Source organism: Maniola hyperantus, chromosome 3, assembly GCF_902806685.2.
Source record: "Maniola hyperantus chromosome 3, iAphHyp1.2, whole genome shotgun sequence".
Classification (NCBI taxonomy): Eukaryota; Metazoa; Arthropoda; class Insecta; order Lepidoptera; family Nymphalidae; genus Maniola; species Maniola hyperantus.
The window spans coordinates 7,838,048-7,982,226 of NC_048538.1; the positions used below are offsets into that span (position 1 = coordinate 7,838,048).

Sequence of the window (144,179 nt, forward strand, 5' to 3'; positions counted from 1 at the left end):
GGCCGTTAGTGTTATTAATATACTACCCGAACACAATCCATACAATCCAAAATGTGCTATCAAATTCACTTTTAGATTGGCAAAACCTCTTTTTTTTTGCATATAGACATTTCTATGTTAATAAGTCAGAAATCGGGTCGCTATGTACAAAATTTAAAAAAAATAGTTTGGCTGATCGCGTTTTTCCAATCCCTGACTGCTCATTTCGAACACAAAATTACAATTTGAAGAAAATTGTGGAAAACAAGGTTATGGATGGGGATCTTAAAAACGCCGCCCGCATTTTGTTTTCTAGTGATACACTGGCTCCATTCAATGATATAACGCTGGAAGCCTTACGTGACAAGCATCCCTTACCAAATACCGATTCTGTGCTGCCAGATCCACCTTCTAACACTTCTTATTTACAGATAAAGGATGAAGAAACTTACGCTGCGATAATGTCGTTTTCTAGTGGCTCTGCTGGTGGCATGGACGGCATAACGCCACAACATCTTAAGGATCTTGTGGGAGTTACTGCTGGGGACGCCGGCAAGGCGCTACTGAGCGACATTACCAGACTATGTAATTTCATGTTATCTGGCGAGGTAAATTCATCCTTTCTACCATTCCTTTATGGCGCGAGGCTTTGTGCTTTCAATAAGAAAGATGGCGGCATCCGTCCCATCGCTGTTGGCTGTACTTTTCGCCGTTTGGCGTCAAAATTAGCGTGTAGTCACATAGTCTCTACCCTAAAGGATAAATTCCAACCTATTCAAGTTGGATTCGGCAGTAAAGGAGGTTGCGAAGCAGCAGTTCATTCGGCTCGTACTTTCTTAACGAATGGCGAGGTTGAGGTACTGCTGAAAGTAGATGTAAAGAATGCTTTTAATTCTTTGGACAGGGCAACTTTGCTGACAGAAGTCTCAACGCAACTTCCTGAAATTTACCCATATGTTTGGCAATGTTACAGCTCTGCTTCTAAATTATTCTTTGGAGATAGCGATATTAAGTCTTCTGTAGGCGTTCAGCAGGGGGATCCTTTAGGTCCGGCCCTGTTCAGCTTAGGGATCCATAACCATATCTCAAATTTAACATCTAAATTTAACATATGGTATCTTGATGATGGAACCATTGGCGGCAACGTGGATGACGTTCTAAAAGATCTTAATCATATTAAGCAACAGTTTGGGAAAATTGGTTTAGAACTTAATTTTTCGAAATGCGAATTGTTTTTTACAGAAAAACTGTCGCAAGAAAGAATTCTATTGGCCTCTGAATTATTCAATGAAATTTCACCTAATATTAAAATACTTGATAAACGTTCACTTTGCCTTCTCGGTGCTCCTCTTTATAATGAATCCATACAACCACTCTTGGATCAAAAAGTCAGAACATTTTCGGCTAATACCGACAAATTGGGCACTCTAAATTCTCACATTGCATTTTCGATCCTAAAATATTGCCTTTTTGTACCTAAATTAATTTACATTCTCCGCGCGAGCCCAATTTGGAAATTTCATGGACTACTCGATAACATGGATGCCACCCTTAAAAGTACACTAGAACAAATTCTAAATTTAACTTTTGATGAGCACTCCTGGAACCAAGCAACTTTACCGGTCAAGTACGGTGGCATCGGCGTGAGGAAAATTTCCAGTGTAGCTCTTCCGGCTTTTCTGTCCTCTGTGCATAGTATAAAAGAGCTTAGCTCTCAAATTCTCAAATCCAATTCATCATTGACCTATGCCACAGAGGCCCTAGAGAGTTGGAAGGTCAGATGTCCCAATGTCGACATCCCGAAGGAACGTACTACACAAAAACTTTGGGATTTGCCATTGGTTCAACTGACACATACGAATTTGGTTCAAAATCTTACAAGTGACAGAGATCGTGCCAGGCTTCTAGCATTATCCGAAAAGGAATCTGGGTATTGGCTGCATGCCTTGCCATCAAAAAATCTCGGCACACTTTTAGATAACGAAAGTTTTCGTGTGGCTCTAGGTCTCAGATTGGGAACACCACTGTGCCATCAGCACAGATGTCCGTGTGGAAAAGAGGTTGATAAATTTGGAATCCACGGACTCTCTTGCCAAAGGAGCTCCGGTAGGCTGTTTAGGCATGGCTCTCTTAACGATACAATTAAAAGAGCTCTTGCCACCATAAATATTCCTGCGCTCATTGAGCCGGCAGGGATTAGTCGGGATGATGGCAAGAGACCTGATGGATTGACGCTGGTTCCCTGGGAACGGGGACGGGCGCTAATGTGGGACGCAACTTGCGTTGACACATTGGCCCCGTGTCATATCAGGAAGACAGCATCAAGACCGGGAGCCGCAGCAGAAACAGCTGAAAACGGCAAGCGGCGCAAGTATGCCTCTCTTATAGAGAGTTACATTTTTGTGCCGTTTGCCGTGGAGACCCTGGGGCCATGGAGTCTTAGTGCTAAAAATTTTTTACGAGACATTTCACCGCAATTAATAGCCTCAACTGGTGACAGAAGGGCTGGCTCATTTTTTGCGCAGCGGATCAGCCTGGCTGTCCAGCGCGGAAATGCAGCCAGTATTCTTGGCACCATTCCACGCGGTCATGATTTATATAGTAATTAGATAAGGCTAGCTTTAAGTTTTATTGTATTTAAAAAAAATAAAAAAAAAAAAAAAAAAAAAAAAATCCAATAACCATTTGCCCAATGATATTAGAAGAAAATAGGTAGATACGTTATACGCGGACCGCAAGTGGCACGTTAAAACTAAGCTAATTAGCAAACCTGAGCTCAGTCGCCCGCTGTCGTCGCGCTATCGATGACGTCGTTGATAGTAATGTGTATTTTGTTTTCGTCTCCCAAAACAACCGAAAATGCCGTCGTGTGTGATGAGATTCTGCACAAACTACACAAGCAAGGTTTCCAAAAGTCAAGGAATCACATTTCATTCGTAAGTAAAACTATTTCTTTTATATAATTCGTATTTTTCACTTATTTAACAATAACAAACTCGTGCACGTTCGTGTAAAATGCAACTCATTGCAATTTGTACCTTATGTCACATGCCATAAGTACGTATCAAGTTATCGTTGTACGTATTTTAAAGTTTCCGATCAAAGAATATAAAATAAACAGATAGGTCTCTTCTGAGTATTGACAATTCAAATAGTGTGCATATTTCCTGTTTTAGGGAAGGATAAATTAACTATGGTCTAACATCTTTTTACGGTCCACTGCTGGGTCTCTTCATACAATGAGGGAATTTTGGCTATGGGTATGTAGATTGTGTAATAGTAAATATTTTCAAAAATAAAAAATATTTTCATTTCACATTTTATTCCTTTACCTACCTTCCCGCGGCTTCGTCCGCGTAAAATTTAGTAATTTTATTTCGACTTCTTTTCCATGTATGGGAGCCCCCTTTATTTAATTTAATTTAATTTTTATTATTTTTATTATAGCGGCAATAGAAATACATTCTGTGAAAATTTCAACTGTCTACCTATTACGGCTTACGAGATACAGCCCGCTGACAGATGGACGTACAGACAGCGGAGGCTTAGTAATAGGGTCCCGTTGGCACCCCTTGGGCACGGAACCCTAAAAACGAGCGGAACCGCGGGAAAAAGCTAGTTCGTAATATATTAAATACCACAGTATAAGGTTTTTATTTTACTATACAACTACAGTGTAGGCATAAATCGGCATTAGCCGAAAAGACTTTACTGTTTTTTTTTCTTTGGAGTTTCTAGTTTACCGTCTCGTCCCGTCTCTTTTACGCTCGCATTATTAGGCATATATCCGTCCTTCTTCCACTCTTCTGTGCAGGACGAGGTAGTGCAAAATATAACCGTCTCTTTTTCGTGCGCAACTGAAGCTGATGTTATTAGTTCACCGTCCTTTACTCTCTGTTGTGTGAGGTTAAAATACTATCTATGCGTTTATGTGTGTTGAGTCTTTCGGCGCTGACGCAGCGTGCCATTAATAAACATCGAATTTGATATAAGTAACCTATCTACCTCTTTTTCTTCTAATATCATTGCATTTGCCTCATTTTGTAGTTTTGGTGATTTAGTATTTTCGAACCCGCAATGTATAGCGTGCAAATTCGGGTCAATCCCCCGCCCACGACGCGGCATTGCATGAGGTAGTTCTTTCGATATTACAGACAGACACTTGTATTTTATTAATTAAAAATATTAAAGTATAGATTAATTTAGAACCTATAGAAGCACAGAAGTATAGATTGGTTTGGTGTCATGGACTGAAGCTTGTACCTAGTGCTTGTAAAACGTAGTGATTATATCACAGAATACATTTACTCCAAGGAGGATTATATACTCTTTGGCTTGTATTCTAGGTCCATGTTTGGTGTCCAATAATATAGTAGATAATCTATGTGTCCAATGGTCCAAAACTAACCATAGACAAGTTATACCTTTTTGGAGTAGGTATTTTTGCTTTTTTTGCCTCAGACTAAGTATCAAGGAGACTTGGCAAAATAATAATACATATGTAATGTATTACATACATACATTGTCAGAGCAAGCTAGGTGTACAGAAAAGCTCTGAAGAGTGATTGAGACGTAAACACAGTTTTTTGTCTTTGTCATAGTCTAGCTTTTTTTATTGGGCACGTTGTAGTTTGTGCCCAACAAACCTCTGTGATAGTAACTTATTGCGAATATTACGAGTTTTTATTTAACTAGTTTTCTGTTTTAAAACAAACAAACACGGCGAACAAAGGCGAGCTTCAAACAAAATTTTACCTTGAATGCGTCTATGTAGGAAAAAATATTAATACCACAGGGGGTCCATTACTTAAACATAATCACCAAGATTTTTCATTTCAGGATCCACCAAAAAAAAGATATTAATATTTTTATATTTTGAGATTATGAAAGTAACGTAGTGGTTACATACTCTTTGGTTGGTAGTATATGCAAGATTGATGCATTAATATTATCAAGTAAAAACACTTAAGAGTTGTGTGCCCAACTCGTGAGTCAGAGACTCTGACAAGTGACATTTGCAACTGCAAATGCACGAATCACGCGCATGCGCACAAAGAGTAGCAAACGAGCACAGCTAAGATACTTACCTACTAAACAATGGTCCTTTACATGCCATTGGCATTAGCATTGTCTATAAAAGATCTTTTTCAGTATTTAGCATGATGTACAAGTCTGTGATTATAGTTTAGTTGTTATGCACGTAAACAGTTCCGATTTGACAATGGAACCAAGATCCCTATTAATTACGGATAGTTGGTAACTAGGTACCTCTTTCTTCTAGAAAGGCAATATGCAACCAATCCGGAGCAAGGCTCTCATATTTTGATAGAGCCAAAACACACGAGATAATCAGAGAGGAAGCTTGTGATTAACTAACGATAAACTAGAAACTGGAAAAAAACTGCGAATACAACCAGTGTGCCTAGTGGGAGATTTCCTACCTATTCGATCGCGTAAAAGTTAACTACGATTTGTATATAATTGAAACAGCGCCATCTAGTGCCAAGTAGGAGAAACATAAATAGTGAATGCAAGTTTTTTACGTCCTCGGGACCGACTAATGTTTACCGACTCGCATTCGAAAGTGACAACGTGAGCGCACGTGATTGGTCGATTTAAGCATGAGGTGAGTGTGAGTTTCAAATTTGGACAACTTGCGAAGTAAATCGAGTAACCACGACGCTAACGCGATCGATAAGTTGTCACATAGATTTTTGCAGTGAGAGTAGGGTGAGAACTAATAATAAAGACATTTATTTTCATTTAAGCGGTGATAGCTTGGGGTGAAGATGATGGTCTCCTAGTTGGTGGGTCCGGGGTTCAATCCCGCGCATGCAACTCTTACTTTTCGGAGTTATATTTGCATTTTAAGGAATTATAATAATATTATATCCCTTGCTTTAACGGTGAAGGAAAACCCGTACTTGTCAGATTTGCATTCTGCGAGAAGAACCGTACTCAGTAGTGGGTCGGCTATGGATTGATGATGATGATGATGATGATTTTCAATTAACTTTTGTGTGACCATGGCACTTAATTAAACTAATATTATAGGGGAACAGTAAAAAGTCTTGTGCAGTCAAAACTACTTTTAATTTTTTTTCTAGGCTCTAAAATAATTTTAAAAATGTGTTCATAAACATACCTAATTAGTTTTCTAAATCACATATAGATGACGCTGTTGTCATTAACTTACAGTTTTGCTCAAAAAAATATTAAAATATCTTGTACGATGGTGCGAAAGCCTTCGTGTGCGAGTCCGACTCACACTTGACCGGTTTTACCTACAAAGACGATGATTTCAAAACATAAACATAGACAGTAGATATAACCAGTTTAATTTTAATAGACAGCTGCTTCCATACAATCACTTAATAGAAATTTCATTCTAAATTTGGTTGGTTTATATCACGACGCCAACTTAACAAAAATAATAAACGCCATTCACGGTGAGTACACGCGTATGGGCTGGTTAGCTTCGGTGGTAACTCACACTCGCTTGCTCGCGATTCTCGATGCGTTTGAGGTTAGCTCGATTAACGCAGTAGTGAAGTCATTTGAATAATTTTGTGGAACTCCCACTCGGCACACGAAATACAAGTCTTGAAGTTGTTATTTAATTTGTAGGTATTTAAATTCCTTTTAACCCAATTTTTACCATATTTTATCCTGTAAGGTTTTATCTTATTCAGATGCATATGCTATCTCTATGTTCAGAATTCAGATGACATTCCAATAATCTTTAAAAATCAAAAGTTTTTATTCTTCTATTAAAAATCAGATATAAAACCTTTTTCATTTATTCTGCTTTTAATATAAACCCTCATTTAAAACAACAGCGATTATAAATACTTGTCAAGATGGCAATCGCAATAAGTGTTGCCATTAATTTTATTTTAATTACGACTTACAATATATAAGTTGTTTAATAGCTCTTGGATAATGCTCTGTAAGTATAAAGAAAAGAAAATATTCAACTTTTTAGACGTCCAGTAAACTCAACACTAATATACAGTACCTACGCGGCAGAAAATAATGTACATCGACCTTTAGAAAGAGGTAGCGGTTTTGTAGAGCATCGCCTCTGTCGTTAAGACTGGCAAAACGTCACATAGGTATGAGTGACAGAAACAACGCTCTACAAAACCGAAATCTCATTCTAAAGGTTGATGTACATTATTTTCTGCAGCGTACCTACTGTAAATAAGCGCGGATGTAAGTGCGATGGTTTGGTATCTAACAAGTCTAGGTATGCACTATAGTTTTGTATCGGACATTGTGTAGAGATGTTCTGGTAAAATTAAGTTGATGCATTTACGGAATATACCTAACCATAATATTATAAATGCGAAATGGAACTACGGATTGATGTAATTTTTTGCATGATTATAGTTACACTAGAGCCTAGAGCCGTAAAGCAAGTTTAAGCGCAGACAAATAAACTGTTCCCATTAACCAACCATTACAAACCATCTATTACATCAAAAATTGTTGTAACAAACCCTCAATAATTATTCTTTCCTTGAGCCACGTGGGGGCGAAGCTGCGGGTAATAGTTAGCACAATAATAAATATAGTTTGTAAGCATTGATTTATAAACAGTTTTATTTATTACTTAATAATAACGAAATACCTATTTTAAAGGTAACTTTTTCTAGAGTGGCAACTTTGGTAATGTTTTGTCATTATAACCAACACCGGATATGAATTAAATCAAATAATAATTTATTAATTTAATAATTTAATCTACGATAAAGTCTTACAAAACTAATTTTGTATAAAAACTAACCAATTAAATTACTAAGTTTTGCATAGGTCACATTTCTAGACGCTTCCTAAAACATTCAGGTAATCCCACGCCGATGTTCTTGAAGGTGTGTAGAAGCCATTTATGTTGCATTGCTGTGTGATCGGCTATGAGGCCCCGTAAATGTACAAGCATGTTTGTCAAATTTTACGTTTTTTGATGTTTTTTTTTATGATGTCATGAAACACAAGAGCACGGTGCAAATACCATTCAAACAGGTCTGTCAAACACGTTTGTCAAACAAGGCGTCACTTTCGACGCAGAATCCAGAAAAGGATACTGCGCTGAGCATGGACTGAGTGACGAGTACTGCGGACAAAGGATTTCTATTATATTTTATATTTATACAAAAAGAAAAAAGGAGACGTTGGGCACGAGAATGGTTAAAGTAGAGAGTGTGAATACACATGAAAATTTACTAAAAGAAATATGGAGCTAAAATGAAACGTTTGTTTGACCAACATAGCCGTACACCGTCAAGCATGTTTGACAAACAGACCGTCAATCAAATTGGCCAAACGCGTAGGTAGTTTATTTGAAAAGCACGTAGTTTGTTTGACAAACACGTAAAAAACGTCCGCAGACGGTCAAGCATGTTTGTCAAACACATAAAATTTAACAAACATGCTTGACCGTCTGCGGGGCCTCTAACAGTTGTAGCGAACGCAAATTATGAAACATAACCTTTCATACGTAAGTATGATTTCTTTTGTTGTTTTGGTCGTGCTATCGCTATCTCATACGTGGTTACACAGTATGTACTTCAATCTACCTATATTACTCTATCTACGACCTTGATCCTTTGTCTGAGCTTGTTGCCTTTTTCCCTTTTTCTTTTCTTTTATCATAGAGTAAGTCTTGATTTTTCATTCATTCCCCAATTCCACAGACATTAGTCCATTTCTTATGATTTTTTAATTATTGTTCATTCTTTTTTCCGGGACGCCATTTTATGTCAATGTCGTGTTTCCGGTCGGCCATTAAATTAATTGAATAAATCGTGCGCGGCACGGGGATTTTAATTCCTTGTATTAGAAATTTATGCCTTCTATTAACTATTCAGTAGTACTATTATAAACTTTGGATTAGGATTAATATATTAAAATGGGTGACCGTAAGTATTGTGTTGATATTTTTTTTATAATTTTATAAAACGTAGGAAGAAAATGTAAGTACTTATTAAATATATTTTTTAGCTTACGCGTCTGGCGATTATAGCAGCGGTGGAGGATATCCTTCTCAATATTCTATGCCACCGCCTTCTTTGAATGCGGGTGATAGCAGTTACACCGCTACGCAACAGCAAGGAGGTTATAATCAAAGTAGCTATTCTGGCCAAAATTCCGGTGCTGCTTGGAACCAACAAAGTACCGGAGGTGAGTAAAATTTATATGCCCAATGTAGCAAAGCATATCAAGGAAGTGAAAAGCTGTAACCATTACAGCTGTATTATGTCGTCAAGAAGGTAATTTGTCACCAAGATCCACCACGTAAACCAATACCACTGCGCATCGCCACTTTTCCGGATAATGCTTGCCTAATGGTGCACCTACATAAAAAAAAAGTAAAAGTTCGTTAAAAAAAAGATTCTTAAAATTATATCTATATATATATATATATAAATGGAAAAGCTAACTGATCTATCAACACACAGCTAAAACTACTGGATAGATCAGGCTGAAATTTGGCATGCAAAAAGCTATTATGATGTAGACATACACTAAGAAAGGATTTTTTGAAAATTCAACCCCTAAAGGGGTAAACGGGTTTGACATTTAGTGTAGTCCACTGGACAAAGTTGCGGGAATAAGCTAGTATTCTTATAATGTGCTGATGAGTTTTCTTGACCCATTATTGCAATACATAATGAAGACTGATGTCTATTTGTTTTTGTTTTCATTAAGGTGCTAGTGGAGGTAGTAGCTATGGTGGATCACAACAGCAAGACAGCAGTTATGGTCAAAGCTATGGCACTTCTAACTACGGAAGTGGGGGTGGATATGATCGCAACAACAGCAACAACTACAATGCGAGCAGCAACGATCGCGGAAGCGGCAGTTATGGGAATAATGACCGTGGAAGTAGCTATGGCAGTACTGACAGAGGTGGTGGCGGCGGCGGCGGCGGTGGTGGCGGCGGCAGTGGTTATGGAAGTGATCGCAGTGGCGGTTCCAACTTTGGTGGCGATAGAGGCGGTGGTGGAGGATACGGTAGCTCAGGGGGTGGTGACCGAGGATATAGAGGAGGAGGTGACCGATCAGGAGGATACAATAGAGATGGGGGAAATAGAGATGGTGGATATGGGTAAGCATCTTTTTATATACTTGTATTATATGACAACCAAACATACAAAATAATTTGAGATAAGTCAGTATTTAATTTACTAAAGGGTTTAATTAAGACTAAAGTATAACTGAAAAAAATAACATGAATATTAAATGGTTTCAATTAGAACAATTTCTGACTTTTGAAAGTTCAAAGTCTAAAATCTAAAACTACTTTTAACAACTTCATCAAAGACGGTCAAGATTTTGATATTATCTAAATTATTTTATTTTTGGATCCTTTCATTTCATAGTTATTTTTGTGTGTCATATCTGCCTTATTGAATTTTGTCATGGTGTCATATTATGCGCACTATGACACTTGAATCGCCAAGACAAAGCTAACTTACGATCAACATCAAAATTGAATGAGTAGTTTAATAGTTGTAAGGGAAGCAATGAACTGTAAAATTAGGTATTACCTTTAGAAACCCACAGACCATCTATATTTTAATACATAAAATATAAGTTTTCGGTATTTACACAATGTGTTTATTCTCTTGTTGTTGTTGTATGTTATTTCTGACTTATATCCACCATTTTGGATTTCTCATAACATGTTAGTCTGTCTAGCCTATGACACTTAAGTAACTGTAAGGGATGCAATGAACATGAAAAACAAATTTATACCCTTCTTTTAGTAGGGTAAATAAAAAAAAACGATTGACCCCATAAAGGAAAATGTGAGATTTTCTTGCTGACTGCAATTTTTTTCAAAATCTAGAATGCAGGTGGAAATAACCTACATATCTAATTTATTCATCTGGAAATCATCTATTATACTGGAAAGGGCAATGTTTTATGTAACTGCATTGACATGGACGATAATAATATTGAACCAATCTAAGTGTAGTTCAATATAGGAGAATAAAGAGGTCTTGCTACTGATTACTATATGCATGATTGAGTGTTTTCCACATTTTACCAGAGTTTGGGTAAAGGTTATTTTATTATTTACAATATACACTTATCAAACATACTATGGTTCTAACTGGGTTGAAATACCAATAATGAATTAATACATACAAATCAGCTAATAAAATTCTCAGATCAGGTAACAAAGGCAATGGTTGCAACACTAATAATAAATTGTTCTTTACAAAAAAAAATATCTGAAGGAAATTGACAGGTATTAAATCGGACCATCCTTTTCTACAGAGCATTATAATTATTAATATTGTGTGCTACATTGAAAGGGCATAATATGCTACAGCCAGAAGAGCTAGCCCAATGTGGAACCATACTTATGATATTATTAGAGACTAGAGTTTCATCATATTGTTTATTCTGTATGTTGCTGATATTTTATTTAGAATTATTATATGAGTAGGCTGAAAGTTTAGCACACTTATAGATATACATTTTACATTTATATTGATTTTGTGATTGTTGCTTATCTACATACTTAAATATAGTCAAAAGTTGATTAGTAATACTAATTAGGTTTGTCTCAGTAGGAAGGGCATCCTGAACAGGTGGTAATGCAGTTGACGATTAAAGTAAAAGTTTATTTGAATAATAAACTAATCTTCAAACCAATGTTCTTAATAAATGTGAGATTTACTATGAAGTACTAGGCTAAGACTAAATCTAATAAACTTGCAGATGAAGGTATCTAAAGAGTATTAAGAGATTTTTAAGATCTGTCAACAATATAACACAGATGAACCAGACTATAATATTAATAATTTAAAGTATGGTTCATCTGTGTGAAATTGTTTGTATAATAACTTTTCCATTTGACTTGTTTTCTTCTTTATAATATGTATAACTTTAACACAATACTTTTAAAGTTGAAAAAGTTAATAGTGGTTTAAAGCTGTTGTATAGTACGCGAAATGGCAATCGGGGAGGAAACGCCATGCACACCCGTACAACCCCCACGCTAACCCGGTGTGGGTGTGCGGGGTGTCCCCCCGCCTCATACCCTGTTTGCCATATCAACCTGTCTTCGACTATACATTGGTACTGGTTTTAAAAATACCAAAATAATTTATTATACTATAGAATCATCAAAAAATCCTAAAATCACAGCTATCACATCTAATGGAAGATGCATAGTATCTTTAAAGAGTAACTTAATTTATTGTTAGTAAATCTCATTGTGACACCAGTTTTAGTTGTTTTAATGGTTATAGTTAAAAATAGGTTTTGACATGGTGTGCCCATTAAATCACAAGATTTATAATATCAATCTTGACTTTCACAACATGACTAAATTTCATTAAAATTGGATATGTTTGGAATGCTGTTTTACGATGTTTTTTTTAATTCATTTTAAATAGTGAAATTATTATTATTATACTGCATTCAATTATTGTGTTACTGTCCTGAAACAGTGTTAATAAAAAAAATTAATGATCAATGAAGAATGAAATAAATGAGGAAATGACTATAATAGTGTGATTACAGTTGTAATCAAAATACTTTTTTTTCTTTAATCTGGATGTTTACACTACCTAAAATTGGGTCCAAAGTTTTTAATGCAATTACACAGCGATTTATGTTCACCAGCTCATCCATAATTATGGTAAAATAGAACATTTTTTCAGGATTGTTTGTATTTTTTTGTTGCATGTAAACAATAAGATTTGTATATAATATAAAAATGTACTTGACGCCAAATATTGTTCTAAGATTTTCAAGGTATCAAGGTAAAACGTTACACAAAAGAAAAGGATCGTCATGGAAATGGTCTCTAAAAGCGATCTTAGTTTCAATCTGCGTGCTTCGTACTATGTGCCCCCAGCCTGCCCAGTGTGAACTAAATGGTGTTTTTATTGTTTTAGTGGCGGCGGCAGGGGGGGTGGTTTTAATAAAGGTAAAGCTCCTCGCTATGAGCGACTGGTGCTGTTGTCATATTTTTAATTTGTAATTTTATAAGGGCTGCCAAACAACTTATGTTAAAGGTCTTTAGTGGCATCACTTCTTGGCTGTTGACAAATCTTCTGTTATGTACTGGTGGTTTTAAATATGTAGTAAAGAATACACAATTATGATTATACCTACCTATTGTTATTTTATATGAGAGAGTTACGTTTTCTATGCTGTCACAGAGTGTAATAAACAATCTGGTATCAGTGTGTGGTTCAAGCTACGGTAAAAAATATATTTACATATTTAATGTTACAAGATTTAGTTAGGTATATTTTGATCAATATTTATTTGCGCTCTATTTTCTGCGATAAGTGTTTGCGAATGGTTTAATCTTTAAATTGTCTGTATTATGTTCTTACGAACTGAAGCAATGCGCACGTGGAACCAAAACAACAATCAGGGAGTAGGGACACACAACGAAGACCAGAATCAGCGTTCTAGGTGATACGAGTGTCGAGGCAGTTTACACAGACCACAACAAGTACTGACTGCTGTGTATAAACCTCCACCACCACCGTGAGATCACGTCAGGTTTATAATCTCGGGTATGGATGTGGCACATGGGTAATGTGCATGTGTCATTGGAGAGCTGACTTCAGAAGTATTTATATGCGCCTTGCAAGGGTTTCGTAAAGGGATTTAGTATTCGCGACTTGCGTTAACATTACACTGAGTTCATCTTGTCAAATGGGCTGGTTTAACTTTCATACAGGTTTGAAGGAGGCCTTTGTTTTAGTATTAACTAATAGATTATAAATCGAAGAACAGGTATAAAACGGATGTACTGTTAATCATCACTTCATATGTAATTCTAGCCATATGAAAATATTGTCAAACAATTGTCAATCTTACCATTATATTAACTTGCTGAATTCAAGAAACAACTACATCTGTCGTACTTCAGTGTAATTTAAAGGTTAATTATTATCTGGCCTAATATACCTAGGGGTTTAACACATTATAATTTTGTAATGGGTAATTGTCAGCAGTCTGGCCAAGTGTATATTTTTATTACAAAACGCCAACGGTGTCTTCAACATGTACTGACTATATGGCATTGAGTGTCCAGATATTACTACATTTTGGCAGCCCTATGCTTTAAAGAATTTTTACAGTTTCAACTCAAGTTGATACTATTTTCGTTGATCGATTAAAATAAATGAAAACTACATTTTCATTGTGCGTCAAGTGACATATCGGCCGAAATTGCATGCAGCGTCGCATATTGATTGGAAAAAACGTGTTATTGGGTATTTACCTACAGCATATTATGGGAGTTGAACATATCCAAGAAAAATAATGATTGTAAAAGGGTTTTAAGCTAGAGTAATGGTTATATTATCTATAGTAATTCTTGCAAAGTCTTGGGTAAACTTTAATAGGTACATTTTAAGGTAAAATATGGTATAGTTGTGCAGTATTAGTAATTAATGGTGTTTGTAGGCGGCGGTGGTTACGGCGGAGACAGGGGCGGAGGAGGTGGGGGTGACATGGTAACCCAAGAAGATACAGTCTTTATTCAAGGCATGAATCCATCTACGACTGAAGACGAATTGTGTCAACATTTCGGTGCTATTGGCATAATTAAGGTATACTCACCAGATTTATTTCTTAACATATATTTTCTTTTTAAATTTAATTTTGTGAACACCTATAATTAAAAATATGGGAAAATGTTGATGTTTTTCTTGTCTAGAATTGTATCTGTTAACTATAGAAACCTATTTGAAGTAATTTTCAATTTTTTTTATTTCTATTCAGACTGATAAGAAAACTCAAAGACCTAAAGTGTGGATGTATAAGGATAAAGCTACCGGCCAACCTAAAGGAGAAGCCACAGTCACCTACGAGGACTCTAACGCCGCTACTTCTGCTATACAATGGTTCGACGGAAAAGACTTCAATGGCTCCACCATAAAGGTTACGCTCGCCCAAAGACAGAATACTTGGGCAGGAGGTAAAGGCGGCGGCGGCGGTGGCGGCGGCGGCGGTGGCGGCGGTGGCGGTGGAGGAGGCGGATTCCGTGGCGGTCGTGGCGGAGGCGGCGGCCGGGGCGGCGGCGGCGGTGAGCGCGGCGGCGGCGGCGGCGGAAACGGCCCGACGTTCAACCGCGCCGGTGATTGGACTTGTACCAACCCTAGTTGTGGAAATACCAACTTCTCGTGGCGAAAAGCCTGCAATAGATGCAACGAAGAGAAGCCAGGCGGCGGGGGGGACGATGACGGTCCATCGCATGGCGGTCGCGGCGGAGGCGGTGGCGGCCGTGGAGGAGGTCGCGGAGGCGGGCGCGGTGGTGGCGGCGGGCGCGGCGGCGGCGGCGGCGGGTGGGGCGGCCGACAAGACCGCAGCGGAGATCGCAGTGGCGACCGAAGGGGATCGAGCGGCGGCGGAGACCGTAGCGGCGGCGGCGCCATGAGAGGAGATGGAGGGTGAGCTTTCGATTTATTTTGTAAATTCTAGAGGTAAATTAAAATGCAGTTTTTTTCAATGCAATTTCGAAAAAATCAGAATTAACTATTTTTAGAAAACTTAAAGCTAAGCTATTTAATTTTTTTATTATGAATTATTGTAAAAGTAAGTTACTTTAGATTGTGTGACAAAAATCTTAACCGTAACTATGTAAATTAGTGATTACCTACACTTGTAATTTCTTGGTATTCCTTATTTTTTAACCGACTTCAAAAAAAGAGGAGGTTCTCAATTCGACATTTTTTTGTATGTATGTTACGCGATTATTCCGTCAATTATGAACCGATTTTGATGATTCTTTGTTTGTTTTGTAGGACATACTTCACAGTAGATTTTTAACCAGGCATATCATATTTTAGTACAATGGGGCCACTAAAAATTGTGAAATAAAAAAAAACAAAATAAAAAAAAACCGACTTCAATAACCACAAACACAAAAAGTAAAAAATAATTTAATTCATTACCCAATATAATTATTATGTATACAAGAGTTATTGTAGTTCTATAGTAATATTTTTTGGAGTCTGTGCCAATGTGGAGTCACAAAACAATATGACGAGTACGTACATAGACGGTTCGTGCGGCACCGGCTCCAAAAAATATTACTATAGAACTACAATAACTCTTGTATACATAATATAATATATTGGGTAACAAATTAAATTATTTTTTACTTTTTAGTGTTTGTGGTTATTGAAGTCTGTTTTTATTTTATTTTTTTATTTTCTTTTCAGAGGCAGAGACAGACAAAGACCATACTAAGTATTTAAATTTAGTGTAAAATTAAGTTTAGATATAGTCAATAATAGCTGTTATGACTGGATTTTATTGTTAGATTTTACAATATTAATTCATTATTAACACTTGTAGTTATTAATTGGAATTACGTATAGTATAAATTCTTTTGTAAACCTGTAACTGGATTTCAATTTTAATCTTAAATCAATGTATAGTCCATACAAATGAGTTCTCACACGCCATTTTAGGGTCAACTGTCATGTCAAAAGTACGGTTCACCTAAACGACTAAAATCGTACTTTTGACATGAAATTTGACAAAAAGTTAAAATAATAATAAAATGGCGCATGAGGAGCTAAATTATACGCATTATACAATAAATATCTATTCCATTCATTTTGATTGTTAGCTCATAAGATTAAAAGTTGTCTAAATATCATCTGATAAAGGTAGAAGTTATCTTATTTATCTATGTATGTATAACTGTAAGGTGATCAAAACATTGTGTTGACAGAATAAATTGGTAATAAATTAAATGTTTTTTTATAGTGAAGACTCGATAAGAAATTCCTCGATAATTTTAGTAGAATTTCTCATTATCTAAACTATAAAGTGTTTTTTAACTGGGACAGTAGGTATGAGGAAATCTAAAAACCATAGGAGATACAGGTACAGTACCCGGCAGGAAATATTGTACATCTACCTTTAGAAAGATATAGTGGTTTCGTAGAGCGTTGTCTCTGTCGTTGAGACCGACAAACGTCACATAGGTATGAGTGACAAAGACAACAATCTACAAATTCGAAATGTCATTGTAATATTCTGTAGCTGTAGCTACTGTATCTTAGATTTAGATACATTGCATCCTCCTAATTGTATGAAAAAACCGGCAAAGTACGAGTCAGGCTCGCGCAATGAGGGTTCCGTACTATGACTACTTTGACTGCTAGGCTAGGAGCGCACGGGCGATTAAATGGCCGGCGGTCAAATAACCGCATGGATTCATCATACGACAAACGTATGATGAATCAATGCGGATATGCGGCTATTTGACCAATCAGTCATTTAACCAAGCCCGTGCGGGCCTAGTCTTGACGCAATATTCTTCGAACCACAATATAATTTAAAAAAAACTACTTGAGTTAGATCTAAAGTTTTATTTACAACTAAAATGATAATAATACTCTATAATAAAATTATTCTCTTATGTATGCACAACTCTAAAACTTTGGTTTGGGAGGGATGTTTTTTGTATAGGCGTAATATGAAAAATGTAGTTTTTTAACCGCCTATGCTCAAACACTCGCTGGTACGTAGGCGACTTCGCGAAGTATTAGGTAAACGTTAGGAGTTAGGACGATTACGAATACAAGTAGGTCTTCATGCCGATAGACATAAGCTAGAGACAATTAATTCACATAATAATGAGTGTTCACGCTGAACCTACCGGTGGAGCAAGCTTAACAAGCAAAAAACAACTACTTAGTTAGTATTTTGAATTTTGTTTGTAGTGGTGGAAAGCTGGGTAATGATCAAATCAACCAATCGCGTGCACTCCTCGCTCTCACTGGTCTGCCAAAACGACCTAAAAATCGATTCATTCCTTTGTAGGACAGGTGCAGTTTTGACGAATATTGGGGCCGATTCTCTAGTACACAATCTCTAAACTAAACTAAATTAACAGGTCTAAATCTAGTGCTATCCTTTTCCGCAAGCAATATTATGAAAGGGATAGCAATAGATTTAGACGTGCCATTTTAGTTTAGTTTAGAGATTGTGTACAAAGGAATTAGCCCCAATATTATGTTAAAATATCTATTTTTCATACATGTATTTGGAAAAATAAATTCAGCTGAAGTTTTCTACAGGATAACATCCCTTACGAGATGTTATTGAGAAACTGATGGTGATTGGAGTTGGGTCATGCCGGATGTCGCATGCGTCGTACATTCCATACTATCGCGACCGCACTTGCGAGTTTATGTGGACAGACACTAACAGCTGAATACTGAAACAGATTTTAATACATAAAAGCGGTCCAAATGCTAAGTAACTATTTTTTACACGAATGCCCAAAAACGGTGAGTAGTTTCCAGGGTTCATGGATGCAAATAAGAAGGTAAGTTTCTTTCTAAGTTTAGAAAAACCGGCCAAGTGCGAGTTAGGCTCGCGCAACGAGGGTTCCGTAGCAAAGTCGTATTTTTTCAACATTTTGCACGATATTCAAAAACTATGATGCATAAAAACTAATTAAAAATTGTTTTAGAATCCACAGATGAAGACCTTTCATATGTGCCCACTTGATTAAGTTATCTTACTTCGAAAATTGCAAATACTAATTATTAGTTCATGACCACAATTGATTTTTTTTGTGTGATGTAACCACAAATTCACGGTTTTCAGATTTTTCCCCGAACGTCTGCTATAAGACCTACTTACCTACCAAATTTCATGATTCTAGGTCAACGGGAAGTACCCTGTAGGTTTCTTGACAGACAGACAACAAAGTGATCCTATAAGGGTTCCGTTTTTCCTTTTGAGGTACGGACCCCTAAAAACCAAATGGCGGCTGTATTTCGGTTTTTGTTTTTTTTTTGTTGTTGTAAAAAACAACATTTTCAGTTGTCGTTTTTTACTTTTTAGTTCGTTCTTGGAAGGGCAGTAGTGATTTAAATTTTTTTAATTATACAACTTTTTGACGTTTGTTGCACGGACAAAATGTCAAAAACCGGCCAAGTGCGAGTCGGATTCGCGCACGAAGGGTTCGTAAAATTATCTATTAAAACGAGCAAATACAACAAACGTGATGTATGGAAGCCCCCTTAAATATTTATTTTTCGTTTTTTAGTACCTATTTGTTGTTATAGCGGCAACAGGAATACATCATCTAAAATTTCAACAGTCTATCACGGTTCATGTAATACAGCCTGACGGACAGCGGAGTAATAGAGTCCCGTTTAACCATTTGGGTACGGAACCCTAAAATATATATGTGTACTAATGAAGTTCTTAAGCATTAAAATACGTTTCAGTATTCTGTACCTAATAATGGTCGAAAATCAAATCCACGATACGAATTCGCAACGTGTAAATCCGCGATTTTGCGCTGCAAAGCATCTAACTTTGCAAGTTTTTGAAGAGCATTGTGGGAGTCCCAGCGCCGAACGAACGACATTCGACAACGACGCATCAATGCGATGAGAACTCAAATGCTTTTATTGCAAGACATTAGACAAAACAAGACTTATAACACCATAAATTTTTAATTACCATAAAAAATTGCATAATCAGAATTTGATAATACGTTTATGCAATTAAAAAAATTAAACCGACCATCCTAAAATATCCGTAAATAAAAAACGGCAATAATAATTGTGTTAGCGTACAATGTGACGCGCGGCTTTATTCGTAGCGTAAATATGTTACACATTTACTCATATTTTAAAAAAAAACAACAATATTATTAAATTATTGTTAAAAAATATCTCATTACATAGAACAATAGACGTTACCTGGGCCTTAAAATTTTTATGGCAATTAAAAACTTGTGGTGCATAAGTCAGTGCGATTGGATTGAATTTTCAAAAATCCTTTCTTAGCGGATGTCTACGTCGTAATAGCTATCTGCATGCCAAATTTCAACCCGATCTGGCCAGTAGTTTGAGCTGTGCGTAGATAGATCAGTCAGTCGGTCACCTTTTTCTTTTATATATTTAGAAGATATATAGACTAGTACAGGTTTAAAACGTGGCGAATTCGCATCGCGCTGTTTTGAGTTTAAATCCTAAGGTAAGAGCCTGCGGGGCGCGGGCGATTCGCTAACTTAGTGATCAACACGGAATGGCTAGCCACCGCGCTATTGAAGGTTGTCTACGAAAAGTTATTTAATATCACTCAGTGATGCAGCAATGTAGAACCAACTCAACTAAATGTCAAATGAGTTTGACGGCTATCATTTAATGTTGATCACTGAGTTAGCGAATCACCCGCGCTGATCGCGGGGTGATTCGCTACTGCAGGCGTCTAGCGCGACTTGATGTTGAGCAGCTTGAGAAGCACGAGGCCGGCGAGCGTGGCGGCGGCGACGCCGATTCCGGCCTTCCACCACGACGACTTGTCGCCCGCGAAACTCGCGAAGTGCTTCAGGTGTCTGTTGAACGGGGTTCTTGTTAAAAATACTTTAAAACTGATAGTATACATAAGTATGAAATCTGAACCCGTGGCTAGTTACTAGCACTTGTCACTTATAATAGGTTATTAATTAAAAATTTAATCAGAATCGGCAGCATCCGTTTCGTACAGCGTTGTGTCTGTTGTTGAGAGTTATAAGCCAGCGACAAAACGTCATGCTCACAAAGCCTAAGCTGCCGATATCTCCTAAAGTACGATGAGTAGACTGTAGTAGTGTGTATCTTTCCTGTCGGATCCTGAACTTCGACTTTTGCTCAGATTTTACATACGAGTTAAAACGAGACAGATTTACGTCAGAGACAAATAGGCTACTTGACTCATATCTAATTTCGTCCAATAAATGATTATTTATTATAGTATTTTGCTTAAGACAACGAAATATATCAATAACAATTTTTAAAAACGCAGGATGGATTTATAAAACCAATTTAAAAAAATACAGTTTTTATTTTTATTTGAAACGCAGAAAACGCTGTCAGCCATGATGTGACGTCATTAAATATATAAACAAAGAAATGTCATCCCTATGTCACGCGGGGACTAACGTAGTATCGATATATATAAAATTTAAAGTCCTGACTAACTTATATATCAACGCACAGCCTAAACATCTAAACAGCTGGTCCTAGATACATGAAATTTGGTGGGTGTGTTCTTTGTAGGTAAACAGAAGGTATCCACTAGGAAAGGATTTTTTGAAATTCCACCCCTGAGTGGGTTAAATGGGGGTTTGAAATTTATGAAGTCCACGCGGGCGAAGTCACGAGCATAAGCTAGTTTTTATATATTTCTAAAAACTCATAGTAAACGTAAAAAAATATCGTTTTCTCTTTATAAATTGAATAAGTTATTACGTAAGACTTACAACAAACTGATCTTTGCAAAAATAAATTTGGGTTGAAGTCTTTGTCATATAGGATCCCTTTAAGCAAGTCTTCGCGTGTTACGTATATTTATTTCACTGGGCACTCTAATCCACAACTTTCCTGTGGTCTTTATCGATGCGTTTTTTACATTCTCGGATGATACAATAACGATAATTACTATATTTTTCATGTAAACTAGTATAGAAGTCATGTTTATTAAACTTTGGAAGGTTATGCTGTTGTTTACAAATGCATGACGTCAGAGCACAGATAATCTATGGGCCAAACATGGCCGACAGTGTTTTCACCTGTCTAAGAAAAATATATTTTTAAATTAAAGTTTTACGGTTTTTAGGGCGCAAAAAAATATAGTGTTAATTTTTTTGATCTAATAGGACAAATATTAACCATTTAAGACCAACTTAAAAAAAGTGTCAACTAGCCCATTGCAAAGTCAGGTCGTCGCATGCGTCTGTAGATTTAAGACATGTAGGGCGATTGTTTAAAACCTGCATCAATCATTATTACAATCTCAATTGTTCTGATTGGCTGAATTTGTGCGATTCTTGTTGCAACAATGCATTGTGGCCAATAGTGAGCGAGCATTAACCAATCAGAGATGATTGCGATCGTGACATTGTAGCTGTCAAACAACCGCGGTAGGGCCACTGTTTACACAGCATTAACACCGTACTTTTTTGCAGGATAAATACTATCGGATACGTAGGGGCGCATATTATATTGAGTAGGTGCCTATAGAACAATTTACACGTAATTTTTACTCTATGGTTATTAAACTTACTGAGAATATGGATTTTACGTATGTTAGAAGATCTCCCATTTAAAAATAATCATTATTTTTATATATTTTTTTCTTTTTTTTCATTTTTCATTATGGAACGATTTATTTTTGAAATGGGCAACATATTTCGATGGCAACATCTCTATTCTTATTTTCGCAAATGAACTCCTTCATACAGTTGGTTCCTTGTATAACTAGAAGCCGCATAGACACGTTACCGTCACGCGTTGTTTGGCCAAGAAATTTCGCTACTAAGCGAGATTAACCAAATTGTAAACAAAATATTTAAATCAGCAGACAAAACAACTGTTCAAATTACTAACCTGTGTTTGCTGAACAAAATCCATGCTGCTTGAAATTGACTGACCAAGACATAATTAAAATAACAGTTTAAAACATTTTTTCTTAATATAACAATCTCAAATTGATGTGTGTTGCAAAAATATTATAACATAAGGCCTGAAAATCGATCGTCACATCGGGGTAAGCATCAGATATTTCTCCTTATTAGACCCAAAATAATCAAATCCCTATCTATGCCTAACCAGTAACCAGCCATACTTTATGCTATAGCTTTAATGTCGGATTTTGATTTCGTTAAATTACTATTTTTCATGATTTTGTCCTATGTATTTTATTATAATTTAATCTGTATCATAAATGCGAGAGTCTGTCTACATAAAGTGTTTGTCAGTAACTTTTCACGGCTCTACCGCTAAACTAATCTTGACGAAGTTTGGCATAAGCTTGCATCCTGGCAGGATTTAAAAACCAATTCCAAGCGAATGAAGTGGTACACTCATCAGCTAGTTCAAAATAAATTTTATGTAAAATACCCTGTAGTGTACCCAATGGCGTGCAAGTCAGAGGCATAAAAACACTGCCTAGCCTATTTGAAATAAGCACTGTATCGATGCTCATGTTTAGGGTTTCGTACCCGAGGTTGGCAACGGGACTCTATTACTAAGGGCGGTTACGCACTCATCCAAATCCGTGAAAATACATTCCAAAGTAGTCATAGAACTATTTGTATGGTAGCTTTATACCTACCTACATAGTTACATATGACGTAGATATTTTTTATATCCGTATTTTCACGGATTCGGATCGGATGAGTGCGTGATTGCTCAGCCTCTGCTGTCCATCTGTCCGTCCGTCAATCTGTCAGTAGGCTGACATGAGATATCATGAACCGTAATAGGTAGAGAGTTGCAATTTTTACAGATTGTGTATTTCTATTACTACAAATTATAATGAACATTTCAAAATGGCCGCCATGATAATTAAAAATGTATTTAAATGTGTTATCTTGTAGGATGACACGGAACCGTTCGTGTGTGAATCCAACTCGCACTTTCATTATGGCTTGCGAATATCAGTACCCTTATTATAAATGCGAAAGTGTGTTTGTTTGTTGGTTTGTCCTTCAATCACGTCGCAACGGTGCTACGGATTGACGTGATTTTGTGCATGGGTATAGATAAAGACCTGGAGAGCGACATAAGCTACTTTTTATCCCGGAAAATCAAAGTAGGTAGAAATATTTTGAGAGCCAATCAATACTTACGGAAATGCAGCCATCGTTGCCAATTTGACAAAAATTTCGTGTTTATTTTCTTTTATATTAAAGCTCTGTGGTGCTAACAGTTGATATTTATTGCAAAACACTTCAGGCTGCAATATGTACTCCTGTCTGGTCATCAAATGATCACCTTTGGTACCAACAATTAACACGGGAATGTGACTTTCGGCGAAATATTTCTGAAACAAAAATATTGTTTAACTATACAAAGTGTCATAAATATAGATGATCCCGCACCTCGATTGCGAGAAATCTGCATCAATCATTATTACAATCTCAATTGTTCTGATTGGCTGAATTTGTGCGATTCTTGTTGCAACAATGCATTGCAGCCAATAGTGAGCGAGCGTCAACCAATCAAAGGTGATTGCGATCGTGACATTGTAGCTGTCATTCTCCCGCAATCGCGCAGCAGATTGTATTTACATGGTTAGTCGGCGTAAGCCCGACTAGTTTTGAACCCATCCGGGGACCTTTTTCCCAGGGACTCGGCTCCCAACGCAGACTCAACCACGACGCGCTACGCGAGTAGGTGCGGACGGGAGCGAGGGGGATAAATATTTATAATGGAAATAACTCACTATAGTTTATAAAAATATACAAGTGTGTCACTGTAACATTTAATTGCGGTAACTCCATTGATAATGTCAAAGTAATAGATTAGTATGGCTATGGTTTGCGCCTGCATTAGGGACGAACTACACCCAATTTTTTTTTTTATCAATCATGATATAGTACTACTACTTCTATAAGTTACGTCGATATACCTGCGCAGAAATTGTCTATCCAAAATTGGTTAGGCCTAAGTGCCATGTTTTGTACACGCGAATTATGAGCGAGATTTGATATGATTATGATTTAAGATTAATGAACTAGAGGAACTAATTGTAACATTTTACTGTTGTGGTCATTGCTATTTGACTACCTACATATTTTGCACGCCTTACATAAAATAGGGCAAAAATGTAAAAGAGACCATCCATCAATGTACCGTCGTCCGTCATTTATTGTTACAAACATTTGGCAAAATAAAAATAATTTCATTTCATTTATTTTTATGTTTTTGATCTATCGTGCAAAATGTCGAAAAAATACTCGAGTACGGAACCCTCGGCGCACGAGTCTGACTCGTGGCCGGTTTTTTCTTTCTCTTTCCTTGATTACATTGTAAACGAACATACCGCAAATGGGTTGTCTACTGAATCATGGTGGCTATCGCGCCCTAATAAAAGTTAGTACTTAGAGTAAAAATAATTCCTAATATTTTCCACAATTTGTTAACCTCATGCGTCTGCAGAGGGATGATAGATTATCTCTTTCGGAACTAACGTACTCACAATGTATATCCTGGCAATGTATTAAAACGACCTGCTAGAAGTGACGTCATACACGAGGCACGCCACGTCACAGTTGACCTCGTGCAGCTGGAGAGGATCTGAGACGCGCGTGATGGGTATCTCCTTCGGAACTATCGTACTCACAATGTATATCCTAGCGATATATTCAAACGACCTGCTAGCAGTGACGTCATACACGAGGCACGCCACGTCGCAGTTGACCTCGTGCAGCTGGAGAGGGTCTGAGACGCGCGTGATGGGTATCTCCTTCGGAACTATCGTACTCACAATGTATATCCTGGCGATATATTCAAACGACCTGCTAGCAGTGACGTCATACACGAGGCACGCCACGTCACAGTTGACCTCGTGCAGCTGGAGAAGGTCTGAGACGCGCGTGATGGGTATCTCCTTCGGAACTATCGTACTCACAATGTATATCCTGGCGATATAGTCAAACGACCTGCTAGCAGTGACGTCATTCACGAGGCACGCCACGTCGCAGTTGACCTCGTGCAGCTGGAGAGGGTCTGAGACGCGCGTGACGGGTATCTCCTTCGGAACTATCGTACTCACAATGTATATCCTGGCGATATATTCAAATGACCTGCTAGCAGTGACGTCATACACGAGGCACGCCACGTCGCAGTTGACCTCGTGCGGCTGCAGAGGGTCTGAGACGCGTGTGATGGGTATCTCCTTCAGAACCAAGTATTTTTCCTGCCCGTACACGAGCACTGTATTGATGCAGTAATTGCTCTCAGTAGTGTTGCCGTCGCCCCGCTCGTGCGTGTGAGGTTTTAATTTCTAAAATTAAAACAAGGAGTAAGTATATTAAGCGATTTGAAAACCTTTTTCCAGAGAGTTTCTAAATAATAATATTACTCGTATGTATAGGTATAAAAAAATATCTATTGAAAAAACGTTGGTGAATTCATTTTCTCATTAATAATAATAGTACCTTATGTGCTATGCCTAAGAAACTCCTGCATATGGAAGTTTTGCCGCACGATCTTGGTCCAATGATATGACACTGGTACACATTCCTGCTTGACTGTTTCTTAGCAATGTCCACTTTTTTGTCTCTGGTTACTGTAAAAATTCGAAACAATTGTATTACATTTTTTTAAAGACTGCATCATTAGTAACTTTTGTTTTAAGTTTACGTAATTCATAAAAGTGTAGAATAGAGTTTAAGTTTACTTTTTGTGTGGTTTAGCCTGACGTAGACAACCAGTTATTGTCTGAAACCAATTTTTATCTGAGATCAGCAGACTTTAGATGGTAAAAGCACTATCTGACTTTTTGAATAATACCTAAATGTGGCTAATTCAAAAGTACAAAATCTGTAAATTAAACTAAAATGACAGGTCTGTATGTATTGCTATTCCTTTCATAATGCAGGATAGCACTAGGTAGCAACATTGGTGCCAATTCTGTTTACACATTCATTAAAATAAATTGATAGTCTGAAATCCACAATGTTTTTTGCTGAAAAGGATAGCTATTCGTTTCAGACCTGCAATTTAGTATGGTTAAAAGATTACGTACAACAGAATTGTTACAAATGTATTCTTTTATTTTTATTGACTTCTAGTCGCCGTTTGCGATAGGCAATTTTCTAGTTTATTAGGTACTATTATATATTGTTTAGCTTAGTATGGTCGATCCAAGTTTATTAATTACACTTACTATGTATCGCTGATTTTTGTGTATCGTTTTCAATAAAATTGTACCCTAAATATGCTAAATAAGCGCTTGTGCTCTGCAAGTCCAGTAAAGTCATGAGAGTCCACCGACACATCCACCCTTGAAGAGTTACATAGCCCTGTCAACAATTTCCATGTTATTTTAAGATAAGGTTCTCGTGGCCCGATTTGAGCCATTTATTTCGGATTTTGGCATTTAAAATGCATTTAAATTTTGCATTTCACATTCCGCCTCGAAAACGCTACCCACCATCTTTTTAGGTTCATGACGACACACGGATTGGTAAGTAATGGTGTTTTCTTAATGAAATATGTTACAACTTCAATCCATGTGACGTCACAGTCGGAATTAACATGGCGGCTACGGTATCATGCGTTTTGGATATTTGTGAAACAGAGTAAAAAATATGAAATCTTTAAAATGAATTATAAAATGACTATTACAATTTTATTGTTGTCGGGCATAGATGAAGCAGAGATAAATCAATATCTTGCTTAGTTTAAGATCTAGAACAACAAAAATAGAATAATCAGCGTACCTTATTAGGTATTCATTTGTATGGAGAAGAAGATTACGAACTATTAACAAATAAGCTACCTTGTCACTAGTCGGAACTGTGTAGCGTAAATTATGCCAAGGAATGCGAGGACAACAAGAGAACACATTCTTCAGTTCAGTCGGATTTAACATTCCATCTCTATCCTTGTCATACTTTTCAAATAGTTGTGTCAAAAACTGTTGCCCTTTATATGAAAGTTCTGAAGTACATCCAATAGGTACTTTAACGCTGTAAAATAGAAACATACATTATAGTTAATATCTTGTATCCTTTAGGCTGCAACCAAGACGACAGAGGTGGGCGGGGAGAGAAAAGCGACGGAAGCGACACAATACGTATTTATTTATAGGGTGCTGCCCTGTCGCCCAGGAGGCCGTCATATAAGCGAAGGGCGCCCCGCTCTCGCCATCGCTTCCGCGCCGCTCGATACACTCGGCTAACAAGTGCACGTCGATATTTGACGTACATGCCCCATATTGCCAGAGCTGACCGGCTTGCCGACTTGCGTCGGTATATTTATGTATAGTCCATACAAAATGAGAACTCACTCGCCATTTTAACTTACATGTCAAAAGTACGGTTTAACTTTAAAATAAGGACTAAAATCGTACTTTTGACATGACAGTTGACACATAAAGTTAAACTGGCGAGTGAGATCTCATTGTTCCAATTGTGCCGTGGTGGCACTACCAAAATCCACTAAGCAAAAAACAACAACAATCTCATTGTTCCGTGAATGTCCTACATTGTCCTAAATTCAAAATGTCCTACAGTAATAACACGAGCGATCCTACCTTAAATAAACTAGACGAGATCTTGAAATTTATGTCATCATTCGATGATCGCCTGCGAAAACTTGAAAATGGCACTAACAAAGCCCCTTTTAAAACCAAATAATGGAAAAAGAACTAAAACTATTGGCATGGAATTCTAATGGACTATTCCAACATCAACATGAGCTACAAGTAGTCCTAGATACTGAAAATATCGACATATGTCTGATCTCCGAAACACATTTCACAAAAGAATCCTACATCAAATTTAATGGATATAAAGTATATCACGCCCTACATCCTAATAATTCAGCCAGAGGAGGTAGTGCTGTTATAATAAAAGAGAGTATTTGTCACTACGAAGAAAGTAAATACGAAGAGTCTGAAATCCAAGCAGTGGCAGTAAATATTAAAACAGAACGATACCCAATTACAATTGTAGCCATATACTGCCCACCAAGGCATTCTCTAAAAAAATATGAATACGTGCGTTTCTTGAGACAATATGGACACAGATTTATAATTGGTGGAGATTTTAACGCCAAAAATATTTTCTGGGGCTCCAGACTAACAACAACAAAAGGTAAAGAATTGCTGAGTGCGATCAAAGACTTGGGATGCGACGCGATCAGTACAGGTATGCCGACCTATTGGCCTACTGATCCTCAAAAAACCCCAGATCTGATAGACTTCTTTATAACTAAGAACATCTCACCAAGGTACCTAAATATTGAAGGAAAATATGACATGAATTCGGACCATTCACCAATATTGTTAATATTGAATAAACATAACATTGCATTCAAAGAAACCAAGATAACTCTAGTGAATAACAATACAGACTGGGAAAGCTTTAAAATAGAGTTAGACAGTACTATAAACCTAAAGGTCCCCTTAAAATGCCAAGACCAGCTCAATATGGAAGTAGCTAAATTTATAACAGACATACAAAAATCAGCCTGGAATAATACGCCATCGATAAAAAAAAGGAGTAAGGGTACCACCTATCCTAAGGAAATTATACAGCTCATTAGAACAAAGAGAAAGCAGAGAAAAAAATGGCATGCCTCGAGATCGCCACAAGACAAAAGAATACTGAACAAACTCGCGAAAACAATCAAGAAAGCAATCAAAAGTCATAATGACACTAAGTTAAATGATTACCTACGAAGCTTGACCAATGACCGAGAAACTGACTATTCTCTTTGGAAAGTAACAGGTAATCTAAAAAGACCTATCACACATATACCACCTATTAAAGAATCAAATGGAAAATGGGCTATCAATAACATTCAAAAAGCTAATAGATTCGCTCAGCATCTGGAAGATATATTCCAACCAAATGAGGGCCATACAATTGATTTCAGTGAGAATGAAGAAAGACAAGATGACCTGCAAAATATCAGACTTGTGACACCAAAGGAAGTATCTGAAGAAATAAAGTTCAATTTAAGCAAAAAAAAATCTCCAGGATATGATCTCATTACCGGAGAAATTTTAAAAAACCTACCTCGGAAAGCTTTAGTGAAACTTACCAATCTCATAAATGCATCATTTAGACTAAGACATGTACCTGAGTTATGGAAAGTTGCTGAAGTTATTATGATCGCTAAACCGGGGAAACCACCCCATGAAACAACATCATACAGACCAATCTCTTTATTACCAGTTATTTCAAAATTATTTGAAAAACTGTTACTCAAAAGAATAAAACCTATACTAGAGGAGAGAAAATTAATACCAGATCACCAATTTGGATTCCGTGAAAAACACTCAACGATAGATCAAGTCCACAGAATTACTGACATAATAGAGAAATCATTAGAAAATAAGAAAGTGTGTTCTACAGTCTTTTTAGACGTAGCGCAAGCTTTCGATAAAGTGTGGCACGAAGGGCTTATCTATAAACTCAGAAATATGCTACCAAAGTCATTTGCAGATATTCTTGAATCATACATCTCAAATAGATGGTTTAGAGTCCGTCAAGAAGATGCGTATTCTGAACTCAAAGAAATTAAAGCTGGGGTACCACAAGGAAGTGTCTTAGGTCCGGTCCTGTACTTATTATACACCTGTGATATTCCAGCACTAGAAAATAACACTATTGCAACATTCGCTGATGATACTGCCATAATAGCAACTGGAGAAAGTCACGAAGAAGCAGTAGAAAAAGTTCAAGCTGCCATTAATAAAGTCAACGATTGGACTATAAAGTGGCGAATTAAGCTAAACGAGTCGAAATCTATGCATATAGATTTTACCAATAAGTTACCAAAATATCACCCAATTTATCTAAATCGGCAACTTATTCCCTACGTAAATACAGCGAAGTACTTGGGTATGACGCTTGACGCAAAGCTTCGATGGAAAGCTCATGTTAAAAAGAAACGTGAGGAGTTAGAATTACGCTACAAAAAAATGTATTGGCTGCTTGGAAGGCATTCCACGCTCTCATTACATAATAAACTTATGCTATACAAGCAAGTTCTGATGCCTGTATGGACGTATGGTATACAACTCTGGGGGTGTACTAAACCGACCAATGTTCAAGTAATACAGAGATTCCAGAACAAAGTACTCAGGGAAATAACAAATGCACCCTGGTATGTAAGAAATCACGATCTCCACAGGGACCTTAAGATAGAGTTCGTAAACAAAATCATCCAAAAGTACGCAGAAGCTCACCAACATCGACTTCGCCATCATGTTAATTTGGAGGCTGTGAAGCTTCTAGATAACATGGATATCAAAAGGAGGCTCAAAAGAACCAAGCCGTTTGTGTAATAGTGCTTGTGCTACTTTATTTTTCTAGGTCACAAGAACATAGTGAACTGTAAGTACGTGTTAGAATAAACTAAGGACAGTTATTGGACTGTAAATTAGATTTAAAAATTAATCATAAGTAGAAGTTTAAGCTAGAATAATATTACTTATTAGCCCATAGGCTAGATGGTAGTAGTAATAAAGCTGCCATTTTATAATGGTGCTTTATGGTAGGAAAAAAAAAAAAAAAAAAAAAAATATTGTTCCGTGTTTTGTACACACTATATAGTATTTAAATAAAAAAAGAAGGCAATCAATGGACAAATAACATTTAGTTAGAGAGATCACTTAAAACCAAATTTTATAATAATATAAACAAATTAATCTCATTATACCACATGACAAAAAATCATATTATTAGAAAATTAAACATACTTAGCATATAAATAATTGTGTGTCAATTCCAAACTCTCGTCATATCCAAACTTGCGCAGTACAGTCCATGTTGTCTCATTCCGTCCTCGTTGTATGAACAAGCAATGCAAGAATATGAAGCCCTTCATTGTTATGCATTCATTTTCTATACCACCAGCAATATTTTGAGCAATCACAGATTTTACTTCATCTAAAACCTAAAATAATAATATTGCTACTAACAGATGATAATATGATAACTACTATAATAACTGATGGTTAATAGAACCAAGATCACCAGTAAAAAATTGAGTACCTATAATATTATCACAATTGTGTCATACCTGCAATTGTAATGGAGTGTCAAAACACTTCTTTTGAAACACAGTTATTTCATAATCATCCAATAAACCATCACCATCTATGTCACAAATTTTGAATATTCTGGTCAAAGCTCTTTTGCACCTTTCTGTTAGCTAAAAAAAAACTTTTGGTTTAATCCCCAAAGTAGCTTTAGACCTTGGCTTCACTTATATTAAATCACACCTACCTGTATCTCAAGATCAAAATATGTATGTACTTAAAAATAAAATTAAAATTCACAGATATAACTCGTAAAATTTAACTCTTAACGCGCCATTTAAACTTTTTATGTCAAAAGTACGATTTTAGAGTGAACCCTACTTTTGACATGACAGTTGACTCATAGGGCTGAAATGGCGCGTGAGGAGTCATTTTGTACGGACTATATAATATAAATAACTATTCATGAAACTCTGTAATATGTCAGAAATTTAATATTAAATTGATATATAGAATTTGTAATTTGTAAACCAATTATTTATTAAGAATGAATAAAAGGCTTTTTTATTTAATTTATTTATAACATATTATGTAACTTTTAAACTGTTGCAGTTATGATTTAAATTAAGAGACAAACTATATACAATACACATATATAACAATAGAATAAAAGACAATTAGTGCATAAAGATAGAGATGATGATCTACAATAATATGAATCTAATTAATAATCTAATACCTCTTGTTCCTCAATGGAGTATATGGGGTGAATAGGATGTAATACAGCCTTCTGTGCATTATAAAACATTTCTGATACATTTGTAAGTGTTTTTGCAGAGCATTCTATACATCTGTCCACCTCTGGATACTCCTCAGCAATATCCCATATATTCTAAAACAATTTTATTCATTTTATTATCTATAGCTGATCCCCGCGGCTTCGCCCGCGTAGATTTAGGTTTTTAAAGATCCCGTATAGCCTATGTCACTCAGGAATAATGTAGCTTTCTACTGGTGAAAGAATTTTTAAAATCGGTTCAGTAGTTCTAAAGATTACCCCCTACAAACAAACTTAACGACATTACCTCTTTATATAATACAACGCCGTGCAGCAGAAATCGTAATATTTTAATTTCGCCATAACTTCAAAACCAAACGTCCAATTTTAATCATTCAAAGACCAAATATTATCTCCATAAACTGTTCTTAGTGATGAAATCATTTATTTTGATAAGGATTAATAGCATGAGTAAAATAAACGCGTTTAAATGTAGTCCAAAAAAAATTCAAGATTTTTAAATAAAAAAATGGTTGCTGTGCCTCACTCGACATAGATGGGTATAGTGTGTCGCGGACTTTTTTGTAGATATTTATAAGATCTACAATTAATTAGAACATTTTATGGTTCTATCTTTTATAGTTTAGGCAGCGTACGCAAAATAAGTAACTTTTCTGGTTGATTTTTTACACCTTGTGTCCGAAAAACCCAAATATCTTACGGAACCCTATTTTTTTCCAAAATAAAATATAGCCTATGTTACTCGTGGATAATGTAGCTTTCGAATGGTGAAAGAATTTTTAAAATCGGTCCAGTAGTTTTTGAGCCTATTCAGTACAATCAAACAAACAAACAAACAAACAAACAAACAAACAAAGTTTTCCTCTTTATAATATTAGTGTAGATGAACGAGGACCGGGTGTGGTGGCGCTCTTTAGGGAAGGCCTATGTCCAACAGTGGACGTTCACGGGCTGATGATGATGATGATGATGATGGTGAGGTCAATGGGAAGTACCCTATAGGTTTTCTTGATAGACACAACGGACAGATGGACAGACAGACAACAAAGTAATCCTATAAGGGTTCCTTTTTTCTTTTGAGGTACGGAACCCTAAAAACTGGCAATCGCTCAACCTTAGCATGTAACTGTGATATGTAAGTAGTTAAATATTCGCAAGCCAAAGATAAAGCAAATACACATGTTCAAGAATATGAATATAGTTTTGTAAAAAAATTGTGTGCAAATCAGTTATCCCCATTGTCTTATAATAGGTTAAAAAAGAGTTTACGATTCTTTAATAAAAGATAGTAATGACTAAAATCACACAGAATGATGGGAATAAAATTTTAATTGAAGCATTGTGTAGACTGTATACTTGTGTATCATAAACTTACATCAACAACAGAGTAGTCAATTAAATCTATTTTGTTTCCAACAAGAATTACAGGTTTCCTATAATCATCCGGACAGTTGTCCCTCACAAATGGTAGCCAGTAAGAAGCTATTTTGTTCAAAGTTTCCTGCCTGTCTACAGAAAATACTATACATATTACATGAGCTTTTTCAATTTCTTCAGCAACTTGTTCCAAACTTTGTTCAGTTACTGGAAAGAAAGATTGATAATTTATATTAGAGACCTAATATAATAACTCGTGAGAATTGGACATAAGTATCTAGATAGGTTACAAATAATAACAAGATTTTTTTGAAAGAGATTAATTAGTAGTACTCGTATTTGACAATAAATCAATATGGTTTGGTATTGTTACTAAGTAGGTATTATATAAAGATAATTCTCACGTTACAGGGAAAGGTTCGATGTGTTACGAAACTTACAGCATACATCGACAATGTTAGTCGGAACTTGCTCCGGCGTAACATCAGCAGGGATAGTGATTTCTTCAGCTTTAGGCGGCACATTTTCAGCGAATTCTTCGGTTACTAGTGAAAGTATTAGGGAAGTTTTACCAACACCTGGCTCTCCTAACAAAACTATTCGAACTGTACGGGGAATAGATTCAAACACCATTTTTGTAATTTTTATGTTAGGGTATTATGTAAGCATTTGGAACACATTGTGTGTATTAGAAACAATACTTATATTTTACTCTTAAGTAATTAATTGAACTGTATTGTTATTATATTAAAAATTTGCCGAATTTATTTCATTTATTTAATGCCCACAGAATACACATTGATTTTATGTCAAATGCTGTGGTCAAATGTCACTTCATTTGACAGATTTGGTCACAGATTAATAAGGATACCTTGGATGAATGATTACTATCTCTATGCCGCGCACCAACTGGCAACTTGCCAGAGTGGCAGCACCATACTGACTAGTGACAGTTCCAAAGAGTATATAATCATCTCTATGATAATCACTGACAGTTCTACAAAAAAATCTCTGAAATAATAATAATAATAACCTCAAAAATCATAATTCAAAAATATTGAATTACAAACAATGTTCTGTGATTATAAATGTAAACTGGAACAAAATCATGGATTATTTCAATGAAATCGAAGATGTGAATTATTGTTATCTTTTTATGTGAACTATATATAAATAACATGTTAGAACGAAATATGGGAGAAGTAAATAATAAACATTCAGAATGGGAGTCTGCAAAAGGTTTAAGAGAACCAATAAAAGCTTTAGAGGTTGGTTATTTACTTTGATAAATTAATAAATGTTCAAGAAAATATCCTTCTGTCCTTAGTCAATCCTCCAAACCAAAATCTGTTTACTGTTGATAGTTAACAGTCAACTAAGATTTGTTTTAAGAACTAGCACTGAATAGCTGTGATAGCCTATTGTTTATGACGACTGCCTGCTATTCGGAAGGTTGAGGGTTCGATCTCTAACTTTTCGGAACTATATTCTACATAAGTATCACTTGCTTTCACAGTCAAGGAAAACATCGTTCCGGAAACTGCATGCCTGAGAGTCGTTCATAATGTTCTCAAAGGTGGGTGAAGTCTGCCAATCCGCACAGGGCTAATATAGCAGACTATGGCCAAACCCTTCCCATATTGAGAGGAGACCTATACTAAATAATAATATAAATACTATAAACGGCTGTACTCATGTGTGTAGTCGACGTTAAGTCAAAACCGCGGCGCGTGCGCGAACGGACTCCCTTGAAAAAGGACCCCGTATGGGTTCGAAACTAGTCGGGCTAACGTCGACTACACACGTGAGTACAGCCGGGACAGATATTATTTAGAATGGAAATCACTCACGGTAGTTTAAATGCTAAAATAGGAGACCCATACTTGGTAGTTGATCATGATTATTATTATTAGTTTTAATAGACTAAGCAGCTTTCGCTGATGCGTCTATATCAGAAGTGCTTCGAGTTTTCCAAATGTTTGTCCAATCTATTCTTGAACTGGTGAACAGAACTTGACATAACACCATCCTTAGGCAATTTATTCCAAATGTAAACAACTGTTGGTCAGAAAGTGTTTTAATGGATTTGACAATGTTGACTAAATATTAATGTTTTGGTTTTATACTACCTAAAAGGGTAAGCTGTCAAAGAAATAGAAAACTTACATAAGCCTTTGTTTACAGGACAAATGGAAACTTGTACCATCATTTCTGCAAGTTAAGGGATTGGTTAAGCAGCACATTGATTCTTTCAATTATTTTATTAATGTTGAAATCAAGAAAATTGTTCAAGCAAATGAGAAAGTGTTTTGTGATTCAGATCCCTTGTTTTACATTAAATATTTAAATGCATATGTGGGAACACCAGATTTAGAAGAGGGTTTTAGTGTCACAAAACCTACGACTCCACATGAGTGCCGGCTCAGGGACATGACATATTCTGCTCCAATCACAGTGGACATTGAATATATCAGAGGCAACCAAAGGGTTATAAAAAATAAACAACTAATTGGGAGGTATATTTATCAGTTTTATTTGTTTGCATTATTGTAATATCAATAAATGTGCACCACCATGTTTTAATCCCTTTAAGTTTATAATTTTAACTTGCGTTGTATAAATAAATAAAATCTAATTAATAAACTTCATTGAAGTAATTTAATTTGTTAAACTTGTAAAATTTTGCTAGAATGCCTCTAATGCTGAGATCTTCAAACTGTGTGTTGACAAACAAATCAGATTTTGAACTGGCTCAACTGAATGAATGTCCACATGATCCTGGTGGTTATTTTATTATCAGAGGTAACTGTTATTGGTATTTATTAATTCACTAAAATTATTTCAAGATGCTAACTAATATTTTTATTCAATTTCTATTGGAAGCCTAGACTTTAGGAAGAATTAAGACATTTTTATTCTTTAGAATAAAGAAAGGCTAAATAAAAATGTTGCATGATGTACACAATTATACTGTACACAATCTCTAAACTAAGCTTTAGATCTGTCAATAGATTAAACCAATGTTATACTTTTCCACAGGGCACATTGTGAAAAGGATAGCACTATATTTAGAGTTTAGACCAATCAATTTAGTTTAGAGATTGTGTATGACAGTATTAGCCACAATTGCTCCAAATTATTCAAAATTGCAACTGCAATAAATTTTGGTGTTAAAGTTATTATATTAGTGACCAACTTTTTTCTTCTTCATTTGTGTGATGTAATTTTTAGCCTACATTGTAGCTATAAATCAGTGGATGACTTTTTAGAATAGAACTAATTCTGGAAATTACATTTTATATCCAAACTTACTAACTTTATATAAGTGTAGATTATATATCAATAGATTATGTCTCAATCTATCTCTATATAGAAAGTACTACCATAACATTAATTTCTCAGGTCAAGAGAAAGTTATATTGATCCAGGAGCAGCTCTCAAGGAACAGAATGATTGTGGATGAGTTCAAAGGAGCCATTCAGTGTCAAGTTACAAGTTCCACGCATGAAAAGAAGACCAGAACTAATGTTATTGTAAAAAATGGAAAATATGTTCTCAGACACAATGCTCTATCAGATGTATGATATTATTGAATAATGTTTTTTTAGGGTTCCGTAGCCGAATGGCAAAAAACGGAACCCTTATAGATTCGTCATGTCTGTCTGTCTGTCTGCCCATCCATATGTCACAACCACTTTTTTCCGAAACTTTGAGAGCTATACTGTTGAAACTTGGTAAGTAGATGTATTCTGTGAACCGCATTAAGATTTTTACAAAAAAATAGAAAAAAAAACAATAAATTTTGGGGTTCCCCATACTTAGAACTGAAACTCAAAATTTTTTTTCCTCAAACCCATATGTGTGGGGTATGGGTGTGGGTATCTATTGATAGGTCTTCAAAAATGATATTGAGGATTCTAAAATAATTGTTTTCTAAACTGAATAGTTTGCGTGAGAGACACTTCCAAAGTTGTAAAATGTGTGTCCCCCCCCCCTATAACTTCTAAAATAACAGAATGATAAAACAAAAAAATATATATATAATGTACATTACCATGCAACTTTCACCGAAAATTGGTTTGAACGAGATCTAGTAAGTAGTTTTTGATTTTTTGTGCAAAATGTCGATAAAATACGATTGTACTACGGAACCCTCAGTGCGCGAGTCTGATTCGCACTTGGCCGGTTTTTATAAAAAAAACTTTCAAAATAATGTGTAGTTACATAACCCACAAAAGTTGAAAAATGAGCAGTTACTTTATCACTACCCATATTATAAATGCGAAAGTGCGTTTGTTTGTTGGTTTGCCCTTCAATCACGTCGCAACGGAGCAACAGATCGACGTGATTTTTTGCATGGTTGAAGACCTGGAGAGTGACATAGACTACTTTTATCCCGGAAAATCATAGAGTTCCCACAGGATTTTTAAAACCTGAATCGTCGAAATAGTCGCAGGCATCAGCTACTATGTAATAATAGATGGATGGACCTCGTTGGTCTAGTGGTTAGCATATTCGGCTGTGGATTACGAGGTCCTGGGTTCGATTCCCTGGTTGTGCATAAAATTGTTAGACATTGGGTTTTTCTTTTAAGAAATTCTCAGTACTAGTCCGGAGTTACGTAGTTGGTGGTGTTTCACCTCAGTGAATCTTTGAAAAGAACAACAACCAAGTTTCTTGCTGGCTGTCCTCGGTCAGTAGGGAAAACATTCTTAACCAGTGGTAAATGCATTTGACGATTCAAAAGTTTATTGGAATAAAAAAAAATCTATTTCTATGTAACCATACATTTAAAACTCTGATAGCCTAGTAGTCCTAATCGGAGGTCGGGGGTTCGTTCCCGGGTACGCACCTCGTAAGTTTTCGGAGTAATGTGCGTTTTAAGTTATTATATCATTTGCTTTCTGAGAGTTCTCCATAATGTTCTCAAAGGTATGTGAAGTCTGCCAATCCACATTTGGCCAGCGTGGTAGACTATGGCCAAACCCCTTCTCACTCCGAGAGGAGATCCGTGCTCTGTAGTGAGCTGGCGATGGCTTTATTATGATGATGATGATACATTAAAAACAAATATTCCAGGACATACCAATTGCAGTAGCATTTAAAGCCATGGGTATTTGCAGTGACCAAGAAATTATGCAGCTTGTTGGCACAGAGGATGCAATTCTCAAGAAAATGGCCCCCTGCATTATGGATTGTCACAATTTGAAAATTTTCACACAAAACCAAGCACTTGCATACATTGGGACTAAGCTCAAGGTTAAACGGTAAGTATTGAGTATTTCTCAGAATTCAGGTGGACAGTTGCATATGTTTTCAATATATATTCTTCTTTGTAAGGTTTAAAAAAATAATAAGAAAATCTTTTTAGCCAACAACTAGAGAGTCAATGTGACAATTCTGTATTATGATACCCCAGTTAGCCCTTGACTGCAATCTCACCTGGTGGTAAGTGATGATGCAATCAAAGATGGAAGCGGGCTGACCTGGAAGGAGTATATGGCAGTTTCTATTAAACCCGTACCCATTTTGGTTTCTACACGGCATCGTGCCGGAACGCTAAATCGCTTGGTGGCTCGGCTTTGCTGGTTGGGTGGTAACTAATCGCGAAGCCTCACAACAGCCCAGACCAGAAATTTAGAAATTATAAAATTCCAAATCCCTACCGGGAATCGAACAGGGGACCTCCTACTAATAATACCACACTGCTTATCACTGCGCCAGGGAGGTCGTCAAATATAAATGCACAGTCTTTAAACTAAACTTAAATGACCAGTCTAAATATATTGCTATCCCTTTCATAATGCTTCCTGCGGAAAAGGATAGCACTAGATTTAGATCTGACATTTTAGTTTATTTTAGAGATTGTGTAAAACAGTATTAGCAGAAATGATTTGCTATATCTTTGTCAACTTTGATGCTAGGCCTGCTGGTGTACTGACGATAAACTATATGTATATTTTTATGTTACATGCATATAATGCATGTAACTTGCCCTTGTTCTTTTATGCCCTAAAGCATTTTAAAAACTTTAAACACTTTATTTGATTTTATTTATTCATTTACTAAAGTATATAACTCGCCAACTTTATATATTCTATGCCACTGACGTTTGGGTAATATAAAAGGCGGTCACTGAAAATCAGCATTGGGGCGTCTGGTACCTCAGATATTTGCTATAGAGGTTGGTGTCTGAGGGGTCGAACGTTTCAACACAAACTGAGTGGCCTACCTGTTCGAGGTGTTGCACTGCTGTACAGGACGATATTGCCTACACGATGTACCACCTATATGATACCTCGAATAAACATTATTCTATTCTATAATCTAGTTTCTTTTGAAAGGTTTCAGACAGCTAATACCAAGTTTCGATCTCAAATCGACGAGGCTCGAGATCTGTTAGCGACCACCATCCTCGCTCACGTGGTTGTAGACAACTTCAACTTTTATGTCAAAGCCATCTACTTGGCTATCATGGTGAAGAGAGTAATAGAAGCCGAAAACAGTAAAGCTGCTATAGACGACCCTGACTACTACGGCAACAAGAGGCTAGAGTTAGCTGGCTCTTTGTTAGCTCTAATGTTTGAAGATCTGTTTAAAAGATTTAATTGGGAGTTGAAGTCGATAGCTGATAAAATAATACCGAAAGTGAAAGCCGCGCCGTTTGATGTGGTGAAGCATATGAGACCAGACTTGATCGCTAACGGCTTGTTCACAGCTATTTCGAGTGTGAGTTACTATAATTCTTATTAGCCAAGTTTACTATGCTGACGAATTCCCCTTTCCCCTCCAACTAAGCGTAAAGTTTGTGCTAGGAGTAGGTACGACAATAGTGCAACAGGTGGGGTTTGAACCGGCGACCTTCCGGATTTCAGTCCGCTCCTTCAACCCTTGAGCTATCGAGGCTCAAGATTGACAGATATTTAGCTTTTGTGTTTTATTTGAACTCCATAAATATGTAGCTGACTCAAAAATCGAGTGAGTAATATTAATTCAACGCTTAATTTTATCGGCGATGCCACTCTATATTTGTAAAGTACCTAAACGTTTTGATACGTCTTTTTTAAGTTTCAAATCAAATCAAAAGGTTTAACCAAAATAGGTAATAAATTACACTTTTTGAAAGTCAGTTGTTGCATTTGTAAGATGATATAGTGGTGATAATTTTTATGCGAAAGGGCTCCAAACGCGCCCAGGTCTGAGAAGAGCCCAGAGTTTTTCTGTCTTCTATCCAAAAATCTGCATCAGACAAGTTATACTTCAACAGGCTATATGCTGTCCATAAAAATATTTAATATAAATGTGAAAGTGTGTTCGTCTGTTACCGTTTTAGATTTTTTAGCCATCAGCCATATCCAATTTAAAGTTGATTAAATTTTTTTTAAATCCTTTTAATATTTAGGGAAATTGGACAATTAAAAGATTCAAAATGGAAAGGCATGGAGTTACACAAGTTCTGAGTCGCCTCAGTTACATATCGGCCCTCGGTATGATGACGCGGGTGAATTCGCAGTTCGAAAAAACGAGAAAGGTGTCCGGGCCCCGGTCCTTGCAGCCATCACAGTGGGGAATGCTCTGTCCCTCCGACACGCCTGAAGGCGAAGCTTGTGGCCTCGTCAAGAACTTAGCCCTCATGACGCATATAACGACAGAAAGTTCTGAAGATCCAATAGCGAGGCTGGCGTGTAACGCAGGCGTCGAGGACGTCAGGCTTTTAGGCGGCGAAGAGATCAACCATCCTGCTGTTTATATGGTGTTCCTTAATGGTAAAGTTAATAAAAGTCACGGTCTATACAAATGGTCTGGATTTGGACAGCAAAATTGCAGTTGGCATCAAAGGTGTAGTAGTAGTAGTAAAACGCAGTACATGTCTAAAAATACAAACAAAAAGGAAAACTATGGCTACAAAGGCTGCCTTATAGGGCTGTTATAAGGCTGTCGTGCAGACACTAGAAGAACTGACGTAATCGGTCAAAAGTTACGCTGTTGTTTTGTATTTAAACTGAGACTGTCTGTAATAGACCCTAAGAGATGTTTAAATGTAAATTAAAGCTGAAAATAAAAATGATTGTACATTCTTACTTTCAGGTAACATCCTAGGTGTAACTAGGCATTACAAGAAGTTAATCAAAATCTTCAGAATGTTTCGTCGTCGCGGCCTTATATCAGCGTTTGTGTCCATCTATCCGAACCACAACCAGAGAACTGTGTACATATGCAGCGACGGCGGGAGGCTGTGCCGGCCGTACATTATCGTAGAGAAGGGCTACCCGCTGGTGCAGCAAGCTCATATCAATGAGCTGAACAGAGGGATCAGAAAGTTCCAAGACTTCCTCTCAGATGGTTTAATTGAGTACTTGGATGTGAATGAGGAAAACGACAGTCATATAGCGACAGTCGAGGGTGAGATCGACCCCTATGTGACCACTCACCTTGAAATAGAACCGTTCACGATTCTGGGTGTATGTGCAGGGCTGGTGCCATATCCACATCATAACCAGAGTCCGAGAAATACATATCAGTGCGCTATGGGCAAACAAGCTATGGGTGTGTATTGTACTTATCATTTAGTAGCTGATGCCCGCGACTTCATCCGCGTGAACTTAGTTTTGGGGAATCCCGTGGGAACTCTTTAATTTTCCAGGATAAAAAGTATAGCCTATGTCACCCTCCAGGTCTTTAACTATATCCATGCAGAAAATCACGTCGGTGCATTGCTCCATTGCGGCGTGATTGAAGGACAAATCGACGGACCGATAAACCAACAAACAAACACACTTTCGCATTTATAATAAGGGTAGTTTTTAAACATTTGACTGATTCTTTTGTTTTTGCTTCATTGTTGTATGTATGTCAGAATTTATAATTTGTAATGTATAACAATTCCCTTAATTTATTAAACTTTTACTGGCTATAAACTTTATATAAATAAAAAAAGGATCATAATATGATTTATTTTCTACATTATATGATTTTGTTGTCTTAAATTGTATAAATGGTTTCAGGCACTATTGGTTACAATCAAAAGAACAGAATAGACACATTGATGTACAATTTAGTTTACCCTCAATGTCCGATGGTGAAAACTAAAACAATAGAGCTGACCAATTTTGACAAATTGCCTGCTGGGCAAAATGCAACGGTCGCAGTGATGAGTTACAGCGGCTACGATATTGAAGACGCTTTGATTTTGAACAGAGCTTCAATCGATCGCGGATACGGTAGATGCCTAGTCTATAAAAGTGCCAAAACTATTATGAAGCGATACAGTAATCAGACCTCGGACAGAATCTTGGGTCCATCTAGAGACGCTAACACAGGGAAGATTATCAAAGCACATGAAGTTTTAGACACTGACGGTATCGCTGCCCCCGGGGAAATGGTTGAGAATAGGCAAGTGCTGATAAACAAACAGATGCCGCCGGCCACCCTGAACCCGATCAGCCAAGGACAACCGCAACAGATAGACTACAAGGATGTACCGATAACTTACAAAGGCCCAGTGGAGTCTTATATCGAAAAAGTGATGGTCTCTTCGAATTCTGAGGACGCGTTTTTGATTAAAATCTTGTTGAGACAGACCAGAGTTCCTGAGATCGGCGACAAATTCAGTTCTCGCCATGGTCAGAAAGGGGTGACAGGTCTAATTGTGCAGCAGGAGGATATGCCGTTTAACGACCGCGGTATCTGCCCGGATATGATTATGAATCCCCACGGATTTCCGTCGAGAATGACAGTTGGGAAAACTATTGAGCTTCTAGCGGGCAAGGCGGGATTGATGGAGGGCAAATTTCATTACGGTAAGTTGATGACACTCAAAAACCTATGGCGGGGACGTGGCGCGGGCTATATAAACCACGCCCGATAGATGTTTAGAAACTCAAATTTTAAACAATAGTAATGAAAAGCTATTATTATATTATACTGTAAGCAGTATCCAGCAGGTTTTCAGTATGGTTTCTGTAACAAACAATAAACAAAAAAAACTGTAAGCAAATGTTTGCAGCTTTCATAATACTACTTACCCCGGTACTTTCCGTTGACCTAGAATTATAAAATTTAACAGGTAGGTAGGTCTTATAGCAGATATTCGGCGAAAAATCTGAAAACCGTGAATTTCACACACAAAAAAAAAATTATGGTCAATGAACTAATAATTAGTATTTTCAATGTTAGAAGTAAGATAACTATATCAAGTGGGGTATCATATGAAAGGTCTTTCACCTGTGCATTCTAAAACAGATTTTTATTTATTTTCATGCATCATAGTTTTTGAATTATCGTGCAAAATGTCGAAAAAATAAGACTGCAGTACGGAACCCTCATTGTGCGAGACTGACTCGCACTTGGCCGGTTTTTTTATAATATGACAGGACACGAGTATTGAATGAAATTCTCTTGCGTGAGAATTTCATTCACTAATAAAAATAACTCCACAGGCACGGCATTCGGCGGCTCCAAAGTTCGGGACGTCTGCAAGGAGCTGGAGAAGCACGGCTATAACTATAACGGAAAGGACATCTTCTACTCGGGGCTGACGGGCGAGCCGCTGGAGGCCTACATCTACTCCGGCCCCGTTTACTACCAGAAGCTGAAGGTAGGCGGGCAATTCCCAACAAGGGGGGAATTCTTTGATAATTGAAAAGTGCTTTTAACACTGGGGAAATAGATTGAATTGAGGAATATTGTTAAGCGCATGATACACATGCTAGTTACTCGCACAAAAGCATGCCAGTTACTAGCAAGAACGAGCTACTAGCATGTGTATCGAGGTTGTGCCTCGCATGCCAGCTACAAGCACGCGAAATACGTCGTAACGTGTTTGCTAGTACCTCGCACATTGTACTACTACTAATCCAATAGGCTACTTGACACTTTTTTTAAGTTGGTCTTAAATGGTTAATATTTGTCCTATTATATCAAAAAAATTAACACTATATTTTTTTGCGCCCTAAAAACCGTAAAACTTTAATTTAAAAATATTTTTTTCTTAGACAGGTAAAAACACTGTGGCCATGTTTGGCCGATAGATTATCTGTGCTCTGACGTCATGCATTTGTAAACAACAGCATAACCTCCCAAAGTTTAATAAACATGACTTCTATACTAGTTTACATGAAAAATATAGTAATTATCGTTATTGTATCATCCAAGAATGTAAAAAACGCATCGATAAAGACCACAGGAAAGTTGTGAATTAGAGTGCCCAGTGAAATAAATATACGTAACACGCAAAGCCTTGCTTAAAGGGATCCTATATGACTAACGACTTCAACCCAAATTTATTTTTGCAAAGATCACTTTGTTGTAAGTCTTACTTAATAACTTATTCATTTTATAAAGAGAAAACGATATTTTTTTACGTTTACTATGAGTTTTTAGAAATATATAAAAACTAGCTTATGCTCGTGACTTCGCCCGCGTGGACTTCATAAATTTCAAACCTCCATTTAAACCACTCAGGGGTGGAATTTCAAAAAATCCTTTCCTAGTGGATACCTTCTGTTTACCTACAAAGAACACACCCACCAAATTTCATGTATCTAGGACCAACTGTTTAGATGTTTAGGCTGTGCGTTGATATATAAGTTAGTCAGGACTCTAAATTTTATATACCTATATGGATACTACGTTAGTCCACGCGTGACATAGGGATGACATTTCTTTGTTTACATATTTAATGACGTCACATCATGGCTGACAGCGTTTTCTGCGTTTCAAATAAAAATAAAAATTGTATTTTTTTAAATTGGATTTATATATCCATCCTGCGTTTTTAATAATTGTTATTGATATATTTCGTTGTCTTAAGCAAAATACTATAATAAATAATCATTTATTGGACGAAATTAGATATGAGTCAAGTAGCCTATTTCTCTCCATATTGTTTTCTTTTTTTGCGTCTATTTCTTGCTTTCAAAAGTGTCTTCACCAAGATAATCGCGAGTTGTATTGTAACACTATTTCTTCATAAATATTCATTTTGTGATCTTCAACTCGCACGGTAGGCAGCCTTTCTAGTAACTGGCATACCAGTTACAAGCATATCACGCACTGACATTCTGATAGTAGCTGGCATGCCAGTTTGCCAGTACCTAGCATGCCATTAACTAGCATGTGTATCACGGGCATTATACTAAGTCGTCTTAAGACTACTTCTTGATCGTCTTATAATTCTTAGCAGCTGAAGGTCGTGTCCGCAATTAAGTTTCCTTGTAACGCTGGTAAGTATAGCCGTCCACTCTGTTCCACTCTAGATTTTTCTCATAGTGGTTGTAAGTGGAAAGCCAGTGAGCGATTTGAACTGGTCAGACCAGCAGCTAGGTGATCTCTGCGTGGTATTTTGCATTCCCCCTTGCGAACGACTATATTAACTTAATCCAGATTACCAGACAGGCGCCGGGCAATGTGGCCAACCACCAAAGTACCCCAGAATCCTTTGGTAGCAAAACGTTGCAGCATAGTGGTCATACGAAGTTTTCACATTCCACAATTAAATTACAAACTCGATCCATTTATTTTTTATTTTTCTATCCATATTGTGTTGATAGTTGTCTAATGACTACTAATGATACTTCGTCGAGTCGTCCACGCAGACCTCTTCGGGTTCAGGGGTAACTACTCAAGGCAGTGCACTGCAATGACACCTCATTCATTTAAAAAAACCGGCCAAGTGCGACTCGGACTCTCGCACCGAGGGTTCCGTACTACAGTCGTATTTTTTCCGTAATTTTACACGATAAATCAAAAACTATTACCTATGCGTAAAAATAAATCAATATCTGTTTTAGAATCTACAAGTATAGCCCTATCATATTATGTTAACCTACTTGGTATAGTAATCTTACTTTGAAGGTTGAAAATACTAATAATTTGTTTATGAACACATTTTAATTTTTTTTTGTGATGTAACCACAAATTCACGGTTTTCGGATTTTTTCCTTTACTTGTGCTATAATACCTATCTACCTACCTAATTTGACAGACAGATAACGAAGTGATCCTGTAAGGGTCCTTTTTACTTTTCAGGTATGGAACCCTAAAAATAGTTGTTATTACATATTATATGAATAGTTAGGTGATTGTATTAGAGACGAGAGACGGTAAACAACTATAAAAATATTGTATTTTCTATTACAGCACATGGTGCAGGACAAAATGCACGCGCGAGCGCGGGGGCCGCGCGCGGTGCTCACCCGCCAGCCCACGGAGGGCAGGTCGCGCGACGGCGGCCTGAGGCTGGGGGAAATGGAGCGCGACTGTCTCATTGGTTATGGGGCCAGGTGAGTCTGCCTATTGTATTACAGCACATGGTGCAGGACAAAATGCACGCGCGAGAAGAAAATACAATAGGAAGCGAGTCTGCCTATTGTATTTTCTTAAATGAAAGTAATAGAAAATGCCAAAGATTGATGAAGAAAAGAAAGATGAAGATGCCAAAGAAGCCTGAGACAAAATCTTCCAAAGTGTCACGTTTCCGAGATATAAAGTAACAAAGTTGTATTTTTGGCTAGACTGTTGTACTGATGACTCCACCAGCACAACTTTGATAGCTTATAATATGTATCTCGGAAATAGTAGCTTAATAAATATGAAAACAATACCAACTATTCTATATAAAATATAAAATAAATAAAATATAAAAGGAAAAGCTGACTGACTGATCTATCAACGCACAGCTTAAACTACTGGACGGATCAGGCTGCAGGATAGCTATTATGACGTAGACATCCGCTAGGAAAGGATTTTTGAAAATTCAACCCCTCAAGGGATAAAATAGGGGTTTGAAATTGTGTAGTCCACGCAAACGAAGTCGCGGGGATAAGCTAGTTTATAAATAAATTACAAATAAACGCTCTTGTTTGTGTGCGCATAGCATGCTGCTGATGGAGCGATTGATGCTGGCGTCGGACGCGTTCAGCGCGGACGTGTGCGGCGCGTGTGGGCGGCTGGCGGCGCGCGCCTGGTGCCACGCGTGCCGCTCGTCCGCCGTCTCCGCCGTGGAGATGCCCTACGCCTGCAAGCTGCTGTTCCAGGAACTCGCCTCCATGAACATCGTGCCCCGCCTCACCCTCAAGAAATATTGTTAGTTACAATAAAATGCTTTGAGCTAATTTATTATGGTCATTTATTTTTAGGCTTCCGTACCCGAAGGGTGCCATCAAAATATTACTAAGACTGTCCGTCCGTCCGTTTGAAGTCCGACTCGCACTTGACCGATTTTTATTTTAGTCAGATTAGAAACTGAGACGTCGGAGTAAATAGGAATATGATCTTACGAAATAAAGATTTAGGTACGTCGATAAAACCGTAACAGACAGTTTGTGAAGCGATTAGCGAAGCTTTTTTTTACGGACTAACTTGCATCCCTATGAAGAATCTGGGCTACTTTTTGATCCGGAAAATCATAGTTCCCACGGGATTCTAAAAAAAAATCCATACCGAAGAAATAGTGGGCATCATCTTTTTGGTATATAATATATACTAACCCGAAATCCGGAGGCTTCTTTTTATTCCGGAATACTATATATATACTAATATAGGCTACTTTTTATTCCGGAAAATCAAGTTATCATGGGATTTTCAAAAACCGAAAATTACGCGGTCGAATTCGGCGGGCATCTTTATAGCTGTCTGTTTCGAATAGTATATTTTGTCAGTATATACCTATTCTTCAGTGACAAAAGTTCACAAAAAACTATCGAGTACCCGTTCACCGATTGTGCTGGGCCAACGTATTACGTACACAAGAAGTAAATAGGTAACCCTAAAAATTACAGAGTGAAAATATCATGATTATAAAATCACCACATTTATTATTAGACTTAAAATTATATCATTCATTAATAATTCTCAATATTTTCAAAGACGCTTTCGATAATACAATTAAAGACCACATAGTTACGAGGAAAAATAGGTAGAATATTCCACTATAGGAGAAGATCCTACAGAAGATATAGCCGATACTGATCCATGCAACGAACACATGGGAGCCGAGAGGTCGCAGCGACAACCGCGCGGGCAGCTCTTGGTTGACTACGCTTTGTTGGTAGCTCGAGTCTTTGACGTAGAGGTGAATCGTCGTCGGTTTTTGTAATACTTCCCGCGCCACGTATCCCCAGAAATCATTTCTGGTCCAAAGTCTTGAAAATTCTTCGCCATACTGAAATTAATGATTTAGTTTCATTCAGAGTCACGAGGAACGCAAGGTGTAGTTGTCACAACGCATATCAATCGATTGCAATCGTATTTGACAACTAGTCAAATCAGTACCTTTTTATCAAATGCCAAAACACGCGCTTAGTTTGCGAGCTTCTATGAAATACTGGCATGTGACGTCACAAACAATGATTTGACGTGCTTTTTAGTTTAATCGATAATAATTTAAAATGGTTATTCTATTACACTTAAAAATATCAAATGACGTGGATTTCACGTATTTCAGAAGACCCTCTATTTAATAATCACTGAGAAATCATTTATTTTTGACATAGGCAAATATCGTATCGTTATTCGTTAAGCATTTTTGATCCAAGGCGGTAACTGGATAGGTGACCGACTTTAGAGGTCCGAATTTGGCCTTCTCACGCCTCGGAAAGCACGTTAACATTAAAAAGACGGGCGAGATTTCTTCCAGCTTCCCATTCAAGGTTGTGAGTAAGGCGTATTAAAAAGTGGAATAGGTCTTACGGTACTAGAATAATTATAAAATGAATACAAGAATCACCTACTCACCAACTCGTTTAATCTAGTAGATATTTGATACAATATCCTCACTAAAATTGTATTCTCGTATGACATTATTGGCTTTAGTTCTGGGTCGCCCATATACTGGATCTCATTCGGTTTATTACGTAGCTAAAATAAAATTAATATTATATGGATTAAAATTATAGTCATTTCAAGATCTATGGTTTAAAAGTACAGATAGTGCAAGTAAACTAAATACCAGGCTAATAGAGAATACAGTACACGACAGGAAATATTGTATATCGACCTTTAGAAAGAGATAGATAGCGGTTTTGTAGAGCGTTGTCTGTCGGTCTCAACGACAGAAACGGTGCCTACGCTATCTCCTTTTACAGGTCGATGTACATTATTTTCGGCCGCGTACTGTACATTATTTGTTGCCAGCTACTGTACTATAAAAGTTGTACTGACCTTGTGTGCTATAGAAAGTGTTAAGTTATTTGAATTTGAAAATGAGGAATGTTCGCTGGAATCTTCCACCAATTCAGTTTCAAATGGTAGCAGCATATTTTCATTTAACTGAAAAAAAAAATTACTAGCATAATAATATAACAAAAAATGAAAAGTTGTTATGAATGGTGTTCATAAATTATTATTTTATTGTATAAAAGATTTATACAACAGGTATTTTTGAAATAATAAATAACAGATTTTTTTATCACACACTTTTGAAATACTAGATTACTACCCGCGACTTCGTCCGCGTGGATTGAAAGTTTTTAAAAAGCCTATGGGAACTCATAGATTTTTCACCCAGACCCAAAAGTAGCCTTGTCTTTCCTTGGGATGCAAGCTAGCAACAGACAATCAGACACACTTTCACATATTTTATAATATTAGGTAGTATGGATTATTATATAATTATATAGTATAGATAGCATACCCCAAAAATAGCTATAAAGTAATTGACGCAACTGGTCAAGTAGTTAGGAACTTTTTTATATTCTTCTAACAAAATTGATTCTTCTGTACTGTCCCCCATCATAAACCATAGTTTAATGGAGTTCCAAAATCCTGAATGGTAAAAAAATTGGTTAAATGTAAAAAATATTTTTGTTCAACAAAAATACATTTAAGGTATACATGCTTATGCAGGTCATGCAACATGTTATAAGTCTCGCAAATTGCTATTGCGCTGGAACCATGTCTCATTAACATCGAAATGACGTCATTTTGACGTCAGCCGAAATAAAAATATACCATCAGCTTGAAACTTCAGTCTAGTGCTGACTTCACTAAAATGGCGGCCACGCGCATTAGCGATTTGCGGGACTTTAAACTTTGTTACATAACACACCCATCCACAATGTTTAACATTTGTTTTAAATGTGGGTATGAAAATAATATAAAACAGTATTTTTTGTTCCCGTTGAGTCACACTCCCGTGAGTACAACTAAAAGAATACAAGAAATACGGGCCGAATTGAGAACCACCTACTTTTTGGAAGTCGGCTAAAAATAAAGTGGCGTAATATCACAGTGTGGCTCATGGATCATATTTTCACGTTCAGTCAACACTTGTCACACACGCAATATGTGGGTGTGACTCAACAGGCAAATAAAATTCCTCTTAAGTTGGGACTCAAGAATATATTTTTTCCGGTTGAGTCACAGTGTTACGGGAGTGTGACTCAACGGGAACAACCCTTTTATATACATGTTATATAAATAGGCTTAATCTTTAGTTTCAGAAAGAACATTTTTTGGACCTCTGCACTGTATTGATATATTATGGTTACCGTTTCTAAAGTTGAAATTTTAAAATTTCGTTGTTACGTTAAAATGCTAATATGATTTAACGTTATTTTGTTATGGTTACTTAACGATAACAATATCGTTCTATTACGAGTATTATTAATGGTATCAATACGTAAATAAATGATTGAGAATCTTTATTTTCATCGTTACTTTTAACTTTAATATAACCTTACTTAAAAAAAACCCCTGTAATTCAGTCTGTGTTATGGGAGGCACTAACCTTGATTATGCTGATTTAATTTGGCAGTGTAATTTTCCAAATTCTTTTCAGCCGTGTGTTTAGCCGCGCAGATCCGTTTTACAAACTCCAGCATGTACTCTCTTTTATTTTCACTCCAGACGGGGTCGTAATCAAATGTAGCTGTCATGTTCAACTCTGAGATGGCTTGCTTCGCTATCGTTACCCATTTGTTCAGCGCGACACCGTTGTACGTGTAACTAAAACATTCTAGCCAATCAAATGTCGATTTACAGGTTCCAAACAAAGTGAGATTATGAGAGACTGGAGAGACAGAATCTCATACAATATAAAAGATTTTTTTTTTTTGTAAAATAAGAACAAAATAAATTAATTCAAACGACGGAAATTAATGATATTTTATCAAGCAGGAAACGAAAACATTATAAAACGGAAAACTTTTTCCAGCCAAAGAAACAAGACAAAAATGCGTGATTATTATTTGCACACAGTACATTTTGATTCGAATAAGATATTCAAAAAAGGGTTAGATTTTGTACGAGTGTTACCTTAGATCCAAGTTAGAGTTGTTATGGCCGTTGTCAGGGCTGCCGGAAACATTGTCAGCAATGGCTCTCTCAAGATTCAACAACATCGGCACTAAATGTGGTTGTGAAAATACCTGTCAATTGAAAAATGAGTTTATATATTTATATGGTAAATAAATATTTTTTCATTTTCATTTTTTTCATCCGTACTTCGACAATGTGGCTAATTCCGTTGTACACAATCTCTAAACTAAACTAAAATGGCACGTCTAAACCTATTGCTATCATAACTATTGATATAGGTTTGTTAAAAATCCTGTGGGATTTTCCGGTATAAAATTAGCCTATATCCGTTTACCGTTTCGTTTACGCCTTTATAAAAATTAACACCGCACAATTGCCGACCGACAGCCAGTTATATAAGGATGCCTCACTGGAAACCAGTGATGTTCAAAAGTGTTTAGAACATTTTGTGTAAAATCTGCGATAAGAACCACTTTATTTCCATAGCTTAGCTAGTGGTGAAAGGTAAGCTATAAAAACATTTGTCAATAATATGGAAACTAGATTTACCTTTCCCAGTCGGAACAGCATGACAGCATTTTTATACGCCGAGAGATCTAGCCTCGTAAACCGTGGTATAACTAGTTGGAAAATACATGTGTATGATGGAAAATTCTCCGCGATAAATTGTGTAAAACTTTCATCCAGAGTGGCTGTATTGCCTTCTTCTTGATTTCTTTGTGTACGGGGATATCTGAAAAGAAATTATGTACTAGTATCTCCAGACCAGAATCTCTTGAAAAATATAGAAATGAAATTCCAAAGTTAGCAAGCAACACTGTACTATGTGAATCCTATGTATATAGTACTCTGTGGTGAATATTGTTTCAGTGTCATAGTGAAACATTTTTTTAATACATTGTGATTATGCCGAAAATTTACCTATGCCTATTTGCCATGAGATTCTGGTCTTACTATAATCTATTTTGATCCTTAATTGATTTAAAAGGTACACAAATTGAAGGCGACTTTCAGACAACCGCGCAAGTGTGCATTTTGGATGATCTAAAGTGTGAGGCTGTGCTCACCTGGGCCATGTGATGATTAACATCTACAGTGCTGTGTGAGCTGAATTGCACTTTATAATGTCGTTACAAGAGTCGCTATTTATTTAAACCTTTTCGCAGAGTGATCCTTGTGTACCTGGAAGGTACTATTAAGTATTCTGTGCTTGTATCATGGTTTCCTTCTTAACTCAAGATAAGCATGTTCTATGCGCCGTGCATAGCGCGTTGCTAGTTGCTAACCTGTTTCTGTAAGAAACGACTAACATATACCTTTTAAGTTAGCTGAGGTAAAACAGATTGTTGGTGACTGCATAACTTCATGGATTGAAGAACAAAAATACCTGGACCGGTTTGTAGTGTTGTCTGTATATCTCCACGGCTGAATGAGACTGAGCCACAATTCCATTACAAGTCTGAACGATGCGTCCAACGGCCAAGTTGTGACCAAATGTTTGACATAGTGATATGCCCGTGAGCACATGATCTGCCTTGCATATTTCCTAAGGGCTGACATTGCAGATGGGTCACTGTTATATTTTGCAGAGAATCCATGAATGTGTTTGACCAGAGCTCTCACAATTCTAACTCGTTCTGGGCTAGATGACACAGTTGAATAAGTCCTTTGATACATCTGAAAAACAAATCTAATTGTAACTCGACAATGACATCGTACGAAGACTGTAACTCGGTACGGTTCACGGTTTTAAAAATGAAAGTTACTGTTGATAAAAAAAAATACTCAAAGGATTTAATATACAATTAGATAATTTTTGTCATGAATAAAGTTTACTGGATAATCAAACTACGGGATGTTAATTATAAATTATAATATAGTCCGGTCAATATTGGCAACATTTGTACCAATTTAAATTGGTACGAATGTTGGGAACATGCCTTGCATACCTTACCTCAATATTCCCATTATTGAAGGGTTCTACACTCATCCAAATATCAATAAATATTTGTAAAACTGTCTCTGATCTCCAGATTTCATTCCTGGATTGAGTTTGAGCGGATGGATGTTGATTACTTATGCCTGACAAATCTGACATGATTAGTAATGATGGTGACCGTGGTCTAAAACAAAAAAAAACTAACTTAAGCAGAATAATAATACCAGTGTAGTTTTTGCTCTCAGCTTCAGGTGAATAAACGTGAACCGATTTTGATCCAAAATATTAGGAACTTTAAAGGTTTTGTAGGTATTGATTTAGTGGTGTTTGAGAAATGTGTGTAAAAATAAATTAAAAAATAAACTAACATTATCATGATTTATGATATTTAATCGAGATAGAGTTAGTATAATAGTAACATTAAAGTTCCATTTAGATATTGTTTTAACAATATAATTTTCCATCAAGAAGTTCTTTACTAATTATGTAAGAAGATCACTGAGGAAAGCTTTAATAGTGTGCATATTTGTTTGGTCAAAATAAACTCAAAACACATGCCTAATGGCGTTCAAATCTTTACTATACTCTGTCAGCAGAAATAAGTCAGTGTCTGTGTCTCTGTTACGTAATTCCATACAATCACAAAGATAAATTAATCACAAACAAAACTATGTTTTTGAATGTTTCCGATTGGTTAATAGCACAAAATGGTTAACACCCACTGAGTTTTTGTCTTTGTTATTTGTATGGGATTACGTAACAGCGAGAGCCGTATCTATACTAACTACTCTCCGTGGATGGAGTATAGTAGAAAATATAAAACTACTAGTCAAATACAGACCTGTTAGCTGTTTGTAGTGGAGCAACCATTGGCACTTTTCCTGTGTAATAGGATATGTTTGGTGAAACGGGAACATTGGGATCGCATGGCAGAAAATGCATGAGATAATCACAGGCCAGGTCAAAATATACACTATTTCGATGGTCCCAATTCTTGTTTTGATTATTATTTACCAGATATAATGCAAAGTTGAAAATATAATAATCAAATGGATCTGTTTTTATGTTGGTAAGAAAATAAATTGATTAAACACAATCTAAATAAATAAAAGGAAAAGGTGACTGACTGAGTGATCAAACGACTATGGGACGGATCAGGCTGAAATTTGACATGCAAATAGCTATTATGATATTATTATCATATACATCAGTTCTAACTGAGCTAAGAAAGGATTTTTGAAAGTACAATCCTATAGGCGAAAAAGGGGGAATTTGAAATTTATTAAGTCCATGCAGACAAAGTCGCGGGCATAAGCTAGTTTATTTATATAGGTGCCTTTATAACTACATTCCACACAGACTAAGTCACAGGCATCATCTTGTAATAGTCAACTTATCAATTTCAAAAGGATACTTAGAGCTAATGCTACAACATTCAATGCCTGGGAGTCCATTGTTAACAAGTCGGCATAGAACTGTGGACATCTACCTCTTTCCAATGTCATCTGCAATTGCAACTGAAAACACAATAGACCTCATATTATCATGTAAATAATGGGTACATACCACAATTAATATGATGATTTTGAATTATCTATATTTAAACCCAGTTGGATGAGTCATGGTCATGGGGGCTCTCAACTCAGTTTCTGACAACACAACACAATATGAAGACAAACAGACGTACTTAACGGCGTTGATAGTCCATACCGCGTAATTAACCTACCAGTAAAATACCATGTATGTATGTATAAAACATTTAAATTGAATAATTCAGTTCTAGGCAGCTGATTGTGATTGACATCCACAATCTAAGTTTGATCAAAATACCTTTATTTCTTTAATCCACACATTTTTGCCAAGCAAAATAGCCTGATAATCTACTGAAATTAAGTCCAAATTACATGATTTCGATCGATGAATACAAAGTTGGACTCCTATTCTATTGATACCACACGACACAGCCTAAAACTGTGCTTAAATTGAGTCCAATCAAAGAAATTTCAATCAAAACAGTACAATTACAGTAAAGTTTCAACTGTCAGTTTATTTCAGTTTTTTGGTCATCATGTAAAACTTTATGTTGAGCATATTACACACTTTTGTCTGAAAAATAAAATCACTTACTGGTAAAACATTTAATGGTAGATTGTATTTCAACTGAGGATCAGTTAGCAGTTTATAACACAACCGAAATACTGGACCATGGGGTTCCAGGAAATTTAATAACATATCAAACTCATTCCTCTCATATGTCTCCTGTCTTATACCCCAACCATTTTGTAGAGATGGTGCAAAGATATTATTTATTAGTTGAGGGAATAGAGCTTGCAAATCCTTTAGGGAGCCAGCCTGGTCTATGATTCTGGTCAGCTCTTGAATTCTTTCACACAACGGGAAATTTAGGCAGGTGTAGAATTGACTCTAAAATCAAAAAATATTGTAAAATAATATGTAAGTATAGGTAATCATTGGAGGTTGCTTTAGAAACCTATTACAGGAATTCAGGGGTGGGGGAAGGGGGAGGGTGGGAGGAGGGGGTGTGTATACCACTACCTCTTTCGCGAGCTTCACTAAAACACTCTAGGGGTAGGACAGACAAGACTGCTTTTGAGTGAGGTGAGGTTTCATTTTAGATCACATTCGACTTATTTTTGCATTATTCGGAATGCACGACTAGGTAGGTACGTAAAGAAGATCAAAGTCCCAAAAACAAAGCCAGTTATTAAAATAAACACAGAAAAATAGCACATTCACAACATTGCCAAATTTATTTAAATAAAATTTATTTAATAAATGAAATAAATTTATCTCCCTCCCATCCCTTACCCACACCCCTTAATTCTTTCTTTCTTCTATTTCTAAAGCCAACCCAATTATTGTTAAGTCGAACTCTAAGCTTACCAATATATCATGTGCCATTTTTATATTTATTCTTTTAGTTCAAGGTTTATTCTCTCTAGAAACTTTTATATGATGCTCAGGAAGCTCTGGAACAGAATAAATAAAAAACCTCCCTAGAGTTACATTAAATATGTTCCTTGCCTGCACAGATTAATAGGGATACTTTGCCTGGAATCGGGATATTATTAAAAGCAGTAATCCTTCTTATTTAAGTGCACTGTTAATATGCGAATTATCAATTTAAATATTTACTTTATATAATTTAGGATTTTATTTAACTAGTTACATTATCAGCATGAAAACGTTAAAAAGTTCAGTTCAGGTTCAGTTCAATTCCATTTTTTCATGATTTGATTTTTTGCCTCAATTTCAAAAATTAAATATGACAAATCAAAGAGTATATAATCACTTGACAAATGACAGCCAAACCAAAGTGAGCTCTTTAGCCTGAGTTGAGCCCATACTCTAAGGGTGAGCCCGACCCTCAGAACAAAAAATATATATAAAAACTCAATCTGTGATCATGCGATACGACTATGTACGTTTTTATGCCAGCACCAGACAGTCAGCCAACACTCCAACAACCACAAACGTCGAAAGTGTGGAGGCGATCAAAACAGACTCTCCCACATACGTTCCAACCTCATTCGCTAATCACTATGGGTACGTTGAAGTGATAGGTGCTTCTGCGCTATACCTTGAGTTAATATTTTTTTTTTTTAAAGAACAATGTATCGTCCATCGTATCCATCTCAACCAATCTATCGTCAACAAATCGTGTAAAGCTATTTTATCCTTATGTTTGCGATGCTTGGGATTCCATAACACCGATTCTCCTTCATATCAAAAACAAGAGTACGGTATCGTCACTCCACTCTGTTACTTATGATAAATACAAACGAAATATAAGAATATATAATAATAAAAAAGATCCAAATGAATGGTGCGAAATAATTTGCAGCTGAAGTTGGAGTGTATGCCCACCTCTGCCTCGCCTAAATGAAGTGACCGCAATGATGTGTCCACAGGCTCCACACATCATTGCGGACAACAGACGCCGTTCGTGTCAGATGGCCAACTCCTTTGATCTGGGTACGATTTACCACCATCCGAGATCCGAGCAATAATGCGCCAACACCGACAAACATCGTCAAACATACTATCATAGAGTAGTATTATATTACATACTAACTATCTCTCCACACGTGGAAGGTTGGACGAACAGTTCGAGTGTTGGCCGACTGTCTGGAGCCGGCATTAGATTTTTTATTTATGTTATGTTGATAAGAGCAGTGGCCCTACCGCGGTTGTTTGACAGCTACAATGTCACGATCGCAATCATCTCTGATTGGTTAATGCTCGCTCACTATTGGCCACAATGCATTGTTGCAACAAGAATCGCACAAATTCAGCCAATCAGAACAATTGAGATTGTAATAATGATTGATGCAGGTTTTAGACAATAGCCCGGCAGGCCGATTGCGAATCGACTGCATCTATCATTTAATGACAGCATCAATGTCAAAATATGGTTTTCCTATCACGGTTCGGTGAGACAGTCCACAAAGGATAGATGTGGACAAAAAATGTTTTGACAGTTCATTTACACTATCGATAAAATTTATTGTATGAAAAATGCTATTGCGGACGCGTTTTGAAGTTTGATGTCATATAAGAACCTCGACAAATGTTACGTCAAATGAGGTTTTCATTGAAACAACTCGAGAGGTGTTTTTATCAGTGACATAAGCTATCCGCAAATCGTTTTACTACTCATATTAATTAAAATAAAGTTATGAAAGGGATTAAAAAAGGCTATAGTAATTCTTCTGCTAGATAAGAAATCAATTATTAATTTTAGAAGCTAGTATAATAGTATAAAAGTATTTTTAGATTAATGTAAGTCTCATAAGTACTTTTAAAAGAATATGTGATGACTCTTTCATTAGTAGGTTTGATGCACAGAGTACATTAAATATAGAGGTATACTAACACTGAGAAATGAGAATCACAGAGTACTTTTTACACGCACCTATAACTTCTTGGAGAACAGTTATGTGCATTTTAACTAAATAATTAAATATCATTGCTTTAACGGTGATGGAAAACATCGTGTGGAAACCTGCATGCCTGAGAGTTCTCCAAAATGTTATCAAAGGTGTGTGAAGTGAAGTCTACCAATCCGCATTTGGCCAGCATGGTAGACTATGGCCAAAACTCTTCTCACACTCAAGAGAACCGTACTCTATAGTGAGCCAGCGACAAGCTGAACATAATAGTATACCTTTGACTCCTTTGAGAACAATATGGAGAACTCTCAGGCATGCAGATTTCCTCATGATGTTTCCTTCACCGCTAAATCAAGTTAAGTATAATTAATTGTTTAAAACGCACATAACTCTTAGAGATGCGTACCTAGAATTGAACCCCCAACCTTCAATTATTCAGAGGTGGACATCCTAACCACTAGGCTCTTCGGGGAACTTCTAAAATTATTCCCCAAAGTAATGTCCAAAAGTCAAATCATTTTCTGATTTAATTGATTTGGCTTTGGAAATTACTTTGGAATTTAAATTATTTAGGCAAATAAAACAACAGTTTGATGATTTTTTATGTATTCTTTATTAAAGTAGATTAGATTCTGACATTTTAATTATATCACCATCTGCTTCTTATAAATCTAATCTGGCACCGTTCATTATTTTATTTGTCTCTGCACGGGGTCCAAGAGCTCGAGTTCACAACATATCCCAATCCATATCTTTGTCAGGATGAAGAAATGAATGCAGCACTGTATCACCTTTGCCTGAAAAAAAATTATGATAACTGAGTAAGTGACCACTGACTGTGTTGCTTAATCTATACCACTAGGCACTATCTGTTTAGGTATGACGTTGTCTGCGAAGACTTTAGAATCAGTGTATATGGTATCTTTGTTACTAATTTAGCTAATCCAAATTGTTTCTTTAAATATTTGTGGTGCGAAGGAGTAAGAAACATCCAAACTTTCATATGAAGAGCAACGTTTTAGGCAGCTCTAGATACATAAGCAAACATACTCGAGAAAGCACTTGTAGTGTGGAGGTACTTACTATGAAGTCATAACCACCAGTAGCAATGGACTCAATTTGTATAATAGGTACTTTATGAAACGCTGTTAAAACTCCTCTAACTTTTCGGAGTTTAATACCATTGTAACAACTAAATATCACTTGCTTAGCTGTGAAGGAAAAGGAAGATCGTGAGGAAACCCGCATGAGAGCCTTTACTTGTATTGAATGATAACGTTTGTTAACTTACGAGTTTTAACTTCTACCACACCTCGTCACACAACAACTTCTCGAAGCAGCTACAGTCCGTCAATAAGGGTCCCAATACTTAGGCAAATCAGTGCCCAGGCATTTGCGTATAAGTTCAGTGAGAAAAACTAAGTCTCCGGAGTCCGAGGAGCAAGCAAAGTTGCAGAATTAATCACAAAAAACAAACGGGTAAACTATGGAAAAACAACAAAAAATTGTACTCTGTGGTCTGGGGTTCTAAATAGTTAGGTACCACAGACTAACTACTTATTTGTAATAAGTAACGTAGCCAAATTTAGGAGACTGTTATGTCCATGTAAATTGCTAGATTACCAAGTGATTACCATAGATATTCGATTTAGTCGGGTTATAATAGGTCCGTGCTACCAATACGTCATCAAAATGTCGATAATGACCAAATGCGATATAGTGCATTAGTCGTCCGCGATAGCAAATTTATCAACTGTAACGATCACGATTCTTAAGGATATTTCTATTGCGATGTCACATGTCAGTTTACGGCAATCGGCCTGCTGCAGATAAGAGTTTGCCGTTTTGATTTTAACAACACACACACACAATTTTAACTAGATTTTCACGATTTTTATAGGATTCAAGAACCTCTAAAATAGTGTTTTAAGAAAATTGTGATACAGTGAACTTAACAAAATATTTATTCTATATACCTAGGAGTTAGGACTAGGATATTACTTTATCAGGAATTTTCTCTTGCTGTAGTCTCTTTTTAAATTTTGTACATAAAAAAATACACCAAAATGAATTCTGAATGGTTTGAATTAATAGGACGGCCTCAATACGTAGTTGCACCGATGGTCGATGCTAGTGAGTTGGCTTGGAGGTTATTATGTAGGAGACATGGGGCTACACTGTGCTATACGCCTATGTTACACAGTGCAGTTTTCACAAAAGACCCCAAATATCGAAAAGAAAACTTTACAACTTGCAGCGAAGATCGCCCATTGATAGTTCAGGTAATTTTTAAATTCATGAATACTGCATACTCAATGTACCTGACTCGTTCAAACTCAGTAAAATACATCTTAGGTATTTATTTCAAATTATAATATAAATGTTTATGTTTTAAGTTCTGTGGTAATAATCCAGAAACAATGGCTGCTGCAGCTAAATATGTGGAAAAAGACTGTGATGCTATTGATATAAACCTTGGATGCCCGCAATCGATTGCTAAGCGTGGCAAGTATGGTTCCTTTCTCCAAGATGATTGGGAACTTTTAAGAAAAATTGGTAAGTACATCTTTTTGTTTTGATCAATTGTACTAACTATTAAGTACAGTACATTGCAGAAAGTAATGTACATTAACCTCACTACTTTAGAAGGAGATAGCAAATTTGTCTCTGCTGTTGAGACCGATAAAACGTCAATGAGTGACAGAGACAACACTACAAAACCGAAATGTCATTCTAATGGCCGATGAACATTACTTTCTACAGCGTACTGTAGTTGATATTCGTAAGTTTGAACTCTTCAATAATTGACATAAGTCAATTATATCTTCGTTTTGACCATTTTGACCTTCACATGTGTGAGGTCACTTCATAGTTGTAAATTGTAATGTTTGTAAAATATGGGACAAAAATAAAAAATTGTATTATTTGAATTTAATTGAGTTTTTTAATAGGGATATAGTTATGACCACAATTTTTAAAATCTTATCAATTTCATCTTTCTATTTGTTTTTTATTTAATACTAGGTGATGAAAAATTCTATGTGAACTCTTTGATTTTACAGGATATTTAGCCTATGTTACTTTCCAGTTAGGCTAACATGCGCACCACGAGAAAATTTTGTCTACGCATTTACTCGTCTTATTTGTATGAAGAAACACGAGATAATGCGTAGACAAAATTTTCTCGCGGGGCGCATGTTAGGCCTGCAGATCTTCAACTGTATCCATGCAATAAATGGTGTTGATTGACTTGATTGAAGCATACCAACAAACAAACACATTTTCGCATTTATAATATGGGTAGTGGTTTTTAGTACAAAAATGGCACCGATTCCGTTGTCTTTCTCTAAACTAAATTTAGAGTATCTGCATCCTTTTCTTTTTAACAATGCTAAAAAGAGACAGAACATGAACTTTACATTTGAAGACTCTAAATTTTAGTGCACACTACAAATTTAAACAGTAGGCTTGCGACTGTGCCCTACAATCACGGGTTTTACCATCTAAGAATTAAATTTAAAACTGTCAAACTGCGTCTGTCCTTTTCATATTACATTAGTAAGAAGAGGATGCAAATACTCTAAAATTAGGTTGTGCTCAGAATCAGTACCAATACTTCCTTTTTTCAGTTACTGCAATGTGTAAAGCAGTTTCAGTGCCTATAACATGCAAGGTTAGAATATTTGAAAGTATAGAAAAGTCTGTACAATATTCATTAATGTTACAAGAGTCAGGGTGCAAGTTGTTGACAGTCCATGGAAGAACAAGGGAACAGAAGGGACCATTGACAGGTATAGCACGTTGGCAGCACATTAAAGCCATTAGGTTTGTTTTTGGTAATTATAAATATAAAAATCAATTTTAGTTTATCATTTTATTAGCTAATTTTGAACAGGTTTATTTTTAGCATATTTGTTATTCCCATGATGAAAGAATATTGACATAATCCAACACATTAATCCTATTGCTGCAACTCTGATAGTATACATTTTTGCCTCACTAACTGCTCAAAGTATAACATCATGTAGATACATTTAAAACAAGCGTATGATCGAGACTTCGTCTGCGTGGACTACACAAATTTCAAACCCTCAGGGGTTGAATTTTCAAATATCCTTTCTTAGCAGATGCCTACGTCATAATAGCTATCTGCATGCCAAATTTCAGCCCGATCCATCCAGTAGTTTGAGTTGTACGTTGATAGATCAGTCAGTCAGTCGCCTTTTCCTTTTATATATTTAGATAGATGTGGGTAAAATTGTTTAACTGGAAAGATTTATTACATAACTTTTTGTTTCTAGCAGTTAATAGGTACTTACTACTTAGTAAAAAAAATTAAGAGTGAATTGTGAAACAACTAATAATATGTAATAACAGGATGTGTTAAATTTTTAGAGAAGCTGTATCCATTCCAATGTTTGCTAACGGTAATATTCAGTGCTTGGAAGATGTCCACAGATGTTTGGAATACACAAAAGTTGATGGTGTGATGAGTGCAGAGGGTAACCTTACGAACCCAGCTATATTTGAAGGAATCAATGCTGTCACGTGGGAAGTAGCGCTGGAATATTTGGATCTGGTGCAGAAATATTCATGCCCATCATCCTTTATAAGAGGACATTTATTTAAAATATTCCACAAAATGTAAGTCTTCTGATATCAATAATTCATTTTACCTTCTCTAGTCTCACCTTCTCGTAGTTCATTCACTTTTAAAACCAAAAATCAAAACTTGTAAAGATAACAATTTTAAAGGCAGCCAACACATTGGTGGTTCCTCTGGTTCTGCAAATGTTCATGGATGGCGGTAATCACTTAACATCAGGTGACCTGCCTGCTTGTTTGCTCATTAATTATAATTTAAAAAAAAGATGTAGTCATTATTAATAGATATTATAAGTTAACTGCTAGCTTTTTAGTATAATTTGCTTTACAAAACTAAGTTAAATAAAGTAAGTAAAGTTTTTTTGGTTTACCTTTCAGATTTACATTTGAAAGTAATAATGATGAAAGGCAATTGTTAGCTACAGCTCAATGCTTAGATGACTTCAAACAAGTCTGTCTCAAAGTTAAGCTAAAATATTTACCTTATCATCAAGGAGAATCAACTTTTGAGGATAATGAGGGCATTACTAGATATGGGTACAATTTAATATTACCACCATGGTTGTGTCAGCCATATGTGAGGATGTCACCAGACGAACATACACAGAAGATGGAAAACTTATGTAAAAATCTGGTAAGTAATTATTAAGTTTTACTATTTAGATAACAAGTCCCTTCACTCAAGCGTATACCTATAACGAATTAAAAAAAAAAGTAGCTTTCATACAAATTATGTATATAAATGATGCCTGCGACTTCAGTCACATAGAATCAGGTAGAAAATTCTTTGATAACTTTGATTTTCTGGGGCAAAAAGTAGCCTATTCCACAGGATGCAAGCTATCTCTTTACCAAATTTCGTTAAAATTTGTTAAATGGATGGGGCTTTATGGCCTAAGCCCCGTTAACCCGTCTCATCCTGATATTCAAGTTACACCAACTACGGTCAGAAGCTACACAAATTCAAACAATAATTAGGGAGATATTTTTAGGATAACAATGAGACAAAAAGGAGTCTTGAAGACCTGGATGGAAATGTCATGTCCAGGAAAAAGATGAAAAAAATGCGGCGTATAATGAGAAGACCGCTCAAACCAGACCCCGAGCTAGCCGGCAGAACTGGCGAAATCTGCGTCGGCGAAACGTGCCCTAACCCTTTGGTAAATATTTCTCTAACATTTTTTTAGTTACGGACAATTAGTATACAACCTGTGTAGACTGACTTTAATTTAGAAAAGTTTGTCAAAACCTATACCTATCACATGTAAAAGTTAGGCTCGGCGCAAACAGGCCACTCGCCAGCACGTAGAGGTAACGACTCTTTTATAAATATTGTACGCAAATCCCAGCTTTTCGCTTACCACGTGTCACTGCAGCGACTAGCGAGTGACTCGATTGTGCAGGCCCTTATGGCGCCTACAGATTTTCTCGATTTTTGACGATTGACACGTGTAATCAAACAATCATTTGCAAAGTAAAAATAATGTTATCTTTTCACATGGGAATGGGTTGTGCAAGGGTGTGTAGCGAGGAATATGTGTGTATTTCACTACCAAGGTAGCTTTATTTTTAAGCTTACTGAATCGCACCCTCATACGACTTTTTTTAACCGTGAAAAGCTAGCAGACAGTTAGACACATGCATTTAGACGTAACATTATGGATTATATTCATTCAATTATAAGTGATATTCATTCAATTATTTTCTTGCAGGGTGGTAAATGCGAATATCGGTTATGCAAAAAATGTTGCAGAAATAAATGTTTTGAGGAGGATCTAGATTGCAAGGGTCATAGAATACTTGTACACACTAGACGTGAAATGGCGAAACAGTTTGCCAAAGAGTTTGCAGAAGTACCGTGTTTATCATAGGTAGATTAATACATGTTTAAATGTTAAGTTGTTGATATAGCAAAGGATTTTTGTTAAATAGGTAAGTATTAAAAATAACGATAAGTTTAATAAAATATGATGAACTGAAAAACACCTGCTATTATTTTATTCTGAAGCATTCACTATACGCATGAAACGCTTTGCTTCTTCATTTCATAAATGCATGCCTAGGATTGTTTCTCTTCTAGAGACTTTGTATTTTACAGGGTATGTGTTTTTTTACACAAATCATCACTTTCCATCAGGTGTGATTGTGGTCAATCGTGTGTCGACAAGTAATAATTACGATTCAAAAAAAACATTTGTTATTCAAATAGTTAAATCTAGCTCTACAAAAAGCCAGCCTAAAAGTTGGTCGTCCAGTCTGTTGTCAGTGTCCAAAAAAGCATGTGACGCATCCCTTATGCGTCCTCTTGGACTGTAGTAATAATTTAATAAAGTATAGCGGTAGTTTATGGTGATCGTCAGGATGGCCGGTGAGGTCCTGAAAAACTGATGAAATATCTTCCAAATAATTGTACCTAAATTGTACTATTTAGTACCTTTATTAAGATAATTAGTACCTTGATCAATTAAATAATAATTAAAGAATCTCATACACCGGCCATTCTGACGTCAGGTTCGCCGTTGTGTTTTTGTACCTGGCTTATAGCTACGATTATCATTCTAAAAGTTACGTAGATAAATTGTACCTAAATAGTACCTACCGAAACATTATAGATCTATAATATCGCGCCTGTGTGGGGAGCCTTAAATATTTGTATGGCGCGGAAACAAATATTATTTTGTGTGCAATTTTGGTGAGACTTTCATTATGCATTGGATGTTTCGGTAGGTACTATTTAGGTACAATTTATCTACGTAACTTTTAGAATGATAATCGTAGCTATAAGCCAGGTACAAAAACACAACGGCGAACCTGACGTCAGAATGGCCGGTGTATGAGATTCTTTAATTATTATTTAATTGATCAAGGTACTAATTATCTTAATAAAGGTACTAAATAGTACAATTTAGGTACAATTATTTGGAAGATATTTCATCAGTTTTTCAGGACCTCACCGGCCATCCTGACGTTCACTAGTTTATGGGGCTAGAATTCACTAATCAAAATCATGATTATATTTATTTTCAACACGAACGTCACCGCCGCGCGTACGGAAAGTGAATAATGACGTCACAATCCGTAAAAGACAATGTTTTAACATAAAAATAGAGTAAATTCTGCGGGAAAATATTTTTTATGTTAAGAAATTGCAAAAATATTTGTCGTTTACGTCTTGTGACGTCATTAATAGCTTTCCGTAAAGCGTGACGTTAATAATTAATTATTTTAAAAATGAATAAAAATCATATTTTTTTTAAATTATTCTCTTTAATTAATAATATGTTTATAATGAATTCTAGTCCCATAAACTACCGCTATACAAAAAAATCACGTGATGAATATCACTGAATAATGAATATCGTTGTAGATAACTATTATTATAGATGAGATACATACTTATTAAAGTTTTTACCACCCACCCGTGAAAGAAGTGCGCATGTAGGTAATTGCGCGCGCATATCCATATCTCCCCTACCTTTATTTGTTTGCCGTCGTCAGTGACTAAGGTTACTACGAAGTTGTAAAATTGTTAATTTAAATGCACAAATGTTGTACGTCACACCAGACTCAGAGGGCCCAAAGAAGATTAAATGGATTGCAACTTCCTTTAAACTATTTGCAAGTTATCGGTTGGGTCGTGTTTTTGATAACAGCTTTATTTAACTTTGTTGTGTTGATTCAGATACAATTTTATGAGTTGAAACTGGTGTCAATAATCGTCTATGCCATTTTGTATGTATTTCATATAATTTCACATCTTGTCGCTTTACTACTGGACCCAGGAGAAGCGGATTTACGAAAACAGAAACCGAATACTCTGCCGGAGTTTGATCGTACTATCCACGCCCACGTAATCGAAAATGGAAGGTGTCATTTGTGTAATATAAATACCAGTTCTAGAAAGACCAAACACTGTGGCATATGTAACAAATGTGTGGATCGCTTCGATCATCACTGCAAGTGGTTAAACAATTGTGTCGGTCAACGCAACTACGCAGCCTTCATCTTATGTGTCATCTCAGCTCTATTGATATCACTATTTACATCAGTTTTATGTCTTACAGATATTGCGTTGTTTTTCAAAAATCCACATCAGCTAAGTTCGATGACACAACACTTTGTAAATTGTACACAAATAGCAGATGTGAGTTGTGATAGCAAATATTGTGCGAGTTCCATATCTTTTTTAACATTTCTACTGGTATTATGTATCTCTGGTCTAGCCATAGCATGTGCTTTGTTACATTTACTATGTTTTCATGTTTACATATCGATCTTGGGTGTCTCTACCTACGAGTACATAGTAAAAAATCCGCAAACGACATCTCTAAGTTATGGATTCTGTAGTACGAATATGAGGAAGCTTTATTTAATTAATAATCACAAAACAAACTCAGACGAAAATGCTAATGGAAAAACGATTTATAGGCAAAATACACCAGAGACTGAACCTAACGTCAAAAGTTTTTTGAATACTTTAATTAACGACGAGATTAATAAGGCTAAAAAGATTTTGTTATACGACAATAATAAAATTCATCCAAGTAATGAAGATGGAATTAGTTAACATAGCATTTAAACACTGCGCAGCGGAAGAATTTTAGTGAGGGTAGGTACACAAAAAACAATTTTTCCCCAAATGCTTAAAAATCTAGCCATACATAGATTACTGCATTACCAGCTGCAGTTTGCACATCAGAAGGAAGCCATTGTTATCGGCAAAGGATTTAGATTAAATATAGTGTGGTATCTTGCTTAGATATTATATCTGCCCCCCAATTGTGTGAAAAAAAACGTATTCAGCGTTATCGTTATCGGTAACAAATTCTGCCCCTTGATTGGCTGTGAAAAAATGTAAACAGCGAATCAACCAATCAAAGGGCAGAATTTGCTGAGGATTACGATAACCATAGAGTTATGATACTAGAATTATACGTTTTTCTTACACAATCGGGGAGCAGAAATTGCTACCTATGTACTTTTATGAGATTATTATTATTAATTATTGTATTTAATTTAAAAGGCGTTACGAATTGTACACCTGCCTGTTGTTACGAATTATTTAAACTTTGTAGAAGTGCCTTATTATTATTAAAAATCATGATCGTATTGTAAGATTTTCGTTATGTTTAAAACATTTATTTTTAATTTATGCAAAATAAGAATAGTAAATGTTTACATAATTTTTCAAAATAAACTATTTTAGTACCTACTTACCAAAAATATATTTTATTTCTTGTCCTAAACCTAACCATTCCATTCGTGTAAATGGCGTGGTTTAGGTACTCACAATGGCCCAGTTCAAGAAATATTCCGTTCTTCCATTTCCATTCCTTAATTCCGTTTTTTGGCGAATGAATTATTATTAGGTAGTAGGTAAACCTAGCTGGAAAATATACTTATGTATACTAATAAGTAATATAACAGTTTTACGAATAGTAAACCTGCAATGTCGTGGTAATTATGGAAGTAAGTCAGAAAAGGCAGTTCCGAGATGTTTTAATATTTTGTTTGTGAGAAAACTACTTTCATAAACGTCACCATCATCCCATTCACTACTGAGCACGGGTCTCCTCTCGGAATGAGCAAGATTTGGTTAGCCATAGTCGAGACCACGCTGGGCACGTATGACGTATTGCCAGACTTTACACATCTTTGATAACATTATGAAGAACACTCAGGCATGCACCACCCCACGTTTTCTTTCGCCGTTAAAGCAAGCATTCCATGAATGTATTCAGTTCGTCAAACGATCCTTTGACGACCTCCATGGCGCTGTGCTCTGATCAATGGGAGATCCCGGGTTCGATTCCCGGCAATGGAAATTTGGAATTTTATAATTTCTAAATTTCGGCTGTGGCTAGTTACCACCCTACTGGCGAAGCCAGAGATAAATAATAATTTAAAAAGAGAAGCTTTTCTCATGATGACCTCCTAACTTCGTTTCGAAGAAGGTACGCGATGATGATGACGATGCCTTGTATAAACCAAAGGGATATGGGTTTTAATGGCACAAGGTTTCAAAATGATAAAACAATGGCTGTAATCAAATTTATTTAACAACAATACCTATGCACTTCACAAAGTTGACTTGTAATAAAAATAAATCAATATTACAGACATTTTTAATCATTGCCAATGGATAATCACTTTTCACTATATTACTAATTACTATATATGTATGTATATTCATAAGTAGTATAAATTGACGAAGATAGTTTCTTTTTCATAAAATCAAAGATGGAAATGATAACCGTCACCATAAAGTGGGGAGTGATGGCCGCGGAAACAGATCATGTGCATTTTCCACACTTTCTATGTACGCCATTAATATTGAATCTTTTTATAGTAAAATATTGTTATTTAATAAAGACTAAGATTTAAAGAAACATTTTAAAGAAATTGAAATGAAAAAGACAGGATTATCCATTGGACAAAGTATTTTTTGACATGGCTAACATTTCTTATTAAAAAGTATTTTCCCATTAATCTGGTGAAAACATAAATATATTTAAAGACAACTTTCATGCTACAATGATGATACATTTTTATAAAAGTAATTTAATATTGACTCTCATTCATAATACCTACGTTCTCTGAGTAAAGCCTCGCAGCTCCACTAAGCCGCCGAATCGAATCGCAAAATTGGCTTCCCTACAATTACTATAAATCTGCGCCCATTAGTTTAAAGCACAACATAAATACCTACTGCGATTCGATCAGGAGACCTAATGGAAGTTACGCTTTAAAGTATATCTTTGAAAATAAATACAATATTAGTAGGTACATTTGTTATACAGTTGTTATATTTGGCCAGTATACACGCTAGGCAACGTAATGGGCGCATAAAGACACTGTAGTTGTATTTTGTTATACATTTTGTCTCTTATTGTATTTATTATTAACATTACCTAACAATACCACCAACTATGACAGAATGTTCTAAAAACCAAATTGTGCAAGTTTTTTACTATAATGTGTACAGTACAATCAAAGAAAATAATATATTTGACTAAAATTTTAACACTAGTTAGCAGGAAATATTGCACACCGAACTTTAGAAAAAGATAACGGTTTCGTAGAGAGCTTTGCCTTTGTCGTTGAGACCAATGAAATGTTACATAAACATGAGTGACAGAGACGGCGCTCTATGAAGCTGAAATCTCTCTCTATAGTTCAATGTGTAATATTTGCTGCTGGTACCTGTAAGACATGTTTTTTAATTTGCCCTTATCCATTATAAAATTTAAATTTAATATGAAGTAAAGATTAGATTTTATTAAAGTTGCTTAAAATAATGTAAACATATTCTTCAAACTGTGGTCATCACCAGAATATTATAATAATATAAAAAATATTGATAATTTTTCTTTGAAGTTGTGCAACCTTTGTTTACATAGTTATATAACAGGCTGATTGGTTATATCAATATTTGTATACTTTTATAAAATCAACCCTTAAGAATTTTATAAATCAATCCAAACAGTGTTTATATTTTTTTGGTTTTTTAATACCTTAAATCCCACACCCTAATAATTTTCACCCCACAGTTTTATTCACGTCTACGGCGACGGTTATTTTCCTCCTAAAAAAAAAAAATTGTTACTACACATCTTAAAAATAAAATTGTGATGATAAAACATTTTCTTTATAATTATTCCAAAATAATATCGTAATAGGTAATGCCTTGTCAATTTTGTCGAACCTCAATAGCTCAATGGTTAAGGAGCAGACTGAACCTGACTTGGCCGCCTGTTGCACTATTGTCGTACGCCTAGCACAAGCTTTACGCTTGGTTGGAGGTCCATATTAGTCATGATTAAATCACTAATATTTCCCAAAAAAAAATAGTGTAACCCTAACAGCTTTATCAGTCTAGAACAAAAACGAATTAAACTTAATAAAAATATATACAACTTACTTTTTGGGTCAAGATGATAAGAAGTCTGCGGAACATCCCAACAAAGTCAATAAACAACTCCAAGGCATGTTGCACAAAGTCCTTGCTTCCCATCCTGCGCTTCTCAATAATAAGTTGAGTGTCAAACAATACAAAACCGCACATGGCCATCAATCCAACGTAAATATGAATCTGAAATAAAGTATGATTTATGTTATTAAATAGGAAGCGAATATTTCAGACAAATGTAGTGAAAATATTGTGTGAGGGATTTCGGCTCCATCAACTATTATTTCATAAAAAATTGGTTATTTGTAGGTGCAATTATTAGTATCAATAAAGTATTCTTGATTAGTCTTGTTCATCTTGATGAAAGCTAAGCTAATGTCAAAACTAATCATTTTCAACATTTGAATATAGAAAAGTTACTCACCTGGCTAAGGATGAAAGATTGCATGAAAAGGTTCATCAATGTCATAAGTGACATGGAAGTTATTAGGGTCATAAGAGGACCGCCTAAGAACAGCCAGCTGCCTCGCTCTCCCAACATGGCCGCAATGGAGAAACAAACGAAAACCAAAGTTGTGCCCAACAGAGCTGTCACAATTATGGCTGGGTCTATGATGCTAACATACTCCAACAACGGGCCCAACCCCATACCTGAAAAATAAGCAAATTTTGTATTACAATATTATTTATAGTTAGTAAAACAAATAGGAAACAAACAAACCTAAAAAAATGAAAACTACCTATTTCATACAAAATCAGCTGATCGTAAAGATAAAACAAAATATGTGCATGCTATTATGGACACAAGAAATGTTCTTCTCCATCCCGTTTTTTGGATGTTTTGGAAAGCAGTGTTAGAAGACTCCACAGTGGACAGATGACATTAAACGAGTCACGGAACCGCTGGACTCAGGCGGTGCAAGACCATGGCATGTGGAAGTACTTTCAAGAGATCTACATATGTCTAGCTGTGGATATCTATCGGTTCACGATGATGATGACCATCGCGAAAGTCACAAGACCTTCGCAACAGTATTTTCAACATTTTGAAACACAAGTTGCACTTTGTCTTCTTCATGTGGTACACTATTTTAAAATCGCTATAGTATGAATAATACTTAATAGTTTAATATGCACATGTTTGTTTGATATAGACTTAGTGCATCAGTTAGTCTATATCAAATAATATTAATACTGATAAACATATTACTTACCTGTGGCTAAACCAAATCCTAAAAGGTAACCAAGTCGCAGCTTTGTATTCTTGCCAGTATCAGGTGTAGCAATCAGCATTAACATAAGAGCTGCACCAGCAATTGTTGAAAGAATGCCTGCCTGGAACCTTGTGTACATGTCAACGTACACTCCAGCCGATGCAGCCCCACAAGTCATCATTAGAGTTCCATAAACATTTTTCAGATGTTGGCGTACTGGAGGTTCCCTAAGGAAGAAAATTAAGATCTCATCATTTGCAAACATATTAATAACTCATTGCAAGGCATCATGTCATTTTTAAACATTATAATAATGTACATGTCTACAAAAAACTAACAATGATGACATATGGCAGTTTACAAGACCAATAGACTGAGGTTGCTCATGATAGAGAAAACTTGCATCATTTTTAGACCCAGTGGGATAAACTCATAAGTGGGATAAGTTCATAATGTATAATGATACGTCAGTCAATCAGTTTATTCTTTTTTATGTATGGATACTAAGAGTGACTAAGCAAATTAAATATGCTTACTCACATAAGTAATAAGTTGTAATAACAATGTTAATAAGTTAAATGTAAATAATAAATTTTATTATTTACATTAACTGCATATTGTGGTAGTCAAATAATGGCTTAACCTTTAATGAGATTCATGACGTTCATACCAGACAGGTATTACTCTTTTTACCAAGATCTAAGCAAGCACTAATAATTTAATATGATGTAATGTGAAGTATTTTTTGTATACAGTGATTAGTGAAATTTTTCTTGGTCTTTCGATAAACAGCCCCCCCTATTATAAAACTTTGATGAGTTGCTATAATCGTAATCGTGAATAATGAAGTTCACGATTGCAATGTTTCGATTGGTTGACACTCTGCTTCTATTGGCTAAAATTCATAGTGACCAAATGTATGTAGTATAAATTCAACCAATATAAAACAATTGTGATCATAGCAATGAAATCGTCACGTTTCGTAATAGGAGGCCAGAGAATAAATTACTTCTAGAATCATGAAGAACATTGGTCGAAATATGATAATGGATAGAGAATAATAGCCATAATATCGCTATTATTATGAGCTTACAGTAGCGTTGCTTTGTTTAGAAAACCTGAGGAAAATCTCATAATAAATAAAATGAAAAAGTAGAAGGTACTTACAGTCGATTTTGAAAACTATTGATAAACGTTTGGATGTTTGGAGCCATTTTTAATATTCCAAGTTAACAACAGTAATTTCAAAAGGAAGAATCACCACTGAAATGTTATCAACAATTAGGTTTTATCTTTTATATTCTTCGACAAGCCTTGATTTTATTTTGAACACGTCACTTCGCACGATTCGCGGATCAAAGCACACAAACAAAGAGACAAGAGTATTTATCACACCGTCACACGGAAAGCACAGACCCAGTAATCAAAGAGTATGTCACGGATTCACAATACCATAGACAATAATACACTTTTTACGTAGATTGAGTAAAAAAGCTAGATTAAAGTAACCGCGTATGAGATAGCGATAGCAGCAGGCCGATTCAGAACACTTCGATAACATAATTATCGATCGATTCGGTAAGTTGTCGTACGATAAGATGTATTTTCAATTCAGAATAACCGTATCGACAGTAAAGTTGTCGAAACCGAAACCGAATCGAACTTACGTAGATATCGTACGATTACGACTATCAAACGCTATTCACAACAACTTAATCGAATAAGATTATCCGAACGTCCGATAATTTTAGATGATTAGGTACTTATCGAAAGCTACAGGGCATCGGATATCCTACGTACCGCGATAGATACTGTTATTTCGTAAAAAAAATGTTCAGGCCACAATTTTAAGGAGTCTTAAGAAGATGAAATGAAGACTACAAGTCTTCTGAGACTTTAATAATTATGCAAAAATAAAAAAATCGGTCATGTGCGAATCAGACTCACACACGAAGGGTTCCGTGAAATGGTACGGAACTTCCGTCCCATCGTACAAGAGTTTTTATTTATTTATAATTTACCATTTTGAAAATTTTATTATTTGTTGTAATAGTGGCAATAGAAATACATCATCATCATCATGATCAACCCATCGCCGGCTCACTACAGAGCACGGGTCTCCTCTCAGAGTGAGAAGGGTTTTGGCCATAGTCTACAACGCTGGCCAAGTGCGGATTGACAGATAGAAATACACATTCAAGGAAAATTCAAATCTCTACCTACCTATTATAATTCACGAGACACAGACCGCTGAAAGACGGACGGACTGTGGAGTAATAAAATCCCGTTGGCACCCTTCGGGTACGGAACTCTAAAAACCACCCGAAAAAATTTACAATTCAAACTTAAAATTGATTGACAGATGTTTGACATCTGTGTGGTATTTACGAGGATAGCTTTAATAAAAACTTGAAACTGTAGCAGTAACTATATTTCGATGTTTTCTTTTAAAATCAACAATTTATTAGGTTATCATTTTAAATAATGACTTTAGTTGCCTGCAAGATGATTAAAAGTAATTTATTCATGCTTAACATGAATTTAAAAACAAGTAAAATTTTGACAACATAGACTAAGTTTGTTTACTTGCCATGTGCTTGCCACATCATCATGATAATCATTCATCTAAGATCATGATTATATTCCTCAGATATTCTCTTTGATTGACATGACAGTTGACACCACAGAGTACTTTTAACATATGGTTGACACTTCTACCGACTGGAAAAAAAGATCAAAGCAAAGCAAAATCACATGGTTTTGGAACAAAATGTGAACATTTTTCAGTCAAATTGAGTTGGTGTCTAATTTCTATGCGTAGTTCTAGACAACGATAAAATGGGAAAGAAAACTAAAGTAGGGAAACAGCGAAAAGATAAATATTATCAACTTGCGAAGGAAACAGGTTAGTTTTGAAACCTCATTTTGAAATTATTCTTCACTACTTTGTACAATACTAATTACTATCTGTTTCTTAGGTTTTCGTTCTCGAGCTGCATTTAAGCTTATTCAGTTAAATCGTAAGTTTGGATTTCTTCAAAAATCTCGAGTATGCATCGATTTATGTGCTGCACCTGGCGGCTGGATGCAGGTGGCACATCAGAACATGCCTGTATCCAGCATAGTTATAGGAGTAGATTTGTTTCCCATCAAACAAGTTCCAGGCTGTATAAGTCTCACAGAAGATATAACAACTGATAAATGTAAAACTGCTATTAAGAAGGAAATTAAGACTTGGAAAGCAGATGTGGTGCTGCACGATGGTGCCCCAAATGTGGGTCTCAATTGGATTCATGATGCTTACCAGCAGTCGTGCCTCACTCTAAGTGCAATGAAGTTGGCATCCAATTTTTTAAGAGAAGGAGGATGGTTTGTTACTAAAGTCTTCAGGTCTAAAGATTATCATGCCTTATTGTGGATACTGAAGCAGTTTTTTAAAAAAGTTCATGCTACAAAACCACAAGCTTCTCGAAATGAGTCCTCAGAAATTTTTGTTGTCTGTCAAGGATATATCGCTCCAGACAGTATTGATCCTAAGCTGCTGGATCCAAAACATGTATTTGAAGATTTGGAGATAGTAAAGAAACAGCAAAATAGTATCTTACATCCTGAGAAACAGAAGAAAGCTAAGGCAGTAGGATACCAAGAAAATGATTACACTACTTTTCACAGCATTTCAGTATCAGATATTTTAGAAAAAGATGACCCAATAGATTTACTTCAAGGGTGTTCTGAGGTAAAGTATTAATCAAATTACATTGAAAATTTACTTTGTTTTGTGATATTATAACATGGTTGTCATCTTTTATGGTTAAATTAACAGATATTAATAGATGACAAGGAAATTTTAAATCATCCTAGAACCACTAGTGAAATAAAAGAGTGCTGCAAAGATATTAAGGTTCTAGGGAGGAAGGATGTAAAAGCTTTGTTAAGCTGGTTAAAGCACATTAAGGACTGGAAAGCTACACAGACTCAAACTGAGGTACCTATTTATCTTATATTACTTCTATGTATTTAGTTTTTATTACATCCTTATTTTGTCTTTTTAGGGTTCCGTACCTCAAAAAGAAAAAAAGGAATCCTTATAGGATCAGTTTCTTGTCTGTCTGTCTGTCCGTCATGTCTGTCAAGAAAACCTATAGGGTACTTCCCGTTGTGCTAGAATCATAAAATTTGGTAGATAGGTAGCATAAGTAAAGAAATAAATCCAAAAACCCTGAATTTGTGGTTACATCACTGAAAAAAATTTATTAAATGTGTTCATGAACAAATAATTAGTATTTTCAATTTCCAAAGTAAGATATCTAAACCAAGTTGGGTATCACATGAAAGGGACCTGTACATTCTAAAACAGATTTTTATTTATATTTATGCATAATAGTTTTTGATTTATCGTGCAAAATGTCGAAAATATGCAACCCTAGTACAGAATTCTCAGTGCGCGAGTCTGACTCGCACTTGGCCGGTTTTTTTAATTATACATTTAATATGACCAGTTCTGAAATTTTATTTATCACCCATCATATGTATATTTAAAGGATTCCAAAATTTTCAGGTAGCAGTAGAAAAGACAGACACTTCAAATGTTGACAAAGAAGGCTCAGGTGAAGAAAAAGATGAAGTGGAGGCAGAAATAGCAGGGCTGCAGGTATGATACAATAATATCAATCAATCAATGAATCAAATTATTTATTTGCACGATTGCAGGTACAATGATGGTGTTACAGTGGTTTATTTACAGCTACAATCCGCCATACAGTGGGCATGCAAAATTTATTTTCTTATTATCTATTAATAATAAGCTATTTTATAACTTTTTTTAGAATTATAATGTTCAACAGTCACATATCACATAATATAATATCACATGTCACATAATAATTATCTACCTATAATAAATTAACCAAGAAATAATTAAAAAAAATAGTCAATATAATATAATCACATCAAGTCAACTCTAATTAAAATACCTTAATATGTGCCAGAATCTAAATATATAAAAGGAAAAGGTGACTGACTGAACTATCAAGGCACAGCTCAAACTACTGGACGGATCGGGCTGAAATTTGGAATGAAAATAGCTATTGTGACGTAGACATCCGCTAAGAAAGCATTTTTGAAAATTCAACCCCTAAGGGGGTAAAATAGGGGTTTGAAATTTGAGTAGTCCACGCGGACGAAGTCGCGAGCATAAGCTAGTAATTAATAAAACAAAATAGATTTGTCAGACAAATCTCTGTGATGACTAAGCATACTTTTGCAACCAAATTCTGAAACATCTCACATCAAGCAAGTGCATGTTAATTGTTAACTATTGATTCTAGTTACCCAAACATGAATCTGTAACATAGATAATTGAATTTTGAATATAGGGGTTACTTTTGGGGGCAAATCAGAAAATTAAAAAAATATAATCCATACTAATATGCGAAAGTGTGTCTGTCTGTCTGCTAGCCTTTCACAGCCCATCTGTTCAACCGATTTGGATGAAATTTGGCACAGAAGTAGCTTGCATCCAAGGAAAGTTCATAACCAACTTTTATCCCGGAAAATCGGAAAATCCACGCGGACGAAGTTGCGGGCATCATCTAGTCTTAAAATAAATAGTTTCAAAGTTATTTAAGAAAATAGATGATATTATGATAAAACAACATGATAATTAATACTCTCAATATTGTATGGAAAATACTAAAAACTAAAAATGTTCCGAAGATTCTTGTACTTAGACAATAAATAAAATATGTAATAAGTATGTATAAAAATATTTTTTTGTACTAGGAAGAAGAAAGGAAGCAATCAAAGCGAAAAAGGAAACAGCTAAATAAACAGAGGCAAAAATTAGCTGAGAAAATGAATCTTAAAATGGTGTTGAAAGGTGATGATGGCCCTATTATGGAGAGTCATGATATGTTCAAACTGGCTGATATCAAGAACAGTGAGGTGAGATAAAAAGTATTTTAGTTTATTTGAAGCCATGTCTGACTATTTACTTAATGCTTCTTGCTATATTAACATAATTTGATATTGTTTACAAGAAAAAGAGGGTGGTTATTTCTTCTCAAACAATTCATTTAACATAGGCTTACTTTACTGGCACTTATAAAACATGAAGAATATCAAAATAAATTTTTAATACATATCAAAAATTGTAGAACCTGCAGGGATCAAACCTGTATCCCTCTGGCTATCACAGGAGTGCCTTTAGTCTTTTCATACCACAATCCCTTCATTGCAGACGAGGAAATCTTGATATGAATTTACAGACGAGGAAATCTTTGATATGAATTTACAGACGAGGAAATCTTTGATATGAATTTACAGACGAGGAAATCTTTGATATGAATTTATTAACAGCCTAACTTAATTTTTGATAAGTATTAATTTATTTCGGAATTTCGTTCAACATTTTAATAAAATTACAAAATGAAGACTATTGGGTATAGTGATTCTATCAGAAAGCAGATTTAGATTTTACTGAAAAGAAAGCTGCAAGAAACTGCAGTTATAATATATAATTATTTATTATTACTCTTTTTAAAAAGCAATATTTACAAATGTACATCTCACAGGCAGGTCCATACTAAACAGCTGAACGTTCTCATGTATTTTTGCAATTAAATAATCTATTCATTCTAATATATTATTATAAATCTGAAATGCAAATGACAATGCCTCTGGATGCTTGTTAGCACCCCAAGGGTGTCAACGGGACCTTATTACTAAGCCTCTGCTGTCCATCCATCTTTCAGCGGGATGTATCTCGTGAACTAGGCAAAGAGTTGAAGTTTTCACAATTTATATTTCTATATTGCTGCTATAACAACAAATATTATTGTTATGTTATTTGTATATAACTTAGTGTGTAATACTGAGGCTTTACTTAATTGTGAAATGATAAGCTAAAACAGTTTTTTTTTAATATTATAGCAACTGCAAATGCTTATTGATCAACAACCTGACATAGTAGTAGATGGCAAAGATGATTCTGATGATGAAATTAAAACCAAAGCTAAGTATGTCAAATACGACGTGGAAGCGTCTAAGCTGGATTCATCTGGTCTCTACTATAAGGACTCTGATAGTGAATTGGAAATGGAATCAGATTCGGAAAGTGATAAGGATAAAGATTCGTTGGGTAATGACTTTTTAAAATAATATTGTTTATTTAAAGATATAATTAAGTATTATTTCTTTTAAATAAATACCTCTTTTTTTCTACAACCGCACCACGCGCCACCGTACGGAATTTCACCCTCACCACCTGGGTGTCTGGTGCACTTCGACCGTCCGCTGCGCGAGATCCTTCTTTCCACGCACGTGCAAACTGTGGAACCAACTCCCATCGGCGGTGTTCCCACTAGATTATAACATGTGGTTATTCAAGGGGCGAACCAACAAATTCCTAAAAGGCCTGCAACGCATCGGCGGTTCCTCTGGTGCTGCAAATGTTCATGGGCGGCGGTAATCACTTAACATCAGGTGACAAGCCTACTCGTTTGCTCGCTATATCTATTTAAAAAAAAACAGTGCTGTGGCAGCATAACCCACCTCTTTTTACAAGCATGTTTACTATGCACAAGTTTGAGCTTGTTGATTGGTTGGTTGCACACAATAAAATATGTTTCTTTTGTTTTTATTAGCCTTTTCAGATTCAGACAATGAAACTAAAAAAGTAGACAAGATAACCAAGTTGAATACATTAAGGAATAGCAAGATTAACAAAACTCAACCGATTCCTAAGAATAATCCTCTGCTGACAGACCTGGATAACACTGACCCTGTCTCAAAAAGGTCAATGAAAGCAGACCTCTGGTTTCAGAAAGATAGCTTTAAAGACATTGATGAGGAAGACGATGAAGGGGTTGATTTGGACAAATTAGCAGAAACGTATAGAGAAAAAGGTACTTTCATACTACTCTTCTCTACTTCTTCTCTAAGAGTAGCAGTGAAATAGAAGATACTACACTGCTACTCTTCAAAACAAGTTTTAAATGGGCCCAAAAATATTAGGGCTGGTTTTTATATTTCAATAATAGATCATCATTCCATACTTGCATATTAATATTAAAATGCATATTTTTCTATTACCTGTTCAAGGCACAACTGCTCAACCAATCTTGACGAAATTTTGTATGTAGGTAGCTTGTTACCTCTTGTAGAGTGGCATAGCACTTTTATCCGAAAAATTATGGATGATTTATGCTAACACCACACGCGCCCGCCACGTGTTAGCATAAATCATCCCTTAAAGAGCTCCCCTAAATCCCCACTGAAAAAACCAGAGGCATCAGCTAGTCTAAAACTTTAATAACAATATATTTCAGGCAAAAAAGTAAAAGATCTGCCCACTGAAGATTCTTTGGATTCTACAAAATCTGGTTTGAAGAGAAAACACGATGATACTGATGGTGACTCGTCCGACAGTGACTACGATGTTGAGGATACTGTTGCACCCGCTGCAAACAAATCTGGAGCTAAGACAAGCAAGAAAGACGGATTTGAAGTGGTTGCCCAAGATCCCGGTATGTAATAAAATAAAATAGTCTTTATTGCAGAATCCACAATGTTGTAGTCAATCAATTTGCATCGTCAAAAATCTCTCAACTTGAAATATCTCGCGGCCTCCGACTCTCGCTAGTGTTTACAGTCTTCTCCTCCAGTCTTTCTCTAGAATGGACCAGCTGTCAGTATCAGTTCTTCCTCCCAAATTCTTTACTCTCTTGATTCTTTCCTCTTGATTTTTTTTCTCTTGATTCTTGGTTCTTGATTCTTTTCTCGTCTCGTGGGTACCGCTTTCACTAGGGTACTTCACTTTTCTTGGGTGTCACGAAACACGTGACCCGTTCACCTCCACTTCAGACGATCCTCTCTGATGTCTGAGCTCCTGATTCTATAAGTATTATGTTCTTAGCTGACTTGGCTAGAGCAGCGTTTTGCTCAAGGATGTGCCTTAAAAGCTAAGAAAACACCTCAGAGATGCTGTCAACCTGTCAAAATTATTCAGAAACACTTTCCTTTCCTCTGAACGAACGATTTTGTTCGACGTAATCTTATATGTATTACTAGCTTATAAAGATGGGCGTTATTGGCTATTTCTGGCAACGGTTAATCAACAGTTATTTAGTTTCAATACCAATATTGACAACCGTTGCCAAATATGGGTATCAGAGTTGTGTTTCAACTAATTTAATATGCGCAACGCGCAGCGGTTTCCGTAGTAGTAACTAAGCTAGCTGCGTTATCAATACCGTCTGTATAGCTAGCGCGCGCATATTCACTAAAATAAAACCAATTTTACTTTCATGAATATCGTGAAGTAATCACAACCTTAAGTTCATAGCAGCAAAGTTTAATTATAATGATCATTGACATAGGTCAAACTATAGTGGACGCCTGCACGAATAGTTTGCCACAATCCAGTTAACCAAAAATATTTCACGAAGATTGATAAACTAAAGAGGACCTTATCTCTATTACTCTAAGGCTAACTGTATTAAGATTGATAGATCAAAGTGTAATGGTATGTAACAGTTAAGCCTTAGCGTAATAGAGATAAGGTTGGCTTTGGTTTATCAAGTTCTTAGTTACTAAGCCGGTAGCCAATAACCGCTCCTTCTCAGCTTTCAGTGGAAGAAAGAAAGACAAGGCATAATTATTGCGTTTCTAGTTACCAAAAAACCAAACAATGTCAGTTGCCAGTTGGCAGCGTTGCGTTGTCAGTTGGTTCGTCATAGATGCTGATAGCTGATAACCGTTGTTAGCTACGACAATAACGCTACGGTACGGCAGCGGTTTTTAGTTAAGTTAAGCTATAGCGTATGTATTTAGTTAAGTTAAGTTATGTCTACTAGCCTATGCCCGCGACTTCGTCCGCGTGGACTACACAAATTTCACCCCCTTAGGGGTTTAATTATCAAAAATCCTTTCTTTGCGGATGCCTACGTTATAATAGCTATCTGCATGCCAAATTTCAGCCCGATCCGTCTAGTAGTTTGAGCTGTGCGTTGATAGATCAGTCAGTCAGTCACCTTTTCCTTTTAAATATTTAGATTAATTTATGAACTCAGTGATGACCCAGTAAAGAGTTTTGGCCGGAATTTAAATAGCTCTATATACTAATTAATGAGTTTAAGGTTATTTTGTGGTTTAACGGTATAATGTCGTTACCGGTACATACCACGATCCCACCAACCATGGGTAACTGGGTGGAAATATTGACAAATCAAAATCATCAAATTGATCGTTGTATGTATTGTACCCATTATTTACATTATAAAAATCTCTTTACATGTTTAAAGTAAATGAATTTTAAATTTTAGAATTGAAAAGATTGAAGAAATCAATAAAGATGGATGCTGAAACGTTGGCCCTGGGCACAATGTTAGCGACTTCGAAGAAGTTTAAACGGGACCTCATCGACGACGGCTGGAACCGATACGCTTTCAATGATAAGAATCTGCCCGATTGGTTTGTTGAGGATGAAAAGAAACACATGAAGAAGGAGATTGTAGTGCCTGAGGTGAGTGATTCTTTTTGCTAATATAAGGCCGCGATTTCACCTGTCAGTTTTACTCACGTTAGGGCACAATAATTGCAATTGCAAATGGCGACCTAAACACAAAAACATTTAATAGTCGTTGAGTCTCGAGTCGGAACGAGACTCGCTTAAAAACCATCAACCACCCGCATTTATACAATCGACTCCAAGATGGCTTCCCCGCACCAGATCACGTGACTTCCGTTTCAAAACGCGGCAACTGCAAGTGCTACAACAAAGAGCTATCAGATCAGGAATTATTCGTACTTAAAGTTGGTAGGGGCTTGAGAAATGTTCTTTCTTTGACATCTTTCTGAGTGGCATTTGCATGGGTTAATAAGTATGTCCTGCACTATAACAATGTGGCTAATTCCTTTGTACACAATCTCTAAACTAAACTAAAATATCACGTCTAAATTCTATTGCTATCCCTTTCATAATGTTGCTTGCGGAAAAGGAAAGCACTAGACTTAGACCTGTTAATTTAGTTTAGTTTAGAGATGGTGTACTAGAGAATCGGCCCCAGTGTTAGTATAAACAAACAGGGTCACCGTTAGCAGCAGCAAGGTAGAACGCGTGCGCTATTTGTAATACAACAATATAACGCGTAAAATTTATTATTTTGAAAACGGTCTTCAATGCAGCTTGGTATTCTTAAAGCTGGTACTGTTGGTTAACATTTAGGATACTTTATATTCCAAAAAACAATAGGGTTCTTTCGGAATAAGGAATGAAAATTATTGTCGATGCCACTCCATAACTCCGTCAACCGATTTGTTAACTTTTCTATACAAAGGTTGGGTTGTACATACTGTAGGTACGCTTGATCCCATGTCGTTGAAAAGTCGTAGTTACCTACGTGACGGTAATCGTACATTCGTATTTACATCATTATTCATCAGTCACAGGTGTCTTAAATTTTGTCGACACTAGACGCTTATTTCCATTATAACATTGATTGTATCAAAGTTTGTGATCAGGGCGGCTGTTATCCCGACTAATATTATAAAGGCGAAAGTTTGTGTATGTGTGTGTGTGTGTGTGTGTGTGTGTGTGTGTGTGTATGTGTGTGTGTGTGTGTGTGTGTGTGTGTGTGTGTGTGTGTGTGTGTGTGTGTATGTTTGTTACTCCTTCACGCAAAAACTAGTTACTGGACGGATTTGGCTGAAATTTGGAATGGAGATAGATTATACCCTGGATTAACACATAGGCTACTTTTTATCCCGGAAAATCAAAGAGTTCCCGCGGGATTTTGAAAAACGTAAATCCACGCGGACGAAGTCGCGGGCATCAGCTAGTTATTAAAATAAAATTCTAAAACTATTCTTACAAGTCTCAAGAATCAATATATTTTTTGCAGAAATACACCGAGGAGTACAAGAATAAACTGCAAGACATAAATACGAGACCGATTAAGAAGGTGGTCGAAGCTAAGGCGAGGAAGAAGAAGCGAATGATCAAAAAGATGGAAAGAGCTAAGAAGAAGGTCGAAGTGGTCATGGAGAATGCTGATATGTCTGAAAGGGAGAAGGCGCAGCAAGTACGGCAGCTGTATAAGAAGGCGCAAACCGACGGCAAAAAGAAGATTACGTATGTCGTCGCCAAGAAGCACACTACAGCCAAGCGAATGAAGCGCCCGACCGGCGTTAAGGGACAATACAAGGTAGTCGACCCTCGCATGAAGAAAGATCTACGCGCACAGAAGGCGAAAGAAAAAACTAAAGGCCGTGGTAAGAAAGGCCAGAACAAACCACAGAAAGTAAAACATCCCAATAAGAAACGAGGTAAAGCTAAATAAATAATACGAGTATATATCGTACTAAATGTATAACATTATATGTTTTGAATCAAATAATAAAAATAATTTTAAAATGAATGATGCTGTATTTTTGTTGTAAAACATGTTTTTAAAATTTCTTATGTTATAGTTAAAAGCCGAAACGTCACTGGAGCGCTCCTATGCTGACCTAGTCAATTCTATTGATATAAAAAATGTAAATATAATATTGATTTACAAATTATACAGCCACAAGTTATAAGTTTTTAATGCAAACTGATATAAGGTCCAATTTTTAATGGGTGTCTAATATGCTAGTAGTCATTTAATAATAAAAAGAAATATCCTGTCGTATGTTATTTTAGATTTTATCTGACTTTTTTAAATGGGTTTTCACCAGAATATATTCGCCTTCATTCGGCTTTTTTTCTCAACCTTTGTTTCGCTACGCAATCAACGGCTCGCTTCGCTCGCTAGCTTCCTACTTCACTCCACAGGCTTAGCGCTTTACAAAAACACTAGGGGTAGGACAGACAAGACTGCGTGAAGTCGGGATGATTAGATTTCGTTTTGGGCTATCTAGTTAGACTCTGGCTACTTACCGAAAGTACCTCTACTTGACACTTCCATTGAAAACTGAACCTTACAAGTTTACGTTAAGGGACCTAATAAAAAACTGTGTTTATACTATCAAAAGACTGCTTATGACCGTCTAGAATCTAGATACTTCTTTGTAAGTAATATTGTATTATGGCTACTAACTAATGACACTCTATTGTAGGAATCATTTCTTATAATAGAGCCATCCGGAAATAGAACTTTGATTAGAATTTTTCAATACTGGATACAGAGCCGAATGTATGAAACGGAGGCGCTACCTACTTGACATTACCAAAGCCGTATTTTTATATAAGTTCAGGGTCGGTGATATTTGAGTGGCCGTGCGTCACAGCTAGAGTTCAGGGACAGGCGAGCCATAAATGATATCACTCGCTTCTCGACCTTGGTAATTTTTTCTGATACGTTTTTATACTACGTTGTCTGCCTACTAAGTGGTTTTAAGTGTATTTATATCTGTTGGCATTGATTTTGCTTAAAGCCGGAATGTCACCACCGCCGTCTCGTCTTTGTAAGCTTTCATTTTAGGTAGATAATCCATTTTATAGCAGAAGTTATTGTTTTACACATTACACTACACTCCGCTCCCCTCGAGGTTAGGCTTACGGACCTTTTTTGTCAAAGGGAAGTTATGTTTAATAAATAAAATTACTTATAATATAATAAACCAACCAATGATTATGCAAGGAAAAGCAAATATATCCGATCGATCTATACCAAAGTCCAAATCGACCAGGCTATGCCAAAACGGCAAATGAGGGTTTTGGGGATTCGGAGCTGGAAGGAAGCTGCTTCTGAACGCCTGCGATGAGGTTTGCTTGACCAAGCTAAGATCCAGGGCAGTAGCGCGATGATGAGATTTCAGAGAGTTTGCGCCCAAAAAATAATTTGCCTTTTCTACAGTTGATCGCAAACCTCAAGCGAGTCAACGTTGCAACGATGCTCATACTTTCATAACATTTTCAAGATAATTGTGTAAATAGATGTTTAACGCGTTACACCTATAAATGTAGCGTGATAATTATTACAACACGGGTTTTACTCAACTCTTGAATAATCTACTGAACAGGAAGGTAAACTGTTTATGTGTAAGTATTATTTTATCAATTGCGTCACAATTGAAATTGAAATCGGTGACGTAGGTAGGTTTATCATTACAGAAATAACCAAAGAACATCAGAAATTTGGAGTGGTGTGAGGAACTGGGTGGGAGGGAGGGGAAGGTGGTAGGCAGGCGGCGCGGCGGGTCGGCGCTATATCGAGCGCGCGATCACGGCCAAGGCCGAAGCGCCGTCATCGCGACCCGAGCACAGCCCCCGGCCCCGTCCTCTGCTCGCTACCATTTTATATTATTTTATTATAAATGCAAATCTTTGATCTACCTAATTATCTCTAAACAAGCTAATCCGCTCCTGATTTGCTCGGGTGAAATTTCTGAAAATCCTTTCGTAGCGGGAGTCTACGTTAAGTAGGTATAAAGAAAATATATATATATTAATAAAATAAAGTTGTAATCGGCTTATGCCTGTATATTCTCTATATACGTATGACATTATTTTTATTAATATAGGTATAATAGTACGAGATCCAAGGTACGTAATAATAACCATCAGCATTCATCTGATAACCAGATGAAAGGTGTCTTTTATGAAATACTAGAGGATGCCCGCGACTTCGTCCGCGTGGATTTAGGTTTTTAAAAATCCCGGGGGAACTCTTTGATTTCCCGGGATAAAAAGTAGCCTATGTCCTTCCCCGGGATGCTAGCTAAATCTGTATCAAATTTCGTCAAAATTGGTTGAACGGATGGGCCGTGAAAGGCTAGCAGATAGACAGATACACTTTCGCATTTATAATATTAGTATGGATGGTGTATAAATCAACATGCCTTCTTATGAAATCAGTTCAGATTCATCATCGCCGGGTAACTACTGAGCGCGACCCTTTTCTCAGAACGAGAAGGGTTTGGTCATAGTTATCTGGCCAGGTGCGGATAAACCGATTATTTGATGCACTATAGAGTAGAGAATACGATCCGTGTGTTTTTAGGTAAAAATCTTGTGGAAACTAATTGCTTTTCCTGGATAACAATTAACCTATACAGGTCTTTAACTATTATCCACCCAACAAAAATTATGTAGATATGTTGCATCCATAGATTAATTATTTATTGGTCTCGCTCCGCTCTACGTTGCGTCGTTGCGCCGTGAATGTGATTGAAGAACAAACCAATAAACACTGGCATATATAATAAGTATGTAAAAAGTAGGGATTCATAACCTAGTAGAGAAAACTAGAAAAGCCCACCCGTGCGAAGCTGGGTTGAGCACGGAACAGAAACTATGTTCCGTGGGGTTGAGTCACCTAGTAAGTGTATATCGTTATATGTAAGGAATTGCTTTTGAAGTAAGAGCTAGTGTGTAATATATAATATAACTATTGACCAATCTACGTGATTGCCTTGATAAAAATGTAGGCGCTTTCATCATAATCCAACTAAAAACATATTTAATTAGTACCTTCCTAGACTTAACTCGGCCGTAAAAGTGATATCAGATGGCTCATTTTTTGTTCTTTTCTATCTTTTATTCGGCATCTTCTGAAAATGAAACATCTGAACAAAAAAACCCGGCCAAGTGCGAGTCAAGCTTGCGCGATGAGGGTTCCGTACTATAGTCGTATTTTTTCGAAATTTTGCACGATAATTCAAAAACTATGATGCATAAAAATCTGTTTTAGAATGCACAAGTCCTTTCATAATAAATGATATCCCACTTGTTATGTTACTTCGAAATTTGAAAATACCAATTTTTAATTTAAGACCACAATTTAATTGTTTTGTGTGATGTAACCAAAAATTCACGGTTTTCAAATTATTCCCTTAATGTCTGCTATAAGACCTACCCACCTGCCAAATTTCGTGATTCTAGGTCACCGGGAAGTACCCTGTAGGTACAGACAGACAACAAAGTGATCCTATAAGGGTTCCGTTTTTCATTTTGAGGTACGGAACCCTAAAAATTATTAAAAAATGACAATCAATACAGAGAACAATGAACATTCACTCTCGTCTGATATCACCTAAATATTATTCTATAGACTTTTTAAACTCATAGAAATTGCCATTTCACGAATAGGTAGGTTTAAGTAAACTTGGCGGTCTTAAAATATAGATATGAATCATCGCAATAATTCAAAACGGCGCGGCGCGGCGTAGTTATGTCGATGGGTAGGCACTGGCAGTGGGTACGGCGGTAGAGTGACGTCCGAACAGGTAGGTAGGTGCAGGGTGCGGGGTGACCTCGCCCTCGCAAGGTCGCTCAGCCGTTCCACTCAAACGCCACGTTCCTCCCCGCTCGGTAATCTTCCAGGCTGTTCTATAGGTACAGAATTATATCGATATTATAGTCTTAGTAGGTTGGTTTGGTACCCTATTTACCTAAAAATGTTTTCAGGTATTTTACTTATTTACATATACCTACTTTGCAAGCGCAGTGTGGGATGCCCTCCAGCACGATGGACCGACGATATAAAGAGGCTGGCGGGAAGTGGCTGGATGAGGAACGCTAAGGACCGGGTGTAGTGGCGCTCTTTAGGGAAGGCCTATGTCTAACAGTGGACGTCCACAGGCTGATGATGATGATACCAACTTAGGGACTGTACGGTACTTGTAAGTTGTACGGTGGTTATTAGGCTCAGCGGTGATAGCCTAATGACCGCGTTCCGTTCCGTTTCGGGACTCGGGAGGTTGTGGGTTCGATCCCGGACACGCACCTCTAACTTTTCGATGTTACATACGTGCTTTTGAAGCAATTATATATGATTGCTTAAAAGTTATGTATTATTGCTTGACGGTGAAGGAAAACATCGTGAGCAAAGATGCTAGAGAGATCTCGATTATGCTTTCAAATTTATGTATGTACTTACCTGATTTGCCAATTCAAACATGGTTAGCGTGGTGATTACAGCAAAACCCATTCTCATTCTAAGAGGAAATTCGTGTTCAGTAGTGAGCCGGCGATAGGTTGATGATGATGATGATTATAGGCACAAATAGCTTATGATATGTTGTCTGCTTTAAAAATAAATAAATTTGGGTGCTAGATAGAGATGGTGCTCTACTGCAGGTCTGTTGAGCATAGGTAATGACTGATGACCCAGCAGTCATTGACCCTGCACTGCAGTTACCTTAATCGCTTCATGTTCGTGTGGCGCTACAACTTTATTTTTATTTATATTTATATGCATAATAGTTTTTGATTTATCGTGCAAAATGTCAAAAAAAATCCCCGAGTACGGAACCCTTGGAGCGCGAGTCTGACTCGCACTTGGCAGGTTTTTTTCCTTTTATGGAATCCTAAAAAAGAGCACTAAATTATTTTTGTTTTCATTTATTGATTTTCCTGTTTGTGTTGTAAGGGTAGGTACTAGGTACAGGTAGGTATACCTATATACAGTTATATTTATTTATTCTCCGTATTGTTTCGACCTCACATTAAGTCTCGAAGGGCATGTAATTTTACACAAACCTTGCGGACAGGCAGTGGCGTGCACAGGGTTTGAAGCCAGGGTAGGCATTAGTTAGGTAGAAACCTGTGCAATGGCAGGTCATAATGAAAATATGCATTGAGCTATTACAACTGGGGTAAGCAGTGCATTTATGCCTCTATGACCTGCACGCCACTGCGGACAGGTGACCGCCCCCGCTCAATAAAGCCCAAATCTTTAGTGTGTGAGGAGCGGGTGATCGACCACGTTCACGGTCACAATTGCGGAAACAAGATTGAGAGAGCAGCCGGCGGCAAACACCGTCGCGATCGCAGCCACATCCCAGTCCCACCGACCATCGACAGTAAAGGTCGGACTGCATTATAGCGCTGCCCGGCGGCGGCGGTTCACAAAGCGCCAAAATATTATTTGAAATAGATTTTTCCGCGACTAAGAGAACGAGATTTCGACTAAGTACAAATAATATCCACATCTGCTAGAAGTAGTGCGATTTTTCAGCCAATTTTTTAACTTAATTTACCTACGTAACTTAATTCAATTAACTAAGTATTTTTCTTCTTTTTTAGTTACAATAATTGATGCTACATGCATATGCGATACTTTTTTGTTAGTAACTGGATAACAGGAGCAAGCTGAAAACCAGCGCTGTGTGCCCGCATACAGCAACTAGCTGAGCTTGCCTCCTTTTGCAAAGTTGCTGTCTATATATTATATATACCTAGTTTATTATTATTTTCTTTTTTTCATGTTTAAACCTTAAGTTTACCTATATGTACATGTCACTGACTGGTACGCATCTCCTGGCTGGGTAAAGCTGGTAAGTTAATAAACTTTATTTAACAATAAATGAGGCAAGCCTAGTCAGGTGAAGACTAACAAGTCAGGTCTAGTCCTAGTCCTAGACCTAGACCTAGGTCTACTTAATTGTTATTATTTGTTCGTTTCTGTATTATTGATATTTTTCTGTGTTCCTTATATAATTTATGTCAGCACTCAGCAACTTAAAGGCAATAAAATTTATGATTTGATTTGATTTGACTTAGGTTTCTAAGTACAATAATGATAATTATCACAAGTTGGTGATAATAACCAGGACCGACGACGTCCTTACGTGCTCTCCGCGACAGAGAAAATTAAAAGGGCAAATCGACTTCCAAAGCAGTCATCCATCCATTTACAACAATCGCAATCGATTGATATTGTCACAACTTGGCCACACGCCCCTCATCTCGTTTTAGCAACTAACTCATCTATACTAATAAATAAATTTGAAATTTCGTAATAACTACCTTGAACTGTACCATAACTGAATCACATGTTTTTAAAAATTTTGTCTGACTGCCTGTCTGTCTGTCTGTTTGAACGGGCTAATCTTCGGAACGGCTGAACTGGGACTAATAGGTAGGTACGAACAGCAGACAGTTTACGGGCTCACACAGATAAACCTTGTGACAAATCACCGACATGTACCTTCGCTTAGTTGGCCTTTCTCTACTTTGTTTCGATCTCCTTAAGGTCAACCAAAATGATGCGGCTCTTAATGAGAGCAAATAACTGTAATTGAATTAAATGTAGCGCTACTTTTAAACTTGTTCAAATAGTCGTAGGTAGATATTAATTTATCTATAGGTAGGTAGCTTATACAGTAATAAATTTTAGTAATAAATGATATGAAATATGCACATTTCATATAATTTTTAGGGTTCCGTACCTCAAAAGGAACAACGGAACCCTTATAGGATCACTTTGTTGTCTGTCTGTCTGTCTGTCTGTCTGTCCGTCTGTCTGTCAAGAAACCTACAGGGTATTTCCCGTTGACCTACAATCATGAAATTTGGCTTATATCTGACATTTGGGGAAAAATCGGTAAACCGTGAATTTAGGGTTAGATCACACAAAAAAAATTATATTGTGGTCATGAACTAATAATTAGTATTACTTTATATATACTTTCGAAGTGAGTGACTATATCAAGTGGGGTATCATATGAAAGGTCTTCACCTGTACATTCTAAAACAGATTTTTATTTATTTTTATGCATCATAGTTTTTGAATTATCGTGCAAAATGTCGAAAAAATACGACTGTAGTACGGAACCCTCATTGCGCGAGCCTGACTCGCACTTGGCCGGTTTTTTCATGTTCATCCCGGATAGTATTACAACTGTCCACAAAAGAAAGTATGAAATTTTATTTCTGGACAGTAGGTAATTAAAACAGCTATCTAGAAAAGTAAGTACAGTAATAATTGTAATAATAATATTCTAACTTCTTTTATTTGCAACTAGATTATGCATGAGACTTCGTCCGCGTGGATTTAGGATTTTAAAAATCCCGTTTGAACTCTTTGATTTTCCGGGAAAAAAGTAACCTATGTCAATAACCGGGATACAAGTCGGTGCAGAGGTAGCTTGTAATTGTGGTAATCTAAATATATAAAAGAGAAATACCACTCACTGACTGACTGACTGACTGACTAATCACGAAATCTCAGAAACTACAAAGCCTACAAACTTGAAATTTGGAAGGTAGGTTCTTTCTAGGACGTAGGTGTCAGCTAAGAAACGGTTTTGAGAACACCCCCCTCTAAGGGGGTGAAATGGGGGGTGGAAGGTTGTATGAAAGTCCTATGTTTTTGAAGTTAGAGACGTGAAAATCTACATTTAGGTTATTAGCTTTAAATAATAAAAATCTGTATAGTTCAATTTGGGAAATTCTCCCTTTAAGGGTGGTAAAATAGGGGGGAAAAGATTTTATAGAAAAGTTTTAACTATTGTTATTTTCTCTTGAAATTGAAAACGTAGGTTCTTTCTAGGGTGTAGGTATCAGATAACAAAGGATCTAACTAAATTCTCCCCCTAAGGGGGTGAAGTGAGGTTGAAAAGTTATATGAAAATCCTATGTTTTTGAAGTTAGAGATATGAAAATTGGCATTTAGGTATTCTGGGTTCCGTGCCTTAAGGTGAGACTGAGTGAGTAGGTAAGTAAGGCCTTTTGCAGCGGAAAAAATTCAGATCTCATGAGAAACCAGAAATTTTACGCGGACGAAGTCGCGGGCAACTGCTAGTTTTATATAAATCTTGTTAAACGGACATAAATTACCGCTATACAAAACATCACATCATTAATTTATTACTAGGTAGGTACCCAACAGTCCAAGACCCTATTAAATTTAATTAAGCACGCATGTTTTGATATAAATAACTCTTAATCTTAATATTGTATTGTTATTGTTGTTTGTATAATTTGTAAATGATACGCGTTATTTGCTTAAGGCGCATGACGCGTTGCGTATATCGTATCGTAGCGGGTTCGATGACCGGCCGTGACAACCTGCCGCATGTAGGTACAAAGCCCACATACACGAGCGATTATTGTTTTTTTCAATGAAACTGTTGCAATTCATGTGCATATTACACATTATATCGAGGGCGTTGACACGCATACCCGCGCGCTTAAACTGGTAGGTACCACTATACGAGGTAGGTATGGTGTAATCGAAAAGTCGAGAAGCAATTACAAACAGGCTACTAGATAAGCGTTAACTATGATTCGGAATTAGTAAGAAAGCTACAGATAGGCGGGCACTTACCTTGCTTTTCTGATAGTGATATAATATACCTACTTAGGAAGCTACCTGTACATCTACTGGGTGTCTTGCGATTTGATTGATATTATTCCTGAATTCTCCCAAGAACTTAGCGATGACACCTAAGTAGCTAGATTTCCAAGTTTATCTAAATAGATATACTTGGAAATCCATACTAATATTATAAATGCAAAAATGTGCCTGTCTGTCTGCTAGCTTTTCACGGTCCATCCGGTTAACCGATTTTGTCGATTGGTAAGCTAGCTTGCATTTCGCGAAAGGACATAGACTAGGTACTTTTGGTCCAGTAAAATAAAGATTTCCAACTGTATTTATAAAAAAAACTTAAATCCACGCGAATGAAGTTGTGGGCATCCTGTAATTGGCACAGAGAATAGAGATCAATCAATTTTGATATTCTTGCTGACCACAGTAAACCATTTAAATAAATATTTGCAGATACAGATAGAACACATTTTTCTGCTGACCAAAACGTGCTAAGCATTTTGTTTTTCACTATAATATGATAAGTTACGCCAGAGCAACACAATGCGACATTGATGCATAGGCCTATATCAAGTTTCATAGATTATTACCTATCGAGACTATATTACCTACCTAACATGAAAAATAACGGGCTGTCATACATTATACAAACATACAAACTTTTACTCCCAATTGATCCCCTTTAAGGGTGGAATTTCCAAAAATCTTTTGTTAATTGTGTGTCTAAGTCATACTTAAATGAAATTTCTGCCAAAATTTCAAGCTTCGAACCCCAGCGGTTTAGACTGCGCGTTAATAAAACAGTCAGTCAGTCAGGAATCGGGATGTATGTACCTATCTTTCTTTGTTTGTCCCCTTAGCTTTCCTGTACCATTCATCCGACTGTAGTTGGGAGTTGTGAGACGTTTCTGCCAGTGGGTGGGTGTACCATCAACGTATAATATATGTATAGTTGGCGCATGGATCGTTCACACAAATAGGCCATGCAACGCATGCCGGGCATTAGCTAGTAAACAAAAGTCTTGGATTGATGTTAGCTAATGCGAATGATATTAATTTACATATTATTACAAATTAACATCGTCGCTTAATGTGTAATATGCAGTTGGGCAGATTGCAAGTGGGTTGTCCGCTCGTGTGTACTGTATTATGCGGGCGAAACACAGCGCTGCGGTCGTCGACCGAGGCCCTTGACTCGCTCTGGGTTCAGCGACACCGGCTGACACCGTCGCGCCTCGCCGCCTGTGCCGCCGCCACCGGCTGCGATGTACGCACGGGCCACACAGTTTACTTTACTTTACAAGTTTACACGTTCATTGCCCATTACTATTTCTAATCTAACACCTGTTTATATGTAATAGATAAACTTACTTCATTAAAAATGTGGAAGTTTTTATCCATTTTGCGTTAAAGGTCTCTATAGACAGGTGCATAAATGTATAAATGTCTAAAAGGTTAGGTATCTACACTTCTAGAGTATCGGAATGTGATGTTGTCTTACCTTCCTTCAGTAGAATTTGAATTATTTAGAAGAGTAGTTCAAACCTATGCTTACTTTAAGTTTTGACCTGCCTACAGATTTGGAGGGTTTCACACTGTGGTTTCACAGAATAATTAGGCTTGGTACTTGGTAGATAGGTATGTTGTACATGTACTTATCTCTAATATTACTAGTACTTTCATACATAGAATAGATTCTTATAGTAGGTAAGTAACAAGAAAGAGTGACAGAAGTTGATAGCGTTAGAACATTGAGAAGATCATGAATATACCTATTACCCACCTACAAAACATCTACAAACTAAAAAATAATCTTTGTTTCTACTTGTGTTTAGTAGGTATGTTGAAGTCTGGGAGCTTCACGCTTTAATTTCTAGTTTCGTTTATTATGCTCGCCCGACTTCATACTCGTGTACATACATACCTACCACGTGTAGAAACAATAGTACATTATGGTACAAGTGTGTAATGTTGGTGATTACCGCTGAAGCGCAATTGAGACCCGAGCCGTTAGGTGAGAGTCTAGAGGGACGGTAATCATCAATATACACGTGATACATACGACGTTTTTCAACAGACTTGTGAAGAAAATAAAACTAAAATAGATATTTTTCCTTGGAGTTTTCAGGTACTAGACATTCCATTTACATCTTATATCGGGCGATGTACAACATAAATCATTTTCTTCATAATTAGAACTTGTAGACATTTTAATTAATAATTATCTGTAATTTCAAGAGTGAAAACGTAGATAGAGTAATAAAGGTAGATTGAAGTACTGTGTAACCGCGTATGAGATAGCGATAGCACGACGTAACGATGAATAACACGACAAGTTAGTTTGTTTCGCAACTAAAGTTGCATTCCTTGTATGTATTCTTGAAAAAAACCAGTTACACGATAAGGGACAAAAATAGGTTAGCTGCGTCTTTGTCACATTAGTAACTTTATCTGTGCTCTCTTTTTAGTGTGAATGAGAAAGCAAACGTTCCTGTATCTGCCTTTATTACTCTATCTACGAGTGAAAACGAATTGTGAAAAATATTTTTCACATTGTAGTGGTTTTTAACCAACTTCAAAAAAAGGGGGAGGATTTATTACCCAATATATTATGTAGGTATACAAGAGTTGTTGTAGTTCTATAGTAATATTTTTTGGAGTCGGTGCCAATGTGGAGTCGCAAAACACTACGAAGAGTAGATAGACGGTTCGTGCGGCTAATTGGCACCGGCTCCAAAAAATATTACTATAGAACTACAATAACTCTTGTATACATAATAATATATTGGGTAATAAATTAAATTATTTTTTACTTTTTAGCGTTGGTGGTTATTGAAGTCGGTTTTTATTTTTTTTGAAAAATTTTTGGAAGTCAGGTTTTTTTTTAAGTTTTTTAGTGTAAGTAGTCATTGCTTGATTCCTAAAATGTTAATTCACCAGCAAAATTTTCTACATCCACACGGCTTAGGAGTTCAATCCTTACAGCATCAAGATTGAAGAGGTTTGATTCAATAACAAAGTCTATGCTCGGCATTTAAAAATTAAAATATAATTTCACCAGGAACTGTTCCTAAATCTCAATGGTTTAGGAATTATGTACCCTGCATCATCAGGTTTGGGGAGTTCGGACTTGAAATGTAATCATGAAGCCGTTGCTTGATACCTAAAATATCCACCACCATCAGAATCTCCACGGCTTAGGAGTTCAGTAGGTACCTTGCAGCATCAGGATTCAGGAGTTGGGATCCGAAGGAAGAAGGAATTTTTTTAAAGTTTTAAAAGGAGAAAACTAAACACATTAAATTTACTGACCTATCCTAACGTAAACGTAACGTAACGTTCGTTATTCTTTTAATTGTGAACCTATGTTTTTGTAAGCACATGCAATATTGAATGCTGCCTAAGTATTTACTTCTCGTTACAACTTCGCCATAGTTTTTAATCCGATCTACAAAATGTTTGTTCAGCATCTGGCTGGTTGTATGTGGCTATTACTTAAATTAGAAAGCTTAACCTGGTTATTTCTAAAAGGTTTACGATAGATATATTTTAAACTTTATTTTGGTAAACTAAGTAGGTATATTGATCATTACTGCCAATAGAGTTTACAAAATCAATAACAATAAACCAATTAAATAAATAATCTCAACATTTTGCTGCATTACAATAAATCTACCTTTACTCGAAGAAAGGTAGGTATTGCCAAGAAAAGAGAAATGTATCTTCAATGACATTGAAAGTCGTTTTCTATCGATGAATTTTCTCACGTATGTCTATCTACTATTCTTAGTTAAGTCACATATATGTGTATCTAGCAAGTATAAATGTATGGATTTAATAGCTAGTTAGTTTTTTTAAACCAGATCCTTCCAGATTAAATAATTTTATTCAATAAACTTAACATAATTATAACTATAAGCAGTATTATATACTGTTGGAACTATACGCAGTATTATGTACTGCTTATAAGCGGAGTTCCTCCGCCGAGTTTGTCTGTCTGTTAGTGCTAATCTCAGAAACTACTGCATAGATTCTCATATGGTTTTCACCAATGAAAAGAGGATTTTTTAGAATTGAATAATTTATAAAGATTTTTTGTAAATTGGGGCCGAACTATGTTGACAATTAATTGTCAAAAAAAATCCGAAAAATTGCGACAATTTGACTACCGAACATTGCTTAGTTATGTAATAACTGTCTTACAAAGAAAATGTTCCTCTCAAATACATAGATCTAAAAAAAGTCCCCAGTGTTATAATTTTATCTTCAAATAGTAAATTACACAACTAGGAAATATAACTAATACTAATTAAAAAATACAACGAAAAATCTGTAGATATACCCACCCGTGCTAAAGTTATTAACAAGCTCAATCATGCATAACTTTAGCAACACGAAATATCGACAAACAGTAACACCTTTTGACCTCAATATAATTTAAAAGTGAGGGAATCATTAAGTCATTTACTTTTGTAATTTTGACCCTCTTAGGGTATAAAGACATTAAAAAAGGTTGACAAACAATGCCCTATGTAGGTAGGTATGTATATCCCAATAACACGATAACCTGAATAATTAAATAGTATTATAAATAATTTTTTAACCTCGTTAAAGACATTAACGGGTACACATTATGTATTATGAATATTTAAATAAAATTAACATTACAGATATCAAGAGAAAATTGAAATGGACGTGATTACTTTCTCGTGTTATCGTAGATTTCTCAATTTTAATGTTGATCCATGTTTTAGCCTAGCGTAGTGTAGTTTCACTTTACGGGGAAATTACTTGCCCATATGTAATTTCAATTAAGGGGTTTCGAAAGTCACGGAAGGCCAAGGGTAAAGCATAGTCCACTCGATACCTTCTCTGGCCATCGATATAGAATCTAGCTAGTATCGACAATTTACACATTATTTAAAATTGTTGTATAGGTATGGTATGATAAGTGATAGTAGCTTGCACTCTTGTGTTAGTAATAATTCATGAACAGTTGGATGTATTTAAGCCACGGGAAGGCAGGTAGCAGGTAGAGACAGGGGCGGGCGACATCTGCGCTCGCGCAGCGGAGCAGTGAAAGTGGGTTGAATGCGGCGCAATTACTTTCAGTTTCTCTTGTGCGCACGCTTCATCGTGGACTCGTTACAATAAACATTGCATCCCGTCGATTTCTCGCTCCGCTAAATTTCACCTTTTCCACTCTATTATACCTGCGCTGATTGACCTTCTCCCTACTGTACGCAGCGGCTGGAGATAGCACATATCTGCCTTTACTTTTTAATTAATTTGACAGCATATAATTTAGACTGGTCTTAAGATTCGAGATCTCGAGTCTTGACCTCATCCCTGAAGCCTCGTTAAGCTTGTTAAGAAACTATACCGGAGATAAGTCTTTAGGTAGAGTAACAAACCTACGCATGTTAAATATGTATAAGGAAAATTTAATGTTTCACTTGATTGTAATGAGGAACTCAAGTATTGCAATTGGTTCATATTATTTGCATTACAATGGAAGGATTCATTAAAAAAGTGCAGCCCATTTTATGAAAATACAAGCAACCTCTCTGGCTATGTACGAGTTGCCTACCATACCATTTGAAATTATTGTGAGTTAATCTTCTAAGATACAGCTAAGTTAAGTTAGCGTTACCAACTTTTTTTTACCCGACTGCGGCAAAGCCAAAAGGAAGCATTCACTGGAAGGTGCCTTACAACTAATTTTATGGATTTCTAATTATTGTTTTACATACTTCCTGTTTATTTCGAATTCTAGATCATTGTGCCCAGTGCCTGTTCAAAATTATTAAGTTATGGCGCCAAATGGCAAACTAAATTTATTTTCATCGAATATGCCATTAGAAAACTCCTGTGTTATAAAAATGCGTGTTTAGCGTGCGGTGAAGAGCGACCTAGAAAGTAAAACTTTCGTCGCTCGCGTCCGCGGCTCGCGCAGCCTTCGTTATTGCTTCGCCTACCGCCAATTTTATTAAAATCCGGTTCACATTTTTTAAATAATGTCACATAAGATTTTATGCATTATAATACTTTTGATAAATTTGTTTTTAATAAGGTTGGACAGGGTTGGGCCGATTGGCAGTTCATGAAAAAAAGCTAACTTGGCATTTATGACATTTTGCGTAGGTACCATAGGTACCTATTGAAAAAGTTAATAGTAGTACTTCCAAATTATACTCTTCTTTGCCTGAAGCTGGTAGTGATTTTAAATTCAAGTTAGTCATAATTCAAAAATATAAAGATCCTACGGAACCCATTTATATACCACTAGATGATGCCCGCGACTTCGTCCGCGTGGATTTAGGTTTTTCAAAAATCCCGTGGGAACTCTTTGATTTTCCGGGATAAAGTAGCCTATGTCCTTCCCCGGGTATAAGCTACCTCTGTACTAAATTTCAACAAAATCGGTTGAACCGTTGGGCTGTGAAAAGCTAGCAGACATACAGACACACTTTCGCATTTATAATATTAGTATGGATAATATTAGTAATAAATATGGATTGATGTACTTAAGTTTGAAAAACAACCACATCAAATATAATAGAACATAATATAATACATATAGATATAGTTCGCGACAGGTCGAGATAGCAATCGGGGTATGAGGCGGGGGGACGCCCAGCACACCCGCACATCACCCGCGCTCACCCGCACATGGTTAGCGCATGCGGCTGTGCAAGTGTGCATGACGTTCCCTCTCCGATTGCCATCTCGACCTGTCGCTGTCGGTATAGGCACAGAATATAATATAATAGAGGTATATCGAAAAATATTCCCAGAATAAAATAATTTACCTACTGATTGAATAATATGGTCAAACTTACGAAAATGGTACTATAATATATTACAATATTTTAAAAAGTATATATTACGTTCAGGAACATTTTATATCAGTCTCTTAACGATTCTTCCAGAAATTACTTATTGGGTTAGGTGATGTAATGTAGTTACACTACTACCATCTAAAATGATGAAGATATCAAATAAATGAATACGTGCTAAACACGAACACTGTGTTAAAAATACATAGCCAATGCGTTGCATCCGAAAAGAAATTAATGAAAATGAAAGTAGCCTACTTAGGTTCGCAAACCACGCGCGCTGCGGGCAGGCCGCGCTTTCTCTCGTTTTTTAAAATTTAATCTATGCTTTTTATCTCTTTATGGTTTATGCTAGATGATAGAATCACATGCAATTATCAGGCAAATTCTTCAAATATAAGTATATCTACGGTAGTTACTCAATATGAAACGAATACTAGGTACCTACTTTTTATTTGCGACACTTAAATTGATTACAACTTTAAAACAAGCTAATCATTTTCCTATTGATGATTAAAAGTTAAAATAATATTATGTACCTACTTTAGGGTCTATACAATAATTATGCTGTATTTTCGTATTTTTAATTTACATAGGTTAAATTTAAATTACATACGGTACAGTGTAAATGTACCTACTCATATCTAAAGTATAGATACAAACTCGGGAAAGCTAAATTTAGTTTGAGAAGTACTGGGCTTGCTTTCTCTGCCATGTTTTTTGAGCGTTTGCTTTCTAGAGATTGGAACTAGGCTAGATCGTGGGTGTCTTAGCCCTGCGATACGAAATGCTTTTTCAAATAGTACGATCCTAAGCCAGTGGTTTTCGTACGTCCTATTAATAAAGAAACTGTTATTTAAGATCAATTAGTTATTCGCCTGGCAAGAGCAAGATCCTCTTTTTTGCAAAAACAACTTGGTATCGAGTAGAAATTAAACAAAAAGTGGAATACTGGACAAATGTCCAGTATTCCACTTTTTGTTTTGAAGCAATAAATAAACTGAATTTCTTTATCAGTTTTATCATTTCATCACAAGTTTATCACTTGAGTTGACCATTTTATAGATATACTTAGGTATCATTTAGGCTAAAAAAAACCATCTTCCAATATCCAAAACCACTACAAAGTAAAAAATAACTTTTGTTTCTACACGTGTAGGTATGTTGAAGTCGGGCGAGCTTGCCGCTTTGATTTCTAGTTACTTTAATTATGCTCGCCCGTCTTCATACATACATACACGTGTAGAAACAAAAGTTATTTTTTAGTTTGTAGTGGTTTTGGAAGTCGGTTTTTCATATATATTTTTTTAAGATTTTTAGTGTAAGGAGTCATTGTTTGGTGCCTAAAATATCAATTCACCACCAAAACTTTCTAAATCCACACGGCAGGAGTTCAGTACCTTGCAGCATCAGGATTGAAGAGTTGGGACTACAAACAAAGTCTATGCCCGGCATTAAAAATATTATTTCACCAGGAACAGTTCCTGGATCTTTATAGTTTAGGAGTGCTGTACCATGCATCATCAGGTTTGAGGAGTTTGGACTTCTAGTGTAGTCATGAAGCCGTTGCTTGATACCTAAAATATCTATTCACCATCAGAAGTTCACGAATCCGCACGGCTTAGGAGTTCAGAACCTTGCAGCATCATGATTGAGGAGTTGGGATCCGTAATCCAATAGTTTATACTTGTCATCAAAAATAATATTGCATCATCCGCAGTTCCTGAATCACTTTAGTAGGAGTGCTGTAGCCCTACATCATCAGGGTTGAGGAGTTGGGACTCGGAGTCCAAGCATAAACTCGTTGCTTGGTACCTACAATATTAATTCACTATTCAGAACACTCCCTGAATCTTAATAACTTAGACGGGCAGTAACCCTGCAGCATCAGGATTGAGGAGTTGGTTCCAGAAATTTTTATGGGACCACCACGCAAACATCCTTTGTTGATTAAAAAAAAATTGCAAATCGGTCCAGAAGCCTCGAAAAAATCGGTGAACATACATTAAAAGAAACGAGCCGAATTGAGAACCACCTACTTTTTGGAAGTCGGTTTAAATTATCTATAGGATTAGGCTGGATTACCTATTTAATTTCCGGTAACTTCCGGTCTTTTGCACAATTATAAATGTTTATCCACTGTTGATATTATAAAAGCGAAAATGTGTTTGTTTATTGGTTTGTCCTTCAATCACACCACTATAGAGCAACGGATTGACCTGATTTTTTAGATGGATATACTTAGTCGAAGACCTGGAGAGTCACATAGGCTACATTTCATCCCGGAAAATCAAAATGTTCCCACGGGATATTTGAAAATCTGAATCCACACGGATGAAGTCGCGGGCATCATCAGCTAGTTTGTAATAAAATAGTAGGAATAAATCCGTTAATTATTAATTTTTGCCCGGTTTTATGGTGGAATCCTTGTAGTGCTAATCGAATCTAACAAGCACATAACAGTTTTTTTTATATTGGATGAATTTCCTATTTGCTGCTTCTATAAAACTTACCGCAAATCGGTAATTGTAATAAATCACTGATAGTAAATAAGTCATAATCTGCTTGTTGTTGTAAGCCTTGTTATAAATAAATACGTAATCGGTGTGAAAGGGTAGCTACGCCGCATGTGGTAAAGTGACTTCTCATATATAGAGTAATTGAAATAATAATTATTATTAAAACATTCCTAAACTGTAATCTTTCAAATGACAAAGAGATTGTTGCTTTATAGACAAACTTTAAGATTTTTAGGACAAGAAAAAACAAATACAAACCAGTCAAGCGTGAGTCGGATTCCGTACCATCGTATAAGAAATAATACTTTCTAATTTTTTTGTGATGTAACCACAAATTCACGGTATATGGATTTTTCTTTTTACTTGTGCTATAAGACATTGCTACCTGCCTTTCATGATTCTTTAGTGAAGTACCCTATAGATTTTAATTCCCTTGACGGGTCTTGCTTGACAGACACGACAAACTGACAACGAAGTGATCATATAATGTGCCCTCATTTCCTTGGGGATACAAAACCCTAAACTAGTAAAATAATTCGGTGATCGGATTTTTATTTTGTATATAACGTCGCGGAACTACGCGCCCGCGCCACCATGCCTAAAAGAAAGTTCTCTTTCGCTTTGCTTTATTTTTTGAATATATAAATGATTAATGGGTTCGGAATACAATACAGCTTTAAAACAAACCATTAGAATGTAAGTTTGAGTTAGAAAGTCCTTATAAGTTTTGGAAAGTATAAGAAAATTAAAAGTTAGTATTTAAAAAGGTTTTATAAGTGGCGGTGAATCTTTTTAATGATCAAATACCATATGATGCCCGCGACTTTGTTCGCGTGGATTTTAAGTTTTAAAAAGGTCTTTCCCTGGGATGTAAACTATCTCCGTTCCAAATTTCGTCAAAATCGGTTAAACGGAAAGGCCGTGAAAAGCTAGCAAACAGATAGACAGACCTACTTTCGCATTATAATATTAGTTTTGATATGGATTACCTGTGAAATCGGTAAACTAGGTATGAAAGAGATAGGCGCTTTATTACTGTTTTTCACATACCTTATACCTACCTACGTAGTTAAAAGAGTTTTGGTGTAGAGTTAGCGACCTGTGTACATTGTGCGTGTAAACAAAAGCGATTAAATGAACAAAATCTTTTTATTGGAAGGATATAAAACTTAATCTAAGTTTATAAAAGTCAAAAGTTGCTTTCCTCAGTTAGGTAGAGAAAGAAAAATAATCCAGGGTTGAGGGTAAATTGTGATTTAATCCGGAAAAATCACATTGCCCGTCATGCCTCTTTTCTTTCTAAACTACTATGAAGGAATAAAATAGAATTCGTAAAAACCATCCTAAAAATAAATGAAAATCCCTTCTTAATATCTACTTGAAAAATTTCAAGTTTCTACAAAACAGTTTTTAAGCTGCAATTAATATGTCAATCAATTACTTTATCATTTTATGTATGTACTAGCTGATGTCCGCGACTTCGTTCGCGTGGATTTAGTTTTTTGAAAATCCCGTGGGAACTCTTAAATTTTCCGGGACAAAAGGGATGCAAGCTATCTCTGTACCAAATTTCGTCAAAATCGGTTGAACGGTTGAGCCGTGAAAAGCTAGCAGACAGACAGACAGACACACTTCTTTCTTTCTTTCTTCGCTCTGGGCTGGTTTCCGCACTTAAACGTTTCCGTCTGTTGTGCGTGCATTGCCCCTCCCCGCCGAAGTCTTCACTCCAGCCATCCAAGCTCGCTCCAGAAGCCAAATAGACCGCCCAGGTTGCCGAGGGCTTCATGGAGTGAGGTCGGGGATCCTAAATGGCGCTCGCGTTGATCTGCTACGCCCGTACATTCCAGGAGTACGTGCGTCGGTGTTTCATCGACCTCCATGCAGGCCCTGCACAGAGGACTGTCGGTGACACCTATAACGAAAAGGTGTTTGTTTAGTGGGCTATGCCCTGTTATGAGTCCCACCACCTTCCTAAGTTTACCTCTGTCCAGGCGGAGTAGTATGTTAGTTTGTCGTTTGTCTATGTTGGGGAAAGCCTCTTTTGCTTGCCTGCAGTCTGTTGTGTTAGCCCATAGTTTCGAATGTTCTTTTAGTGTTAGTTCATGCAACCAGGTTTTATACTCACTGAAGGGTATGGGAACGATAGGTTCTGGTCCTGTCACCTTCAGTGTCGTAGCCTTTCGTGCTAGTGCGTCTGCCGCCTCGTTTCCCTGGTCTCCATCATGTCCTTTGACCCACCTTAGGGTGATGTCATTTGACATGGCGAGAGTTTGCAGAGCCTTGTGGCAGTCTTGTATAAGTTGGGAGGTCGTCGAGAATCTAGCCAAGGCTTTGAGAGCAGCTTGGCTATCAGAGTTAATGTTAATCTTAAAGTTTGTTACCTGTCGATTGGTCATGGATATAGCTGCGGTCATAATGCCCACACACTCTGCTTGGAAGACAGAGTTATCCTTACCGAGTGCGTGACTTATCCTCATGTTCAGTTCTTGGCAATAGGCTCCTGCACCTGTGCCAGTTTTGGTTTTGGATCCGTCGGTGTACACTTCTATTGCATCTTGTGTTGACCTCGGATTCATGTTCTTTCCTGTGTTTATCTTATAGTTTTTGTCTAGTATGTGTTGTTTTTTGGTTCTGTCACATTTCCACTCCAGACGTGGCTCTTTGTTTATGCTTTGCAAAAGAATTTTAGTATGCATTGTGTTGTGTTCTTTCCAATGACCCGAGGTTTTCAGTCTCAAGGCTGCGAGTGTTGCTTCTTCTTTAATGTGTAGGTATAGGGGTGGAATCCCCAGTATGATTTCGAGTGCTGCTGTTGGTGTAGTACTCATGCAGCCGGTAATGGCGAGGCATGCTTGTCGTTGGAATTTCTGTAGTTCTTGCTGGGCGGTTGTAAGGAGAGTTCTTGGCCACCATACAAGTGCAGCATAAGTTAGTGAACATCTTACAACCGCTAGGTATAACCATTTCATTATTTTTGGTTTTAGTCCCCATTTTTTCCCCAGCATGCGTTTGCATTGATTTAGTATTGTAAGTGATTTTTTAATTTTATCTTCTGTGTGCCTTTTCCAGCTGAGCTTGCTGTCCAGCGTCACACCGAGGTACTTTACTTCAGTGGACAGTTCAAGGCTTGTGTTGAACAAGGTTGGTGGTTTTGTTAGCTCAATTTTCCTTTTGTTGGTAAACAGTATCATCTCTGTTTTCTTTGGATTTACTGTAAGTTCATTTTCATCGCACCATCTTTCGATTAAGCGCAAAGCTCGTTGCATGATTTCATATAGTGTGTTTTCTAGTTTACCACTGATTAGGATGGTGAGATCATCCGCATAACCAATGGTGTAGAACCCACTTTTGTTTAGTTTAGTTATTAGGTCGTCAACTACCAGGTTCCACAGGATTGGTGATAAAACACCTCCTTGTGGGCAGCCTCTCGCTACTATACCTTTTGTGACTCCGTTGATGTCCAGTTGTATAATTCTCTGTTCCAGCATTACTCTTATCCAGCTGCGTATAGTTTTTGGCACCTTGTATCGTCCCAAGGCTTTGTCAATGCTATCAAAAGTTGTTTTGTCAAAGGCTCCCTCAATATCTATGAAAATGCCTAATGTCGATAGTTTGTTTTCTAAGTCATGCTCGATTTTGGAAACAACAGAGTGCAAAGCGGTTTCTGTTGATTTACCCGTACTGTAGGCATGTTGGTTTGGATGTAGTGGTATATGCTTTAAAGTTCTGTCCCTGAGAGACCGGTCGACCAGTCTTTCGAGCGTCTTTAGTAGAAATGACGTAAGGCTGATTGGTCTGAAGGACTTTGGCAATGTGTAGTCGCTCCTACCAGGTTTTGGTAGGAAGACCACCTTTACTTCTCTCCAGGCCGTTGGGATGTATTTGTATGCTATGCAGGCCTTGTATATTATTTCCAGCCAAGGCGTCAGTTGAAGTTTTCCCCATTGTAGAAGGGCTGGGAAAATGGTATCGGTCCCTCCTGTTTTGAAGGGGTGAAAGGTGTCAATAGCCCAGCTGATTCTGTCTCGCGTGACTATGTTGTTGGCAAGGTCCCAATCCTCTTCTACTGGATGGTGACCAAGGGTGTTCACCCAGTCTGTTGAATCTACTATTCTACAGCCAGGGAAGTGTGTTTCGATGAGCGTTTCGCTTATCTCTTTGTCGTCCTTGGTGTATGTTCCGTCAGCTTTCCTCAGCGAGCCGAGTGTGCGGGTGTTATCATTTGCTAGAATCTTGCGTATGCGCGCAGCAGTATCGTTTGATTCTATGCTCATGCAAAACTTTTGCCAGGAATTTTTTTCCTTTTCCCTGACGCGTTTATTGTATTGGTATTGGGCCTCCTTATAGTTGTCCCAATCTTGTTCTTGTTTGGTGTTTTTGGCTCTGTTGAAAAGATGTCTAAGTTTTTTCCTCATTCTTTCCAGATCAGGGCCCCACCAGCTGTTTTTCGATGATTGTTTTATGTTGTTTTTCTTTAGGGGGCAAGCTTGTTCATAGCTTGTTCTAATATATTTTGTTAGTTTATTTACGTTTCCTTCGATGTTATCTATATCATCGATGTTTTTTGGTTTATTTACACCTATCTGTTGTGTCAGAAGGTTTTTGTATTTCAATATGTTGGTTTTCCTAGGATTTCTCTTTGGTACATGTTGAGTGATCCTGAGATCCAGCTCATAGCATATCCGCCTGTGGTCAGAGAGAGAGGGCTCGTCACTGACTCTCCAGTTCTTTACATGGTCTGCGGCTCTGGTTGACGCTAGGGTTAGATCTATTATGGTTTGGTACCTACTCGTCACAAAAGTCGGTTCGGTACCCATATTAATAATTGTTAGGTTAGTGGTTAGTAGGAAATTTATTAAACTCTCACCACGTTTGTTGTTGGCTGTGCATCCCCACAGGTTGTGGTGTGCGTTGCTGTCGACAGAGATGATTAAATCCATGTCGTTATCCTCACAGTATGTTACAAGCTCCACCAATTCTTTTGTTGGTATTCCGTCCTCGATGGGCATGTATATTGATGCTAGGACCACCGGTTTTGGCGGTCGCCCCATGCCTTGTTGTATTCCGTTATTTATTTTAACTGCTGTCAGATCTCTGGAACAGTATTGTGTTAGTAGTAACGTTGTAATACAGCGTGGAATGTAGATGCATGTTCTTGGTGGTTCATCACTGCTGTGTGAAAAGATCTTACCATGACAGCTTCCGAAACCACATATGGTTTTTCCCCTGACCCACGGCTCCTGGATCAGGGCGATGGTCTCGTTCTCAACCTCCAGCTGCCTACGTAACGTGGCCGTGGCAAGGTGTTTGTGCTGGAGGTTGGTTTGGATGATTTTTATTTCTCCGTCGCCCTCTGTGCCGGGGGTTGTTCGGCAGGGGCAGTTTCCTCTAAAGCGTCTTGCGTAGCCTTTTTCTCCCGGGGTTGTATAAGGTTCGTCCGGGAGTCCGCTAGCATTTCCTCGATGTTGTTGAGGATTGTGCTAACGGAGGGCTCAGGTGTTGCAGGGAGCTGGCTGGTTAGTTCATCCACATCCATGTCACCACCCACATCAGGCTCCTCTCGGTTTTCAGGCTCTAAGTTATGCCCGGGCGGTACATCACTTAGTCCTTCATCCGTGAAGAACCTGATGTAGATAGTGCCCGTGGAGTAGGCGACCTTCCTGCCGCGCTCCAGGATCGTTGGCAGCTCCTCGTTGGGAATTCCCAGTATCAGGAACACACCAGGAGGGCTGCTGGTTGTTCGCGTGTAGCTGAACAAAACCCACTGTGACACCTTGTACCACGGGTTTTGGTGAGATAGGACTTGATGTAGTTGGCCTATCTCCCCGTCGTAGCCCGGGACGTATAGCCCCGACCTTACCCTAATTGGTATTTCGGTCTGTTGTATCACAGTGAGTTTTGTTCCGCTCTTGGGTGATGTTAAATTTGGTACCACGTTCTTGAGCCAGCTAAGCGCTTGGTCGTCGTGGCACCACATTTTTAGAACACCCTCGCTGAGGAAGGCTTTACCTTCAAACGCCGGGGCGTATCGGGTTTGGCCTGGCGCCAAGGGTTCGATACAGGCCGCGAAAATCGCCTTCTGTATCAGACCCTGTATGGTGTTCGCCTCAGCTTGGGTTAGGTCAGCTCTAGGGGTAGTCGTCACAGCCACACTCAAGTGCGATTGGACGGCTTTCGCGTAGTTGTCCTTCGCGTCTCGGTGTGGTTTGTGATCTGTTCGTGGACGTTTGTATTCCCCTCTGGGTGATATCGTGTCGTCAAGTCTGTTCCTTTTGTTGTTAGGTTGACTTGACGACGACGGTCCGGGGTTGTTCTGTCTGTCTGGTTGTGTCGTTCCCCTGTTCCGCTTCCTAAAGCGGGGGTGAGCCCGCTTGTTAGGTGGGTTGGGGGCTTTATGTATGTTGTCACTGTCTGGTTTGGTTGTTGTTGTTGTTGTTGTTGTCGTTGTTGTTGTTGGGGGTCGAGCGGTGTTGGAACCGTCGGGGCCCGTTGCGCCCCGCGTCCGGATTGGGTTCCCTTTGGGGTCAGTGTGACCGCCATCGTTCCCCCTGTCCATGACCACGGTTTGCCCAGCCCCGCCGGTGGTGGTGCTCGACTCTCCCGTGGCATGTGGGTTGCGGTCAGAGGCCGATACCTGCCCGCTCGCATGTCCACCGGCGAAACAGCCAGGGGTTGCGCGGGTGTCCACGAGGGGGCGTCCTCCACTTAGTGGGGGCCGCCCTTCGCTTCCTCCCTTGCTTCCCCCGGCCAAGTCGCCGGCACCCGCGGTTGGGCAGTCGGGTTCTTTCCGCTTCCCGCCTTCGACCTTCCTAGTGTCAGTCGGTCGGTTGTTTCCTGTGTCCGTCTGTCCGTCCGCGTGTGTATCCATTTGCTGTTTTGTCCGTCGGTCTGTCCTTTTTCCCTTTTTCTTCTTTTTTGGAGCCACGAGCGTCCATGCACTTGCGCTGGCAGGTGCCGGGATCGCTGCGGCTAGGGCGGACATGTCCAATATGGGGTTTGCTGGGGTCGTTGTTTTAAGGTGCGGGTCGTTGCCCCCTCCTGATACGATGGGGCAGCCTGGGCCCTGGGCGCCGTCCATGGACGACGCCTGGGTGCCAGGGTGGGATTTGGGCTCTAGGCCGCTACCCACCAGGAGACTAGTATGTTTATTCGAGTCCGCCATTTTTAGATAAAGTGTGTTGATTGTATAGTGTTTAGGTGTGTCTGTGTGTGTTTAGAGTGAGTGTGGAGTGTGCGGGAGTTTAGGGTTGTTTACTGGAATTTGATGGAAGGTTGTTTGGTTAGGAGGGGGATGGGTGGAACACGGAAAGAGGGTTGCTGGATTCTGCTCCGGTGTTGGGAGTGGTACCGTAGCAGTCCTTCTTGTCCAGGGTCCTGGGGGACACCGGCAATCCGCAACCCCGCCGACCCGCCCGGTTGCATGAAGGATGCCTCGTATAGCCGAGCTGGCGAATGTTCGTGGGCCGTTGAGACCCAGACCATTAGCCAGTTCTGCCACGCCGGGAGACAGACACACTTTCGCATTTATAATATTAGTATGGATATCTTATAAATTAACTAGCGGACAACGTATTCAGGCAAAAAGAAGAAAAATGGATCCGTTCACACAAGTATTACACATGTTCCAGACATCTTTGAGGGCTTTTTGTAAAAGTAACTAAAAATAATCAAGCCACATCTATGTAAGCTTACCTATGCCCTCAAATGGAATAAACCGTATTATTTCCCGTTTTGAACAATGTATACCTTCAGAGAAGGCGTGGGGAGATACTGAACGAGGTCAACAACCTCTTACACGTTGCGTGACACGATTCAAATATGATACATAGTTTGCAACGGTTATTCTTTTCAAAACATTGACGCTTCAAAAGTAATAATACTAAGGAGCCAAAAATGGGCAATTTTTAGAAAAATGACTTAACATATTGTAGGTATGGGTCCGTAACTCCTGAATAAAAAAAGATTAAGTATTTAAATTAATTGTACACATGATGACTTAGATAGGGATCTTAACTCATGTTATTATTAGTCCAGAAACATGATTTAGATTACAGGGCGATAACTTTAAGTCTAGTTTCAGCCCCTTTTGGGGTTGCACCATTGCACTTTATCGTGTCACATTGTATACTGATGTTTTGTCACGAAAATTCTGAACTTATTTGTGAGCTCTTACTGTGAGGAAGCGGTTTTAGCGTTGAGAGACAAGCGGAGGGCGGGCGGCAAGAGTGCGTGTGGTTAGCGCGAGCGGCTAGAGATAGCCGCGGGTCAGCGACCGACGCGAGGCCGACGGCCGCTGACGTAACGTTACGCGAATTCCACCGCCCTCCCCGCGCTTGCACCTCGCACCGACCTAATTCCTTCGAAGCCACTTCGTTTGTGCATCGCTAATTATAAAACGTCGTACCTAAACGTTGCACTGCACTCTTGCGAGTCGTTCTTTTGCTAATTAATTCGAGCCATTTTGATTCTAAAAATACTAAGCCAATTCTGTTCGGCGTAGGTACAACAAAGTCTCGCAAGCTTTATGATAAGTGTGTTCTCTCCATTGCAGGATGTATGCATCCATGCAAGAATTTTGTAAAATGGATAAAACAGAGAATGCTGTTAGTGTTCATCGTAGCTGACAGCTGTATATACTTTAAGTAGTGTTACAAATAAAGTCTCGCAAGTTTTATGATAAACGGCTTCTCTCTAACTCTGAACTGCTATGGAACTTTGCAGGATGTGTGTGTTGTGTGTGGGTGAAAGAATTTTGCAAAATTGATAAAACAGAGACTAATTGTGACATTAACAATGCTGCAATGCTGTTCAGCCTGTATATACTTTAAGTAGTGTGACAAATAAGTAAAGTCTCACGAGCTTTATAAACATCTCTTCTCTAACCCTCAACTGCTATGGAACTTCAAGAGGTGTGTACTATAGTTTGCTTCGATGAAAGAAACTTGTAAAATCTATATGTATAAAAGGAAAAGCTGACTGACTGACTGATCTATCAATGCACAGCTCAAACCATTGAACGGCAGACTGAAATTTGCCACACAGATAACGATTGTGACGGAGGCATCCGCTAAGAACGGATTTTTAAAAATTTAACCCCTAAACGAGTAAAATATGGGTTCACAATTTGTGTAGTCCACGCGGACGAAGTCACGGGCATAAGATATTTTGATGTAAAACACTGAGATAAATTGTGACAGTAACAGCCGATTCTGTTCAGCATGGCTGTACCTACTCAAATAAAGCCTCGCAAGCTTTATGATAAACATCTTCTCTCTAACTCTAAACTGCTATGAAACTTCAGCAATGTGTGCTATAGTTTGGTTCGGTGAAATAATTTTGTAAAATTAATAAAACACTGAGATGAATTTTGACGAAATCTCGTACGTAATTGCCTATTTGTTTTCCACATGTTAAACACATGCTGAGGTGGCAATAGCCCACAGAATATATAGTGCGGTAGCCTAGTGGTTAGGCTTGGTGACGATGTCATTCTCCTAGACAAGGGGCCAGAGTTCGATCCCAGGCACTCATCTCTAATTTTTCGGATGCGTGTTTTAAGCAATTAAATAATCTTAGGAAGTATGAGAGTCTCTATAGTGTTATTACCTAATGTGTGATTCTGCTAAATTTTCTACATTCTACAATTAGCAATAAGCCGAATATCTTTACAAGTTTATACTTAGTTCACAGTCTGTCGAGTAGTTGTTTATTCGGAGCATTTACAACAGTTCATACAACTACCTTGACACAGTAAACAACTATCTACGGATTTCATAAGAGGCAATAATTCATGCAACACACATTCTACAAAATCTACCAACCTACAAGTTAAATATTTCATAAGTAACTGCATCGTTGGCCTAGTAGTTATCATTTTCGACCGCGGATGACGAGGTTCTCGGTTCGATTCACGGGTCAGGCCAAAAAATAAGTTAGGTATTGGATTTTTCTGGCAAAAAAATTTTAGTACTTGACTGGAGTTAGCAAGTCGCCGGTGATTGACCCCCGTGCCTCAGAGAGCACGTAAGGCCGACGACGGTCCTGCGCCTAATCTCTCTCCAGTCGTGTTGGATTGCCGTCCCATCAGACTGGTATAAGGGAATAGAGATTAGAGAGTACCTACGGTTGTACCTGTATCTGCGCACATATTTGTGCACTATAAATTAACTCACATGCAGATGACGAATCTCTACGAATTAGTCGGCCGTAGCATGGCCGAAATTCGATTGGAAGGATATATAGTTTTATGAAATGCTATATGTAGTAATCGATGTGTTGTAGGTGTGTACTGGTAGATGTCTACGTAATTTGATATTCTTAAAATTTTAACATTGACCAGTCAGTGTTCTTGTATCTAGGCAGTTTACGGTGATTTAGATGCCTAAGTATTAGGAACCTATTATAGTACTAGGTCATGGCAAAAATGTCAGTTTATTAAAATAAATTCATAGGTAAGTGAATACATATTAAGTAAACACCAATGAGCTCTATGCAATACTTTACTACTTTATAAGACGAGTCAACAAAATTTTTCTTAAACATAGAGTGATGACGCACATATCCGATCTGAATCCGTGAAAATACGGATATAAAAAATATCATGTCATAATCATAGGTCATAAATATGTCATAAACTACCATACAAATAGTTCTATGACTACTTCTGGACCGTGTTTTCACGGACTCGAATCGGATGAGTGCGTAACCGCCGTAAAAAATACTGTATGACACTAGTAATAACGCCTGCTTCCATACAACTAATAAGTATTCAACTAATAGTTATTAGGTTCCAATTTTCTTTATGAATGGATTGGCAGACAGGGGCTCATCCTGTGGCCAGAACACGGGTGAGTAGGTAAATTGTTACCTTCTTCAACGTTTTGACTAACTCATTTTTTTAATTTCAGAATTACGAAGATTCTCTTTTGAACTAAGGTCTTTCCAGCAAAATTAATTTTTATTTTACCTAGATTGTTAGATAGCTAAGAATGTGAAAATGTTTTTAAAACATTCGGCAGGGCAAGTACCTCTATGATTTTATAAATATTTCAATTCGCCACCTTAATAGGTAGAGGATTGAAATTTTGCCACGCCCACACACACGCGCATCTGACGTGTGGCAGACGAACAACACTCCTCATTTCTGATTTGATCACGTAGAGAAACTCCAAGGATAGCTCCATCGCCCGCTGAGTGACTCTGAGCTTTCTTATGAGGCCCATAATTAGCGACCATGTCTCAGATCCATAATGTCATCACTAGCTACACGCGCTGTTCGAAAACTTTGGTCTTCGAGCACTGAGGAATTTTGGCTCGTAGCTTCCTGAAGCGCTACCCAGCCGAGTTGGATTCGGCGGCGGTATTCTTATTGCCGCCATAATGCAATGCAGGTTTTCCGGAATCGACCTACTGGATATTTGGAGCCTATGTTTATTCATTAACTATTTTCCCAAGTTATAAAATACAGTAGGTACCTATAGGTGCCTACTACCTACCTCTATTATTACCTACTTACAGACATTAACCACAACATTAAAATTACACAAAGCATTATTGGTACATTATTAAAGTATGACCTTGTAAGTATTAGCGTGTCAGACAGACCGTTGACGTCACGGCATCAAACTTTATTGTTAGAAAAATTCGTGTCGGTCATACAATGTCACCCCCTTCCTGTAGGGACGCCACGTCCGCGCCAGTCACACTCACATTCAATGCATTGAGCTGGCCGGCGCGCGGCGACGCGACGCGACGGCCCACCTGTTTGACTCATACCAGATCCACACTTATTATACCTAACTCAAATTCATACTTGTATTATTTATAGACTAGCTTATTCTCGCAACTTCGTCCGCGTTAAACATATAAACCTCTATCTTACCCCCTTAGAGGTTGAATTTTCAAAAACCCTTTCTTAGCGGATGTCTAGACGTTATAACAGCTATATGCATATTGCATGCCAAATTTGAGCCTGATCCGTCTATAGTGGTTTGAGCCACTTTGAGCTGTGCGTTGATAGATCAGTCAGTCAGTCAGCTTTTCCTTTATATATATATATATGTAGATAAGATACGAAAGTGTGTCTGTTTGTCTATATGCTAGTTTTTCACGGCCCATCCGTTTTTTCACCGATCTGAAGCTACAGAGATAGCTTCAGTGATATACGTGATATGAATGCATTACCTAATAAGTAGTAAGTACATATAAAAACTATTCTTGTTATGTTAAAACTGATTCTAAGATTATTTTCTGAGAATTTAAGACAATTGTTTACTAAATTAACGAATAGCACACACGTGGGTACGTGCACGGATAACACGAAATGTTTATTTAAGTAGTATTTCTTCAAGGTGTCACAAGTGTTACTAACGTCCTTCAGAAGTGTTATTGCAAAAAATGGGTTCATATGAACTAGTAAACAACACGTAGTTTACATACCTACTACCTAGCTACTCCTTACGTACCTTGCTTAACCTTGTAAAGTACAAATAAATTATCGTTTATGTTTTATCTTTTACTAGCCGACCCGCTCGGCTTCACTCAGGTGGAATTTCTGGAAATTAGTGGGGGTCTCATTACTCATTGTCATTATGAATAGATATAATACTTAAATCCATGCTTCGTTTGGGAGTTCATACCGGGTAAAGTGCGAGTCGGACCTCGCTCTTTTAGGGTTCCGTACATAATTATGAACATTATAATTTTGAATGTACAGTGGAAACTCGATTAACCGGACTAATTGTTGTCATTAGGGATTCGGATAATCGAAAATCCGGATAATCGAATGTATGAAGAAAAACGGGATTTGTGCATATTATGTAGTTCACTATAATAGTATTTTCAATTTTCACATCACACAGCAAGTTAAAACATCGCCATAAACCGTGAAAGAAAACCCCAAAAAGTGTTCGTTTGTTTAGGCCACAGCTTACAAACTATTTAATAAATCGTTGTTTTCAATATTTGTTGTTTAAATATAGTACATAATTAGTTTAGTTTTTGAGATAGCCCCGTCACGACAATGACCTAAAACTGACAACTTTAACGGCCCCCATTTTCTTATTTTTTAAGATTTAAAAAAAATTAAAAATGTAATCGTACTTAATGAGCTCTAAACAATCCACATGCTAGGGTAAGAAATTTTATTCCCGGCTCCTTTTTCATGTATGGGAACGCCCCTGAAAAATAATTTAATTGAATTTCTGATTCAATATTTCGTCAACATTCTACACCAAATACTAAAATTTCAGGTCTGTAACTCATTTCGTCTACGAGCTAGAGACCTGTGACTGGCGGACAGACAGCAGAGTTACATTAATAGGACTCCGTCTTTCCCCTTTGGGTACGGAACCCTGAAAACCAAACCAACATGCAAAATCTCATCAAGCTTCTATACCTACTCTGCGGTCAGTCAGTTTTTATTAACCCGATTGCGGCGAAGCCCAAAAGAAGGATTATGTATTGTATGTAGGTATGTAATGTATGTCGGGTCCTATTCCGCTCGTAACTACTCAATGGCTCAAAGGATTTTGTGAATAATACGTCATTAGATTCGTCTTGCAAGCGGTGCAAGTGCCTGAGTAGGTACATAAAATTAAAAAAAAAATCTAAATGGCGGCTTGAAAAAGATGCAGTGCAAACTAAACTGCAAGCCGCGTTCGAGGCGTCCGCATTCCGGATCCGCATGTGCCTGCCTAATATAAATAAAGATATAAAGAATTTCAGATTTTTATTTTTCAGTTAATTTCATAAGTATCTAATCATTGGACAAGTAACTTAGGTTGCCTGGAAAATATCAGCTAGGTAGCGATAAGGCCGCCAAATTGTACCTACATTTTTGTTTTGCTTTATGTGTTTTGCGATACTAATTTTGTGGTGTACCTACTGTAGGTAAAAGTATATTCATTCATTCATTCATTCATTCCTTCATTCATTGAATTAGGTAAGTACTTAAATTGATTGGTTCTATCACTTCTATTACAATTCTGGCTTCTGGCAAATTAACATAGCCTTTATGAATAAATGCTAATATAAATTTTTTTACAAAAAAAATAAAAACCGACTTCGATACACAAACACTAAAAATTGAAAAATAATTTAATTTATTACCGAATATATTATGTTACAAGAGTTAATATAGATCCATAATAATACTTTTTGGTGCCGGTGCCAATTAGCTTTAGCTGCGCGAATCGTCTAGCCTTCATATTTTTATGAGACTCCACAATGGCACCTCATTGGCACCGACCCCAAAAAATTCCGACGAATTGAGAACCTCCTCCTTTTTTTGAAGTCGGTTAAAAATAGAATACTTAGAAATAATTTTATATCTGAACATACAAAACATACATACTTAATCAAAATTGATTTGTAGATAGAGTCGGTACGTAAGGAAAGACGTATAAAAATCAAGGTAATTTAATGCACAACCTAGCATCAAGTATGTACTACGTCGTCGTAAAATCGGTTAAAGGTCTTGTCAAACATATAGCGAATACAAGAAGCATGGAAATATATATGAATTTCTATTTTATATCATGAAAATAATCCAATCCGTGCCTCCAATGTGACGCAACTCTAATGGCATTTTCTAATGTGGATGTGAGTCATCCATAAAAGAGCTGTCGCGTCTAACGTCGCGTCGTTTCGAATCTACGCCGATTTGCCTTGAGCCGCACTTTCCAGTCGCTGTCCGTTTGACACAACCTCAAACGCATAACATTATATGCACTATCCACGTGTAAGTTAACTGCACGCGTACCGCGGGGGAAGGACGAGGGGTAGTCGAGACTTGCGGAGAAATGCGCGGGTGCAGCGTCACCGCGCGTTATCAGCGGATGCCCGTTATCGCAAGGTTGCCGCCGCCACGTGTGGATGACCAACGTCGGTTCAAGCTACATGACCTTCGAGTCGATTTCATGCATGAGAAAATGCTTTTCACTGTAGTGCTCATGTTTCCACACTGTAATGTTTTTCACATTTTTTTATTCAATTATAAGTTGACTCTACATGACATGATAAAAAACTGTGATAGCCTAGTGGATAGAACGTCCGCTTCCTAATCGGGATCCACGTACCTCTAATTTTCTGGACTCAAGGGTGCGTTTAAGTAATTGAATATCATTTGCTTTAACGGTGAAGGAAAACATCGTGACAACCTGCATGCCTGAGAGTTCTCCATAATGTTCTCAAAGGTGTGTGAAGTCTGCCAACCCGCACTTGGCCAGCGTGGTAGACTATGGTCAAAACCCTACTCACTCTAGGAGAAGACCCGTTCTCTGTAGTGAGCCGGCGATGGGTTGCTCATGATGATGACATCTAAATGAGACAATGCAGTCTATTCAGCTTTAAGAGGTGTGGCAGTTTGAATTTAACCTAAGTGTACCCTTAATTGGTTTTCAGGGGCATCAAAAGGAATAATCGCTTGGTGATAGAGTATTGCGAGCAATATGGTTAATATTGATCCACGGGCGAAGTCCCCTATCAGTGACTAGATCAGGGCAGAGACAATTCAGGAACTTTAAATTTCCAATTAGCCTCTGTTGAAAATCAAACCCAGGAGACACCACAGTCACTGATGCCCACCATTGTGTCAGGGAGGTCGTCTAAAGATAACTATTACTTACTTATGATATTATTTTGATTCGGTTTTTCGTGATTTTCTACGCAACTTTTCAAATTATGTTTGCACTTACAAATAGTAAATCCATCAAAAAAAAATATTGGAACTCTAGTGATTTACTTATAATTGAGGACTGATGAAGATAATCTGGAGGCAGCTAGTAAACATGTACCTAATATTACCTTTGTAACTATGTACTTACGTATTTATGCATTGTAATGTTTTTTAGGGTTCTGTACCTCAAAAGGAAAACGGAACCCTTATCACTTTGTTGTCTGTCTGTCTGTCTGTCGGTCTGTCAAGAAACCTACAGGGTACTTCCCGTTGTTGACTTAGAATCATGAAATTTGGCAGGTAGGTAGGTCTTATAGCTGACATTCGGAGAAAAATCTGAAAACCATGAATTTGTGGTTACATCACACAAAAAAAAATTAATTGTGGTATGAACCAATAATTAGTATTTTCAATTCCCGAAGTAAAATAACTATATTAAGTGGGGTATCATATGAAAGGTCTTCACTTGTACATTCTAAAACAGATTTTTATTTATTTTTATGCATCATAGTTTTTGAATTATCGTGCAAAATATCGAAAAAATACGACTGTAGTACGGAACCCTCGTTGCGCGAGCCTGACTTGCACTTGGCCGGTTTTTAAGGTATACGAATCCATACTTCTATAGTGATGTTATATTATAAATACGAATGCGTCTGTCTGTAGGTACCTATGACTGTCTGTTTATATTTCACGGCCCACATGCTTAACCGATTTTGACGGCTACAGAGACAGCTTACGAAGACAAACATAGGCTAGGTACCTACTCTTAATCCCGGAAAGCAAAAAAGTCCCGTGGGATTTCTAAAACCCTAAATTCACCTCTTAGCTGCGTAATTTAACTGCGTAGTGGAAATACACGTGTGAATATAAACATACCTAGTTGTTAATTGTTTACGTGAATATGTGCGAGAAACTCTTTAATCAACAGGTTTTTTTCAATAACCGCAACAGTAGTCTGCAATAGAAAGGTCGCTGTAAGGTTAAATTCTATACCTACCCATAACGATCGTCGAGATCGTCGATGAATAAATTGGGATTTTATTCCTAACAATTGAATCTACTTCGAGGAGTACGTGGAAATGGCCAGGCGATTTCAATCGGCGATAGGTAGAGTGTCCATCATTCTGTTTCCCCAGTATTCTTCACTACGGAGTGTATAGCCTAAGAGCCAGCGCACGCCAGACCTTCCTTATTTTAAAAAAGCTGAAAGTTTCTCTGCGTATTGTCACCAACACTGGCAGGAACGTTTGTTTGGATGCTTGTTTGGATCATGGTGGCTTTTGGAGATTACAGGAAATAAAGATTAAAAAATCTTACGTCAAAGTATAAAGTCTAATTTTTTAATGTTTTCTTCGGAATAGTATTAGAAATCACGGCATGCATTGCCCGACACTTAGTGTCGTGGGAACCCCCACCAGACACCCTTAAACGTTAATAATTTATTAAACTTTAAAGGTCTGGCATGGAGTTGCCAGTTGCCAGTTGCATGACGTGATTTGTAATACTACTCCGAAGAAAACATAAAAAATTAGACTTTATACTTTGACGTAAGGTTTTGTACACCTTTTATTACCTGTTATCTCCCAAACTCCAAAGCCACCATGATCCAAAGAAACATCCAAACAAAATGTTCTTCCCTGTGTTAGGGGCAATACTTAGAGAAACTTTCAGCTTTTATAAAATAAGGAAGGTCTGGCACGCGCTGACTCTCTCTCTAATAGGGTGGCGAGGCCTGACTTGGCAATTGGCATTGATTCTTATGACATTAAAAATATTGAAATCGTGACTATGCACTATATCCACGTATGGTCTGATGTGAAAACTTTTTGAGACAGCTTACGATTCGATTTGAATGTCGCGGTCGTAGCGAACCTGTTTTATATGGAAGCATCACTAAATAGGAAGCATTGTTAGTTGAGTTGAAACCAAAGATATTATAAAACTCCAGATAGGCAACGCTCATACAATTTTAAAGTAAAAAGTACTAAAGACTAAATACACTTGTGTATGTGACTAACTAAGTAAGTGCATACACATTGGCACAGGGTTTATTGACACCCACGAGCGTGCTTCAAAAAAGGGCAGCTCGTTACTAGGGCTGGTTGAACGTAAAGAAGTAAGTAGGTACATATCTCAATATTTCGTGTAGGTTGGTACGGAGGCTGGAATTAAGTACAAACATTTGTACGCATAAGCTTTGGTTACTTAGATCTCGCAACCAGTAAAAATATACCAGTATTAATAGTTTGGTTACTATTTTTACCGGTTCTAGATTGAGCCTTTAGCTTGAGCTTGAGCCTTTTTAGAGAGGTAGTAGTTTAGGAGTCTTATTTTTGACAGTTTCGAGTTGGCAGCCCTAGTATTAGGCCATTACAATGGTAGATATAGTTACCGAGCGCTGCATAGGTGTCGTTGTTCACGATGCCGCGAGGGCGCGCGCGCGGTCGTCTCAAGATCAAGGTCGTGCGGCAGACGCGCGGCAAGGTCACCTGTTCCCTCCTCCCGCCCGCCCCGCACCCCTCGCCCTCGCGCGCCTATAGTGCGCGCAAATATTTGCGACCGTCTGTCCTCCGCGACCGATACGCCGAGGTCATCCTGTCAAACAGACCTTGAAGTAATATCGTCCGATCTCCAGAATAAGAGAAGACTTTTATCGGTCATTTCAACAATACGTGCTTATTTCTAATGTTTCTCTATCGTATATTGGTTACTAGATGATGCTCGCGACTTCATCTGCGTGAATTTAGGTTTTTTTCATAAATTCCTGGGAGACAATTAAACATTTTTTCGTCTCCGGGGTGCAATAGTTATCTTTGTACCCCTCAAAATCAATTGTGAACTGATGGGCCGCTAAAAAGTAAGAGACAGACAGACATACCTTCGAATTTATAATATTAGTATAGATTTCTGTTTGATTTGTGGATGATCTAACGCCGTGACCATTATATCAAGCGATGCGGCACTGTAGCCTGCCTGGTTTACTTTCTTACTTACCTATTATGTAGGTAGCTACATGCTACAAGTAGGTTGTGTAAGTAGTCATGAATAATTGCCGACTAAAATCGTAGTGATCATTACAGAATTAGGTGCATACTTACCTAGATACAGGCAATGGAGCGCAGAATGGTGGGAGAGATGAGAAAAGACAGAATCAGAAACGAGGACATTAGAGAAAGAACCAGGGTCACATATATACTAACCAGGATGGATCAGCTGAATTGGGGGTGGACAGGTCATATGCTCAGAGACACCCACGAAAAGTGGAGAACCCTAGTGACCCAGTGGTACCCACGAGACGGGAAAAGAACCAGAGGTCGGCAGCAAAGACGTTGGGAGGACGAGCTGAAACTAACAGCTGGTCCATTCTGGAGAAGGGTGGCACAGGACCGGAAGCACTGGCGTCTGGCGAGAGTTGGAGGATGTCTTTGCCGCGAGCCACTCAGAGTTAAGAGACTTTTAGTGATGCAAACAACTGTAATATAACTTTTATTTTGTAGCGAATAAGTAATAATTTAATATGCAGTTAGTATAACAAATACTTATTACAAATTGCAACGTTGTTGCAACGTATAAGTAACTATTTTAGCGTTTAAACTACCGTGAGTGATTTCCATTCTAAATAATATCTGTCTCGGCTGTACCCTGTGTATAAGTAACCAAGTGTTTGTAATAAACTTAGCTTAGGTACCCAGCTCTATCTACCTACTCTTCCATCTCTTTGCCTATGCAGCGTGTTTGACAGCGGTAATTGAGGTGTAGGCTTTCCTTTGTACTTGTACCATCGAAAATTCGTCATGCTGAGAATGACAAGATCCGCGATCGATATTGAAACGAATTCGAAATCGAAACTGAAAGTACAGAAAACACATTTTATAATAAGTAATAGACAAAAAACAGAAACAACTGTAGATACGCTTGTTAGTTTATATTTTTGTCTTTTATGGTCTACCTTAAAGTTTCCGATGATGATTAACAAATCATTCATATCGGAAATAAAATAAAATATAAGATACTACAAAAATTTGTATTTTACAATATTATAATAAATTAATATTTATAAATTTTGATCGTACTTAAGACATTAATGGAGTGTTAATGAATGAAGTGCTAGAAGTACATTTTAGGATGTCAACAATGGTTTTCGTGTTTTGCATCTTAATGCAAATCGTCGATGTTGCCAATTTAATGTAGATAAAAGATGTACCTAAGTCCATATTATGGACCTGATTCACCATGTCATAAAAGGCATACCGGCTCAGCTTACTAACTTAGTTGATTTATTTTTAACCGACTTCCAAAAAGGAGGTGGTTCTCAATTCGGACAGTTTTTTTTCGACTTTTTTTTAATGTATGTACATTGAATTTTCCTGGTTTCTGAATATATTTTTTTAATCAGAAGAGGATGTTAAGGTGGTGGTCCCATTTAAATTTCTGGATCCAATTCGTCAATCCTGATGCTGCAGGGTTTCTGCCCGCTTAAGTTATCAAGATTCAGAAAGTGTTCATAATGAATGAATGTTGTAGGTACCAAGCAACGACTTTATGCTTGAATTCCAAGTCCCAACTCCTCAACCCTGATGAGGTAGGGTACAGCACTCCTAAACTATAGTGATTCAGGAACTGCGGATGATGCAATATTATTTTTGGTGCCAATCATAGACTACACCATTGAACTTCGGATCCCAACTCCTCATTGCTGATGCTGCAAGGCACTGAACTTCTAAGCCGTGGGGATTCGGGAATTTCTGATAACGAATTGATATTTTATGTATCGAGCAATGACTACTTACACTAAAAAGCTTAAAATAAAAAATAAAAAATAAAAAAACCGAAAGTAAGTTGAAAGAAAAAATTAAAGAAACAAAAGTTATTTTTTACTTTGTAGTGGTCTGGAATGTCGGTTTTTTTTAATAATTTATTTTTTATTTTTAAGACAGTCAAGTCCGAGTAGTACTCACGCTCTGAGAGGGTTCCATACCAGTACATGTTTTACAGGTTTATTACGCATCTGTATAAAATCTGCTCTTTATAAAGCAACATAGAAAGAACTTAGAAAGTCACTATTGTTCCATATTGTAATGTACCATGTGGTGGGAATGTACGAGTACCAATAGGGAGTATAGGCTCTAGACGGGGCTAAGAGTAGCCTCCCACTTTTAGCTTCCTAACCGCTCAATAATAATCATACCAGAGACCTGAAAAGTCAGAACCTTCATAGATGGCATTAAAGTGACCTGGATGGATATTTAAACATTCTATCAGGAAGTCGGTAATCCTACCTTGAAGTGTTATTTACCGATGACATTTCAATTTTCAGTACATGCTTTTGCCCTTGCGACTTAACTTATACCTAGAACACTTGTAAATTACAATTTATAAACTGTTTATACAACTGTTCACTTGGTAAGGACACCGTCCATTATTCACAAGGATTTTGAATAAAAAAAAAACAATTGGTGTCCATAGTAAAGGTCATAATATGAGAATAGTGAAGGCATTATGTTATTTCGCCTTGATCTAAGTCAAAGGTAGATCGAACGTTAGGAGTTAGGACCTAATTATTAGTCACGTTAATAAAAATATAGTGATGTATTAGAGCCAGAATCAATAGGAATGTCGTGCTTAATTCTTTGTGTGGTGTGTAATGTTCTTGATATCCAAATCCTAATACTAAACTCCTAATATCCTCCTCCTCCTCCTAATACTCCTAATACTTAACTAGCTGATACCCGCGACTTTGTAAGCGTGGATTTAGGTTTTAAAAATCCCGTGGGAACTCTTTGATTTCCCGTGATAAAAAGTAGCCTATGTCACTCTCCAAGTCTTTAACTACACCCATGCAAAAAATTACGTCGATCCGTTGCTCCGTTGCGACGTGATTGAAGGACAAACCAACAAAGCAATAAAACAACAAACCAACAAATAAACACACAATCCGCGTGCATCATCCATTTAATTAATAATTATTAATCTCTCAATTCAAAGTTTTGATTAAAATCGTAGACACGAGATGTCCTTATTAATATTTTGTACTAAGTAATCCGTTCAGTTTAGGTAATATTTTCCTGGTACTTATTACCATATTTAAGTATTTTGTTCTATTAAAAGCGGTTTCCCTACTTTGTTTCAGACTAACGAGACAAAGAGGGTACAAAGTAGGTATTTAGGTACCCATTTATCTCCAAGTTTTTATTACAATATAAAAACTAAATGTAACCTTAAAATAAAGTGACTGTTAGATATCTAATAATATTACTTCACTATCGTTTACATTTTAACATTTCCTATTATCGAATTTGTTAAACACACTCTATCGACATCATATGAATGGCATTTCCGCCTTTGAACTAAAAGTCGCGTGGGATCAAGAGCAGTATATTCGTATTAAACTTTTATTTGCTTATAGTCTGGCCTCTGCCTTTGTCTCGACTTATTTCAAGTCTTCACGAACTCCCGCTATGTGCCTCCGTGAAGACTCGGGTCTCGGACACGAGGCATCGGGGCCAAGGTTTCTATGAATTATGGAATGTATGGTATTATTCAGGCTTGATGTGTGTCAGTGTTTTGATTTCGCGGCCGAGTCGATCATTATAACAGCTGAAGGTCCAATCCGACTGAACAACTCCCGCAAGGTACTTCCGGATATTGTTTTACATTGTGAAACTTTACTGTCATAAGTCGGGACTGTTCCGCATCTAAGGAATAACGACCAAAATTAATAGTAATTAATCAACCTATCCAAGACCTATCCACAGATAACAGATAGGATTGCTTATTTTGGCCGTAAGGCTGAAGTAGGTACACGGTGGGGATTATAATATCAGAAAATAGTAAATTTTGTAAAAACAGACATTAAAATAAATTATATTTTATGAGAAACTTTCAACAGCTTAGATTTTCAGACACCACTCAAAAACAAAGACGGTCATTCGTTTGCAGTGTGTTCACAGTCCATACATTTTGTTCGAAAGTCGGGCAAACGAGGCGCACAGTCGCGGCGTTCGGTTTAAAATGAGGTCAGTGGAACACGATGCATTACACTTGACCTCTTTCCGAGTCCTTACCTCCGCCAGACCTTCACACTTTTTACAACGCTTTTACGAGCTAGGTCGAGCCAATTAAGTTTGGTCGAACGGTCGTAGTAACAATGACGCTTCGGCTCTACGCGGCAGATGCTTTGCGCTCGGCCGACGCGTACGCAGACCAGCCGCCTTGCCGCACTCTTGACACACATTCGGTTTACCATTTCAATGTCTCTTTAGTTTTCAAGATTAAATACATACTAAGTATATCTACCAGTCAATGTCTTCGCATACACTTGTGCTAATGAATAAAAATTAAACATAACCTACATAACATACCTACTCGTTACTCGTAAATATTGCTTAGTAATCGTGATGAGCTAAGTAGCTTACTTGTGAATCTGAATTTATTTATTTACTTTGTACAATTACCAAAAACTTAAAAACTAAAACTGAAAAGGAAATCACTTTTATGAAATTAGAATTAACCAGATCTATAGAAAAACGCGCACTAAATAATATTATGACGATGCAACTGCCTTGAGACAAATTTTCTGATGACATATTTTTATTTTCATACGAAACATTCCCTCGGTTGTGGTTTCCTTTTCAGTGATAGAATCTCTGTTTATTCTGGTAGAAGCATTTTTATTGTTGTTTGCTTCCAGACTGTAATAAAAAATGCATTAAAATATAGTAGGTAGGTAGCTAAGAGCTGTGTGTTTCTTGGAGCAAGGTTCGGGGAGTGGATGGGGGATCCACTCCCCGAACCTTGCTCCAAGAAACACTTTTTCGGAATTTAGACAATTACTTGCAAGGAAAAAATTTCAATTCCGACGAGGCAGTCCAAAGATTCTATTCTATTATTGCCTTCAAAGATTTTATTGATTCTCGCTCCCACAATTTTTTCAGCAATAGATCAATAAATTACCTATAAAATGGCGAAAGTGTATAGATAATTAGATAATTATGGTACATACTCGTACTTTGATTGAATAAATCCATACTAATATTATAAATGCGAAAGTGTGGCTGTCTGTCTGTCCGTCTGTCTGTCTATCTGCTAGCTTTTGCCCAATGGCCCATCCGTTTAACCCACTTCAATGAAGTTAGGTACAGAGATAGAGTCGCGGATATCATCTAGTAGTTAATAATTTCGTAATGAAAAGGTTTTACTTTTTTCCATATGAAACGATAATTTCATAGGCAGAAGCACCTCATATAACTACAAAAAAATATGTGATATAAATATAGGTAGTTAGATAGTTATTAAAGTTTCTACACTTTAAACATTAAAAAAAAATTCTTACAGCAAAAATCCTGTTGGATTGAAAATGCCGCTGGATTGCAGTCCCTATTCAAATTTCAAACCACTGTGGCTATATTGTGTGTGAGTGTGTGTCTTCATAAACAGATATGGACGTATCTAAAGACATTGAATAACCCCCTACCCCCGTGACATTCAAATCATGGCGACTAATGAAAAACTCAGCACATAAACGTATATTGATGGATATATAATATTAATACACACACTAACACATCAGTTCCTAGTAAACAAGGTCAGCCCAACCTTGGTGGTAAAGTGTATTTTTATTTTTTTATTTTTTTATAAGTAAAAATATCACAACGGCAAACAAGGAAGTCATCGGGTATTTTGCAAAGCGATTTAATTGAACTTTATGTAGATGTGTTGTTTTAATGCCGTTTTATAATGTTCAGGGTCACTACAATCTAGCTACGTGATTCAGGCAGGAACTGATTGAGGATCGTAAGCTCCTGTCCAATGACGCTTGGAGTTATTATGATTCAGTGGTTAGGAGCAGATGTTTGCCATTGTGCTGTGCTGATATGGTAACATAATATGGGATGTGAGTAATGTTTGTATAAGATAGCGTGTATATCGTTCAGTTCCACAGAAAACCGCCTACTTATAGGTCTAGGTACTTGTCCGAAAATATTGTATCAGCAAATTTGAGTAGCGCTCGTATATTTTTTAACAAAGTTATCAGATTCAACAATGTTATCTTTTATTTATTTCTATGAATAATAGAAAATAATATCAGGCAAAAATATGAGGTCGGCTCCGTAGAAGGGTTCCGTAGCAGTTGCTACCAAATTTATATTTTACGAAATTAAAAACTTAAGAACATCGGGTCACCAGCAATACTTACTGTGTGGCCACCACTTGGTTCTTGGTATTTGGATTCTGAAGTGATCTCGGATATCTGAAGTGATCCAGCGGAGAGTTACACCAGCAGTCTCATGTGCAATGTAGGTATACACAATATTTAAATGCGCAAAAGAACTCCCAAGACGGAAGAAGAAGGACATCATTATTTTGTTAAATTTTAATTTTTGTATAGTAAAAGTAAAAGGTAGTAGGTAATGAAGTTTTTAAAGCTATAGACAAAGGAATAACATCAAAAGATAGCCTTTGAGCACTTGTTATTTTTTCGTGGATCATCAATCATCATAATCTAAATGGCGTGTGCGAGTAGAGACCTCAAAGGTAAGAAGTTAGAACCTTCGCCTACGTACGTCTAAAATATAGAGCTCGTTTTATGAAATAAATACAAATGGCATTTATAACAAGGAACTGGATGACCATATTCCTAGAATATAACATTGTTTGTTTAATACTCGTACACAATAATGTCTTTGTGCTGTGCAAATGTGCTGTTTATGACAATTTATCGTTAACCGTTACCAGTTCTGAGGAATTATAACACAAGTCGCAACCACAAATCTAAATGAAAAATATTTATTTAAAAAATAGTTTTCCGATGAGAGAAGTCAAACAAAATCCATACTTATTTAAGCACTAGCTGACCCGGCGAACTTCGTACCGCCTAACAGTCGATTCTTTAATTTTTTTTTAAAGTACAATACAATTTTTAAAAATTTTCTCTCCGTAAGAATCATCCTCGTACTTCAAGAAATATGATAAAAAAAGAATTAGCGAAATCGGTTCAGCTGTTCTCGAGATTTGCGATCAGCAACGATTCATTTTTATATATAGAGAAAAGCGTGGTTAATTCTGTTGTAAACTAAACTAAACTTGAATAACAGGTCTAATTTTAATTATCATTACCTATAAGGCCCAAAACAGTAATTTTTGTCTGTTCGTCTGTCTGTCTATTCTAAAAATTGAAGCTGAAATTTGGCGGCTAGTAACTAACTTATATAGCTAATCTCCGAATTAATATTTTGGATATTTTTAAATCCCGAAAAAAATAGCGTTCCTTCTGAATAAGGGATGAATTTTTTTGTCGATGTTAGTACACTAATACTCCATCAAATCAATTGATTTTTAGTTTTTTTAATTATTTATGTTAGTAGTATGTAGTTTGGACTGTCAGGTATGTCCCACATTTTAATAAGGAAATTATGAATAGTTTCAGAGATCGATAACAGAACTCTCCAACGGATAACAGTCCCGCTCGGAACAGTCCACCACCGCTCCAGTGTGATAGCTTAGAAAATTACACAATGCATAAGATATCTTCATTTTTTCCATTTCAGCACAGCTATTAGTACCTAAGAGGGTCGATTTTGGTGCCTAAACTTAGTGCAATTCAATACGGGTTCAATTAAATATTATCATCATTAGTAAATGTATTTAATGACTCATTCATGTGAAGCCGGGCTGTTCACTAGTCTAGTAATATCTAAATCTAGCGAGAAGATCAGCCGAGGTTCCCAGAAAAAAGGCCATTCCACAAAATATTACACAATTTGCTTCCAAGGCTGACAAACTAAAACCCAAGGACTAATCGAGATACATGCTTCAGTAGGCCAAGGTTAAAACTGAGCCTCCAAGACGTATCAGTCTCGACTCTCGACACATAAGTACAATCACTAACATTGATTGTCTAAATTATTTGCTATGTAATATAATACCATTTCAAAATATTAGTTTCAAGCATGTTTCAAGGTGGCATTGATTTGTGTGGGAACCAAGAAGTGATAGTCAAAGTCAAAGTCAAATGATTTATTCAAAATAGGTAATAAATTACTCTTTTTGATAGTCAGATGTTGGATTTGTAAGATATAGTGGTGATAATTATTATGCAAACTTAAAACTAAAGCTACGAGGGTTCCAAACGCGCCCAGGTCTGAGAAGAACTCACTACAAACTCAGCTACTCTCATGTTGCTCTGTAGCTCATGTCTCATGTTGTGTTGAATCTTAAGTAGACACCAATAATGCTAGCCAGTAGCCACACGACTAATATTATTATTAACATGACTTCGAATAGGTACCTAGTACCTACACATTGTAAGATGCGGTAAATAGTACCTACCTAAGTACCCTAAATCTTGCTGTGATAGCCTAGTGACAGCTGTACTAGCCTAGTGGTTAGGACGTACGCCTTCTAATCAGAGGTCGGGGGTTCAATCCCGGGCACGCACCTCTAACTTTTCGGAGTAATGTGCGTTTTCACTAATTAAATATCACTTGCTTTAACGGTGAAGGAAAACATCGTGAGGAAACCTGCATACCTGAGAGTTCTTCATGTTCTCAAAGGTGTGTGAAGTCTACCAATCCGCATATGGCCAGCGTGGTGGACTTTGGCCAAAACCCTTTTCACTCTGAGAGGAGACCCGTGCTTTGTAGTGAGCCGGTGAAGGGTTGATCATGATGATGACCCTAAATCTTACAGGTCGAGAGGACAAAATCTATTAAAATTATAATCCGAATTCGGATACTTAGTTATCCATATAGATCTACTAATGCTAATAATAAATGCGAAAGTATGTCTGTCTGTCTATCTGCTAGCCTTTGACGGCTCATCCGTTCAACTGATTTTGACGAAATTTGGTACAGCGATAGTTTGCATCCCGAGGAAGGACATAGGCTACTTTTTATCCCGGAAAAGCAAAAAGTTCCCACGGGATTTTTAAAAATCTAAATCCACTCGGACGAAGTCGCGGGCATCATCCAGTTCTTTATAATTATATTTATGTTGTAGTCAATAGACAGTTAATGTATATTTCGATTGCAAGAGTGTTTATAAAAACAAGTGGTTATGATAATTGATAAGGAAAGGGCGGTGCTCTGGCGCGCCGCGCCGCTTCTATCGTTCAAGATTAAGGTCATCCGAGTATGTATGTATGGCATCCTAAGGTCGAGTGGATCATGTTTACCTCTTGTTTGCACGTTGCGAAGCACACATACACATTGTTTACTTTGTGTTACTTTTAGATTAATTATGGCATCAGTAGAATTCCGATGAAGCTCAATAGCACGCCCATGAATGTGGGAAGTATATCGGCGAAGTGTTCATTATTTGCGTTTTAGGAAATGATATAATATTTTGGTTTATGTGTACCTAACTATTGTACTAAGCTGCAGGTATCAATAGATAAATCTATACTAATAATATTATAAATGCAAAAGTGAGTTGGTATTCTATCTGTCTACTAGCTATATAAATACTACTAGTTGATACCCACGACTTCGTCCGCGTGGATTTATGTTTTTTTTATACCCGTGGGACCTCTTTGATTTTCCGGGACAAAAGTCCCGGATAGCAGCTGTGTCCTCCCCAGGAAGCTATCTGTGTACCAAATTACTTCAAAGTCAATTAAACGGATGAGCCGTGAAAAGCTAGCAGACATACAGACTCACTTTGAGTTAAAAGTTGTGTTTAATTTGATATCCAAAATACTCGACTCTTCTCCACTCCATCTGTATGCGCTGGCCCTTAGGCTGATAAAGCGTACTTTAACTGGTGACTGGTGTATTCCAGTGATCACCTAGGATCATAAAAGTCGAATGAAAAGTGGAATCAAAGAGGAACTGTTTATTTTACTATCCATGTCACAAAGTCACTAATCAATCGATCAAACCGATGATATAATAAGTCACGTAAGTCACATATTCTCATTCAACTCATTGCTATTGTAAGGAGCAGTTTTGTTTCTGGAAACCTCTAATTGTTTACATAGCTCACAATAACGAGCGAGAGGTGCTCAAATGTTTGGAAAATATTGTTGCGCAATAAGCCAGAACAAAGGCGACAATGGAGAAATATTGCCATAACATTGGCCACTTGGACTTCCAGAGAAACCCTACGACTGAATCAATCTCTGTTAGTAATACTTACTTATATCACCTAAGAACTCATCAAGTCAAAATGTAACTAAGTATGTAGATTTTATAAAAAGTCATGGTTTAAAATAGATAATGTGGCTAATTCCATTGTACACAATCTCTAAACTAAACTAAAATGTCACGCCTAAATCTATTACTATCCCTTTCATAATGTTGCTTGCGGAAAAGGATGGCACTAGATTTTGGCCTGTTAATTTAGTTTAGTTTAGAGATTGTGTACAAGAGAATCGGCCCCAATCTATTACGCCAAATCTGGACAAATCCAACTCGGCTGGGCAGCGTTCGCGTAGCTTCGACATATCTTCTCGTTCAAAATTCAGCAATGCTTGAAGACCGAAGTCTTCAAATGTTATCCAATTCATTAGCCAAGTTGTTGGAATTTCAAAGCTGCTTAAGCATCGTTAGTTAAACATTGCATCTTCAGGTTCACTGAAGCCACATAAAAATACGTATTCATCTAACTTCGCTATATTATTCACTCAGCTAATAGAGATCACAGTAGTTTTATTTTATTAATCCATACTATACGATTCTTACTTTATTATTTTCTAACTACTATATACCTACTTGGAAGTGAAACTGGTCTAATAAATAACTAGCTGACCCGCCCTGGCTTCGCTTGAGTAGAATTTCTGAAAATGTGTGGAGTTTCCTTAAATTACCGAAACACTTAAATTTTTTATAACCTAAATACCATTTTTCTAAACTTCTTTAAACAGCTCGAAAAATACAAATTTTACATACTTGAAACCCCCATTTAACCCCGGAGGCGCGGAATTTTCAAAAACCCTTACCAACTACCTTTAAAAACCGGCCAAGTGCGAGCCAGACTCGCTGACCGAGTATTTCGTACTAAACTACAGTCGTATTTTTTTCATAATGTAACAATAATTCACGGTTTTCGGAATTTTCCCCTTACGTGTGCTATAAGACATACCTACCTGCTAAATTCCATGATTCTAAGTCAACGGGAAGTACCCTCCAGGTTTATTCCAGGTCCAGGACAGACAGACAACGAAGTGATCCTATAAGGGTTCCGTTTTTCCTTGTGAGGTACGGAACCCTAAAAGTGAACCTACTGTCATAATTTTAACTTTCTAACTCCACAACGACAGTTTAGGCTGTGCGTAATGTGTGTTGATAGAACTGTTAGTCAGTCAGCACAAGTCTTTTTATATGTATAGATAGAAGAAGATAGATGGTACGCACAGATAAAAGTCACATAATTAAGTCAATTTGTTCTGGAATAATAATTTAGATAACCAGTTATTTTTTCTACAGATACTCGTATGAGCGACCTTCAATGTTTTCCGCAACTACTCACAACAAGATGGTGTGGCGATATTTCTGATATTCCTTATTATTCGTACATATACATACGTCAGTTCTTCATGGTCGTTTGAATACACATCTTTATATACATTTATGGTATATATGTAGGCACCAGTATCTATTGTATTTATATGTACTTATTGTATCTGAATTAAAAAAAAAAAACCGGCCAAGTGCGTGGCGGGCCACGCGCAGTCTAGAGTTCCGTAGTCACAATCCTCGAAAAACAGATATAACTCCTTACCCTGTGAACCCTACTTAGCCATGATAGTTTTCCTTTAAAATTGATTATATTATATACTAATGCTGTGAATTTTTTCACGTTCCTATATATATGTACTACCATTTGGCTGATAGAGGGAGGGGACACTTGACTCTAATGAAAATTAGCACTTTATAACATCATATTTTACAAACGGGTGGACGAGAAAAAAAGATCATCCCCACTTTACATGTAGGGATGTTCACCACTTTGTCGGCGGGATTAATATTTATACTCATGCCAAATTACAGAATTCTAGCACGTCTCTGAGATTAACCGAGGACGGACGCACGGACGGACGGACAGACGGACGGACATGGCGAAACTATAAGGGTTCCTTGTTTACTAAGGAACCCTAAAAAAGATAGTACGATGTTTGGTCGAAATGGCCGTTCTCTGATATTTTATGAGTTAATTCGTAATCCACTATAATGTCTCGAAACAGTTTGGTTTTCATGTGAATATTAACCAATCTAGAGATTCTTTCTAGGAACCTTAGTTCCATCTATGTCTATGGGTTTCAAACTTAGACAGGCTTAAGGATTTACCTTTATTTACGACAAACATTAGTTTCTAGAACGTGTCTAAAAAATTCATTGACTTGTATTCATTGACTTGTATTAAAAATATACCCCTGAAAAAAGCATATTACACAATTAAAGATTATCTAAATGATAAAAGAGCGTGGATTTGACCTGCAGCTCGTTCCAGCAACGCACAAGACTGCAAATACTTTTTTATACATGGCATAATCTTGTACCTATATCAAATATTTGAAAAGAGCAACCGCCGAGGTTCTTGCTGGTTCTTCTCGGTAGGAAAGGCATTCTGAACCAGTGGTAGATGCATCCGACTATTCGAAAGTACTTGTAAAAGTTCATTTGAATAAAAAAGATTTTTATTTATTTATTTATTGATTTGTATTCAAACGATAACCAAACTAGGCCTAGTTATATGGAGAGCGCTGGGGAACGCGCTAGGGAAACTTGTTGTAAAATATTTATTAATTAACTTAAACGGAACCATTATTACATTTTCTCAAAAAGAGCGATGGTAAGAAGGTAGGTAGGTAGGTACCGTAAATAAATTATGTCTGTACAGCCTTGAAACAAACACCACTTCCTGGAATTTTATTTGTTTTCGAGACAATGTTATTACGTAGATATAGAACGCTATCAAAGGCGCTATGACGTTAATAGGTCTGTTAATATGCTTCAACATACCTATTTGTCCCCTGTTGCTAAACGCTTTATTTGGATAATTTAATGATATGTAGAGCGGTAGAGCAGATCGTTAGAGCAGAGGCGAGCCAGCGTGGGTGGAGGGGCGAGCTACCGAATATTTTTTCGCACACGCAAGGTCGAGGTCACACCGCTTGACTTCCTAGATCAACACGACCTCGTCGCCGGCCAGAGTAGCTCTAAAGTCTAGGTACTCTTTAATATTAACAGATTATTAAGGAAGCTGAATAAACTCATCCTGTTACGTAGCTGCGCTGCTAGTCATCTAAACGAGAATAACAATTGAGTGTTAACGTAAGTAAACCATCGTTAATTGGGTCCCTAAACTTACAGAAATATATCAACAATCTAAATATATGTAAGAGGAAAAATGATTGACTGACTGACTGATTTTCAACACATAGCTCAAACCACTGGATAGATCGGGCTGTGGCATACAGATAGCTTAATATGACGTAGGCATTCGCTACGTGATTCACGTTTTTCGGAATTCCCATCCCCAAGGGGGTTAAATATTAGAGGAGAGAAGGAATGGAAAGCGTATAAATAGACTTTCACAGGCAAGTAGAGATTTACAGAAGAAGCGGTCTAGCTAGAGTTCTAGCTAGGTTTCCTAAGTCGCGGGCAAAAGCTAGTATAAATATAAAAGGAGACACTAACTGACTGATGTTATAACATTGTATCAGTCAGTCAGTTTCTTTTTTTACATATTGAGATTTTGCACCTACGTCTAGAGAGAGTTCTTAAAATTAACGTTCTTAATGAATGTATGCAATCAGTAAGATAGTATTTCCAGAAAATATGCCTGACTGAAGCCGGGGTGGGTCAGTTAGTCTAGTATACCACCTATTCTAAAATTTTGAGTAGACATAAATAATCATAATCTACGAGATTTGTATTGTTTACCTATTTACATTGAAGGCATTCGAGCAAAAATTGTTGGGAAATTGAACAAATAGTGTAAAACAATGTATATCTCTTAGATTAAGGATTGGTCTCCGCTGCGAGTGGTCCGTAATTTAAGATTTATCTATTCTATTTCTTCAACGTGTGTTTGACAAGTTTTCCTTAGGGTTATTTAAATAAATTAGATACCTAAGTATAGGTAATACATAACAAGTACCTATATGTTTAGTACTTACTTAGGTATAACAGTCGAAAGCCGAAACACAATCGATATTGATATCTATAGTTTATCATAATGTTGTTTAAGGTTAAAAGGATCACATTATTACGTCGTTCGTATCTAGATACAATGTACATTTGCGAAATATCCGGATAAAAATATTCAGGGCCAACCCCAAGGTCGGACCGCTTTTCTGATTAGAACCACAGCGATAAGGAAGAGACGCACAGTGTATTATGAAATCTTTTATTTGCGTAGTAAAGTACAATTTCCACCAATGTTGGTTGCACGAGTATAAAAAAACAATAACTGTAAGTCGCTGATTTGTTACTTTTGCAAGGTTACAGAAAACATACACATGTGTCGATACGATAAGTAACGTGAAAATTGTAATGGAAAAATACGTAATCCCATACAAATGAGAAAGACAAAAAAGTCAGTGGGCGTTAACCATTTTAAATGACCAACCTACATACATAAATGATCCCGATGATGATGCCTCATTTTCCAGTGGGAAATCTCTGATTTTCCGGGATAAAAAGTAGCCTATGTCCGTCTCCGAGATGCAAGCTCCGTACCAAATAATGCCTCTGTGTGTGGGAACGTAACAGACGAACATTTTTTCGCATTTATAATATCACAGTATGGATTGTATGGTTAATCTCTATATATAAAATGAATCGCTAAATGTGTTGCTGATCGCAAATCTCGAGAATAGCTGAACCGATTTCGCTAATTCTTTTTTTATAATATTCCTTGAAGTACGAGGTTGGTTAGTGACCACCTAGTTGGTGAGCCACCAACTAGGTGGTCAGACCAGTTAAAGGGATCCAGCAGGTGTGGATTTTATCACATAGTGAAAATGGCCAGCAACAGAAGCCGGTGGAAACAGATAATCCATTCGAGGGAAGTTTGCCAGGACCACGATCTTCATTCTTCAGCAATGAAGGAACGGAGAGAGAGACGAGGATGGTTCTTACGGAGAGAAAAATTTTAAAAATTGCCTCGACTAAGTATTAGGCGGTACGAAGTTTGCCGGGGCGCGGGCGGCTAGTGTCATATTATAGTTTTTTTTTTGTAGTAAGTACTTAGTAACCTTCGAAACAATATCTAAGTAAGTATTGGCGGAAAATCAGATTGTTGTATAGATTGATAGAATTAGGTATATCGAGATTGTGAAAAAAAAATTGTGAAAATCGGTTCGACGGAGTTATGGAGTAAAATCGATAAACGCTGTTACCCGTTGAGGAGTTCCATCCTTTATTTCTGAAACTGTTCATCAAATCTTCACTAAACTCCCATGGTACCTACTTGATGGTACAAACTTTGTGGGAAAAAATAATTTTAAAAATCGGTTCAAATTTGTAGGAGTTATGCAGTAAAATCGATAAAAAAATTATCCCGTATCCCGACAAAATGTAATTGTTTTCGGGATAAAAACTACCCTATATGTTAACCCGGAATATCAGCAACTACTGTACTAAATTTCATTTAAATCCGTTTTGTAGTTTTTGCGTGATGTGCGCACACACAGACATACATACAGACAGACAGACAGACAGACAGCCAGACAGATAGACAAAAATTCAAAAAAAATTGTTTTGGGGTCTATATCGATAATAATGTTTCCTCCAATTAAAATTTTCAAATTTTTTTTAATGTACAGAATTCGTCCAGTTACAGTTTTATTATAAGTATAGATAATAATAATTTTTGAGACTAATTTTCAAAGACAGAATTCGACGGGGTGACTAAGGTTTGGACATTCACAAAGAGTTAAGGCAACAGTGTGTAGCACAATCGACGTCACGTCACTGTAAAGAGCGACATGCGAGGCAGCAGCAACGCGGTTCCTATGCGTGCTCCGCAGTGTCATTCACACAGACTTACCGTGATTAATGACGAAACATTTGCCTAAAAACCTGTTGAAAACTCTATTTTCTGGTGTTTTCATTATTATAGAAATCAAAATCATTCATTGCACGATTGCATAATAATTTGTTGAAGAAGATTTTTTGTGGCACTTCATAAGCTTTTGATATACAAATATTGAAATCGGTTAATGAATATACACGAATTTCTATAGTGCGGAGGGATATACAACAAAACATGTTATGAGATTCGTCACATACGACGATCTGTCAACGTTTAGGTGCAAATAAAACTCACAGTAATCACCCCTTCTATAGTTCTAGGAGCGGTGCGTATACGCCATGTATCGCTTTTGGCCGAGGCTTTAGTATCTACGGTTCCGCGTTGTGGAGTGGAGACTGGAGTGGAGCGGCGCGGCGGCAAGCGTAGTCGACGCGGCCTTGTCGTGTGACATTGGCGAGCACGGACGCTTCCTGTTATCTCATTGCGCTACTCCTCGCCACTCGCGACCGGCATTAATCATTATTGGAACAAAGAATGTCCACTCACGGTAATTGTAATTAGCACGCGTTGCCCTTGAGGCTCATTATCTCGGCCACCGCGGTCACCATAGCGGATCGCGTCACAAAGGAATATAACTATGTGGATATACACTGGAATGTTTTCCTCGATCATTGTTTATGCTTTTTATGTTTATTGAATACCGACATCGTTGAGATTTTAATAAGGATTTCATTTTATACCTATCAGTTACAAATAACAATGACAAATTAATTACAAACTTGTAATTTAAAATAATAAAAACAAAATTTGTTCGTATCGTATTTTTGTCCTCCTTCGTCCTTTTAACTCTTACAGTTCGTTCAGTCCAACTATCCGTCTGCTTATCTATCTGTCTGTTTATCTTATAGATTTTTAAAAGGACTAAATGTCATGTCATTTCAAAAAAGCTATGAAATTTAGCGCAGTTAAAGAAAACTGTTGCTTATACTTGTATTATAGCACAAAAGCAAATAAAATATCTTTGCACAAAATGTTATTCAACTGTGAAAAAAATCAAGGTAGATACCTCCCAAACATGATAGGAAAGGTGAGAGTAAAAAAAATTATTTACCCCCTCAAATGAGATTTCTTAGTCAGATTTTGGAAAAACAACCATTTGAGAAATAATAAGCGCCAAAAGCTACTGGCTACGGAACCCTACCATATGCGTGTTGTGAGCTATTGTGACACGCACTTGACCAGTTTTTTTTGTCATAAAGTACTCGACGGTTAAGTAGGTACGTAGGTACCTACCTATTTAGAATACATCTGCCGACATATGGTCGTATCTCGCTTTAAATACTTCTCAATAAATAAAAAGTGGGCGTAATCCGAATATTGTCCTTATAATTGTAGCCACGTGCTAGCGTGTGGCAGAAAACCGGTAAATAACACATACTTATACAAGTACCTAAGGTACGTATAGGGTAGACTGAGACGTCATAGCAATATTGAATGCGCAGTGCTTGCTGCGCAAACATGTTTACCGCCGAGCACTCAAAGTTCAAGGCCCGAGCTAACGACAACTGTGGAACGAACGATGTACTGTTCATGTGGAGGTTGCCTCGAGGACAAATCACCTAGGCCACATGAATTGCCGTTTTCGAACCCCCCTCGACCTTTAACTTTTTTAATGCAACTAGTTACTGAATACTCTATATACTAATATAAATGTCAAAGTGCGTCTGTCTGCTGACTTTTCACGGCTTACCTGTTTAGCCGATTTGACGAAATTTGGTAAAGAAATCACTTGCATCCCTGGGACGACCATACGCTACTTTGTGTCCCGGAAAATCAAAGAGTAAAGGATTTTTTGAAAACCTAAATCCACATGGATAAACACATGTGAAGTAGCAGGCATCATCTGTTTGCCGTATAGAGATAATTTCATAACTTGCATCCCGAACTCGGATTAAGGCTACTTTTTTATCCCAGAAAATCAAAGAGTTCCCGTGGGATGTTTTAGGAACCTAAATCGACGCGGACGAAGTCGCGGGCATCATCTAGTAAATAATAATGCGCACTAAGTCGATAATAGGACTATACCGACCTTTCTTTATTGTTGTCATCAAATCAATCATTCATTCATTCATTGTCTCTCTGAAAGCTTCAAGCTGTCCAAGAAGCCGCCTTTTAGCTGGCTTGTTCAAGAAGCCGGCTAAAAGCTGGAGTGCGGTTACTCGTAGTTTTAACCAGCTACAACTAGGTGCGTAAACTTACGTGTAATCTGTTTATTCACGGCTAGGATAAGTCGTAGCTGATTGCATTTTGATTAAACAATATTTGATTGCCTGCTAGTTCACAAATTGTAACAGAATAGCCTTAAATGACTCCACGCAGTCTTGTATGCACTACAGCCCCCCCTAGAGTGTTTTGTAAATTGCGAAGCCAGAAGCTTGCGAAGGCGGCCGAGTAAGTGAAGCTGTATGAATGGACGCCGAAGTGAGTCTTCTGGCTTAGCCCATTTTGGTCGATTGTAACTGATACACCTAATTTAACCAACTGCTAGGTTTCTATACCGGCCGCACTTAGTTATAGCTGGCTAAAACTAGATGCAACCGTGTTTCAGCTTTGAGTATACAAGATAGAATACATAGTATACAAGAATAAAGAAACATATTGTATACTCACTATTGTTTTATATTATAAGTCATCATCATTTGTCTTTGCGTTACCCTCCAGCACCATCTAGCCAGTTGCAGGTTTTTTAGTCAATGCGGATTTAGTTATATTTGAGGGTCAATGCAAGGAATCTCAGAGTTTTTGTTGCAGTTTGTAATCTTTTGAAGATCACTAAAAAATAGATGCGGAAAAGAACCAACAGGAAGTTACTAATGTGGGGTAGGTATACCTTATTGATGTAATTTCAAACATGAATTTTTTAAAGGTGAATTTTATTTGAAGCACTTAAATAATTCTAGTAGTCAATGGTATTAAGACTTAATTATTAGATCTATAATAAAGACGTTTTAAATTGGATAAGACTGGGTATGTGACATGACCTTGGTATTTTTAGGAAATATGTGGAATGTCTAGGATCTTTTAATGTGAAGTCTGAAGATTAAAACAGGCTAACTGCATTCAAATTCGGTCTGTAGTTTCAGGGTGATGAGAGAACAGACAAGTTACGGAAAAAAATACTGTTTTGGGGTCAATAATATATAAAGCTTCGTACTTATAATTAAAATTTTCAAAATATATGATAATGTACAGAACTCGCCCATTTACAGCTTTATTATGAGTATTGCGAAAACATTCTGAAACATTCCAGAATTGTAGAAATAATCTGCAATTTTTCGGAAAATGCTAGAAAAGCTTTTCGAAAATTCCACTAGAAGATTCTGACATGTTCGAACATCTTTTCAGAACATTTTGAAACTACCAGTGCAAACATTTTTAATTTTGATACCTACTGCTACGAAACTATGTCATTATTATTAATGGGAGGCCAAGTGCTGGGCTATTTATCGATAATATTTTTTATTTTGTTTTAATATAGTCAATGTGAGACTTAGGTGTTATATTTGCTGAGCCCAATAAATTTATCTTTTATCTTTTTATTTATCACCATAACTGTCAGTGGAGGTAGTGAATAGTTTTAGAGAAAAGTCCGTCGGAAAATGGACTTTTATATATAACAATATATGTAGGTAGTCTGAGTAAGTATTATATACTTAGGTACTGTTTGAAAAATATATATGCTTGCTCAAAAATATTAAGCTCTATAATAGTAATATAATTGCTATTTCCACAAGCTGAATCCTCACTAATAAAAGCGATGATTTGTGTAGCTTGGTCTCCTGACATTGGATGGGTTTCCTGCCTATTTACATCACTATAGGTTACCTTCACACAAGCGGGCTAAGGTCGCCTCAACAATCGTTCGCAAGAACACCGATATTACTCGCTTGTTCTAGATTCCTTAATATGATGATGAGATGTTTTATTCTTGGCTAACTTTAACTGTCTGAGGCTTCGACGTCTTGATTCGGCACGATGTAATCCTACTGTTATTGCTAATGACGGTCTCAAGTGGACACACGCCAATTTATTATGAACGCTCTATAACACTAGGTGTTATACACCTAGTAGTTGTTGTTGTAACTAATATTGTACAGTTTGTAAGTTATCAAGTCCTGTGATTTCTTTGTCAGAATATTGTTTTGCAAAACCGTAATTATTTAAGAGCTTGGGCTAACACAACACGTGACGGAAGTATTCAACGGGGCTATTTAATTCACGAATAAAGCTTTTATTTTATACTGTTACATTTTTAAACTTTTGCCCTCTTTGTCCGCGTTAATTTCGGATCTAGCTCTTTACTCCATTTAAATATTAGAATAAAGGTAAGCATGCTATATCTAAATGCTTATGTACTTATGCCTTCTTTAAGAAAATGGAATTTCATAAGTTGTGTCGTCACTCATCAGGCATGCCCCAATGGCAAACAATAGTTTTTAATGGATGTATGGAACATCAACAGAACCTGAACAGCCAATTATAAGAAAGTAGCTTATGCCCGTGACTTCGTCCGAATAGAATGCACTTTCAAACCTCGTTTCAAAGTTCGAGCTGTGCGTTTGATAGATCAGTCAGTCAGTCAGCATTTCATTTTATATATTTAGATAACATAGCAAGTCCATGTATTTTATTAGTCTTATCAAATAAAACCCTAATACAAAAATGTGGTCGCCTTTTTCACAGGAAGATTTTTGCAAACTTCTCAAGATTTTTGATCTTTGTAAATGTTTCCTTAACAGACTATTGGCAAGTTTTTTATTTATGTTAGTTAAACTGTTTTCCTTGAGGTAGATACAGTTCTTCTTTATGAAGCGGAACAAGGATGTGAACTAGTATTCTAATTGATTTGATTAGAAGACACAGTCAGACAGATTACAAAATATACCTATGTACTTATTTTTGTAAAAATCGACAATCTGTAAATATTTAACCTGTACCTAATATTTGCTCGATTTTCGAAGGCAGCAGGCAGAAGGTCTATCAGGCATTTACACAGATATAATCTAAGATAGAATTCTAATGCCCTTGTTCTTGATGGAGTGATACCTACTGATGATCGATTAAAGATTAGCACAATTTTATAAAATATAAGAACGATTTTCATATCCACTCGTTATTGTTTATTAGAAAGAAGATATCTCAATCTAAGATGTTTGTGTACAAAAGTATAATTGAAATGAAGCGAACAAAACGGTGTTATTTCACGTAATAAAAATTTACAAGATGAGTGTTGGGCGCGAACAATGAGAAAAAAATTAAGTGATTAAAAAACTAATAACCCTACTGCTAATTAAAAGTAGGCTGGTAACTGAAAAGCAAAAAACAAGCTTTGCATTCTATGAAATAGTAATTAATAAGGTTAAATAAATGTTAGAAAATGTATCCCAGCCGGGGGCATTAGGTACTTAGTTAACTACTTAGGACTATTGCCCTCGTATAAACAAGTAAAACACATAACCTCCTTTGGACTTCGCCGTAGTCGGGTAAAAAAATTAATGAAAACTATTCCGGTTTGATCGAAATCATGAAATTTGGACTTGATTTAGCATAGTTTTAAGCCCTTTTGCTTTGAAATGAGGTTAACTTTGTATTTACTGATCAAAACATGATGAAAAGCATGAACTATGGACTCGATTTTAGTACGGCTTAGGCTGTTTTGCTTGGAAATGAGTTCAGATCTATGAAGTCGATGCACCGCTGAGTCGATTAAAATCAATTGCATTAGGTACAGACTACGCCGATATATTTTCCTTCCGGGGTGATTCTCATAGCACGTGGTAACCTGACACGAGCACGTCACCTAAGCGAGCGGAGCCCGGCGAGTGACGGGCGCGGCGACCCTGACTCTTGAAATAGTCTTCCGCATAACGCGGAGAGCGAAAATATCGCATGATGCTGCCACAAGGTCGCCGACACTCCTCCCCCGTACGCACCTTAAAAGGACGCAAATCTACATGCTCTGTACTCACATACTAGCTATTGCTCTATTTATTAATTTATTTATTTTATTTAAAAACCATTTTATAGCATATATTAAAGAATAAAAAAGTACAGGGAATATTATAATAAGTAGTTTAAATATGGCTACCTTATCACAAATGTGACTTCCAGGCAACTTTACTTAAGAACTTATAGACCTGAAATTGTGTGAAATAACTTTTTAATTCAATGGAAGTTAGGGAATTTAAGTTTAATAATATGGCTAATTTGGTTGTCTGAAGCTTCGGAGCATTATGAAAAGGATATATAGCATTACAATTAGGCCTGTCAATTTCGTTTAAAGATTGTGTACAAAAGAATTGCCTAGCACATTGTGGCTTTCTAAATAATAGTTTGTCTGTGTATTCGCTTATAACTTGTAAACTTCATACTGAATTTCAATGCGGTGTTCATGATTATTTGGAATACGCAAAATCAAAATCAAAATATTTTTATTCATTAAATTTTTACAAGTAGGTACTTTTGAATTGTCAAATGCATGTAAGTACCACTGGTTCGGCGGAATGCCTTTCAGAATACAGAACACAATACAGAATAATAGGTTTATACGTACATATT

The 144,179-nt window shown here is 37.0% G+C and overlaps 9 protein-coding genes across 15 annotated transcripts; 5 read left to right on the plus strand and 4 right to left on the minus strand.

The window, feature by feature from the left end:
* The first annotated feature begins 8,732 nt into the window (after nucleotides 1–8,732).
* Nucleotides 8,733–16,730, plus strand: LOC117996614 (RNA-binding protein cabeza-like). Of its 3 annotated transcripts, none has more exons than XM_069509642.1 (7): nucleotides 8,733–8,900; nucleotides 8,983–9,166; nucleotides 9,698–10,090; nucleotides 12,900–12,931; nucleotides 14,431–14,576; nucleotides 14,749–15,416; nucleotides 16,191–16,730. In XM_069509642.1, exons 1-7 carry the CDS (start codon nucleotides 8,891–8,893, stop codon nucleotides 16,216–16,218), a joined length of 1,461 nt encoding a protein of 486 aa, XP_069365743.1. In that variant the 5' UTR covers nucleotides 8,733–8,890; the 3' UTR covers nucleotides 16,219–16,730. The 3 variants fall into 3 exon arrangements, with proteins under 3 accessions (XP_069365743.1, XP_034840610.1, XP_069365744.1); XM_034984719.2 differs by having other exon boundaries at nucleotides 8,734–8,900; nucleotides 8,983–9,162; nucleotides 9,691–10,090; XM_069509643.1 differs by lacking the exon at nucleotides 12,900–12,931 and having other exon boundaries at nucleotides 8,734–8,900; nucleotides 8,983–9,162; nucleotides 9,691–10,090.
* A 606-nt stretch (nucleotides 16,731–17,336) lies between these two features.
* Nucleotides 17,337–34,483, minus strand: Miro (mitochondrial Rho GTPase). 2 transcript variants are annotated; one of them, XM_034984711.2, is made up of 12 exons: nucleotides 34,111–34,483; nucleotides 33,669–33,877; nucleotides 32,234–32,386; nucleotides 31,536–31,667; nucleotides 31,213–31,409; nucleotides 27,280–27,469; nucleotides 26,665–26,800; nucleotides 25,934–26,064; nucleotides 25,549–25,779; nucleotides 23,621–23,814; nucleotides 22,377–22,415; nucleotides 17,337–20,344 (listed from the first exon to the last, which is right to left on the minus strand). In XM_034984711.2, exons 1-12 carry the CDS (start codon nucleotides 34,301–34,303, stop codon nucleotides 20,218–20,220), a joined length of 1,932 nt encoding a protein of 643 aa, XP_034840602.1. In that variant the 5' UTR covers nucleotides 34,304–34,483; the 3' UTR covers nucleotides 17,337–20,217. The 2 variants fall into 2 exon arrangements, with proteins under 2 accessions (XP_034840602.1, XP_034840603.1); XM_034984712.2 differs by lacking the exon at nucleotides 22,377–22,415.
* A 169-nt stretch (nucleotides 34,484–34,652) lies between these two features.
* Nucleotides 34,653–47,784, plus strand: Polr3B (RNA polymerase III subunit RpIII128). The gene is made up of 12 exons (XM_034984863.2): nucleotides 34,653–34,938; nucleotides 35,855–36,186; nucleotides 36,360–36,472; nucleotides 37,073–37,248; nucleotides 38,750–38,937; nucleotides 40,015–40,399; nucleotides 41,073–41,436; nucleotides 41,759–42,217; nucleotides 42,676–43,470; nucleotides 44,110–44,267; nucleotides 46,811–46,953; nucleotides 47,547–47,784. Exons 1-12 carry the CDS (start codon nucleotides 34,849–34,851, stop codon nucleotides 47,758–47,760), a joined length of 3,417 nt encoding a protein of 1,138 aa, XP_034840754.1. The 5' UTR covers nucleotides 34,653–34,848; the 3' UTR covers nucleotides 47,761–47,784.
* A 682-nt stretch (nucleotides 47,785–48,466) lies between these two features.
* On the minus strand, nucleotides 48,467–57,203 carry LOC117996724 (sphingomyelin phosphodiesterase 4). Of its 3 annotated transcripts, none has more exons than XM_069509622.1 (14): nucleotides 57,058–57,203; nucleotides 56,772–56,857; nucleotides 55,995–56,291; nucleotides 55,282–55,384; nucleotides 54,709–54,922; nucleotides 53,883–54,051; nucleotides 53,316–53,605; nucleotides 52,478–52,661; nucleotides 51,926–52,038; nucleotides 51,399–51,616; nucleotides 50,304–50,434; nucleotides 49,832–49,939; nucleotides 49,406–49,528; nucleotides 48,467–48,833 (listed from the first exon to the last, which is right to left on the minus strand). In XM_069509622.1, the coding sequence occupies exons 2-14, from the start codon at nucleotides 56,787–56,789 to the stop codon at nucleotides 48,507–48,509; spliced, it is 2,295 nt and encodes a 764-aa protein (XP_069365723.1). In that variant the 5' UTR covers nucleotides 56,790–56,857; nucleotides 57,058–57,203; the 3' UTR covers nucleotides 48,467–48,506. The 3 variants fall into 3 exon arrangements, with proteins under 3 accessions (XP_069365723.1, XP_034840755.1, XP_069365721.1); XM_034984864.2 differs by having other exon boundaries at nucleotides 57,024–57,183; XM_069509620.1 differs by having other exon boundaries at nucleotides 56,940–57,174.
* Nucleotides 57,204–60,609: 3,406 nt separating this feature from the next.
* Nucleotides 60,610–65,430, plus strand: Dus1 (Dihydrouridine synthase 1). Of its 2 annotated transcripts, none has more exons than XM_034984865.2 (7): nucleotides 60,610–61,062; nucleotides 61,177–61,336; nucleotides 62,410–62,605; nucleotides 63,176–63,424; nucleotides 63,764–64,019; nucleotides 64,378–64,545; nucleotides 65,098–65,430. In XM_034984865.2, exons 1-7 carry the CDS (start codon nucleotides 60,847–60,849, stop codon nucleotides 65,254–65,256), a joined length of 1,404 nt encoding a protein of 467 aa, XP_034840756.1. In that variant the 5' UTR covers nucleotides 60,610–60,846; the 3' UTR covers nucleotides 65,257–65,430. The 2 variants fall into 2 exon arrangements, with proteins under 2 accessions (XP_034840756.1, XP_069364704.1); XM_069508603.1 differs by having other exon boundaries at nucleotides 60,930–61,062; nucleotides 61,196–61,336.
* A 1,355-nt stretch (nucleotides 65,431–66,785) lies between these two features.
* On the plus strand, nucleotides 66,786–68,597 carry LOC117996726 (palmitoyltransferase ZDHHC1). Its single transcript, XM_034984866.2, has one exon. The coding sequence runs from the start codon at nucleotides 66,924–66,926 to the stop codon at nucleotides 67,950–67,952; it is 1,029 nt and encodes a 342-aa protein (XP_034840757.1). The 5' UTR covers nucleotides 66,786–66,923; the 3' UTR covers nucleotides 67,953–68,597.
* An 825-nt stretch (nucleotides 68,598–69,422) lies between these two features.
* On the minus strand, nucleotides 69,423–73,887 carry BI-1 (Bax Inhibitor-1). Its single transcript, XM_034984867.2, has 5 exons — nucleotides 73,676–73,887; nucleotides 72,509–72,735; nucleotides 71,719–71,945; nucleotides 71,307–71,477; nucleotides 69,423–70,970 (listed from the first exon to the last, which is right to left on the minus strand). The coding sequence occupies exons 1-5, from the start codon at nucleotides 73,720–73,722 to the stop codon at nucleotides 70,938–70,940; spliced, it is 705 nt and encodes a 234-aa protein (XP_034840758.1). The 5' UTR covers nucleotides 73,723–73,887; the 3' UTR covers nucleotides 69,423–70,937.
* A 1,324-nt stretch (nucleotides 73,888–75,211) lies between these two features.
* LOC117996276 (pre-rRNA 2'-O-ribose RNA methyltransferase FTSJ3) lies at nucleotides 75,212–84,924 on the plus strand. Its single transcript, XM_034984320.2, has 10 exons — nucleotides 75,212–75,413; nucleotides 75,487–76,244; nucleotides 76,332–76,493; nucleotides 77,067–77,159; nucleotides 78,290–78,451; nucleotides 79,439–79,646; nucleotides 80,152–80,412; nucleotides 80,836–81,033; nucleotides 82,831–83,030; nucleotides 84,409–84,924. Exons 1-10 carry the CDS (start codon nucleotides 75,347–75,349, stop codon nucleotides 84,844–84,846), a joined length of 2,547 nt encoding a protein of 848 aa, XP_034840211.1. The 5' UTR covers nucleotides 75,212–75,346; the 3' UTR covers nucleotides 84,847–84,924.
* A 19,612-nt stretch (nucleotides 84,925–104,536) lies between these two features.
* Nucleotides 104,537–108,229, minus strand: LOC138404496 (uncharacterized). Its single transcript, XM_069508623.1, has 3 exons — nucleotides 108,096–108,229; nucleotides 107,772–107,998; nucleotides 104,537–104,816 (listed from the first exon to the last, which is right to left on the minus strand). The coding sequence occupies exons 2-3, from the start codon at nucleotides 107,953–107,955 to the stop codon at nucleotides 104,626–104,628; spliced, it is 375 nt and encodes a 124-aa protein (XP_069364724.1). The 5' UTR covers nucleotides 107,956–107,998; nucleotides 108,096–108,229; the 3' UTR covers nucleotides 104,537–104,625.
* Between the last annotated feature and the right edge of the window lie 35,950 nt (nucleotides 108,230–144,179).

Coding starts and splice junctions, on each gene's coding strand:
- LOC117996614 (XM_034984719.2), top strand. Junction 12,932..14,430: donor GGGGGGTGGTTTTAATAAAG/GTAAAGCTCCTC, acceptor TGGTGTTTGTAG/GCGGCGGTGGTTACGGCGGA. Junction 15,417..16,190: donor GCCATGAGAGGAGATGGAGG/GTGAGCTTTCGA, acceptor TTTTCTTTTCAG/AGGCAGAGACAGACAAAGAC.
- BI-1 (XM_034984867.2), bottom strand. CDS start 73,722: ATGGCTCCAAACATCCAAACGTTTATCAATAGTTTTCAAAATCGACT. Junction 71,946..72,508: donor AGGATTTGGTTTAGCCACAG/GTAAGTAATATG, acceptor CTTATTTTTCAG/GTATGGGGTTGGGCCCGTTG. Junction 71,478..71,718: donor AATCTTTCATCCTTAGCCAG/GTGAGTAACTTT, acceptor ACTTTATTTCAG/ATTCATATTTACGTTGGATT.
- Dus1 (XM_034984865.2), top strand. CDS start 60,847: ATGAATTCTGAATGGTTTGAATTAATAGGACGGCCTCAATACGTAGTT. Junction 61,063..61,176: donor ATCGCCCATTGATAGTTCAG/GTAATTTTTAAA, acceptor TTATGTTTTAAG/TTCTGTGGTAATAATCCAGA. Junction 61,337..62,409: donor GGAACTTTTAAGAAAAATTG/GTAAGTACATCT, acceptor TCCTTTTTTCAG/TTACTGCAATGTGTAAAGCA.
- Polr3B (XM_034984863.2), top strand. CDS start 34,849: ATGTTAGAACGAAATATGGGAGAAGTAAATAATAAACATTCAGAATGG. Junction 42,218..42,675: donor TATGGGCAAACAAGCTATGG/GTGTGTATTGTA, acceptor AAATGGTTTCAG/GCACTATTGGTTACAATCAA. Junction 43,471..44,109: donor GGAGGGCAAATTTCATTACG/GTAAGTTGATGA, acceptor ATAACTCCACAG/GCACGGCATTCGGCGGCTCC.
- LOC138404496 (XM_069508623.1), bottom strand. CDS start 107,955: ATGGGGCGACCGCCAAAACCGGTGGTCCTAGCATCAATATACATGCCC. Junction 104,817..107,771: donor CACAGCCAACAACAAACGTG/GTGAGAGTTTAA, acceptor TTTTCGTTATAG/GTGTCACCGACAGTCCTCTG.
- LOC117996276 (XM_034984320.2), top strand. CDS start 75,347: ATGGGAAAGAAAACTAAAGTAGGGAAACAGCGAAAAGATAAATATTAT. Junction 75,414..75,486: donor TCAACTTGCGAAGGAAACAG/GTTAGTTTTGAA, acceptor TCTGTTTCTTAG/GTTTTCGTTCTCGAGCTGCA. Junction 81,034..82,830: donor AGTGGTTGCCCAAGATCCCG/GTATGTAATAAA, acceptor TTTAAATTTTAG/AATTGAAAAGATTGAAGAAA.
- LOC117996724 (XM_069509622.1), bottom strand. Junction 54,923..55,281: donor TGTTGTAGCATTAGCTCTAA/GTATCCTTTTGA, acceptor ACATAAAAACAG/ATCCATTTGATTATTATATT. Junction 52,039..52,477: donor TGCTGTTCCGACTGGGAAAG/GTAAATCTAGTT, acceptor TTCAATTGACAG/GTATTTTCACAACCACATTT.
- LOC117996726 (XM_034984866.2), top strand. CDS start 66,924: ATGCACAAATGTTGTACGTCACACCAGACTCAGAGGGCCCAAAGAAGA.
- Miro (XM_034984711.2), bottom strand. CDS start 34,303: ATGGTGTTTGAATCTATTCCCCGTACAGTTCGAATAGTTTTGTTAGGA. Junction 26,065..26,664: donor ACAAAAATCAGCGATACATA/GTAAGTGTAATT, acceptor GAATTTTTACAG/TAACCAGAGACAAAAAAGTG. Junction 23,815..25,548: donor ATATCGCCAGGATATACATT/GTGAGTACGATA, acceptor TTTTTGTTTCAG/AAATATTTCGCCGAAAGTCA.